Below are 101,282 nucleotides of genomic sequence, written 5' to 3' on the forward strand. Positions count from 1 at the left end.
TAAATGAAAACTATCAAGAATAATTCCGACCCCTACATCCCTTTTTCCTTTAGGAGTTCCTTTCTCTGGCCTATTTTCTAACATGACCTCTTTTCTCAAAGAGAAATTGGGACCTCTAGGCACCTTAGCATAGTACTAAAAGCAAGGGCAAAGCAGAGAGCTCCCTACAGTATCATTATGGAAGTGTTAGCACGTCCAGTGAATAAAATTATTTAGCATGACATCCATCCTCTTTTGGCAATAAAGAAGCAGCCACAGAAGTGAGATAAGCCACAACCAGCACCTCGGCCTGTCCATCTTGATGCATGAGCTGTTTGGCTCCAAGTGCATCATGCTCAGATCATGCACCGATTCTTTCTTAGCACAAGACATTTGTAGGAACATCTTAACAGAAAAGTGGTGCCAAAATGTAGCAAGAGCAGAAAGGGATAAATTTTTTTATTGTTTATTCACTTGCATTAAAATCCCTCCTCAAAAAGCATCTTCTATTGCAGGAAGTTTCAACAGTTATCCATTATATACCAGATCTTATCCTCACACAACGTTAAGGACAGCCCAGTGTAACACTGGTCTCCATTATCCACTGTACTGCAGACTGCATTTGGCTTGAGCTGTGAGAGGCAAATCAGATTTGATTCAAGTCACAAACCCCATAAGTTTCTATGGGATTCATGCCTGTTTTTAAAGGGCTGAATTTCATCCTCTGTCCAACTCACGTCTTACAGTGAAATCAGCTGGAATATCATCTAGGTTCCAGGGGAAGAACACTGTATCCCATGCAGAACTTCACTCACCAGAAACTTCACCTCTTATCAAACACGAACAGGAAGACAAAGGAAGTAGTAATCCCTCCAATTTTCCATTAAGCCTGCTCTTTATGAAGACAAAGTAGATAGAACACGAGACCAAGGCATTTGTAACCTGTGCAATGAAAGCAAGCATATAGCACTAACTCTTGACAGGAGCGGGCTCTGTGCTGAGTTATCTGTCACCTGGCTCTCTACCAGTTCACAAATACGTTACATTCTGCCCACAAAGTCTGTTTGGCAGCACTAACAAACACATGCCACTATGACAGCAAGAGCCCCACAAGGCCATGCCTACTTCTAGCAATTGTTTCTTTTTCTACACGGCTTTTATTTCTGAAGTCACTGCATTGGAGAAAAATTGGTGGTATAATGATGCCTTTCTTAAACTTCATTCATCTGGAAGAATCCCAACAATCTAACTTCAGCTTTATTTTCTTCCCCCTTGATAATGCAACAAGTATAGATGGTCTTTTCAAGTTGGCATCAGGACTTGCTGGTGTCCCTCCAGTTCTTTCACCTCTATTCATCTGACGAGTCTCTGCCCTCAAAGCTTCCAGTGTGAATCCCTTCTGGCTCTAGTCTCTTACCTTAAAGCAACACTAAACCTGCTCCCTTTTCTCTGTGTGCAGGTAGCTCTTCATTTAGGTAGTTCCAGCACCCACAGAGCTCCCCCTCCACACTCACATACCCTTGTCTGACTTCAGGCATCACCAGATCCTTCAGCTGTGGCTTAGCCCTCAACACATTCTTCTTCCCTGTATCTCCTTCTGCCAGCATGCCCTGGAAAGCTGTCACCTGTCTGCTTTCCTATTATTCTTTCTTCTCCTTGCAAGAATGTTTATTTCTTTCCATTATTAGTTTTTACAAAACAGAGTTGCACATGGTTTGCCAGTCCCAGCTTAAATTCATTACCATAAGATAGGACAGGCACCTTGACCTTCCTATATGTCTTTCTCCTCCCTTTCTTTTCCCACTCCACCTTTTTGTTTGATTTACAAAAATCTCTTTAACCTCACTCTGTTCTTCAGTAGTTTTAATCTGCTTCAATCTGGTACAATTCCCTGTAATTTTCATCACTCTCCATTTTCCTTATGTGCTTTTGCATAGCTTAGCATTCTCCCATCTAAATGTATCCATTCAAACCAGCTACAAAAATAAGAACACAGGGGTTTCATGAAGAGATGGTCCTTACACTGTCCCTACACTGTCCAATATGTGGCAAAGTGAATTCAGCCAGTTTCAGGGGACAAGTTGCGCTTGAAGTAGTTCCTTCAAGAACCTTTTCTTTGATATTGCTTGGTACAGTTTAAGGCAAATGGAGAAAAACCAGGTCCATCATCTTTCATCTCGCCTCTGCCTGCAGAGATCACTGTAGTGCCCAAGAGATCTCACTGTCATACACTTTGTAAGGTTGGGGTTTTTTCCCTTATTCCTTTTACCTTTCCTCACATAACCTTGAATAGTTCATCAGAATACAAAAAAGCATTTTTTCATATTTTATTTTAACTTCCATTTAATCAAGTATACTTTATCTCAGAACTTCAGTGTTTTAACCTTTTTATCTGCTTCTGCTCCCTGTGTTGCCTCCATTTTCCTCATATCTTCCCAATAGTCTGACACTGTGAACTTTACAAGAGTATTTGCATGAAGGCTGAGCACAGCAGTGCTTTCCTCTGTCCCTGTTTTTGAGGTATCAACAACTGTGTTATTGGATTAGTTTCACCAGTCAGGACAGTTTATCTTGTATTATCACATTTAAAGCAGAAAATGAACTCCTGCTAGTATCTGGAACAGACAACAAGTCTACAGGGCTAGAGCAGCTATAAACATCGTAGGTGTTGCTAAGGAAACTTCCCAGTCTGACCATGCACAAGACACTCCCAACACCAGAGACGTTCACTGCTGGGACTGAAGCCCCTTCACACCAGCAGCTCCAGTGGTCCCCACTTGACTCTCCACACACCCCACTCACAGTCAGACCAGTTTCCTTACCAGTTCACCCCGTGTTTCCCATGGCAGAGTTTCAAATATCTCATTCCATAAAGCAATTTATTCATGGTGCAGTAACACAGTTCGAGCTGCTGCCTCCAAGGAGGGACCCCAACAAAGGAACCCCTGGGCTTTTATACCCTCACAGTCCAAGTGCAGGAAAGTCTCACTTTTCCTCCTGTGTCCTCCACTCCTGCTGTGTCTCCCAGTATCCATTTACCTGGAAAGGGGTTGGCAGTTCACAGCCTTTTGTCTCTCTGGGCTCCCACCCAGAGTTCAATCTGCATCTCGCACCACAGCTTGCAAACTGAGCTACCCGCACAAGATGCAGCTGTCAACAGACCCACGCTATTTTTAAAAGTATGTAGCTAATGAATTTTATATTTCCCCTCACAAAAGCCATAAAAAGGTCCAGATCATTCAGGATAAAGCCAACAAGGTGCACTGAGGCTTTGTATTATGCTTGCCATCACTTCAGAATCACTTGTTTAGCTTCCAGGTTTAACAAGCTTTGGTTGCAGGATGGTTTATGAAATGAAGTATTACTGCCTCTGGAGAGAAGTGTCCTGCACAGATGAGGCTGACTATGTACTTCCCAAGCACCATTTTATTTTAACCATATCTGTACTTTCAATTAGTGATTCAGCTGATGCCAAGGTTGATGATAGGCTGCTTTAATTGGTCATTAAAAGACAGTATTATTTACTGCCTTGTTTCTTGGATTCAGCATTTCTACACATGGGGATAAAACTAATGGGCTAGAATAAAAAATGTATACAGCAGGTAATTAAAATTACATTATTTAATAGGGGAACATACATGCACACAGTGTAAGTGCTGTCATATACTTAGAAGTAGAGGTTATGGAAGTATACATTTTAATTTGTATTATAATGCAATTTAGCTGTTACTTCAAACAGATGGGTGAGCTGTGCAACATTTTTAAACTGATTTAATTACTTGTAAAAGTATTGGCTTGTGTTAATTGGTGCAGTAAATTACACAATGGTTCACAGATTCCTTTAAAAAGGACTTTGAACATGTATCTATAGGAAAACAAACTGAGCCCTGCGAGTAAGTATTTGACAAAATAGTTATTGGCGGCTTGTTTTATATAAGTAAATATACATAAACAAGATCAAAAAAGCCCACCATTCACCCAAGACAAATGTGCCTAATGACAGATATTGCTGTATAATTGTATCTCAGAGACAGGTGAATATTGCAGACAATATATCCAGCCATATGCTGCAATATATCCAGCATATACTTGCCCCCAAAAAACCCACTTGTTATGTGTGGAATTGAGGTAACCAGTGTGGGATGATTACTGTTGTCCTTGTTTAGGGCAAAGTCACTTATTAAAACAAGGTAAGTGGAAGAAGGTCCACAGGAACATGCAATAGCCTATGAAATGTCTAGACCTCTATTCAATTTAAGGTTTAAGCTCCAGATGTTGCTTATCGTCTTGAACTCCGGGAATGTCCTAAATCCACAAGTGGTGGATATTTTAAGTCAACGAGTAGAAAAATGGCTAATCTAGTAATTACTACAGAAGAGTACACTCGTATTAGATAGCCAAACAAAATATGTAGGGCAAGAATGGTTATTGAGCTCCATAATAGCAATATTAGACAAGCTTTCTAGCATAACAAAGCAAAAACCTTGCGGGATCCTGGGTCACAGTTAAGCACAAAGCTTGCACTGGGGAAGAGCACATTTCACCTTGGAGAAAAAAAATCATGGTGCCCCAAAATGTTACATTTTAGGTTTTCTAGGATCTAAGGAGAATAATCAGAGTGAACCCTCAGCAGACAAAGTTACCTCTTTGGGAACAAATCATCTATTTCCTGGACATTCAAAATTAAATGCTTTAAAATTTTTTTTCTTGGTTTTGAAATTGCTGTGCTGGAAATGTAATTGAAAACAAGCTTGCACTTTTATCTTCTGCTAAGTCCAAGAGCAATATCACTTCAAAGGAGTGTGTTACATTTCATTTGAATGCTGGGACAAATGCAGCAGTAAGTAAACTGAAATCATAAGAACTGTCCAGGTTAATACTATCACCTGACCGTGTTTTCCCTTTCCAGCTCTGATCATCAATCATTTCATTCTCTTCTTTCTATGCCCTTCATTTCAATAGCACCTAACACTATTATTGTTTTATGCATCACAATTTCTGTAAAGCTGCATTTTGTTTAAATAATAAAAAACCCCAAGCTTAATGTAATGTAATATAATACAAACATTTTAAATTAAAAAAAGAAAAAATGCATCTGGAAAATTGTATCTGCATGCACACGCTTGCTCTCAACATGGACATGAAATACAGAAACAAAATGAGAAACATTTTGTTGTTCCTTAACATGTACTGTGACGATGGGTGACAGCTCACGAGGAGAGATTAGAGAAAACAGCACTGCCTTTTCCCAGGTTTTACTTTTACTAATCATGCTATTGTTTGAGAGCAAGAAAACCTGATCTAATCAAAGACTGAATGTTGGATTAGAAGACCTTTAAAGACCCCTTACAATCCAAACTATTCTATGATTCTATGTCCTTGCTCATTGCAGGGGGGTTGGACTAGATGACCATTTAAAGGTCCCTTCCAACTCAAACCATTCTACAAAAGGAAGTGAAAACATCATCACTGGCCACAGGTGAAGAAACTCTGGGCAGGAGAAGGAACAAAGGAGCCTTACATACAAGACACAACAAACTTGGAAGCTACAGAAATTTTAGTGGAAGTGATAAACTACAGATGACAAAATACTTATTTCTCTGAAGCCTATATCAGATAACAAAGCTTTGGAAAAAGAAACATGTCGTGGAATTTCATGTCCCCCACTGCCTCTGATCCACATGTTTATTCTCAGTTAGCTGTAATGCCACATTTAGAGTTTGCTGTAAAGACACTTATTTGCTTCAAGCAATAATTCACAATGGGTGAGGCAACATCATCTATGGGATTTGCAGCTGCCTAGAACACATCAGACAACTGGCAACAGATTTATCTTAACAGTTCATAAAGTGCACGTTTTTGAAACTGCACTTCTAATTGTATCAGGACCCACACATGATGAAAAGCAGCATTTTCAAGAGTAGTAATGTGCACTCTGTCCTCTTGCTACAACTCATTCTAACATGCTTTCCAACAAATTCGGTTCTAACAGTGCATTTAAGCCAAAAGTACATGTTCATTGTATCAAATTTAAATTACAGCATAGACGTATTTTAACAATAAACCATGAGATATTTTCAACAGATGTCACCAATAGGCAAAATTACTAAAACTTACCTAATTTTCTTTTTCCTGGAAAAACTTTTTCCATGCTAATTTGAAAGAATATCCAAAATAGAAAGAAGCTGCTAATATAAATGCAAATGAAATACACCAATAACTTAGCTTCACCTGCCTAATTGTTACAAAATATTATGGAATAATTTTTTCTGTGCATTGCCTTAGCAGCAATTAGCATAAATAAATACATAAGAAGGTGTACTTGATAAGTGGTAGCCCCGTGGATACCTGCCACATGCAACAAAACAGGCCTTTTGCAATTATTAACCAGTCACAATTTATCTGAGGCTAAAGAACACATTTTGCCTCTAATGAATTTGAGAACATATTATTTGCATGTTCCAGTATGTCAGAGTATAACCCTCACTAAACCAAAATGGTACCAAATCTTTTCAGGATGCCAATTTCACAGCAAGTAAAACCATAACACTGAAAACGTACCCTAAACTGGAAAATAAATCTATTTACTCTCCTGGACTGAAACAGAATGTTTAATTCACTTTGTTGTAATTTTTTGCATCCAACAGCTGTCTTCAGTTTAAATTTGATTTGTCACAAGGTCACTGGAGTACTCTCCCGATTGGTATTTTTAGGCCTTTTAGGTTTATACTAGGAGAGGAATATTAAATTTACTTCAGTACAGTTATTTTTAGCATAAACATTTATGTTGCCTAAAACAATTTATAGGGCATATGCAAATGTAATAGCCCTAGTCATCTTTGGATTTAAATATATATAGCTTAACTTTAAGACTTTATCTGCAATTATTGTATCAAAAACTAAAAACTTTGGCTATGAAAAAGCTTGAGTATGCTGACAATAGAATACAAAGATGATAAAAAAGGGGGAAAGTAACACTCATTCACCTAAACAGAGCGCTGCTTTGATTTCCACAGACTAATCCACACTACACTACCTTCAAATAGCACAGACCTCAAAGATTCAAACCTTTCTTGGCCTTATAAATTCACACACATAAATACATACACAAAAATCCATGAACACAAAGCAGTTTTAAATGAGTAATTTATATAACACTAAACTGTAGCTCAGTAGCTCTCCACCAAGACTCTAGATTTATCTTTTCAAAAATTCTTCTGGTGAAAAAGAAGAAAAAAAAGAAAATATCAAGCAACACATAAATGCAGGACTTTCCTCACCCTTTCCATCTTCTGTGAAGCATCATGCTTATGGTTGACTTGGCAGTGCCCCATCTGACAGCCAGATTTACAAGGTTAGCATTGAACCTAATCAGAAACAATCAGAAAACTCTTTCTCTCTGGTGTCATTTTCTGCTTGGATAGCTCTGCTATGCTATTATAAATAGGAAAAGCTTGCAGCACAAGCAGGGTGGAAGACTTCAGGGAGATTTTAGTAATCACCTTCCATTCAAATCACACCTACTCTTTAATCATGATTGGATCCTTTTCCATTTTATAGCCCCAGGAGTAAACTGAGGAGCTCATAATCAACACAGATTGGGAGTGAAATTTTAGTCCCGCTGAAGCTATTGTGAAGTATTATTAAGTCATGGGGCAGCGATTTCAGTAATGGTCCTTCCCTCTGGATTCTCTGTTCTAATTTAAGGTGGATTTCTCCACCCTCTTCCTAGTTTTCATAATATAGAGTGAATGCTCCAGTGAAGTTAAAGTTTGTTTTAATCAGAAGTGCTCTAACAAGGAGGGGGAAAAAAAACAAAAAGAGAGAAAAAAAGGTCCTGAATTCAATAGGATTCTCAGTTGGTTCTATGAGATGCTGGGAATAGTTCCAGGTTTAACAACCTCAATCAGATATCTATTGCACTTTTCCTCAATGTAAAGACTTAACGTCACAAAAACCTTTCTACAGAGCTGAAAAAAATGGTTAGGCATTTTTAATTTCTCAAATTGCACATCTTGCACTATCATAAAGCTGCAGCTTTCAGCTTATGCTAAAAAAAGTCTGCAACTGACACAACCTAGAAAACCATAAAATATAGCTCTTGGTGTAAGTACAAAGTCCTGCAAAAAAAGACATAGCAAGTTTACCTTTAAGAAGGTACTTTTTATATCATAATGGAGCACTGCTCACCTCTTGCCTGGGCATGTTCAGGGCCAAAGGCCCCAGCCCGGTGCTCACTGCGAGGGTGATGAGCAGCCTCAGCGAGGTGGGATGTGCTGCTGCACCATTGCACAGGAGCCTCCTCCCACCAGGCAGCCTAGGAACAGAGTGGTGGGCAGCAGGAAGCAGGACTGATTAAAACACAAGCAAGCTTGGGAGAAGAGGAAGGATTGACATCCACACCTCCCTTGATCTGGACAAGGTCGTGTTTGCTGACCATTTGATTTTATACTTTGTTCTTTAATATAGTATTTAGTTCTTTCTGGGTCAATAATAGAGCATTGGCACAATGCAGGGCATTGGCAAAAGATATTATTTTGCCAGAAGGAAACAAGCAAGCTTTTAGCAAACTTACAGGTTAAGGTAACAGCCTTCAAAAACCTTCCTTGCCCTTTACATTACAAATTATTTACATTTTTTTGGTGGGTTCCCCCACCCCCCCCCCAATACCAGAATGTTTCCTAAAACCAATTCCAAGCTTTCAAAAACAGAGATGCGGGCAGAAATGCAGGCCTCTCCCTTAAAGAGGCAGTTTAGCACTACACACTGCATCTTCCAGAACAGAGAAATTTTACTACTGGGAGATAAAATCTTTTTGCCTATTTATTTACTTAGTTTTATATGACATGAGTAGCACAGAGTCCACCTACTCAAAATCACTGGACCCTCACTGCTTCTTCTGCTTCATTTTTTAGAATGCCTGTTGATGGCAGCTACACACACTGCTTTTCATGTGAAGGGACAGTTGCATTACCAAATAACCTTAAATTCCTTTACATTTTGAGATGTTATACCTCAACTCTCCTCAAAGGAAAGAAAGCTAGATCGATGGGGTCTGCTGAAGCAGAGAAAACATGACAAAACTAGAAAAGCCTCTTGCTCAAAGTAAATCTAAAGAACCCAGTACTCCTATGCAAGAGCAGTATCTTTTGTTAATGAATCTGAATTTTTATGTGGATGAAAAAAAAATATGTAACCATTTGGGTTTTTTCCATAAGAATAAATAAATAAAAAAGCTCTATATTTGAAAGATATCTGGTTTTCACTAATTCTTAAAACATGTACCTATGGGAAAAAATAAGAAAAGAAAGGCATGTATTTCCCATCTATTCCAATTCTACTTCTTATGGCTGTTCGTCTACATAAATGCATCCAATTGCATAAGTGATCTTCTACACTCTACTGAGACAATAAACAAGCATAGCTTTTCAAGTTCACATTTGAAAATTAGATGGCAAAATATTAATGTCCCAAGAAGAACAAGATTGCCTCCCTATTGGTTTATGCAGTGAAAATTACATTTCTCCTTACTACACACTCTTCCAAATCCCTGTATTTGCTCATTGATCCACTATTTTCCATATTCTGAACGTTATTAGCAGTAGACAACTTCACAACTCCTGAGTTTGATTCAACATCTCAGATAACAACAACTATGCAAGCAGCTTGATGAGCATCAATCTAACAATCATAAAGCAGCTATAAAAACACATTTTTATGTGCACTGCAATGTTACTCTTAGTCATTGAGGCGAAATAAAAACCTAAAATGTCACAATACTCAACTAATATGTCTAGATGTTTCATCAGCTGGACGTCTGTATAATAAAACTTTGTTGGAGTTTTCATCGTTTGAGTAAATCTAGCTGCTCATTAGCAGAGCTCATGGACAGGAAACTTGAAGATATGGGCTCCTGCTACTTTTCCATCTTATTTTAAAGTAATTAGTATTCTTTGTGTGTGCACATGCATGAGTACATTGCAAGAGGGTGGAAAGGCTGCCCACTTGATGCAGTGAAAAAAACCAGCAATTGACTGAATAAAGTTATATCACAATTGATTCAGAGGAAAAATAGACCAACTGCTATTCATTATCAACAAGGTCTTTTTTTTTTTTGCAGTTTTGATAAAATATGGGGGATGAGGGGGGAGCAGGCGGCAACATCCTCTGCTCCTGCTAAACAGAAATCAGCATTTTCAATGCACTCAATTAGCAGTGTTTTAGGTGTGTGTCACATTCCTCATCACAGCTAATTGATTTCAGGCGCAGGCCAATCTCACCATCCAACATCATTATGCAGAGGTAGGTGATGAAAAGGAAAACAAATCTCTGATTGAAGAAAAGCATGAGAGAAAGGTACACCATTGACAAGCTGCACACAGCATTTCCTTCTCAGAGAAATAACAGTGTTTTAAAACATTCTGAACAGATATCCCACAACCAAATTTTATCAGACCATTCTGGAAGCCCCAAAATTGGAGATGTGAAATTGGACCAAGCTGGGTGAAGAGATACACATCTCTATCTCAGGGGAGAACACGGAGAGAAAAAAATTAAATTATGTTTCCTGACTTATTTCCCTTTTCCCCCTTCCACTTCCATGCACAAAGCAGAAATATGCTCTGGGGCAGGGAAGTTGATAGAGGAAATTGTGATGGTACATAAGATAATATTCTAGAAAGCAAGAATACTTATCCCAACTAGCTAGCTGAATTTCAGTTTGAATGCAAAACTGTATTGTTGGTGCGAATATCTGAGGTCAGCACTCGTCAGAAGAAAGAGAGATGTGCTCTTGTTCTCTTGGCATGAAAAGCATATGTTGCCAGCATGGGAGGCAGCTTTTCTGACCTAAAGCCCACACTGGAGTCCCAGGAGATAAAATGCTGGAAATGTCCCTCCTCTCCCACTCCTTTACACTCCAGGCCTAGTTTTGTAGTGATCTAAATTCTACATTTATATTCATCCTTTCTAACACTTTAAAATAATAAATACAGAACTGTGTTTCATCAATTGACTTTCATCTCAGCCCACAGAGCTACTTTCAGCAAAGTGAAGCAGAGCCCACTGGCATGGCTGGCTCCATGGACACTGACATTAATCAGCCCACAGAGCCTGCAAGTGCCCAGCTGCAAGCACTGGCATATAATCACCAGAGATGATTATATTTTTAGCAGCATCTAATTAAGTCCTATTTTCTTGGCCTTAGAGACAACTAGATGGTAGCTCACTTGTTACAGCTTCACCTCATTAATTAGAGACCTCTTCCTTCAAACACAGACAGGTGCTGCAGCCGGCAACACCTTTCTAACAGAAGCATCACAACTGCTTTGGGATGAGTCATGACATACACATGAGAACTTTACCCACCTCCTAAATGCTTTTCATGTAAACATGAACAAATGAATAGCTACTGATTTTCTCTTTTCACTTATTATTTAACAAAAGATGCAAATACAGCATTCAGGAAGCAAATTCCTATTACATTTGATATTTATTTCATTGCTTGCACAGCTTTCTAGTGCAATGTACCATATATTTTCACCTTTTTTTTCCACCTGTATGTACCGAGAGAATAAACTACTTATAAACTAATTTTAATGGACACTAAGGCTTTAACTACCTTTTCTTTCTTTCTACTTTTTCAAAAACTAATTCTGCTCACTTTGTATTTATTCACAATATCTTGGCAGCAACAAAAAAAATATTAAGAAACCAACACAGATGAGATAAATAACACTGCTGCACGAATTTGCTGTCTCACTGAATCCAGGAAGCCCAGTGAAGCATCACCATGTTTCTATATCAGACCACAAGTGAGCAACAACTGTTACCACTTTATCTTGGCACAATACTGCTGATTGCCACAATTAAAGCATTACATTCTTTATTTAGATACCTCCTGCAGCCCTAACCACCACAGCAGATGAGCACTTTTGACAGTTGCTATTCATACCCCAACACCTCTTCCCCAGCCTCTGGGGAAGAGTATAGTGAGTGGAACATGATTTTCATCAAAATATATATTCCCACTTCTTTTTTTTGATCTGTGGAAACAACAAGCTTCCCTGAACATTTTATTTTTTTTTTCCTCTGGAAAACAAATGTAACCAGCTAACTACTTTGCAGATGGATTAATCAATAGAGGTGCAATGTTTAGAGAAGTCTACACTAACATATGTAACAAAAATAAACCAATTGCAATGCTCAGCATTTAACTCCTCCCGGTTCTGCTCAGCAACCACCCCGTCGCAGTGTTGCAGGTTATCAACTGTGTCACTGATAGACGCACGTTTAAGGTACCTTTTCAGTTTGCTCCATACTCCAACACAAAGGTGAGCCATCACCAGCCCGGACACGATGCGTTCCCACCCAGCACAGCCGAGCTCCCCGGGGGCAGCACCGTCCCCGCACTGTCACAGGCAGCTGGGGCCGGTCCCCTGCCCACCACACCCGCAAAGACACCCTGGGGCCAAGGCTGGCCACAGTGCCCACGTCACAGGGGAAAGGCTCACTTACCGCTGTTGTTCGGCTGCTCCAGGGCTGACAAAACCCCAAAAGCCCTGGGCTGGAGTTCACCCACCAAGGGCTCTGAGGGCACCAATCACCCCCAGGGGCCTCATCAGCCCAAACACGCCTCAGCTGGGACCACCTGCCCTACCCCGGGCCGTCCCTGTCTCTTCTCACACCAACCAGCACCCCACAGGCACACAGGGCCAGAAACACAAATTATTTCTTTAAGTACAAACACCTTGGGAGTTAAGTACAAACACCTTGGGAGTCTTAAAAATGGCTTCTGCAAAGCAGTGGAGAGCAGGTAGCAATTCCTTCTCTCCTCCTTCTCAGGTGCTGCTTGTAAACAAAGTAAGGGCAGCAGCCATTTGTAACACGGCCCTGCAGCACCTCTGTGCCACTGAGATGCACACAGAACATGGAAATTCGAAACACAAATCAGTTTGCGCAATACACCTTTATTTTTACTTTATTTTTTGAACCTTTGCAGTCATCTTGGAGTAATCATCATGTAAACAGTAGGATGGGATGGGATTACATTGAGTCGTATGCAAATGGTTCTAGAACACCTCAACGATTATAACAAGGCATTATAAATAACTTTTCTTAATAATATATATTTGCCATTTTCAGTACATTACAGAGCTGCCGCTTATCTAGGATTAGCTAGGAAGTAGTTTAAATTGTAACCTCTGAGAAACATGTCTCCAAATTTGGAATTCCTTCTAAGGTTCACTAGCTCCATAACATCTATGTCACAGGTTAAGCAGAAGACTACTTGGGTCGTGTTTTCTTTGTAACAGAGTTTTACTTGATCATTGCACAAAGCCCTATTATTTTCACTCCACCTTGGTATTCTACAGAACTTGAAATAAAGCTTCAGTTCCATTCTTCAAGTTTTTATCACCTGTATGAAACCGGTTTCTGTCATTAAGGGTAAGTCAGGTCAGAGATGGACACAGTACGCATTCTACCTTAACAACAACAGTTCAAAATAGCTCTAGCTCATAGACTCCCCAATAAAGCATAGTCAAAATACTCTAACATCTTTGCTACTGTATATCCCCTCCTTGCTCAGATAACTATATATATATTTATATATGTTGTACCATATGTACGGTACTTAGAAAATGGAGATTATTTATATAAGCAGCCTCAGGCACATTCTTAAAACATTAATATCTGCAAGGCACCTCCCACTCCCTTGACAATCAGTTTGTGGACTGGTTTTTTGACACACAACCAACAAAAGTTTGCTAATGCCGAATCAATTAATTTCAAAAAACCCCTAGAAGTTACCAAATACTTCAAAGACATACCTGAAACTTTTTTAAATAGTGGGAGATTAACTGCAAATAGTACATAATCAAGTCAAATCATTTTCTTATTACTAGTGTTGTAATGCATAAATATATGAAAAATAAAATTCACAGTCATTTTTAAAACTAGAATTCAAGTTTGGCTAATAATTCTAAACTTTCATATGTATGTTAATTTCTAAATAGAACAGAACAGAGGCAGTATTATCAACCACAAGTACAGGTAGAATAGTATCACTCAAAGTTTATGAAAGAAGTAAGCTTGATAGAAAATTCCTTTTGTAACCAATAAATATAACCACCTGAGTGTACTTCCACAAGCTTGTCACCTAGGGGGAATCCAAATCAACTGCTAAGAGACATTTAGGAGCATTTTGAATGTTAACAGCAGCAGTGTAGCTGTGGGCTTTGCTTGTTCTGACTTTGTGAATTGCTAGATAATGAAGCAGAACTCAGTGTGTGGTGCATTAATTTTCCTTTGCATCTAAGCTGGCCTCTTCGCAATCTCAAAATTCGGCTTGGGGTCAAGGGACAGACATCAGCTGACGCTTAACTGAGCAAAACCAATCAGTTTCACTTCATCGGGAATCTCAGTGCCATCACAGCCAGAGGCCTGCAAGTACAAACAGAAATGTTTAGTATATCACACTACAACAGAGGATCTGACAGCCAGGATATAAATTTTCCCCATATAGCCTACTCAGCAAACAGCTTGGTTGAATAAAAGTTTTCAGACTGCTTGATGTAGCCTCTGTCAACACCAGCCAATTGCATCCTTAATTTTAGCAAACCATTGTAATCAATATTAAAGATTATGGAAAAAAAATACTGGAAAATGAACTCTGAAATACCCAAGTTCTTTACATTAAAGTTTCCCAACTGGAGCCAAATTTTTCATGTGAGTATGCTATTTTTACTCATGAACAGCAATTAATACACATGTATAGAATCCACTTTTTACCACTGTGCTATACACAGCAAATGTCTCATGAGTCCAGCCAGCAAGTCGGTTTGGAATACCAACCAACTAAATTTTCAAACAAGAAACTGAAGCAGTCTACGAAGAGTAAATACTAATATTTGCAAAAGGACAGCTCCCTTCTAGCAGTACAGTCTAGTACTTGAAACTGTATAGTTGAGATTCCTCAGAAAAGCCTGTCACAAACTGGCTTTACAAACTGGCACAAGTGATCAGTTCTTTTTTCACATATAATGGTAAGGATATAAACCCACCTTGCTCAGGACTGAACTGTTACTTTAGGTCTGCTTTAAAAAAAAATATGCTGGAGGCAAAATATTTTTATATTTTCATTTTTAAATACAAAATTTTTTTCTGTAGGACAGAAGTAACTACATTTTAAATAAAGTTTTTCATGCATTTTTATCTGTGTGGTAGATAAAACAATAATACAATTGGATTAAAAGTGTGTAGTTCTAAGTTAGCTATGACAGATGCCTTCAGATTCTTTTGCATATCCCGAAAAATCCTCAACAGAACAATTGATTCACCCTATAAAAACTCTCTTGATCCTTTCATGCACGAGTAGCAGTTGAACCCTTTAATAGATGTGGTTCGTGCTCATGCAGTATATGGTAAAGAGCTCTCAGACTGTGCATACAAGGTGCGCCAAGTGACACAATCCACTCAATTTTCATGACCAAACTTAAACTGTGTTGCCACTTGTGGAAGCATTACATCAGGCTACTCTTTAAAATTTACTTTGAGCAGACACAGAGAACAGAAGTTCTCTCTTCAGATAGTATTTCACAGCTGTTATTTCACTGAAGCAGCAAGTTAAAGATCTGAGATCATCACCATTGGTTAGTATTAAGATATTTGAATGGTTCTTGAATTGGGAATTTACTAAATAAATGCAGATTTGCACTTGAAATGCTAAAAAGAGCTAACACTACTACATCATTCTACACTCTAGCTAGCTGTCAATCTTCTCAAAGCCATGTAAGTAACATATCTAGATGCATATAGATTTTTAAATGCCTTCCTTGTCAATGAATACCATTTTATATCTATTTAATGCACCTGGAATTTATCAGCTTAGATTTTGTGCTTAGTGTAAGTACAACTACTATACACAAACTGCAACATGAAAGTATTCAGTAGTGACTGAATGCACTCCTTCATTAGTATTTTTTCCCACCCTTTTTCAGAAAAAAAAATCCTTATATGAAATGCAAATTATGCTGTGCAATAATTCTGTGTTTCCTTGAGTGTTGCCACGATTACATGTGTATTAAAGCAGCCTCCTTCCCAAAGCGTGGACAGGTGGATCCTGCAGGGAAGCCTTAATTCTGTGTTAGCCAAGACAACTAAGGGAGATTTAATACTATATATACCTTCTGCAGAATAATGTCATTTTAAGATCAAAAATATGCTGTTTCAAAAATACGCAAGAGGGAGAATCCAACCCCTGCCATTGAGGCACCTCACTTTAAAAATTTTCTTTACCATTTTGGTAATAATTAAAGACAAAAGTAGTTAAGACATAAATTGTTTCTTTTTTTCCCCCAAAAGATGAAATGCTTGCCATTTGAATAGAAATACTCTATACCAGCAAAATATCAGCAAAAGCAATCTGTAAGCAATGAGATACTAATGAGATTCTTTGTCCACAAATAGAAGTAACTAATCCTAGACTAAGGAGTACTTTTCAGCTGAATTCTCTGAATGAATATAGGATTACCTACATTTAGACCTTGAATCCCCATTAAATATTTACCAACAAAATTATTTTAATCAAGTTGTATACAAATGCTCTCAAATTCAGTGAGATCTTGCTAAGAGGTAGCAAAGACCCAGGAGGGCATACAAAGATATGACACAGTTCTCCTAGGCCACAATTAATTTAGCAACTTCACTACGCAATACAGAAACAGGTAGAAATGGAACATACATTAAAGTAATCCAATAATAATAATAAATTAGTATATTTCTCGTGGTTATGTTCTTTTCCCGTGAAGTAGGGACCTAATGCAGGAAACCTAGAGCAAAAGTATCAGGAAGAAACTTAGGTAAAAAAATAACCTCAGGAGTTGTTATCTAGCCAATGCAACTTACCTTCAGAAGGGACAGAGACATTGAGTTTGCATTGTCTATTAATTCTGATTAAGGTAAGGATAAGGATGATAGCAGCATTCACATACCATGTGACATTGACTGCACCCCAGGAATAAATCCAACTGAAACGCAGAAATACCCGAACCTAAATTTTCAAGAGGATTTGTTTTCAGCATATATAACCTGAATACTATGGGATATTACGTTTTGGAATTTCTCATTTCTATTTTAAGTGTGTGAAAAAGAAACTCAGACTTCTGTAGAGCCTCAGGAGTATCTATCTATCTAAGTGCTCTTACTGAGAAGCCATTGATTACACAATAAAGCCAATTCAGATGTTTAGGCAGCAAGAGCACAGATCAGCTGCAAAAAGGGAAGCATCAGCCGTTACACTGTATTTATAGCAAAGGGCACAGAAACAAAATAATGTGAGTTACATGTCTTTATTCCCCCACCCAATCCCTTCTCACAAGAAACATGTCAGTTCTGGAGATTTTACTGGACTGTAGAAGAGTCCAAATGAGTCAGCTAAAACTATTCGACTTTGTATTTCAGGAATGACACTGGAACAACAATCCTGAATTAATACATTATCATCAGCTAGGTCTAAAAATGACTCTCTACAACCCATCTAAAGTAGCTGCTTTTATAAACAAAGCTTATCTAACAGATATTCATTCTAGTTTTTCATATGTGATGAGTCACTCTCAGCAAAAGGTGCTGAAAGGTAATTGGTAAGAGCTTGGTATTTCCACAGCCAATAATTCAATAATTTCAAGTATATAAATTTTTCAACTTAATTTTAGCAAGAAATAAAAACAGAGCACATCAATTCTGACTTAAGTTTTTGCAATGTAAATTTATTAATATTAAATTAGATCTATCATGATACCATCAAAATCAACCAAAGTTAGGACCCATGGTCCAGGGCACAAAATGCAGCACAGAAGAGAGCCCCAGACCCAAACCCAGTATCTGATGATGTACATACAGAAGATAGAAAGCAAAGGAGAAAAAGTAATGAAATACACTGGGAGCAAGATAAACTTGCAGGTGTGGATGGTCAACTGAAAGAAGGTTGAGAAGAACAACTAAGGAGAAGCAAGTGAAGAGGGTGACCTGCATGCAAGAAAAATGGTGGCAGGTGTTAGAAAAAATGGGGTTGGAACAAAATGTCCATTAGCAGAGGACATTTCAGTTGGGGCAGAGCTAAGTGAGTGGGGCTGAAGGAGTGTTAACCTAGGAACTACAGTTTTCTCTGCTTTACTTGTTTCTGAAATTCTTCTCATAGGTTTTCTTCCTGCAGTTTCTCACCTAAACCTCAGACTTCCTCAGAACTCACGTGACTGAACCTCCTTCCCCATGCACAGTTATGGAGCCCTCCTGTCAAAACAGGGTTTAAGCTTTTTCACTCATACATGGCAATTTCAGTCATCTGTCAACACATTTATTCAACAAAATAGCTGTAAATAAGATAATATTCACACAAAGTTGATTCTGTGATAATTAGTTTGTTTCTTCCCTTCATGCTGTTACTTACCAACTTAAAAGTCAATGTTTTCAAGGCCTTTGGATCATCTACTATTTTCTGTAAGTTAGCAGCAACTGTAAAATAAAGTATGGAAAAAAAATGATTTATAGAAAATTGCATTCAATGTGCCATCAAGCCTCATATCGAATCTTCCACTTAATTCTACACGCATACATGTCTGTACTGTAGCAAATGTGGATAGAGCCTCCCAAATCTTCGTTCGCGAAGCCTAGCCATGACATGTCTGTAAATTACTACTTCAATCATTTAATCACTCTCTAGCTGTTGTTTCAAAGTCAGAGGGCAGTTGGGCCGCCTTAAATTCTACCTCCTTTCTTTTCAATCACTTTGACACTTCGTGCCTATGAGAAGTGATTCAAGGAAAAAATCTGCCTGCAAACCAAATGACAGAAAAAAAAACTACTTATTTTCAGTGTAGTCTATTCCATAAACAATTAACAATCACACAAATGCAAGTGCAAGGAAAATGAGAGAATCACACAGTGAAGGTTAAGTTGATGGCTGGCATGATTTGTATCATGTTTCTGCTACAGCCAGGACCACCATCAGCACAAGTTTCTATCTGAAGGCTGTGCTCATATGCATGTGGTTCTGTCCCATTTTGGGCTGACATGAGCACCCACACAGACTCTTGGTGGTGTGTTACAGCTCACTAGCAAAAAAAACTAAAAAGAGTTAAAATACAAGAGTGATACAAAACTACTCCCTTAGCAAACACGATCAAGATTTGTGAAGTAACAGCAATAGACAGTTTACTTAGATGAACAGAGCCCAAGTGTCCAAAAAAGGAAGCTCTATGCTGTAACAGAAGTAGCAGGAAGGAAATAATACACTCTATGAAAACAGCGGAGGAGGTTGGAAAATAATAAACTCTTTTTTTATCAAAACATCTAAGTTACATTTTTAATTGGTATTTTTTAACAATATTGCTACCATTTACCTTGACCAAAAAAAAAAATTGGCTGTTTTCAGCTTTGTATGTTTACTAAATTTGCTCCCCAGCTCTGCGCATTATATAGATCCCGAACTCAGACTGAATCATTAAGTGCCTTTGTTCAAGACTGACTTATGAGCAGAAGATGCCATCAACAGGACATGAACATGAGATAAAGACTTCACACCTGGTAGAGCTGTTTTAACAAGATTATAAAGAGGAAATAAACAGGTGTTAAGTAGCAGCCATTTCTCAGTACACAGAATAGCTAAGTACCATAAAGCAGAGAAGCAAGAAACTAGATGCTGTCCATAAATAACCCTTTCCACATACTTCATGTGGTGGAAGATACACAGTAAACATTTGCATGTTCAATATCCTACTGCTATAAACTCAGGTTCCTACCTGATAGAGGAACCATCTTCTAACATTGTGATGGCAGCATTTTCACTCCTACCATGCCTGATCATACACGATTCACTGTGTAATAACAGAAACTGGCCTCACAGGGGAAGTACAGCATTTAGCAAGAGAATTTAGAGAAGCAAACAATTAGGCCAATCTAACACTGTTAAATGTAAATCCATTTTTGGGGGTCTCATTTTCTTTATACAGTTAAAATGGCGCTAAGGACTGTTTATACACCTGTCATAAATTTAACCAGAGACGAAAGTGTGTTTGAAATGAAAAACAAGATTTAAAAGCAAGCATAAGGTATATCTTGTAGAGAGCATTTTTTAAAAAGAAAAAAAAATTACCCTTCACAGTTAAATGAACTCAGCTACAGGCACTACAATAGAAAGTATTTCCATTTTTTAAGCTTCATAGAGACCTTTCCTGAATCTTCATTCGTGAAGCCCAGCCATGATTATTCATAATATTCTTTATTCTTGCCATTACAAACAGTTTTAATTTTAATCACACAATTCACTTCTACAATCTGTAAGTCAATTTTAGTGCAGCACTTCCTACCTGATAAAACACATGCAAATATAGAAAATGCCTTTCATTACAATTAATACGTAGAACCCCATATGCAGACAAAAAGGAACATTCAGCCTCACAGCTCCTGAAGCCAGGATAGAATAGCTTCAATTTTTTATGTCTTAAAAATCTATAAAATAGGATCATGCACTCAAAAGCAGCTCTGGCTTATCCAAGTTCTGTAAAACATGAGATGTTACAAAACCAGATGGGAGCTGGGTCCTAAATCCAAAGATTTCTAACTTCACCTAAATAAAATGTAACAAAAATCTGAGCTTCAAGTACACGTGTGTCTTCAGGAGGGGCAGCCTTTCATTTCATGTCATACAGTTGCAAGTCAGCACGCTGGACTATTTCCTCAGAGTGCAGAAATTTCCAGCTGCCCTTAGACAGTTACTGGTAAAGTTGTTATTTACTGCACTTGCAAACAGCATCCCGTGACAACCAGGTGTTTAATGAACTATCATACAGTGGAAAGCAGCACCAAGGACTTCACAAGTAGTATCAAAGTCTTAAAAAACCCTAACCCTTCCTGCTGATTTTTTACCAGGGAAGAGATTAAAAAAATCCAAATAAAAATAGAAAAATATAAACCTGCAATATATGTAAATAGAAGTCATATTTTTAGATGGTTATCATTCTTCAAAAAAACTGCTTTTCTGAGAACAGTGCTTAGTAAAAGGCTGAAGGGAATAATTTCATTTATTCCCTTTATTTACTTTTAATATGAACACAAGTCAAAAACTTTTACATATGAAATATGCTTTATTTTTGCTTTTCTGACGGACCATAACTAGAGTGGAACATGTGTAATCAAACAGAAGATTAGGAGGATTTAAGCGAGTAATGCCAGATGTTTTCAGGCTATGACTGAAAATACAAAAGCAGACCTATAAAGAGTCCATAACAGAATACAAGTTTACATTAAAAATAGTCACACCTGCAGTTTCCTACAGAGAGAACTCTTAAATTTTAATCATACATATTCAGCATTTTCAAGTAAAACTAGGATTTCACCTGTGACTTTGGTACTGTGTTTTACATTTTCTGGTCTTTACGGAATGGCAATAGAAATAATTTTGCCAAAATATTGTCATTAATCACAGTCAGTCAAAGCCCGTGAATGTGAATCCCCCCAAAAGCCTACTCTTTCTGCAATGTCTGAAAGCACACGTAATTATCATCCATTAAGAGTCAAATATTTGCACATAATTACCTAGAAAAACGGTACTGTCCTGTTGGTATCTTTTTCATTTTTCTAACTCCTTGCTTTTGTTTTGCTGGGTCTTGTCCTTATTTAGACCACAAGGGCAACAATCAGAGGCAACTGTCTGAATTGGGATACCTGACTCTATATTTTAGCAAACTATTTAAAATATGGTTCATTTTCTTTAGGGATGAAACAATCATGACTTTTCTCACCTTAGTGCAAGCCAAAGGTTCTCAGTAAGGACTCAGCAGGACCTCAGTAAGTACAAAGCATTGGATGTGTCTCTCTGCACCTAAAACATTGAAGATCTGGGCTCAGCTAAGAAAAAGAGCACTAACCCATGAACTGAGGTGTCCATGGCATCTCTAGTTTAGTTAATTTCCTTTGGAAATAGAGCCTGGAGCACTGTCAGGAGAAGCCACCCAAGCAGGTGAAAGTCCTTCCCAAACACCAGCCTGCAGTCCCTTCCAATTATTTTTCCAGAAGGTTTGGGAATCCCACCTTAACTACATTAAAGACATGCTCAAAACTCTAAATACAACAACATACTCTACATTTAAATACTCATCCTACTTTAAATGCAATTAAATTGAGCTATCATTTGCATTAAATATAACTGGCTTACCACTCCTATGAATATACTTCTAAAAATTCAGGACTGTTACTAAACACACAGTTTGGACCACTAAGTATGCAAAGTACCCTGAAAGACACTAAAAAATTCATGACAGGCATACCCTCACAACTAAACAATGCTCTCACAAGCAGTTTCTGCTACTGTTCAGCACTATTCAGAATTACTGGTCACATCAGGCAAGTAAGAAAAACAATTATTTTTAAGTGGAACTGCTATTAGGTTTTACTGATGAAAATCTCCCCCAGCTCCTTTCATCAAGGAAAATGATTCACTAGGTTGAGACTCACTAACCCTCTTTGTACAGTTTGCGTACAAAGTTCTAATTTGGCTTAAATACAACAAATGAGACTAAAGTTTCTAAATGCAGAGGAACCCAATCCATCTGTAAACACTAGAGAGGAATATAACCATTCTATTTTCACCACATCTCCCTGCCCTGCACTCCCAACAATTCTTGTATTGCAAGTTGGTGAAGAAAGTCAATTCAATACCGTACTGCTCTCCTAAAGTGAAAAGGAGTTTCACATTAGGACTTTCTTGAGAGCCATAAATTATTCTCTCCACTGATACTTAAATTATTTGGAAAAGTGGAGAGCATTGTAAAATACATGTCTCTGAGCCTACTTTATACCTTATCTCTAAGTTAAGTATACTGCAGTTTCTATTGACAAAGCCATTTTTCTTTGAAGTACTCTGAAGTCATGCCTTGGATGTTGTACTTGAGAAATTCATAGATTTGTCTGCCTGCAAGCAGCACTAATTGATAATTAAAATCCTGTTGGGAATTCACTATTTTACAAGACCTGAATATACTACACTAAACTGTATTTTGCAGAGTCTTTTCTCAATATGTTATGGCCATGCTCCTATAAAAGTCAGAGGAAGAAACATGAACAAGAGAACTACAGGAAAAAATTAAGTGGTGATGGAAAAATCTTTGCCAGCTGTAACCTCAAGTAAATAGAGTATACTTCATGCTTTGGAGCAAAAGCTCTCTTCAAACATTAGCAGCAGTTACCACAAGAGGTTTTTTGTTGTTTACAACAATAAATGAGGTGCTGTTCTGGTTTCTTCAGAAGGTTTCTGAAGGACATCTAATCAACTTATATACCACAAGGCTCTTCTGCAGGTTTTGCTCAGTGACAAATGGTTGTGCCATTCTAACAAAATAAATATCTGCACTTGCAGAAGGTGCAACAGGCTAAAAGGTCAAACCCAGCACATAAATATACACTAGGGGCTGCTAATTGCAGATGTAATAAACAAAAAGCCCCACCTAACTAGAGTCTCTAATATATATACAATACAAACCACTCTGCTATATGACAATTTTGCTCAACCACATAAGTTATATTTTTTAAACAAGTGATCAGTATAAGTTGAGGTAACAGAACAAAAAACGCCACCTTCAAGATCACAAATAAATATAAGAGAATAACTATACTTCAGGCAGTCTCAAATATCTGTTTTGCTCCTGTAATGTGACAGAGCTCTCTCCAGTTACTTAAAAATTCATAACACGGCATGAAACCTAACCCTAATGGCTTCTGAAGAGGGAAAACTTCTGGAAAAGTTAAAATTAATGAGAGAGTAAATAAAGCTATATGAAGTACAGTTAAACTATTTCCAGTACAATGCCCAAACAGCCAACTGAGCCGGAGCCATCTGGCATAAACAGACACAAGCACGATCTAAAGCTTGAGATGATATTTCTGGGGTGCTCTCAAAAGAATAATGATTCATCTGCTTTTCTATTTTGCAAAGAATGAATGGGCAACCTCTGAAAGTATGCTTAGGTTCAACAGTTTGCAAAGCTATTGCATATTGTAATCCTGAAATTCAGATATGAAGAAAGGAAAACATTATTCAGGCAGAAAATTACTGTCACCAAAAAAAGAGAAAAATTGTAAGCTCTGAGACAATGAAAAATATTTTGAATAAGTTAAAAGAAAAGTATAGTCCAAAACTCAGTCTATAAAAAATAGCCATGTTCAGCTGCTCCCTACTTCATCAGCGGAATGGCTGTTAGAGAAACCAGGCTCAAAGCTCCACAGATTTATTGGTTTCCCTGTTGATTGTTTCAAACATTACCTCTTCCTCAACTGTAGGCAGTTATTTTACCATTTTCATCTGAAACACCGAGCTCACCATAATTATCTGCCCTGGGAGTCTGCTGGTTTGAGGATTAATGCTGTGTTCTCCTGTATGGGTCTTAGGAAGCAGGATGCCTGAGTGGCAGGGAATACTTTTCAGTGGAATTATCTCTCCTGAAAATTCAGCCACTGTTAGGTTTTTCCTCCAAAGGGCTGAATTTATTATGCACACTCTTGAGGTAGTTTCACATATTGCAAGAGGTTCATTGCAATCTACACGTTCATTTATATTTCATACTACACACTGGTTTTTGTGCATTTGCAAGTTCAGAACAAAATCAAAACTAAGTTTTAAAACATAGCTAGCATGGGGTTATATATACTATAGTATACTATGCAAAAAATCAAACCCATCAGCCTTTAGAGCACTTGGTACCAATTCCTCCAAGATCTCTGTCTGTCTTATTACCATCTAATAGCTCACAAATTATCTGCCTGAAACATTAAGGGCTTTTCAAAGAGAGATCAAAAACGTCATTTAAGTGTAGTGTGATTTGACTAGTTCACCCATTCAGGATGCTAGTCATAAAATCCCTTTTGTTTATGTTCCTTGAGAACAGTAGCAAGGGAAATATTAAGGCACTTGGAAATCTGTGGCAGCTAAGTAACAAGTGTTTATTGACAGACAACTGCAAGGACCTAGACATGAGTCTTATAAGAAAGAAATAAAAGAAAATAGAAAGATCAACAGCAAGCCTGGCTTCTCTTCTGAGGAAGATACTGGACAAGATAAGGCAGAAACATTAAAAACACTTAGAAATGTATTATTTATGAAGAGGCTGTCATTAGGAATTTAGCAAAGGCTCACAAATTTGTCTAAATTCTCCAAGTACATTGCTGAATCAGTAGATATAGATAAAAGACAGTGGAAAATATCTCCATTTCAACATTTGATACTATAATAATATCCAACAGCTTGATTTGCAGCCTTACAATCAGAAAACACAGCTTAAAGAGGGCAGCTACAGGACAACAGAAGGCCAAAGCAGTTGTATTTTGAAAGGAACAGAAAGAAAGACTGAAAATGGTCTCCTAGAGCATCCTAGTGAATTGATGTAGTGAATTGACTACAATTTCACAGTGCAGTTTCCACAGCTTAAAACAATTATTAAAACCACTAGTACCCTGTAGTTCATAGGAGTTCTGAGCCCCAGTAGCGTGAACACGGTAAACCCAGCAATGTGTGCAGTTCCATGCCTGTGTAAAATACAGGGCATGAGGAAGAACAGTACCAAGTAAAACCATCCTCATCTCCCAAAGGATGGCCCAACATACCGCAATAGTAATGGAAAGTGGCAAACAATGCTTCAAATTATGCACAGAATACTCGTAGGTGCATGCTGTGCTATCCCTAAAGAGTACCAAAATCTATGCTGATTTCCCTTGGTTATTAATTCATTGTTCTATACAGACAACCAAGGTTTAGCCTAGTTCATGTCTTTTTAGACATCAAGGACACTAACTAGCTTTTTGGTATCAGGCTATCTTTTTCCAAAAGGAAAAAACAAAAACAAACAAACAAACAAACAAAAACAAAAACAAACAAAAAACCAAACCAAAACAAAAAAAACACCAAAAACAAAACCAACCAACCAACCAAAAAACCCCAGGAGGGGTGGTTGGGACCAAAGCTTTAATAACTAACCAGTTCCACTAGGTTACTCAAAGGCATGGAAGAGACATCAGGGTCATATATTCCTGATTGACATCTACTGACCGTAGATAATTACCATAAATAATTACCCTTGCTCAAATTGAAAAAAAAAAATACTACGAGTTTATGGAATAATAATAGACCTCAAATGTCTTCACATTAAGATTCTTTAACATGGGGTATTAGTAACCCATGATAAAATAATACGCAAGATTTAACTTTTCTTTAGCTAGCTGATGGGAAAATTCCCACCCAACAGAAGCAGTATATTTTTACTAAACAGGAACACTGTATCAAAAAAGAAAGTGAAATAAGTTAGTGCTAGAAATCTATCTATTTCAATTCCAATAACACATTATTAAACTACTAAATTCTCAATTACTTAGTATGGATATCTGATCCCAAGGTAGTGTTTTACATTCTACAGTCATCGAGGAAAAAAAAGGAAAAAGACTGAAATTGTGGTAACTGGTTTTACTGATTAATTAAAATATTAATATAACTGGCAAATTATACCTTTTCCCAGAAATTTATAAAAAAATAGGTGGTTGGTATTTCAAATTGAGTTTTTCCCCCAGAAGGTGAGAAGAACACTTAGGCAAACCACTGCATGTTTAAAACAAGGTTTATAAACAATGTTTATAAAAAGGTAAGTGGAATATATTTGGATACCTAAATGCTTAGCTATTTCAGACCTTGATTCTAATGGGGAAGACTATCCAGGAAGATGTGGGATGAGTATATACAGATTTCATAATTTCCCCTTCATTTTGATGATCCTGAGCATTCTGAACCTCAGTCTAGTCTCAAATGAACATTTAAAATAAAATTTAGACCTGCTGCCAATCACTGCTAGTAGGGATATTTAATGAGCCTGAGATATTACAGTGAATTGTGCTCATAAATTCTCTATACAAAAGAATGAGTCAGAGTACAAGGTTGAAAAAAATCATTTGCCTGTGACTGAATGTAGAAAGCAAGTGCTGGCTTTCAGACACAGGTTTTAACAACAGTTTGATAGTCGTCAAGATGCTGAAGACAGCTCTAACAAATATCTCCATCACACTGGACTAGATTTGAAATACAGGTCTGTGCAGAAATAAGGCTGGTCACATTCTGCTATGCGTATTATTACTTGGTAGTCTTTTCTCCCCATCAGATCTTCACAAGTCCTCCTGTCCCAAATTCAGCGATGAATTATAGATATTGTTCTGACAAAACTATTAAGAAGATGAAATAGCAGCCAGGCTACTTCAATACCTTTTATCTGAAACTTGAAACAAGGAAAAATATATTTGGAAAAGCCTCCCCGATGTGCTGAAGTTAGGTTCTGAAATAGAATATCTCTAATTTGTAGAATCTCAATAAATCCTTATTTTGACATACTAACCACTGGCAGAGAAGTGAATGCCAAGGAAATAAATAACAGCAACTAAATTACTATTAAAAATAGGAACATTCCTTACATTGCTGCTTTTGCAATTTCTGATTCAAATTTACAGTTGTGGGATTTTTTCCATCGTAACCAGAAAGGAAAGTCCTCAAAACTATGATTCAGATCCACGAGGGCAGAGAACACACTCTAGGCCCAAGAGTTTATCACTTCTCTATCAGGCAAAACTCAAACTAATCCCACTAGTAACCACAGAGATTTATTCCTCATTTACATAATTAAGTAGGAACTGGTGGACTGCATGCTGAAAAAAGGAGCTTTGTTTGAAGGCAATTGCCAATTCTACTTTTTTCTTTTTTTTTTCTTTAAAGTAACTCAAAATTATTATTTACTTTATCATGGCTATAAGACAAGTACATGCACTATGATACATATACGCATGCATGAAGAATAATTTGCACACTTGGAGAATTTCTTATATCATGTATTTATAGTTCTGCCACAACCACAGCAGCGGTGATTATTCACCTAACACAGTTTTTTTTTCCACCTTGTACCTCTAAGTTTCCACCACACCAAAAATTCTGCAGGGTGGGGACTTTTGTGAAACCTGCTAGTTTCACACAATACACTTTCTCAATTGCACCTTTTTCATACAACAGATATAGCTAAAATAACTTAGGTGCAATTGATGCAAAACTTCATTACCTGCGGATGTCCCTCAAGCCTCCGGAACTCCTGGCAGTCTAGTCATTATGAGTCACCATTCAGTGCATTAGCTCTAAATGAGCCAGATGTGTTGAAATATTTAAGTCCTTAGTTAAACCCTGAGGAGTTAGAGATACTCTTCCACCTGTAATACATTTGCGTATCTTGCTGGAAATACTGAGTTAAGTGCACTTGTTGAAGGCACAAAACTTTCTACAAAATGCCTTAGAATACAGTGCTCTTTGAGCACATAAATAAATGCAGTATATTTGGTACTCATGCAGCTCTATCCCATTTTCTGATTACAGTGAGTTGGAATTAGTTGAACAAAAGCCATCACTTTATTCAGTTTCAAAGACGATTAATCTAACAAGACAAAATAAAACCAGGAATAAGCAAAGGCAGAGCAAAACCAAGGAAAGCAAAAGGATATTTACCGTGTAATACTGTGGCTTCTCTAGGAACTGGATTATCAGTGTCACTATAAACTAAGATGTTGTTAAGAACAACGTACTAATAAACTGGACTTCTTGCTTTATCATGGTTCCATTTTAGTATGAAAGTACCTTCAGCAGATGTGATGCTGTAAGAGAGCTGTTTCAATTTCAAATGCTTTAATGCTGTGATTAATTGGGAACTATATATCACTGTTACATTACGGAGTTGAAAAACACTCTTCATACCACTTAGGAGTTTGGTTAAGGATCTCTTAACCAACTGATATGAACTTCTTTGACTGCAACACAAAAATTGACTTGCCTCTATTCTTCCAATTATTACTCTCACATTTAGCATATACTAGCCCCCCTCTGATATTGGCAACTGTACATCTACCAGTCTTGAGCAACTAGAAGAAAGGAAAGAGGTGCAGGGAAATAAGCACTTCCAAATTAATCATCTCTGCAACGCACTGAATTTCAAGTAAAAAAAAAACAAACTTAAAAAATTACTGAAGCACAGAACAGAAAAAGAGAGAACTATCTTTCTTCTCAGCAGCCAGAAAACATTTCCGATTACCTTTTTGTTTACCACAGAAAAAATATCTCTAAGTGCAATTTCCATAGGTCCTGAACTCTGTCCTGCTTCTATTTCTATGAACCCAAACAGATTGCTTACTAATTTCAGAGCTGCCAAAGCACACTTTGCAAAATCCTACTGAAAAACATCTTATTTTTAAACCAAAAAATGAAGTTATCACAAAAATGATCAATCATTAAACTGTAAATAATCCTTCAGGAGAACTATATTATATCATCCCTCTCAAACCACTGAAGAGTTCTGACTTCCAAAAGCAATCCTTGGACTGGTATCAAAATTGTCTTTTTGACTGAACTATGCATACATAAAAGCAAAATTAGGACAAAAAAGGATTTTGTGAAAACCAAGCATCAGAGAAAACATTTTTTCACATCCATTTAACATAAACTTGTCACAAGAGCGTAATAGCAAAACAAAAATGTAATTTACCTATAACTACATCATGGCCATCAACCAGGCCTGCAGAGAACAGCTCCTGGGAAACGCCATCTGCTGTGTCTGTGCAAAAGGTGAAATGAATAGGTATGAGAGCCACAAAAACAACAAAAAGTATCAGTCATCCAATGCAATTTAACAAAAATATATTCTAGTTCCAAAACACCCATGGAGGCAGGCTTGAATTCAAAATTATCTTTAATTAGGAGGAAAAAAGATAATTATCTTATCAGCCTCTGCACAGCAAATTGCATGAGCTGATGATTTGATTCATTGCAAACTCCCTACAGACCTCCCCTGGCCACTAGCATTTTTCCTTTATTATCTAACTACATACTCTACACATTTTACAAGTTCAGTATCTTCACAACCAAGAAAATAAACAATGCTTTAGAGTGGTTTTCATTGTTTTCTTCATCCCCTCCACTGTTCTGCATATCTAGACAGAGATATGCTGAGTAGCCTTTCTTGTTTGTTACCAGTGAGGCACAGTTGAACAGTTATTATTTTGAGCTTTAGGTTTAAAATAGCTTTTAAGTATTATGACTCAGGACATTCAAAGCTTTGGATGATTTTCTATTAAATCCTGTACCTGAGTGGGTTAATTCCTAAGCCCCTGTCACTAGTACTTGTTCCTGGATAAAGACTTTAGGAAGCTTAAAGGGAAGGAGGCAGAAACAGTAGGAACAAGCTAAATTCCAGCTAAATCTCAACTGTAATGTGTCCCCAACACCAAACATCTGTATGGAGCCCATGCTTTGAGGCAGTTACACGTAGTTGCATCATTTCCTCAAGAAACACACACAGGTGAAAATCAACATAGCTGAGCTAGCTGCAGTTTCTGGAGATGAGAACCACAGCAACCTTCTGGCTGCCTCAGTGACTGACTAGGAACAGTCCTGGTATACCCTCTTACTGTTCAACCAAGTAAGAATTCTCAAACGGCTTATGTAACTGCTTCCCAAGTAATTCTTTTCACAAACCAAGACACTCTCTGCCCAATTAAGTAACTGGTCTCTTTCGTTATTACTCGTTGCCAAAAATCAATGAGAAAGGCAGGTAGAGAACACAGAATATATCCATGCACAGAACTACTGCACATGATAGATACTGGGATTTACCAGAAAAGAGACCTCTTCCAATCTGGATTCATTTTTAGGTGAAAACTCTTTGAAGGCTATTCTAAATACAGTGAATACTTCTGAGGAATATGAAACGTGTTCATAGTTCAAAGGGTTGTAATTTAACAAGGATGATACCTTCTTACTCAACATATTAGCCTACTATGCATTTTATCCTAGTAATACTTGGTTTTCTTCAAACAAAGGTAACTGTAGAAGTTCTTAAAACTCTTAGAACTAGAAAGCCTAAACAGTTCTACAAGCGCACAGCAGAATTTAAAGTTTCAATATCAGAATTTCTTTCTGGTGATAATAACAAAGCTAGAGATACAGCTGAACTTTCTGTTGAAGACAGCATCTGAAAAATGCTGTGAACTTTATACTCATTAAAAGACTTTCTTTTATTACAAAAGGGAAGGAAACTTAAACATTACCACCATCACCACATACGCTTTTATGGCTACTATATTCCATTTCCTATGATGTCTTCCAAGTGTGAAAATGGAAATTCAAAAGCTGTAAATATTGCTATGTGCAATCTTATATACCACATAGATCATTTCAATAAGACATGAAATTGGTAAAAGGATACTGCAAATCAAGCCTTCTAATATATATATTATGCAACCTTGCCAGTAGAATTTAGATACATCTGCAATTCTTACTCAAGTGAGGTTCCATATAAAGCTCTGCACAGTAGGAAACATTCCAGAGAAGCAGTCTGTATTAACCACAAGCAGCAATCAATTTCCAAAATACCTTTTTAAGCAGTAAGAGAATAATTCAATTGCAGGAGCCTTACCTCTGCCTGGAGTAAACTCAAACCGTATGTCATTAAGTTCTTTCCTGGAGTTCCTGAAAAACAGTCAGTTATTACATTAAAATGTAATGAAGAACAGAACTATCCAGCTCCTATACCCAAAGAATACCTCTGGTATTGACAACCATGCTTTTGTAGTGTGTATTTCCTTGAAAACACTGCTCTCCCAAAGCACGCAGACTGGAGAGACTCCATTGTATTTTTATGGCGGTATTTTGGGAAAAGTAATAAAAAAATATACTTAAGCTGAAAATTCCTTTGGCAGTTTAAAGGATAAAACAAAGTCCTCTGATTAATATTTTCCTTTTCATCCTCAAAAGACACTCTGCCATATTGACTCTAATAGCTCAATATAGTCCGAGTCATATGTACCTTTTCCTGTAAGAACAACAGAATGTTAAGTCACTTGGACTTAACATTCCCAACCTTAGATCATATGTATACTAAGACTTTAATTTAAGAGACAAAGTATCCAGCAAATGTTAAATGCTGAAAAGTGGTCTTGATGCAGAGTGTTTATAAAACTATTTTAAAATGAGTAAATTCTTTCACTGACCACCACTGCCTCAACAGTGAGGTTCTACCTACACATAAAACAAGCAGCACAGTGTTAAAGCCAATGGTTTTCTGCTTTCCTGTTTGCCACTAAGAGTGTTTTAACCAGTTCAGTGTGTGAAACAGTCTGAAGCTACTTATTATCAATGTTAAAGAATTCCTTTACAGCCTCATACCCTGTCCCAAATCTCCATTCCTTGCATGTTTCCAGCTTCAGTCTTAGTTAATAATTTCTACCATCAACAAAACATTAGCCTCTTTGCAAAACAGACGTCCATCTAATTTTCGGAAATGGCAAGCCAACTGAGCATAGGGATGAACTTAATTGCTGTAGCACACTCTTTTTCCAATGAATAGCTCAATCCACTTGAAAAGCTAATAGCAACAGGATGTGTTTTGAGGTTCATTATTCTTGTCCTCAGCAAGGAATCTGTATGCAACCTCATATTTCAGCATACCAGGCCATGAAGTCTTGCTGTGGGAAAACTAAATCCAATAGGCAGGCATATTCAGCTGTGACTTAACAGCTATTATCGCTTGCTAAATAATTCTAATACTACAGAGTCAAAGCCAGCAACACAGAGAAACACAAACCCCAGAATGATTGGCAGTACAGGCAACAGCAAGATAGCAAACTCTGAAAAATAAGTATGCCACATGCAGTGCCTAAAATGAAAAGTACTCATTTACCAAATCTACTGAATGCTTCAAAGCTGAAGGAGTTTCATGTTCCCTAAATAAAGAACTACAGGAATTAAGGATCACTAACAGAAAGCTGCAGATAATGTAGCTAGCTAGGTACAGATTTACAAGGCTCATTTACTTCTTTTGTAGAAGTATTCCATTATATGGAATATTGTACTATTTTTATTCAACAGAGAACTAGTACGAATCTCAGCTTTCCCCCCTCTCTCTCTCCTAGAAAAACCTGGGTGGCTTTCTGTTAAAAAAAAAAAAAAATTAGAAAAAAAAAAATCAACATATGACCCATCTCCAAGTTCCCTTTTGACAATCAACATCCCTTTGCTGACACTTATTATACCTAATAAGCCTGTTAAAGCTGCTGCTTTCCAATAAAAGGGAAATTGCACAGAAATTTAGCATTATTCTTAAACAAGATATGTTTTGACTGAATGTGTGATGTAACTCAAATACTCATTTCCTGCACACACTTTAGAAGAAACAAATCAAACATATAAAAACTTTCTCTCGCACCTTTGCAGAAGTAAACCAGAGGTAGAACTAAATGATCTTTAAGGTCCTTTCCAACCCAAACCATTATATGATTCTATGACCTAGAAACAATACATTAAGTGCTCAGATTGGATCTTTCCACAGACCTCCCGTAAGTAGAACATCTACCATATAAAAAGGCACTAAGAAATTATGACCTTTTATGAAAATTACCACTTTTTAACAGACTGATACAGCTCTGTGAAAGACCAGCTGCTCCTGTCACAGACTCTTTCCTTAAGCAGGATCCACATGGGGTCTATTCTACTTTGTCTCCAAATGGCAGAATATCCCAAAGAGAAATTTAACTTGTCAAGTCAGTTTATTTAAGTGAAGATGGAAATTCAAGGAAGGTTGATATGTATTCAGCAATCCAACTTTGCTATTGGGAACTATTATACTCTGAAGTATTTTGAACTCTACGACACTGCTGCTTTCTCTTTAATGGTATACTACTGTTCAGGAAAGCAAAACAAAGGAAGTTTGGCAAGATTAATTTGCTAGAAGCCTGTAAGTGCTTTTGGTTATTGTTCCATTACCTTCCAGACATTTATTGATTTCCATAAATTATGTATTCCATTATATAATCCACCAAATAGAAGATGCACTTGAGTTCTCCGCTAAAAGCTGCTCATGCTCTTCTCCAGCCTTCAGACACTCTTCTGGTTCTAGTTAATGTCACTGTAACTGCAAATGAGTTTGCTAGTTCCCTTGGTGAAAACTGTTTGGATTTGTTGATTTATTTGTAGGCAGAGTTTCCAAGCAGTGTTTCATTTGTTCCTTTTTTTACTTACATCCATTACACTCTTATCATGCAGCAGCACACACAGGCTTTATTTCTGCTAAATAGAAATAGGATTTGAAGAAAGGCACTTACTATCTTTGTGATTAATAATTTTATCTTCTTCATCATTTCTTAATGGCTCCTAGTTTCTCAAATGCATTTGTGAAAAATTTATTTCTATTTTAAACTGCCAACTCAGACCTTTTTGCCATCTCTTATAATACCTCTTATTTGCTTCTAGCTCTCTGCCATTACAGACTAATATACTTTGATTATCATGGATAAAACTAGTCCATCTCTTTTTTAAAGTAGTAAATTTTAGGTACTTATGTGCATTTTAGTACACTGCAAGTTGCTTTTCACTATGGACTCACCTCCAACGGAAAGAATTCAACATGCTTTGAATAAGGGTGACACCAAAGCATGCCATGCTAAGACATTTTGTCAGGCATCTTTCTGGCAAAGTAATTTCAGAATTTAAAACTGTACACTTTATGAAAGCATGTTCTGCATGTTACTTTGTTTCCATCAGGACCACTTGATGTGCACACTAAGATTGCCAAATCTGATTTTCTAGGGAATAATGCTTCCTTAAAGAACTAGAAAAAACACATAGGCCAACTTCATCACTTAGCCCCCCATATACAAACAAGATACTCTGTTTTGAAGGAAATTATTTGCCAAACAATGCTAATATTTACCAAAATCAGGATTAGAGACTAAACAAATTATGCAGTTGTTCAGATTGACACGGTTCTACTGAAAAAATCCTAAAACACAAAAGATTTCAGGCATTCACATTTAATGACAAATCCTTCCAAATAATTACCCAATGATAGCATAATTCCTGCTATAGTCAATTAGTTATGTTCCACATGATTGACAAAAGATCTACGTTGTTGAATTAAAATAGAAATCATGTTTGTGTAATGATGCAACTGTAAATTAGAGACATTAAATGTCATTATTTCTTTTGTCTTTAAATGCAGAATGTCTATCATTTAACAGCAATTCAAGAAAACGAGATTCTTGGAATGAAACTTTGGGTCTAAACCATGCTGGCATACCTTGATTATGTATCAAGCAGCAGATTTTCATTCTTCTTTACTACTTTTTTTTTTCCTACGAATTTATCCACCACTTCTTATGAAGAGTTATCTGAAACATCAGCTTCTATTTCACACAAGCTTCAGCACCTTCCATAAAACTCTTAGAAAGAGTCTGTATTCCTGGATGAGATGCATCCTACCATAGCTAAGTAACTATATATTCTTCCTTCCCAAAATAAGAAAAAAATTCCCAGACAAGGTAAGCCAAATGAAGGGTGTTTGCATGTGTGTAAGAACACCCGGTTTTTGTCTCTGCATTGCTTGCCTAATTTTCAGGCTTCATGTACTCTATCATCATGTGTGTTTTACAAAGACTGAAATACGGAGTCAGTGTCCTCCAAGAATGCAGGTACTGACAGAATGGTAATCAACAAAGCTGACTTATGAGTGGAAGAGACAACAGCAGAATGGAGAATACATATTCTTTTCTATAACCAGAAATAAGTTTGTCTTCAACTAAAACTGTAGAAACTTTATTATGAATAGCAACATAACACACAGTGCCCCATGGCACCCTTCATCAATCAGCCTCTCCCTTTCTCATACTCCCAACAAGCCCTATTCCCACCAGGACAGAATTTCCCCCACCATCAGGGACCAAAGACACTGGCCAAGTTTAAGTCAGTGTGCTTTAGCAAAAAACGCACACTGAAAAAACCCAAAATAATCACACTTATCGCACTTGTACAAAATTTCATTCTCACAGATGCTCCTTCCATCCATAATTTTAATGGCATTGAAACTACCACAAAAGCAAACTAAGTTCGAATGGAAAAACAGGACAGTATAGCCTAAGAAGCAAGGGCAAGCAGTCTGGCATTTGCACTACCTCACTGCAGTTGCTGCTGTAATTAAAATCACAGAAGAATTTAAATGACTTACTCATTTAGACTGCAGAGAAAGCAAAAGTTCACATCAAAATGAAGTGGACTAATCAGAGTGATAGGTGTGTTGTACATCCTAGAGCTGTACTCATGCAAGTTTTATTCTACATCTCTGGGGCAAGATCATTGTGCATATGACACAAGAAATATAACTGAGGAAAAAAACTACAGAAGACTAGGGTTTGCAGGTTTTTTTAAAGGAAATGTACTTATATTTTTTTTTCTTGCTGGAGGGACAAACAGTATTTGACCACACCAAATGTCACTCAAATTCAAAAGGTCATCATTCTATCAATAACTTGTCACCTATTTTTCACTTTCACATGCTTACGGCATAAAATCCAAGATAAACATGGTTCCTTTTGTAATCTTGTTTTTATAGTGCTAGTTTATTTCACGGGTGCTGTATTTTTCAGTCAAGGCCCTGTATTTTTTATTAACAGCAGAATTTACCTTCTGAGTAGCCACAGATTAAGTGATGCTGTACCCCATTTTAAATATTAAATACCTGTTCTGAAGGTATGTAGTACCTGTTTCTTATCTCAGTTTTGATTAATTAAAACTTTGTTTCAACTGTATTTACAGAACACAGTTAATACATACAAAACAGTGAAATACAAACTGGCACTGTACTTTCAATATTGCAAAGAGGATGCGGGAGTAAAATCTTTGAAAGTGGATGTATACATTGGTCCCAAAGTCGAGGTTTGGCCTGGCATCTCAGTTTTCTGTACCTTTACTTTCCTTGCCCTGGAATATTCTTACGCTTCAGCCATGGTAATTTAACCATTCACCTAGGGCAGAGCAAGTAAGAACCCTCTCTTACCACAAGAAAAATCACAGCTCACTTCTTCTCTGCCCTCACCCCCCTTTTCTTCTTGATATCTGAAGTCATGGTACCATGCACAGAGATGAACCAAAGCAGTATAAGAAGAGGAAGTCTGTTTTTTAAAGTAATTTTGTGAATCAGAACTTTAAAGCTCCTGTGGGATCATATAAACGCCATGAGAACAGAGCATTTACTGTAAAGAAGCATTAGGTTCCTGAGGATTCACCACATTTATGTAAATCCCTTTCTTTCATGCTCAGTTGTCATTTGCTAATCAATAATCAGGCTCCTCATTACATATTACCATACTATCAAGAGCAGATTATGTCTGTCCAGTACTATGGAGATCGTTCTCCTCAACTTATTTTTAATGACTTCAGGTCAATTCCAGATTAAATGAAAAGGCATCGTTGTTAACTTTTGGTAAGAGCAAAATAGACGTTTGAAGTCTGATTGTTTCCAGATTGCCACCAAGAAGAATGGGACTAAAATCTCTCTGTATTAATAAAATGTAGTTCCAAAATACACAATTATAAGTCCATTAAAACCCTACCATTTACTTCAGTGGTTCTGAAAAATCTCCATAGGTTTACAATTTATCCCTCCCTCTGTATTCATTAGTGGAAGAAGGAAATATGTTTAGCATATGATGTTTCAAGATCAAGTTATAGGACTCAACACTTAAATATAGAAAACTGCTCCTACGATTTAATCATCACATGTTCTTGAGTAAAGAGCAGATCCCTGAAATGATGCAACACTTAATAATCAGTACACACCAAGAGATAGCAACAACACTAAAGGCAAAGCACAGCTAAATGACGCTTTCAGGACTGAAAAACAGCCAATGTCACAATGAAACACTGCAAGTTGGCTGCTAAGCTGCTGGAATGAGACAGAAGTTACCTGTTAAAAGATTTACTGTCTGTATGCCACTTACCATACAGACAAGGCAAGTGTAGTTACAAAAAGCAGCCACTAAGTGAATTGTTATGGTCACAATCAGATCAGCTAAGAACACTGCCCAAGGCTCCAGGGTAGCTGACAGCTCCTCCCTCAGGAAAGGACTTTACAACTATTCTATCCATAGCTAACAGGTCCCGGTTGCCTAAGACTCAAAAGAAACCAGAGTGCTTTCAGTCTAGTAAAAACCAGATGGGATGTGATAGTAAAACTAAGAAAACACACAAGTTGTGTGATAGAAGAAACTCAAGAAAACTAGCTGATACATGCAAGTGCCACCAGGCAATTCTGGAAAATCATGTTTAACATTTTAGAAGTGATATATGAACATGAAGTCGTTTCTCTCCATCCCCTGGCTTACAGCCCCAAGTCTACATATCGTGACACAGAAGTGTTAGAACTAGAGACATTTTAGATATATCTAAATATAAATATGCTTCTTCTCTCTTTCTGCAGATGCTGATGCCAGAAGCTAAATCAGGAGAACATTAAAAGCCCTTCAATTTTTTTCTCCTTTTTACGTTCGTTCTCAGCTAAATCAAAGAGCAAACTGAAACAAACAGTATTTTTTTCCTCAGTTATCAGTGACTCCTTTCACTGCACAGGCAGCAAAAAGCAGTATTCACTTGCATAATCTTTTTTGAAGCTCAGATTTTCCACCTTCTTTCATATATCAGCAGGTGGAAAGAACTTAGTCAAAGAGCTATCAGGTTTTTTTGCTGCAGAGATGGCATTATTGATCATAAGTGTTTTTCCCCTGATATTATTCCTGAAGTAGCACAAAAGTTTTTTTAAGAGCAGAGGTAAGATTTAACTTTTGAAAAACATCAATTTTTAACAAGTACTTGAAATACAATGAAGGACAGTACACAGTTATACTGAGAATTTATTAATGTGGTAAAATCTCAATGCTTGGTTGAAACTAGATGTGATCTAAATCAGACCTGTTCCTGGAAAGAACAGAAGCTAAGTACCAGTAACACCAGTAACGTTAAACAATCACCCTGAAGTGAGAGCATTTCAATAACAGAGAGGACAACATGCACATAATTTGATCACTTCGTTATATATTACAGTGCACTGTGGTTTTAGTCACCTTTCTGAATTTGCTTATAATTTAACAACTATATCTCTGAAAGATCTGTATTTCTTGATACCAAATATTACCGATTGGTGCACATCTTAAGGAAGTCAAACCTCTGTTACCTGCGTGACTGAAATGATGGACCTTCTGCCTGACTGATAAGAAATACCAGAGCAACACACAGACTAAGCACGTGAAGGCTGACTTTGTTTGCTTCTGCAGGCCCGGTGCACGAGAAAAGAGATTATAACCTGTTATTCCAGTGACAAATTCAAGTACAGCATTCAAAAATAGCCAGACTGCTTGAAGCAAAATTTCAGTTCTTTAAATCAAAGTGTGAAAGGCTGACCATTGCCAAGAGGCCAAGGGTACTTCAGAATAGTGCTCTAGAAAAGTGATTTCATTTATGAAATCAAGACAAAAGATCTGTAACAAGTTCTACAGGTATATATATTTTTTAACAGAATACTGTAAGCCCCCAGTGCATAAAAAAGGTTTTGAGGGGAAGGTACAGAGAAACCTTTGGCTTTATCCAAATCAACGGAAGTTTTAAACATATTGAATCAAAAACTCCCTGGATACATGCATCCTATCAATGCCACTGGCTTGGAGCTTTACACTCCTGGATTACCTATTGGTATATTACTGTTAAAACCAAAGGAGACTTGTAGATAAACAAAAAAGACATCTGAGCCACCATAAAAATTATGACTATCTGCATATCACCCACCTAAAATTCACGGATCCTGACTTGCTTATCAAAAAGAGTGGGAAGCATAGAAAAAAGTCTAAGCTTTGTTTTAAAATTTTCAAAGGTTTCACCTGGTTTTCCTGCCATAGGCCAAACTTTCTCTTTACAGTAAATCAGCTTCACCAGCAAAGTCTGCGCCTATGTTGAAGTTCTTGTCCCTCCTGTGTCCCAGTGCACCTCCTGCGGCCATTCACTGGCCTCATTAAAGCAGCAATGACAAGTGCTTTATGGACAAAACATGATCAATAAAATGAGTTCAGTCAAAATTTTGCCTTCCCCTCAAAAATATCAGAAGTCACAAACCAACCAACCAAAACCTGACTGCTTTACAGTGACCCAATACAGTCCCAGGAACATCCCTACCAGTGGAAAGGCAGAGAACCACAACACTAAGCGGGAACAAACAGACAAAATTATTTCAAATGGTTTCAACCCTGCCCAGTGTATTACATTGCCACATTCACAGGTAGCTCCAGAGCAGATAGATGAAGATGCAACAGTGTGGTCTGTCAATGAAAAAGCAATGCTTTTAAAAGTATTAGAAAAATATCCACTTAGAATTAAATTTTGAATTATCAAAATGCAAACACTATTACAGTTGACCAGTAACATACATGCCACTAATAATACAAATAAAATTACTTTTGATACTGAGATCAAGTCAAGATTTAAATTATTTCCTTTAACATAAAGAAGGTTGGGGGTTGAAGGTTGAGGTTTCCTTGTTAGTTTTTGTTCCCCCTGATTTTTTTCTTTTGTAATTAGTACAATAAAAAGAATGGAACAAAAAAGCTTTAGTGATTTTAAAATTTCAGTATCAGCAACATTCCCAAATGCAATTGCCTGCATAATTTACAACCACAGCTGTGCAGGTTAAAAGCCTAATTCCTTTCCATCTAAATATTTAGACATGCAAATCTTCTTGATAACCCAAATTTAATAAGCAGAAAAAATATATTGATTCTTTGGTGGAATAATTATAATTTTTACATATAAAATTTATTTTTATAAACAATATATCATTTCTTAGTTAAATAAGTGATGGTATAACAATTGCATACAGGATTATTTAGGTCATAATTAAACTAAATTTTTCAATTTTAATTTATTTTCAATAAACATACAGCAAGGCATAAAAACATACTTAAGTAGTGAATAAGAAATGCATAATTTATCATTTTTAAAGAGCAAACTTTGAAGGAAATAAGAGGTGCAAACAGAAAGCAGGATTAGAATCAATAGTTTAATCAAGCGTTCCTGCTTACTGATTTCAGTCATGATTTAATCATGATTAAACAGGTTATTTAAATGAAGTCTCCATGCTGTGAAAATAAAATTCAGTTCAGTAACCACATGCCCACACCTCCCTGATTCACAGGACAAAGAGAGGTGATGGTAAAATAAAACACAGGACAGTGCTCAATACCATAATCAATGGTGCATTTATTTCAAGAATACTACAAATGGTTTTGCTTAAGATGTTTGTTACTGGATCAATTCCCAGACTATAGACAAGTTCTGTTACTTTCCAGTTGTAAATCTACCACACAGCTGGGAGTTTGTTTGTGGATTTTGTCATTAAATACACTTGAGAACAGAAGCCACTCTAATAGCAAAACATTGAGAAATACTTGTCCTTGGTGAAGGACACACATCAGCCTCCCTTCTTACAAAAAAAAATGAAATGACAGAAGTTTTTTTTAAGATATCAAAATGAAACTAGAAGGAGAAAAGAAAAAAGAAAAAAAAAGAAAATAATAAGAATTGAGAACGCTGGCTTATGGTACACTAACAAAATTATCGAACTCATTCTGCCTCTAGCCAGAACATGTTTTGAGGTTTGCTTGTTTATAGCTTTTGGGTATTTGCTCCTACAAATCTAAGCCTCAAACTCAAATATTAACAACACAGGAGTAGCTCTACTACGTACCTCCAGCTAAGCACATTTTCCCTGTAACTTTACATATAACTAATTTTGTAAGAAAGAGATAAAAAAACTAGGCCTACATAAAAGCAGGAAGATTAGCACTTGAGTTTCTGCTCAGACTTATGAGTGATACATCATCATCTACGTTCTGGCACGGAGAGGAAATCACATTTGACTGAAGTCCAGTCCTAACAACTCTAACAGTCCTAACTGTTGTAGTGCAACCCAGGCAACTGCCTGCTTCTAGCTACACTTTGGACTTGTATATGCCTGTCCAGATCCCCAGAAGATACATTTCCACAGAGCTGTTCAAATAACACATAGGTTCCAGTTATACTAAAGTTCTTGTATGAAATACACACACGAACACTTACATGTAAAATAACACAGAGTGACATTACAGACAAGCCTGCCTCAGCATTTTCCCTACATACTATTTAAAATAAGATATGCAATAACAGAAATATTCATTTGCCAGTAAAACATTTCCATTTGCCCCTTTTGTTCTTCCATAGGCTTAATCATCTAGTGTGCAGGAACTGTATTAAATTAGGTCCTGGGACACTGCAAATTACTGTCAGTAAATTATTTTCCTGTCATATGAGCTAATTTAACCATCTTAGATTGCTGCAGATAATTTGCAATTCTTAACTATTAAGCATTAACAAGTCTCCTAATTTAACATGAAATATCTCTGTAATTAATCCAAGTAGTCAAATCCTCCGACAGTGACCTTCCTAAATCTGTAAATGTAACAGCTTGGTGGTCAGACTGGAAATTTCAAATCAAGGGTGATAATTCCTCCCCACTCCCTTTCCCTGGTGGTATGAACCTGTTGTAGGACAGGCAATTGCCTTCACAGGCAATTGCCTTCAGCCTCTCTTTGTGGAGCCTTACTGGACAAATGGGGATTACAGATTTCATTCCTCCCTACTCTAAAATACACCTTCCTCTGTGTGAGGCTGAGGATACAGAAGCATCAGCATTTTAATGTAATGATCACTCAGTCTGGGTCATAGTTACACGCTGTGGCAACTAAGAACCTGTATTTTCAGTTCACTGCAAAATTCAAGCACAACCTCTTAATTACTCTTGAGCTTTAAAACACTAATGGACTGTATTTAGCATTTAATACTAGAGCCTTTCAAAAGCTTTGCATGGAATTACCTAAAAGAGACTGCTGCTAATTTCACTTCTGGGGCAACATACTCTAAGGCACAACAGGGTAAAAGATAGAAAACAAACTGGAAATGGTCATCTCCAACTGAACAAGCAACTCTGACAGGAGAGAATATTTTGACAAGTTAGTCCTTCTGAGAAAATTATGAAAACAGAAAGGTAATAAATACAATTTAAGGACAGAAAAATCAGATGGTCTGTGTGGTTTCCAACTTGAGTATGAGCATTAAATGCCACCACTTGTATAAGGAACGCCATGAGTTCTGCTTCTGATCCACAACAAGGCATTTGCACTAAACAGAGGCTGGTGTTAATTTAGCACTCCCTACTCAATTACTGAATGAGTCCAACCCCGCTCCATTTGGGAAAAAAATAACAGAACCTGACCATCCAGGTAAAGAATTGCTGAAATGCATTCATTCTTCTGCCAGAATTCCTCCTTTGTGAAAGTAATTTTTAATATTTATGGATACTGTTAACCTTTTTTGGAACATACTGCTAGAAAAGAATTCAAACTGTCATCTAAATTTTGATGGGTTTTGTCACAGGGTAGCCTCATTGTAGAAAAAGAAAAAAGAACAAAGCAGAGGAGCACTTTCTTCCTGCCCATCAGGCCCTGCCCAGGCCCCTCTCACTCCTGTTTAAGGTTGCCCATCTCCCTAGCTTTTGCCCTGTCCAAATCCCCAGGAACTACTCTTTAAACCTTATGGTCCACACTCCGGAGCCTCGTATTAAATAGTTTCTGCCCATAAGGTTCTAAATGTTTGCATCAACTTCCACAATAAACTGTGCAACCAAGGCAGTTCCCTAGAGCTTACATGGGACAGAAGTTTGCACTGCAGATCATTCTTCCCTCAAAAGCAGGACAGTTAAATTAACAAAACTCACTCAGCAAAATTATGCATCAGATTTTCGTTTTTTCCAAGACACCATTAACAGTGTTACCAGAGTGCATCTGCTTTTCAAGACTAATTTTTTTTTCCATTTAAAGGAATCTTTCTGGTTCCTAAAACTGAAATTCTTCATTTTTCCCCTCTCTACCAACAACCACCTAGACCTTCATAATTATAACACATTAACCTAGTTACTACAGACTTGCTTTTAGGGAGGGCAGGGGGAGGGAATTTTTTCTACCCAGATTAAGAGGATCTTTAAGAAGAACAAAAATTCATTGTGCAAATTAAAGCTCAGAAACTCAAGTCTCTTGGGATCAGTCTTCCTTCACTTCTGGCTTAAGAGCTGCAGCAAACTGAAAGCATAATCCCTGACATTTCACTATACTTGCAGGACTAAAATGCTTGCCCTCTGAAGATGCCAACACCACAAGTAACTGGGCTAATCACTCCACAGGTTTCATCATAATTTATAAGTACCCAAAGCACCTCACTGGCACATCCACGTAGCAGTGCAAATTGATCTGTTTGTAAATGGTTTCATCTACCGGCCAGCAGAGATGAAAAAGAATATTGATAGCATAACTGGGCAGTTATGTAAATTGGACAACTAAAATGATTCCAAATAATCTCTAAGTCTTTCCTATCCCCACAATAAAATTTATTAATCCTCCCTTTCGTAAACAACCTTTTGCAGCCATGCAATTTTTTGCAGCTGTCACTAGAAAAGCAGTAAAAGAAAAGAGAAGAAAACAGATTTTGGAAGTTGGCACTCATTCTGCGTAGTTGGTTTTCCTCTGACTACTGACAGCTGAAACCAGGACATTAACAATTTTTCATGTTACTGTTTTAAAGCTATTTGTTGTGCGTATTTGTTTCCAATACATTGGTTGTAATTTTCTAATTATTTCTGACTTATCTCTTTATTAGCATAAACTAACCTGCAACATTTAACTTTTCCCAATAGCAATAATTAAGACTTTACAACCTCTCATGAATATCCTGTCAACACAAACCATAGGTAAGCAAGTTTTAGAGTGGCAGTAAGTTTTTTATCTATGTTAGCCATTTAAGGAAAATGGCTGTAAATACATAAGTTATCAAAGTTTCTTTTGAAAAAATAGTTTTATACAAGACCTAGACTGCACAATTAAGCAATTCAAATCTTAGTTATAAACTGATTATAATTAAAGGTAAGCTGACTCATTTTAACTAAGTATAAATTTAAGTCAGACCACATATTTGTATCCATTTTCTAAAATATCTGTCACTTCTCCACAATGGTTGATCAAACGTGCCAGTGAAAAATGTTTTGAGTAGGCAACTTGTAATATAGCTGTGGTTTGTTTCTGTCAGAGGCTGGCTGCTGAAGTGTGAAAGAAACTCATTAAAAATCTCTCACTGTGATCCTTCATTGCAAGGAAAAAAAAGAAAGAAAATACTTAATGAAGGGTACACTTAGCCTGAAGTCACATTCATATTCTGCTTTTTGTTTCACACTATTTCGGTAAGTAATTAAAAGACAGCAATTACTCACAGAAACACTATTCATGGCGGTCATACTGAGAGATATAAAGTACTGATTTTATGTTGATATTATGAAAGTAATGAGGGAGATCAAGACAATACAGCTAAATAAATAGAAGAATCTCTTACCTTAATCTTAAGACAAGATTCACCGCACATGGAACTTCACTATATTCGTCACTAACAACAGGCTGAGACTATCAGAGAAAAAAGCAAAGTTTTATAAAGGATGCCAAATGAAAAGAAAAAAAGAAAAAAAATCACGAAAAACTTTCCATGCTAACAGTTTGAAGTTAGCACAGAATTATTTAACACATTCTCTAACTCTCAGAAACCTTTTGAACACTTTCAGTACACAGTCTAAAATATAGCTGATACCACTAAAACCGCCAAATTTCAATTACAGAGATACAAATGATAATGCATTAAAGCACTGAGTGTAGGAGCTTTTAATCCACCTTGCATCAAAGCTCAAATAACCTATTAAATAATATGCACACAGTGAGAATATCAAACAGCTACTCACATTATTTTTGTGTAACAGTTTTGGTTGTTACAGAAGTCTTCCATCTACCCATATGCAAAGAACTAGTACCATATCAAAGCAGGCATCACAGCTCAAAGATGTCTTTCACAAAGAAAAATCAGGAATATGGATATCTTTCACACTCTCACTCCTCCCTCACACTGTAATATCCTTCCCAGCTCTCAACTAACACTGACGTGAAGTCTCAGGCAAAACTGTATCCTACATACAGGGTATTTCAGGGTCCTCATACCCACCTTGGCATATTGTCACCACTCACAGAAGCTTGTTCAAAAGTTACAGTCAAGTTCTCCCAAAATAAAAGACCTGCATCACAAATCTCTTTTGATAGTTTTTGCAACAGTCTTTCATATCAAAGCTACTTATAAAAACATTACACAGGACCTATTTTCTATTATCTGTGTATTTTCAACAAACATTAATGCATATTTGGAAAATTATTTATCACTTTCACAAAATAAGAGCAATTTTTTTTCTGCTTCCATTAAATTCCTTCCATTCATATAAACTACTACTATTACTTCTGCATCTTCAACAGACATGTTATTTCAATGTATAGGAATGTGCATCCCAAAGACCCAACAGACACACACGAAGAGTGGCGAGCTGCACTAGTCTTAGTTCCAAGTCATCTTCTGGAGCATTGAGGAAAACAAAAATCAACAGAAGACTTCAAGCGGAGGCTTTTGTCTCCTTCATAAACTAAGCAACTATTTTATTATGAGCTACCTGTATAAACTGAATCACAAACTGTAGAACTCTTAATAACTAAGACACAGAAAGACTGTGTGGAGTAGAAGTCCTTTTTTTTTCTACTCAGCTTTATCTCAGCTGCTGAAGCACTGTGTAAACCGGGTCTGCAATGAAGACACTGGAGTCATCACAGGAGCTAACAGGACCAAATCTGGCAGGAAGTTGTTAGTCTTTTAGAAGATTTCTATGACACCAATGAAAACCAGATAATCCAAAACTGCAGGTGAAGTGGCAAGGGTCACCCACCTAAGAAATAGACATTTTTGAAAGAGATTTTTTTTCTCTAAGATATAATCCTATTAAGCAATTATTTATAAGAGAAATGCTTCCCACACTCTCAGCACAGGGCCATGAAATTCAACATGATATTTTGTTCCTCTGAATTAACCTAAATATGCTTCAGTACTGAACTATTTTACTGTGTATGGAATGAAACATTTTAATTATAAGCTACATGTTGTGATACAAATCGTAAGAACAAAAAATTATTTGGAGATCCTCTGTCTACTCCTGAACACAGTCATCATTACTCTGACAAAGACAGCAATCAGTGTGATCCAGTTATGAAGATTCCCTAAAAACAGCCAAATTACCTATTTTCATGAATTCTTCTGGGCACAAACATAACATGACTTTTAAATTCCTATCCATCTTATCCACTGTGTGCTCAACTTCATTGTTACAGGCACAATTGCATACAGCTCTATCCTCACAAATATCCTCCTTGCTATACAAGGCTGCAGAAAAACACTCCAACCTCAATTCACATTTTTAACAGCAGAAACAAAAAAGAAATCACTCAAACACCTGGAAGAAAAGAAAAATTGATAAAGACATTTTTACCTCTGTGTTCTCCTCCTCTTTCAGTCTTCGTGACTGGAAAACAAATGCAATGAGATATGAGCTATGCAGCTTTATGCAATAAAGATCCAGAAATACTAACAATTAACATAAAGACAGAATATATTGCACAGTATAAATGTCTTGGCAGAAACAGAAGGTACCTTTTCCTGAGAAACAGCAGCTTTGCCTTCCTCGCTCTTCTCATCCATTTCATCATCACTCCATTCCCAGTCTCCATCTTCTGTTTTATGGAGGTGACCACTGGAACCCGGCACTCGCCTGACCTACCAAAATATTGTTGACCATTACATAGACATTATTAGTCTTTATCAGTGTTCTGGTTAATCAGCAATTCTTTGCTATTTTTATTTTATGAGCTTTCAGTAATTTGCTGCAGGAGTCACTAACATATTCTAATAATATTTGACCTCAGGGGTCATCCTTAAGCCAGAGGGAATAGCTAAACCGTGCAAAATTCATATAGGGAAACAGGGCTTGGAGATATTTTACAACCACTTAGGAACAAGCTCAATTAGATGACAACTGCTTTACTGCTTGAAACGAAAGGAAGCTATTCAAGAAAGCGAAGTTAACACAGACAAGGTTGTTCTTGGGACACAAGAACTTTGATTGCCCTGCTTAAAAGCTTTAAAATGTGTAAAGGCATTAAGAATACTTCAAACGTGAAGTTATCCTTATTAAAAAAAAAAAAAAGCAGCAGCTGTATACAGACTAAGAAGATAGGCAGGCATGCATCACACCAAACTAGCTGGGCAAACTCCTGTAGATCAAAAAGTCTAATGAAGGATAATAGGAGTATCCAGCTGCTAAATCTGAAAATCAAATGCTCTTCTGGTGGTATCTTGCTCTTTTTCAGAGCCAGACAACATGCTTGTTTTCCCCCAGATAATGTTTAGACTACAACAATTCATCCATCAATTCTTCCCACACCTATGCATTTTGAGACCCATGATGCTGGAAGCACAGCACAATAAGCAGCAGCCCCGCTGGTGTTTAGATTAGAATCTGTTTCTCTAATTATTTCACACCACTGAACCAATATACAGTTTCCACTGTACAACTTCAAATGCTTGTACAGGTAAGCTCCCCAGTGCTATAAATTTGTAAAGGTTAAAGTATATCCTTTTCATTACAAAAAAGTTATTCCAGAAAACGGCCTGTACATTGGTAAGAGAACAAAAGGAACAAAGCATTAAATGTTCACATCACACAAAAGAAAGAGCTAACTTGGTAGAAAAGTAATTTCAGACCAAAATCTACTGTTGGAGAAGATATCAATAAAAATAACTTCAATAAACCCAAACCAATTAACAAACAAAAAACCCCACACACCAGATGAACAGGGCAACTCTAAATCCCACCCACCAAAGGTTAGCCCAAATCAGCCTGACAGAGAGACACCTCCAGCAGCAGAATGCAGAAGCTGCCCACATTTCCCAAGGCTTGGCGAAAAGAAGGTTGCAGCGTAAGGAAGCAAAACATAAATTGTTGTCTACTAGGCACTGACGTGCTCGCTATATGTAGATGTTAGAGACTGGGGAAAGAAGAATCTATTATTCATCACTGATTCTTTAGCTGCTGCAATCTCTTCACAAGTTTATTTTTGTAGAGTGACAAGGGAATGAACATTTTCTGAACATTAAGATCTTTCTACTTCATTATTCACAACTGCTCAAAACAGCAAAGAACTGGGCCCACTTAGAGATTCAGTATTTTATTTCAGCGTCTAAATTTAATAAATAAAAAGGATACACTGTGGGATACCAACGTATACACACATTACTACATTTCATACATGGTACAGCACACAGTCTAGACCACATTACAAATTCATTCTTTCATTAAGAGTAATATTATGTATCTATTGTATTTTTCTTCTTTCTAGAATAAAATGACTAAACTAGTAATCTTTTTTACACACTATCTGAATTATTTAAGGTATCCCTACCAAAGTCTCTAGCAATTGAATATTTGCAATGGAGTCCTGGATAGATTTAAAACAGCATTTTTAAATTCTCTTCCACAGAAAGAGTGTGGTAACCTGAAGGTATGGTAAATGAGATGCACTTGTGTAAGCAAAACTGATGGCACTAATGAGCACTAATATTCACTGTCATGGAAGGTGCCTTGCCACCCTCCATATACAGGTAACTTAGAGTCCAAATTTAATTTGTTCCTGAATTCCTGGAAAGTAGCAAATGTGTAGACTCCACCCATTTAAAATATATCTGCAAAAGTCTTTGTGAAACCTTGACACTTCTTCCTATTAATTTCTAACTAGAGAACAGCCAATGCTGTTCTCCATTTTTTGCATCTGTATATCTACAGAAGGCAATCCATCTTTCTTTTTTTTTTTTTTAACATACATATCTTTCTGGAAATACTGCAGCTTAGCTTCTTCCGGAGATAAAACTGTTTTGTCTTCTAGCCAAAGAGCATCAGTGGTACATCTGTTAGTAGAGCAGTAAGGATACACCCAATTCCATATGCCCCAGAGAGCAAGAATGATAAAGTGGTTATTTAAACACCTCATTGTTTTCATTTTCTGCAGTCTGTCCTCATAAACGCCTAAATCTGGCTTTCAGACATAGAGAAAGACAGACCAGTCAGCTGACACTGTATACCTTCACCTTCCCCTAAGACTAGCTCTTATAGGAGGCAGGACTCCCACTGTTATACAGAAGTTCTTATAGAAAAAAATATACTCTTTAAAGTGTGAATATTACTTGGTAATTGGTAAGATGAAGGTTTTTGCATAGCCAGTGTTCCTCTCCTTTTTTTCTTTTTTAAATCAAAAGTTCCAAGAGCTTCACTTCTCATGCAACTTCATGAGAAGTATTTATAAAATTAGTTACCACGTCAGTTATTTTATAAAAAGAACAAAGATGAGAAATAGGACATTACTGAACACAGTTTTGGTTTTAGCATTACACTTTGCCCTGTGTATTTTTCTCTCAAAAAAATCCTTGATCAGTTCCTTCCATACACAGCTTATGCCTATAGAGTAATCAGATTTTATAATTTTTACCTTTGGCCATCTTGCAAACCTTTCCTAAGGTACAAAAGCAAATTTTAATCCTCATCCCTATGAAATTATTTTATTCTAATGCGACAAAGAAAATCAGCATATCATTGTGTTTATCCAATCATGGTACCAGCCTTTCGCTTAAAACAGTTACAAATTTAATCACAGCTTAGCACCTGAGGTACATGCATGGAGAAGTCACTTTCTACAATATATTAATGCAAAAGAACATTGGTCTTTTTGTATAAGAACACCTACACTGTAATCTTATTTTTGAAAAAAAAAAAAAGAAAAAGAAATAACCTTAGGTCCAAGACAGAGCATGAATTCCCACATGTACACATGATCCTTTGTTCAAGAGTTGAGGTATTACCTCAAGAGAGGGCTAATCTCCATTCAAGCCAGTCTCACAGGTCCCATGAAAATCCTAATCCTTTCAGTGCTGACTATTCTTAAATTCCTCTGAGTTCATTATAATGTGAAGTCTTATTTTTATTCGGATGAAAGCCACAAAAATTCTGCAAACCTGAATGTGTTTTATGCAATTTGAAACCTTGTTTTTTCCCCACCATGACTTATGCAGACTACTGCATTAATGGGATGTACCACTACCTTTCTAAAGTAACACTCTGGTATTTCTGCTTTGTAGAATTCAAAAGATGTTAAAATATCTCAGTAACTTGGTGTTAGTGTCCCCTCCTCTTAAGCCACTCTGTATACCGCAAATATCACGGGGAAAAACCATTCTCCTTAGTCTTTCTTTTTCTGCACTTGGAAAAAAGTTAGGCAGAAGTTGCAATGTTTCATACTCATATGCAGGAACTATTGGAATACTCACTACTGGAATAAATTACACTGGCAACTTAAAGTCAAGAAATGTAAGATCATTACATTTTCCTTCATGATAGAATACCGAATAAAGGAAACTGATAATTCTACATTGAACAGGGCTCCTTTAGGTCTCTCTATGGGTTCTTGCAGAGCACCCTTTTTAAGGGATAACACAACAGAAGTCAACAAATACAGGAATCTGTTAAGGAAAAAAAAAAGAGAGCATTTGCTTTAAATATTTATGATACTGGTTTGTTTTTACAGCCAAACAGTATCATGCTTACATGATGAGAAGCGTGACACCCAAGGGCATGGCCATCAATCGTCTGCCATGAAATCTTACCTACACTCTCAGTTTAGATATGGAACACAGTGGAGCTATCAGTGAGAGTAAAAAAAGGCATTATTAGCTGAAGAGAGAGGGGAGAAGAGAGCGCATTCCTACATCTCTAGAGGAAATGATGAAAAATGGGTATAGCACACAGTGTACCAACTCCCCATCCACTCTGGGGGATTCCTTGTCCAAAGCCCTCCTCCTATCACTCTTCACTGATTTTTCTGCTGCTGGGATAATGCTGCTTAGAGACAGCAAAACCTAGCAGCTCAAACTAGAGATGCTATTTTGATACCATCTTGTTTACAAGTGTAGGTAATTCCCTGCACTCCTAATTCTGCTTTCCAAAACTGTAAAGTTTTACATAGTACTGCAACATACTTATTATCTCTGTTTTCAGCTGGAGTCCAAAATTTGAATCTGATTTTGCTTTGAGAAACTGCAGTGTTTTGCTGAAACTCCAGTAACATAGCAAATGTGTAAGTTTAGTAATTCAGTATGATTTCTGTTTTTCAGATGTTATTTCTCCTTTTATAAGTTCTGCTACATAAACTTCATTACTGAATGTTATTAACTGCAAATGATTCTTTCATTCACATTTTAACAACAGTCCTTTCAGTCACGATGTGTACCTGTGCTGAGGAGGATTTTTTCAATTAACTGTGCAGAGGAGATGCACTGTTCCTCAAAAGCAACACTTCACCTCAACAACAAGGAATCCCAAATGGGCCATCAGGAATGACAAGCAGAGAGAGGCTCTCTTCTATCCTCTTTCTTTTCCCTGCCTGCCCCCTTTCATTCTCCCAATCAAACTAAGGTGCCAAGGCCAAGAAGGTACCTGCAAGAATCAAAGGAAGCAAATCAAAGATACAGCAAATTGGCAAAGTAACTTAGTACTCTGAAAGGTGACAAAGAAAGATAAAGATCCACTACTGAAAGACTTTCCGTTGGAGGGATCACTAGATCCACCTTTATAATCAGCATTATCTGGTTCCACCATCCTTTTCTATCATCCAAGCCGTTTACTTTCTTAAAATAACCAGAGGTGAAAAGAAAGAAGACAAATATAGCCTCATTTACAGCTTTCCTTATTCAGTAGTAGAATGGTAAAGCATGGTGCTAATAATGCCAAGGTGGGTTTCACTATCAGCAATAGAGATATATTTAAAAATATTCAGGAAAATAGTCTATTACTGTAGAATTCAAAGAAGAATTTACTACGACTTTCGCTTACTTTCAAACTCAGAGGCTTTTAAGTACCATTTCAAGGTGAAATTCTGATTTCTACCCTTTTCTATTTTCTCCAGCATTTCCATTTGCTTATGCACATAAGAGAAATTATTGTAATATACATTCTGTATTCCTCACAGATTTTAAAGAGACCTAACCTTATTCAAGACATTTTATAAAATATTAGGGTGATTAAAATGCAAATTTGAGTGTAGTTCTCCAAAAAGTTATAAATCGACATGAAAATAATGAACACAGATCTGCAATTTTTATAAAATCCAATTTTATAAAACCCCACTGTTTCTATTTTAGTCAGATACTAAAATGAAGCACGCATTCAAGCATGCATTCAATCAGGCTACAGCATTTAAAATCCCAGACTTGGAGGTGCTCCTAATTGAGTGATGCTCTCCCAGACTGACTCCACACACAGCTCAGGCAGGACCGAATCCCCAGATGCATGGACACACAGCACACTGGACGCAGCTGCCCTCTGCTGCTGGTAAATCCCACACAGCTTGGCTGGGATCCACACATCTCTCTCATTCCCCTTTCTCTTCATATACTGTATGTCTTTCCCTTCACCTGCAGATGCACCGTTTGAATAATCTTCTCATGAACCTGCTTTTCACTGCTAAACAGAAATGAACTATTACTATTCCAGCCCACTTTTCTACTCTGCTTGGCTTATCTACTTGTTCTGATTAAAACCTTGAAGTTTTCGGCTCCAGCCATAATTTTAACTTCTTGAGTCAAGAGAACTTCTCAGCTAAATTAAGTCCCCTATAATACCACCATCTCAAGGATGGTAGCACCATCTCAAGGATGTCCTGCTTCATCTATACTTCCCTTGCAGCTCCCCCAAGGAACTTCCAAGACTATCACTGGTATCAATGTAACCTTGGCAATATTAGCACCATGCTTTAACCAACTAAATTAATCTCAGGGATAGTCCATGAACCCACCAATACAGAAGAGAGCTGCTTTTTAATGACCAAGATGAATCGCGTATGAGCTTTTAAACTCTGCCATAACAAGTAGCACAAGTTATTTTAGATATGCATATGGCCATTTGAAGTACAAAGGCACTCAACTAAGCCATGGTTTGTTTTAAAGCTTGCCTGTTCTGTACCAATTAGGTCCATTTGAGAGGGCACAATAATCCAACCTCACAAACTCCATACAGATGAAAGAAAAGATGGACAAACCCATATATTGTACGAAGTTCTTTGCATCTAATGGCACAACTGCATTCAGGCAAAAATGCTGAGCAATCTTCTTCCTTTATCTGAAGTGTTAAAATAAAGCTGATGCAACTTCACATATCTGCCCCTTAAAACACTTTCCACTTCTACTAACCACTACAGATGGCACTGCTTTCTGATTATGTGAATTTTTGTCAAGTTTACATTTTATGGAAAAAGTGATTTCATTAAATTTCCCTTCCAACAACTTCTTGAAAAATAAAAAACCTGACATGGTTCCGAATGCCAATTTCTCCTTTATTTTTTCTAGTAATATCCAACAATACAAACACGGTTGCAGTAATTTTTTTATTTGTAGCAGTGTTCTGGATAAACTGAATAACTAATCCTCTGTGATGGAGAGGCCTCCCTTACACAAAGCCTTGCCAAATACATAGTTATAGTTCAGCTACTGCTTTCCAGAAAAAGTGTTCCAGTATAGTACATATCCCTTCACTTGATACATCAACATTAATGAAATAAGTATTTCTTAAAGTGTAAAGAAAAATTAATACATATTTTTAGTAACAAGCTGAGCTCAAGCTCATGTTGCTCTCTGCTTTTCAAGACAGCTGGAGTCCAGCTGTACTAACATATAACATCGGTGTGGTGCATCTATCAGATTAAGTCCACTACTGAAACAAGGAAGTGCTGCACATGTATGGCTTGCTGAGGTGCAATCATGCTGTTAGAGCTGTCAAAAAAATCCAGGATATAATGATATTTTGCTCATTAAATGCAGGGGATCGATGATTTCTTATATAAGGAAACATGGCCATTTCCTTAAAATAGCTGTACTGAGGAGCTAGAATTTCAACCCATCAGTAAGGACATTTTTAGTGAAGTATAATAAAACCTGATATCACTCATACTAATCATCTCTTCATGCTGTCACAGGTTTTTCCCAGTAACTTACAACTCCCAGCTCTAAAAAACCTTCTGTTAAGAGCACAATGCAGTACCACCTTTCCAAAAATAGAATTCAAACCTAATTATTAGTTAGATTTTTATTTTTTTTACTAGCAGCACTTCAGACAGCAATAAAATGAAATGCAGACACATTTAATGTATTTTTCCCTGTTCACTTTGTGGAAGTGGCAGTCATGCAGGAGATTTTCAAAATTAAAAAAAACAGGATTATAAAACCATAAAATTGACCCAGGGCCTTTGGGCATACAAAGTACTTACAGTTATAATTAATTTTTTAGTGTGACAAGGTTTGAAAACTGACTGTGGAACTCTAAAAGCTGTTTCAAATTTGCTCTATTCCAATATAGCAATTCTAATCACAAATGAAACAATTTAGCGTTCGGTTCAAAATTAAAACTACTTCAGCACAGGTTAATAAATAGTTGATCCAAAATCTGGGTGAGCTGTTTTATCCCAGGGGTGGACACAGTCCTACTCCAAGCAGGACAGGGCAGGCTGGTTTACCACCACACCACCTAACCATGCAGAGGCTGCAAGGGGGTTTCACGGCTCCCACATTTATATCGATGACAAAAATGTGGCTTCAGACCATGTCCTCGCTTACCAAATTGCACTGAGCTCAGACCATTCACCATTACCTTTTCTCCAGTTCTTTGGGACACCAGCAATTCTCTCACAGGTGAGCAGTCCCATTAATGAAACCTAGAACTGCCAGCAAAACATCATGTATCAGGAAGGACACTGAGGTCCTGGGGCAGGTCCAGAGGAGAGCAACGACGCTGGGGAAGGGACTCAAGCACAAGTCTTATGAGGAGAGGCTGAGGGAGCTGGGGCTGTTCAGCCTGGAGAAGAGGAGGCTCAGGGGAGACCTCATCACTCTCTACAACTCCCTTAAATGAGGTTGTAGCCAGGTGGGCATCGGTCTCTTTTCCCAGGCAGCTATCAGCAAGACAAGAGGGCATGGTCTTCAGCTGTGCCAGGGGAGGTTTAGGTTAGATATTAGGAAGAAATTCTTTACAGAAAGGGTGGTCAGACATTGGAATGGGCTGCTCAGGGAAGTGGTGGATTCTCCATCCCTAGAGGTTTTTAAGAAGAAACTGGATGTGGCACTCAGTGCCATGGTCTAGCAACCGCAGCGGTAGTGGATCAAGGGTTGGACTTGATGATCTTGGAGGTCCCTTCCAACCCAGCTGATTCTATGATTCTGTGATTCTATGATTTTGACCAGTGGTGTAACACTCATTCCTGTGGATCAGTACCACTGTATATCTAAGCAGGTTCTGCACAGGAAGAGGCAAGCTATGTTTCTCCTAAGTAACTGAATTCCAGAAGTGGTTCAGTGTTATCCTTAGTTACTAGGCTAAGGCAGGGAAGAAGGGTATCATTTAAAAATAAGAAGAATTAAGAGCAAATAAAGAAACACTGGAACAGGGGGTACATGTGCACAAAGATGCAGCATACAACTCTAATATTAAACAGTATTTTAAACACACAATGTAGATGTTGCTTAACAAATTAGGATCAAAATATAAAGCAGGACACATCCTTACAGCATCAAATATTTTTCTCACATATACAAGACCTGTGTACCTGGTTTCAGGATTTCACAAACAGACCTGAACTCATATTCAGTAAAAACCAGCTGCCAAATATAAGCTGTAAAGGCAGAAGCAAAACATGTGAATAATATGTCAAGAGAAAAGAATTTAAAGTTAAAACTAAACTGAGGCTGGGCAACAAGGCAAAGCAATTAGAGATGTGGTAAATGGAAGAAAAATTAAATTACTGCAGGGTAGATCTGACATCTGTACTAGCAGTGGTGCTACAGATCATTAGTCAAAGGCATTTTACACCAAGTGCTACAGAAGATAATTTAAGCAGTGATGACACTAGCTCCTTCCTCTCTATTGCCCCAGTGACATTAGTTTTTGAATTACAGGGGTTATTTCTTCCAAGAGCGACCTCTTAGACATTTTACTTGTTAATGTTTGAGCAACCGAACTCTACTTACACAAGTTTTTTAAAAAAAAACCCAATACCATTTTATTATTAGAGTACATTTATATTTTATGGTGTCTTAAAACCGCAGCTACATTCAAAATTCTAACAAGTTAATTAAATTTTAAATCCCAAATGAATTTTAATATTGTGTCCTTTTAAAATATACATAATTTAGCATTTTCCCTAGCTAAAATCCAATTTTTTTTCTAGTTATGATGTAATTAAATACCTATTAATTTGTCTCTATCACTGTACAGCTTTGATTTCTTAAGATTGACACATCTTTCAAATTAAAAAGAATTGTCAAAAAAGTCATTGAGAAAATTATTTCTGGTGGTGTATGGGAGGCTATCCTGCATTCATTTTGCAATTCCAAATGCTAAGCTGCCTAAAGAAATAAGTATACGTGCATGTACGCATGAGTTAACGTGCAGTCTCTAAAGCTGAGCTGAGGATAGAGCTGGGAGACGAATCTCACAAGGCACACGCTCTACGAGAAACCCAGCTGGTACTAGCACATGTCTGAATCACTCCTGTATGGCCCGAGACATAAAATGAAAACCAAACAACTATGATTTTTCCCAGTTAGATCATTTTTTATGTGGGCATTGCTGCCACCAAACGGCCAAACCGCTGAACTACCCTTCCCCTGCCCCGCGCAGGTGCGAACCTGCTCAGCCCACCACCCCTGCCACAAGCCCTCTCAGGAACGCTTTCCACTCCAACCTCTCAAAGCCCCACCGTGGCCAACAATTTCCCAAAATAACTTCCATCTAAAAGAAGATTAGAAAGAACTCATAGAATTCAAATCTTGCTGACTGCCTCTTCCAAGTATGAGCCACCAGCTGTCAGAACATTTCAGTGTTGTAGAATTACACCAAAGCGGTAATTCTCAAAGACAACAGAGTATCTCCTAAATGCCAGTCCAGGTAGCTGAAGTCTAACTGATGTGCCAACAAAGCCTGAAACAGTTCCTTTTCTGAAATGCCCTCCTCAAAACATCCTCCCAGAAAGCCTGCTTTTAGAAAGCCAGACTTGGCACACTACCCTGTCTCTGAGCAGGTTCCTCATACTGAAGAGACATGTGAGTTCAGTCACAACAGAAAGGGAAAAGGGAGTGCCATAATTTCTCACACACAAGGAGGATTCTACATTCATTCCTATTTCTCAGTTCTTATGAACAGTAGTTTGCTTCACACTTAAAGGTTTTTAAATACTTACCTATCAAGAATTATTATTTTTTGTGTTCTGCTGCACATGACTTGGTAAGCTTATTTATATAAGTGCCAAAGGCACCACAGAAATACCATCATATGCTGTGGGTTTAACTCCACCACCCTGGAATAAGGCTCCACTGGTCTGAGTAACTCAGAAGCACTCTTGCAGAGCTTGGACCTGACTTATGTACATTTGAGAATAACAACTGAAATAATCAAAAGAACCAGGCAGTCCTCAATAAATACCATTTATAGTGTCTTCACCTTTTCTCTAAGTACCCGTGAAGACAAGAATTCTGCAGTTTATGAACCTTTATGCTTACAGATCACCTTTTTTTCTGCAACTACTTCACCTGTAGCTTTCCAAAAGTGCTAAAAAATCATATTATGTAAGAAAAACATCATGTATCATTTTGACAAGGCCAGAAAGGAAGTCAAAATGCCTCAGGGCTTCCAAGAAAAGGCAAGGTTGTAGAAAACAGTCATTCAACAGTCACCATATTTGAAGGACTGCATTAAATGAATGGCTCAGTCAGTCAACTAAAAAGGTAAGGCAATTAAAGAGTCTCTGCTTTCTCTTCCACACCGATCAAGAAAAAGATGTGAATATACTCACCTTTTTTGCTCTTTGTGCTATATTAGGTGTTCTAGTGAGAAGCTTTTCAATCAGGTATTCTCTATTCTGCAAAACCAACATTTGTTAAGTTAAAAATCAATATGAGGAAAGCAGAAATTTCACATAGATTTTAAGGCAGAGCAAAATTTACTCGTAGGGTTAAACGTTTTACCTTGGCTTTCTGGAAAAATTTGCATTTTAAAAGTTCTGCTGCTGTGGGCCTGAAAGATCAATAATAAATTAGAACAGAAAACAAAGACCCCTCTCAGTGAATACAGTACAAGACGTTAGTTAAATGGTACGTCTCTAATACTTTTGAATTAGTACTGTATGAATGGGGAATGAATGATAATAGCTACTGAATTAATTCACACAAACTCACTTACCACACATGAAAAAAATTAAGCCTCTCTACGGTAAAAATACCAAAAAAAAAGAGAAAAAAAAATCAGTCTCTCAAGCTGCCAATTTCCCCCCCTTTTTTGTTCAACACAAGTGCAAGTGCATTTTACCTTTAAAAGAAACAAAAAACAAAACACACAAAAAAAGTCAGGTATTGTTTTCTTCCCCGAGTGACTCTACAAATGCAACTAAAACTTTGCTCCACAGCAATAAAAGCATAATTACATTTTCCAAAAAGTGGCATCAATACCTGCTACTGCCATTCTTTAACTTGACTGATTTCAGCAGGTATTCAAAAGAAACTATACTGACACAATTAACATGATGCATAAACCAAAGAGAGTCATCAGGAGCATCTTCCAGTCAAATGGACAAATACAAATCAAAGCAACAGTCGTAATGTCAAAACTGAGACATTTCATTTTTACTTGCAGTTCTGTTCAAGTTTGGTTCTTCTCATCATCATTAAGTTTATATTTTTGACACTTTCAACAGATAATCACAATCTCAGAGCTACCAAAGTAATTCCAACAGCAGATTTTGTCTCCCCTAGCTTCAGGGATCAAAAAAGCTACTTATCTAGCCAAAGCCAGACTCGAGTACTGAAGCAGACTCTGGAGAGAAAACAAAGCATCTCCTGGGATGAAATGAAATCCTCCATGTTCTTTTCATCCTTTCATGAGAAGCCCATACAACCATCCAAGAGTTAATTTTGACAGAGCTAAATTTAGGGAAGTCACAATCTTCAAGATTCATCACTTCCAAGTGAACAGTAGTAACATCTGCTCCCATTTTCCATTTAATTCAAGCAAGAGATGGAATATCGCACAAACTAGTTAAGATAGCGGAAAGCTTCAATTTGGAAAATTCCAGTCCCAAAACCAAAAAAAACTAAAATCTGAACTAGTCTATTGCTTTGAGGACATATCTGAAAAATAAGTTACAAAAAAAGGAGTAGTAAATAATCTGTATGTACATATCAATTCACTCCTGCTAGAAATAATGAATCAACCCTTGACATTAACAAAAAGCATTCAATTTAGACACAGACAATAGGTTTCATAGAGTATGGAGGGTTTTTTCTTCTCCAAAACACCAAACTCTACAGTAAAGGAGTTCTCGTTAATGGTCCTGTGGAGACCACCAGACTTGGCAGTAATTCACATATATATCTTGGATGAGCAAAAAAGGAAGGGAAACAATTAAAAAGAAAAATCAGCTTCTGTGTCAAAGTTTTAAAGTTCTTTCTCCAATTACAGTGAGCCAGTACCATCACATCTCATAAGAGGGCTAAGCACAGTTAAAAGCTAGATTTTAGTAAAGTTTCATCCAAACTACTGTTCTCCATTCCTCTACCATTAATTATGCCAGACACTTCTGAACCAGTCTGGACATGCTTTCTGGCCCTGTTTTTCCACCCAGCCTGCGGCAGTGAATTGCAGCTGAGGACTGTGAGCAGCATCCTTGGCACTGGGGAGAGAGAGAAACACCCACACACAGATCCCCAAAAGAAAAACACCACAGTCTGAGACAACAACAGTGCAACACCAGTCCTAGAATTTGCCATAAAGAGCAAGAACTTCTCTCACAACTGACATGGTTGTTGGAGATATCTCCATGCAAAATTAGATCCTGGCTCGTGAGAAACTTAAAAAATTAGAGATGACCCCCAGTATAAGAATACTCACTCTATAGCAGTATAGAGTAACTGGCACACAGTTCTGAGCATCTATCTGCTGGTCTTATTGTTAATTCAAGGCAATCCTGAGTATGAAGATATTGCATGTGTTTTCATAAATTAGCATAATTACCTTAAACACTAGTGTTTCAACACTAATGTCATAGCTACAGGGCAGGTACCTCAGCATTATGTACTCAAGGAGACAAGGAAAACCCATTTTATTTATTTCTCATGATTTCATACCCATTTAATCTTGCCCTAAAAATTGCTGAACAATGGAAGCTAAAAGAAGCTTGATTACCCAGAGCACATTTCATGCTTATCTGTAAGCAGCCAAACTCTAGCACTAAGCTTAAAACATCAGGACTTGCTACTAACATCAACAAGTGTAAGGGGTTTGGGAATCTGAAAACAGTACACAAATGATCCTTGAGTGAAATAAAAAATGTCAAGTATTTCAAGAATAAAGATTTTTTTCCTAATTATACTTTTTCTCTAGTATGCCTGCTGTCACCTTTTTGACTCGATGCCCTACAACAACATCCTGGACTTAGATTAGCACAACATCAGTGAAGAGAAGTACACATCATAAGAGACACACACACAATCCGGATTGCTCTCTCAGAACAATCTTTCTCCAAAAATACTAGCTCTGAAACTCTACAAAACAGTGATATATTAAATGCCTTAAGAAATAACGTTAATTAGAATGGGCTTCCTACAAGTCTTCAGCAAAAGAAGCCTACAAAAATGGTCTGCATAAAAATGAATAAAGGATGGATAAATTAATCATTCAGGGACCTCAGCAATGGCTTTGGAATAGATGTTTAATACTTTCATCATCTTGGCTGTCTCATCCACAAAACACAGCAAGAACAAAGAACAAATTGCAAAGATGCTATGACGTGCAATTGCCCACACACACATGAAGAAAACTCAACAAGCTTGGAGCCACTAACTTCACAGTAAAAAATAAATATATCTTAAAAAGTAATTTTCTCTGGAAAATAAGGCAACACTAAGTTTATGTCACAAAATGAGAAAAATCAACATAGAATTATTTATAATTTCTTTTTGAGGCCAAGAGACTGATATGTTTGGTTACCTACAGTTCTGTTGATCAATCTGAACAGTCTTGTTAGACTGTATCAAGATTTATATCTTGTCTCAGACGAGAAATTAAGATGTAGAGCAAGGACTTGCATTTGATCAGAGTTTAATTCAATAGTATGTTTACCTATAAATACATCAGGTTAACAACCTAGAAGAAGAAAACGTAAGGGATCGTTAGGAGGCAATTTCTTCTCCCCAGATGAAGATGACTGAAGGCTGCTATTTACAAAATTCAAATCATACACTTAAAAAATTATGTCACTGTAACTTAAAGTAGACTATATATTTAAAAAAAAATTCTTCTGTACATGGCAATAGTCACCTACCTTTTGGAAGGATCTTTTTGAAGGCATAATGAGATTAGTTTTCTAAAAGATTTGCCATACTTCTTCGTCATCTCCTTGTCCTCTACACCTGTCTCTAAAGTGGGAGGGTCATTTTGAAGCGTCAGCATTAACACCTAAAATAAATCCAAAAAAGAGGTGTTGTAAGCAAAACCAATTCCAAACATAGAAATTGCAAGAAAATAAATACTCCACAGAGTACATCTATTTATATATCTTGAGTTGCTATTGAAAATGAAGTAGTACTAGCTATCTAGCAGCATTAGTAATACAGCCAACAGCATTAAGTAATACAAAGTGATTGTTACTTTCATAGGAGGGTACTTGTGATAAGGTGCTGCTCCAGTTGCCAACTCAATGGCTGTTATCCCAAAACTCCACATATCGGCCTTGAAGTCGTAACCTCGCACCTGAAACAGAATCAGAAAGGAAAACCAAGGTGATAATGTCTCAAGTTCCAAAAATAAAACACTGAAAATGTTTTCAATTTTTTGTTTAACATTAGAAATACCTGCTCCATTACTTCAGGGGCCATCCAACAGGGAGTACCAACAAATGTTTTCCTTACTTTATTACGAGTAACATCACCTCCAGTTGCTAAAAATGCACTAACACCAAAATCTGGGAAGGAGGAAAAAAAGTCAAAATCTGTTAAACTACCAATAACAAAGCAAAAGTTTTACATTTTAGAAATTAAGTCAGTTCATAACAGTATACTTATAGAAACTCTCCACTGTAGAGCTGACCTTTGTTCCACGACACACTGTTGATGAAATGCTATGGAATAGAAGATATAGTTTTATTTGGGAGATCTGCATTACAACACCCTCAAGTTCAAGCTCCTAGTATGTGTCTTCCTGAATAAGGTTACAAAGGATTCCAGAACATCTGTCACTTAGGGTTTTCAAATATGCACTTTGAGCCAAAGTTTGCATCTGCTGTTGTTCAAAGACAAGAAGCTACTTCTGACAGCTACTAAATTTGAATGTGATTTGAACAAGTGGGAATTTTATATGCAATTTAAATATTTCTGGAGATTTGACAAACCAAAGTTCAACAGTAAAGTCATCAATAATATATATTTAACAGTAGACTAGGACACGAATAGCTTTTTCCAAATGCCAAAAAAAAGGCTCAGTGTTTTGTTAACTGTTTACTATGCCAGTGACAGCAGAATGGGAGGGACTGGGCTATAAGCGGAAGAAGAAGCATGTTACCAATGTATGGAGAAATACTGTCAATTTTCAATGGAGCTATATGAAGAATATTTTCAACTGTACTACTTCCAATCCAGTTATACTGAAATACAGTAGTTTACTGTAGACTTACTTCAATTTTTAATTTTCCTATTGCTTTCTTATTGTTACCTGATTTTGAGGTTGAAAAAAAACCCCAGTAACTACAGAAAATGTAGTTTTGTTATTATTTTACACTGGCATATTAAAACCCTCAAAATATATGTTTACATGGTGCTTTGAAAGCATCATTTATACAAAAAATACAACTTCTGTCTACAGCCATTTTTATTACCAAGGACTGCTAAACAAACAGCTTTCAACACTCGGTCACCAGCTATAAACTGTGAAAGGCCTGGCAGTATGCTGAGAGAGTGGGCAGGTATCACCACCTCCTCACTCTGCTTTCCAGATAATCTCATATTAACTTGAGAGATGGGACACGAGCCTTTCTCGGTACTGAAGCTTTTATGAGACCAAATCATTTGATTCTTACAGACTACCACTCAAGAAGCACATCAACACACTCAGGGGATATTTAAGATGCTAAACTGTATTCAACTGAGACCACTGCCAGACAAATGGCAGATATGCCAAAAGTAATTCTCAGTGGGATATATCTCATGCATCTCAGTGACTAGTTAACTTATAGCCAAGGTCCTTATGAAGGGCAGTACATACAGATTTTTGGATCCTCAAGAACTATTATAATTATTTGCAGAAATAAATGAAATTAATAGAAATATGACTTGTTACCATTTTCAAGCTGTTTAGGGCATACGGGCAAATCAAAAGGAAACAAAAAAGGACATTAAAAAGTTTCCTTATACATTTGATAGGACACAGAGAAACACTGAATAATTTCTGAATCACATATCATTAACCAAGAATCCTGAAATCCGTAACTGGGTAACTTGTGGCTACAGCACTCCAAAAGAGACAGTTAAAAGCCAACAGAAAAACTTGTATCTATTGCCCTTGATCCAGCTGCAATTACCTTTTTCTTTTATTTATCCATTACGCTACAACCGCCATTACCTGCTATTTGTACAGAGCCATCCTCACCCAGAAGAATGTTGCCAGCCTTCAAATCTCTAGAATGTACAAACAGAGGTTAGCATGAAAGTACATATGTGCACGTTTATGTAAACAAATAAATACTGCATACTGAATAGTTTTACAAGATACCACTTTCAAATTTAAAACGCAGAAAAAAGAAACTGAAGTATAAAATGTAACTGAACAACAATAGAACACAGCGCAGAACTCAAACTCTCACAAATTCTCATCTATAGAAAGACCTGGATTCAGCTTTGGCATAAAATGAACAAATTCAGGGATAGATTTTAAGAAGATAAATATTTAGGTCCAAAGTCTACTTTACCACCTTTGATAAATATATTCTCACCAACTGAGAGCTTTCAGAGCTCTCCATTCTTAATCCATGCATTCCATTCTTAATGCATCACTACTGAAAGGTAACATAATCTGTTTCCCTATATATATAAACAAGAATGTATTGAAACAACAAAACAAAATCTCTGAATAATTTTGGAAACATCTCCAACTAGCAAATTCCACCTGACACAGTATTCACTGAATTATACCACAGCTTTCACCTACAATGTACATCAGAAAAAGAAGGACACTGTATTATCTTTAACAGGACTTCTGCGGTATGGCACAGTTTACAGATGATTTTATAAAAATGGAGAAATGCCACATGTAACAAAGAGATATCTCTCTTTTTATATTTTTTAATGTACTTTAGGAAGAGATGAGGGGAATTCCCAAGTCTGACCTCAAAGAGTCCTGTTATCCTTAAAGCTCATGAATGTGCATTTCACAACAATATCAGCTTAACAGAAGACTATGAATTAAGGTTTGAGGCAGATCTTCGGCATTCCAGACCAGAAGTCAAGATAATTGTTCTTTATTTCTCCATTTATCTCAATTTTCCCTCTGCAAAAGGAGGATATAGCTCTTGATTTACATCAGAAGCAGTTCACTTATAAGAGGAGACATAAGAAGTACACAAAGAACAATTACTGTGCTACATCTGCACTACCTCCATTCTCAGAGTCCTGTTTGCAGTGAATCTGGTTTTTGTGTAATTATAATAGGTTAATGCTTGAAAGAGAGAATCCAGTGCAGGTACCTTCCTTAAAAGACAAATTCACTACAGTAAAATTAATTAGCAAGGTCAGAGTACAGCACTTTCAACAACCAAACAGTGAGAGCAACCTCTGGGTTCTTTCAGCAGACACGTATAGACCACCCCAGGGGATCTGCACAATTCACATGGTGCAAGGCATGTAAAGGGAATATAAAGAAGAGAGCAATCACTAGATGCATTCACACTAAGATGTAGTTTCATAGTACCACACTCAGCTTCACATGTGGTCATAAAAAAAGATCAGTAGAGTTGTAATAGATATTTACTGATTACCAGGAAAAAAATAATTTCACATTTGTACAGGAGTGCCTAAGCACCCAAGATTACAGGTTTTACTGTGCAACACAATAACTAAGTCACAAAACATATCACATAAACTAGAATCAGATTAGATATTGGAGCACCAACAGGCACGGGAGTACAGACCCCAGCTCTGGCATTCTTATCGCAGCACAGGCCTATCCCAACTAGAAGAGAGACACACAGCATAAAGACCAGGCAAGTACTTATGAGTGACAAACTGCAATCAAGATTGCAGCATCTGCTCCAGCATTATCATCTGATATTTACTTATCGCATTTAGAGTATGTGACAGAGGCAACACAGTTTGCTTAGCCAGGCCACTGCAGCTGACAAGTGGCAACAAACTACACAGTCAATGTGGAAAATGCTTTTCACTATGTATATGCTCCTACCTGTGTATTTGTCCATTCCTGTGTAAATAGTCTAGGCCCTCCAAAACTTCTTTAAGAATTGTTGCTATTATGGGTTCTTCAAGCACACCACTTTTGTGCTCTCCTCTGTTGACAATATACTTTATTATATCAAGCATTGAACCTGTATTGCAGAACCAGGAAGGAAAAAAAGCAAATACAAAGCATTATCATATCAAATTCTTAAGAAAGTTGTATTTCTTCAGTCTTTCTATGTTACCACAATTTAAATCTTTGAATGTACGTATAAATACTTCATGTAACTAGCTGTTAGAATAAAGCACACTGCTAACTTGTTCAAATGAGACAGAGAGCACTGCTTTTTGTCAAAAATACTTAATGATCTATTAGAAAAATACACTAACATCTTGCTAAGTGACCACTTATTTAAAATTCAGGAGTACTCCACATTTAAACAGACACATACTGCAACGGTTTATTATCCACCTTAGATTATGGTTCTTGTGTTCAAAATGTAGACACACAGCTGCAAGACTGGAAGAAGATATTCTCTGCAAACACATGATGACAACATTCCCAGTGATACAGTCTGACATTGAACTTCAGTTATTATAAATTTCAAGGCATTTAATAGAAACATTTTGGTTTTAACCAAGCATTATTCAACAGCTCATACTAAATTCCTGTCATGAATCACTGGTTTATCTCATGTTCTATGCATGCTTTTGATTGAACTGACCAATTCAATCAATGTGACATAACAAGGGTTATGAGCATTTCCCATCCTTGTTTTCTAGCATCATGGTGCAGTAGTCTGCTCCATCAAGACTAATCTGGAAGGACATCATGTAACAACCAGGACCATCACATCTTAATTTGGAGTCTCTCTTTTCTAAGCTAGAAGCACATTCATCCTCTTTCTCCTCTCCCAGAATCAAATAAGTATTTTATCCCATTAACCATCATGATAAAAAACTGCAGTAAGTGTTTTGTTAGTTTAAGCAAGAAGAAGGATGCAACATGTGTAATAGTTGTCCTAGGATGAATTTTCCTTGAATAAGGAATGAGTAACACTCTTTATGAATTCAGAAACATACGCATTTTTACAAAAATAGAGTGGATTCTAGAGAAACTCAAAAAAAGGTCACGCTTACAGAACTGACTTAATTCTCACCAGTTTTCCCTACACAGCCTTAATAGAGATTTTTGATATGTTGATTCAGAACAAAAATTAAATTCTGCTGATGTAACTACTGTATCTCAGTAATTCTTAGCCTGTACTATAAATACACATACACAAACATTTTCAGCTTGCACATTCATGCTATAACACGCCTACATCTCAAGGTTCATCCTATATAGTATCTACCCCCTCTCATTACTTTGTTTAGGTGAATTAACTCAAAGAAGGTACATTAGGAAAAAAATCATACTATTTCCTTCCAGCTGAACAAGTAAAATCAGTAACTTACCCCCACTCAACAGCTTCATAACCAGCCAAAGTTCATCCTTCACCACAAAAGATGTGTAATAGGTCACCACATTGGGGTGATTGCATTGACTCATTGCTTGAATTTCTTTCTGTAAGAAATAAAAAGCCCAACATAACAGAGCCAGCTATCAGTTTTGATTGCACAGAGAGACAGTTTAATTTCCAAAGTGAAATACTATAACAGAACTAAAGTATATACAGAATATGCATCACGACATTAAAACATTTCAATTTACCTATAGATCTGCATGCAAGAAAAAAAACATTATTGCTTTGGCCAGGAGATACAGGCACAGCTACATCACTTTTCTTCTGAGAACAGCAAAGAAATTACTTTAAAGTTCCAAATTCACAGTAAGCAATGAAGAATAAGTAGTCTCCAAGAGCTGAAGGTGTGGGTACAGGCTGGACAACAAAATGCAGGGCAAGATCAAAATCTACTGCCTTTCCTGTTCAAAAGGGATACGAAGAGTAGAATGGGAGCAGGTGGTAAAGGAGAAAGGAAGCTGTCAGACAAAGGACACAGCACCAGTGGCTCAGCTACTGTGAGATGGACAGGTGGACAGCAGAGCCACGCAATCAAACAGAAATGGAGAAAAAGCAATGTTACAGACCAAAAGTCAGAGGAAACAACCGACTAGAGGAGCCTACAGTTACCGACAGATGCACAATGTGGCACTACCAAGTAACACCATCTATGACATGCCACAGCTGTACACATTAAGAATGACAGCCTTGTATCTGTTAATTCAAGTAGAGTCCTTTTTCTATTCACACTTTCACATATTTGTTCTGTACCACCTTTTTGGCAGCTCTCATTGTTCTGCCAATCCTTTACATAGGAACATGTACTGGAGAGTTTGGCCTCACACCAACTTAAGCTCCCACAACCTTACTTCTCCCACTCCACCTTTGGCCACACAGCTCTGATTCATCCCTGGTGCTACAGAACATGGTCCTGGAGATGAGCCTGTCAGGGAGCCAATCCAGCTCAAAAACAAACTCTTCCACCTCTCCTTCCTCCATGAAAAGCAACTGCTTTGAGGTGGACCTGTGTTACACTTTGACTCACCAGCACTTGTGCAAGGCAGGCACTGTGCAGGTCCCACTTAGGTTGATTAAAGCTGCCACAAATGCCATTTTCAACTTCCAACTTCAATTCAGCAAATGTTTGAAAGAGGTTTTTTGTTATTTGCAATGCACCTGAAATCACAGCTGCTTTCTAATAAAAAGTTAATTATATGTATTAAAGACTGTGATTTAATCTCATTATGCTTGCTGGTGACTATTAAAGTCAGGCTGTAGTTTGAGACACATTTCAGCTTGTCCTGTTGTCCAAAGCCCTCCTCCTTAGGCAACTTCTGAGTCCTGGACCACAGAAGAAAGAATGCTTGGATAATGAGTCAATGAGACGAATAACAAGAGTAATTTGCAAGACAGCTCCCCTCATTCCCCTGGAAGGTAGTAGGTGGAAAACAGAAGACAGACATGTGGGGCACATTTCCGTCTTAAACACACATCAAATCACTGCCTCAGGTTCTTAATTCAGCTACCCATTCCATGAACTGTAACTCTCCTACTCCTGATTACTATTTCATTTCTTACACTGTTTTATTATTTTCCTATGCTGGTAATACAACAATAGTTCAAAAAGTCCACCTGCCACTACTGAGCAAAAATGCACCTTATCTATTTTTTTCTCACATATTAATAATGCAGAAATGTAACTAATTGACTGAGATAAGCTTCACTATTTTAACTGAAAAGTGCTTTGAATATTTTATCTACCTGCATCAACTTGTGGGCAAAAACTGAGCTACCACAGTAGCCATGGCCAAAGGCACCTTGTGTCTCAGCTTTGGTGACTTTTTTCAAAGACTCCTTGCAAAACAAAAATAAACAAACAGAAAACATTCCATGAGAGATAAGGGGTGAAATTTTAGTCAGGAGAGAATTAATTTCAGACCTGCAGTACTAGAAAGCCCCTATCACACACAGAATGGTAAGCTTTCATAAACTTCAGTTATTTGCTTGAGGCCCTTGATATGCACAGATAAGAGAGAAAAGTATTCACTTAAAATATGCTGCCAGGGAAACAACTTGCAACAGAACATCCAGGAAAACAATCCGGAACCTCCTTCACATTCACGTCACCTTAAACATTCAACGGCACCAAATCCGTAACAGTCTCTCCCTCATCCCTCTGCTTCTCCCTGCCTTGCACTAGCACGAGCGTTTGTGCTCTGCACCAGGCAATATGCCCAGGTTAAAAGCTAACCTATTTTGGCCAGGTTATTCCTGATCCAGTTTCACTGAGCAGCTGCACAAAAATGTCTGTCGGCCTCAGGGCAGGTGGGTGACACAGTTAATAAGCAACTGCAGGACAGCTCCTTTCAGTGCTCGGCTGCAGTGCCCATGGGCCGGTCCCGCTCCCAGTGACTGGGCAGGTGCCAGCGCTCCGCAGGTGCTTCCCCAGGGGCTCCTCCACCAGCACCCAGGCATGGCCCCTAACAGGCCAGGGGCTCCTCCAAAGAGGCTGCCTCCAAGGGCTATCCAGAACAGAAACACCAACAGCCTAGAAACACTGCTCAATCAAACAACCATTCTGCAGAATACTGTTTGTCTTGTAGTTTTGAGTTTTTGATTGTTTTAAAAAAAAAAATGGAGGCAAGAGGATGGGGAAGATACCCAGTCAGGACAGTACTAAGGACAGGAACCTTTTCCTTGGCTCATGGGGTTAAGTTACACTTAGCTTACAATAGTGAGAACACAGGATATTGCAGGAAACAGAGTATCAAATTTCAGGAGTTTGGCAGTTTGTGTAACCTTAGTATTATTTAAACTCCCTCTCACACTGCCTTTCTATTTTAATTGACACTGGCCCAACTCCTAAGTCTGCTTACGTGGGCACCAGGGTTGCTGCATTTCCACTTCTCTGAAGGCCACGCCGCTGAGAATTCCTGAAGGGTGCCCATGCACACCATCCGCAAGCACTCAGCACCAGCATTTTACAAAACAGCGTGTTCAGAGTGCAGACAGTTTTAGAACATCCCTGTGCCAATAAAAACTGTTTCATCAGGAAAATAAGTGATCAAAAACTGATTAGACTCAAAATTTTTAGACTCAAAATCTGCCAAAAACGCAACAACATTCTAAATACTATCAACTGAAATAAAAATATTAGTACAGTTGTAACAAGAGTTTTGAAGGTCAATGATGCCCCTTTCCAGAAAAACGTATCTATTTTTTAAATATAATTTTTTTATTTTTTAAATCTCTCTATTAGAACTGAGTCAGAGCAAGTATACTGACCCTCACAGAGAAAAGCTAATTATGTATGTGTATGCATGCACATGTGTGTACGCACTTTTTAAACTCTGCTAACCAGGAACTGGGAAAAACAGAATTTATGTTCAGATCAAAACAGATCAACAAATAAAAGAAATAAAAAACCTGAGCACAGAAAAGCAGAAATTGACTTATGTTAAAAAATAAAAAAGATGGTATGGACAATTGTCTTTGTACCAAAAGAAAGCAATATGGGACCAAAAATTCTAGACCTACTGCCTCATTTGACAGACAGTGGAGACACGTCAACAGTAAAGACACTCAAGCACTTGGTTAGGTAACTTTGAACAAGCTGGTAACTAACTGCAGTTAGACCACATGAATCTCTCTTGCAGATTTTTGGCAGTTTTGTCTGATTTTATTTGTTGTAACTTTTTAATTCTTAATTCCCATTATTAGTTCAAATTCTAACTAAAAAGATCCAATTTAAATCACTTTATGTTACAATTATTAGTATTTATCTTTTTATAGAAATGTTCTTTGTGGACTGTAGATGTTAATACATCATGCACAGCGTCTCACCTTGGGCTGTTCTCTTTTTAAACACAGTTCAGAATTTATCTTTTGAGTTTTTAGTTGACAGAATTCTCACTACCCCAGAAGCAACTTCCACTACTACAATCCTCTTAAAAAACACAACAATGTCGCATACAAGCTGTCACATAAACTGAAGGTGAATGCCATCAATCACCAGAGGAAGAGCATTTTGGGTCCTCCACTGTAAAAAAGCCATTTTATCTGAAGAAACTGGATGGACCATACCCTCTGTATCAAATTCAAGATATCTTTTGCACTGGCAATTCCCTGCTGAGGAGATCATTTCCTTCAGAGGCAGGAATTTCTGCATTAGAAAAAGCCCACAGTCTCTAGGCAGTAGTATAACCTGTGGAACAGAAGAGAGTGTTCTCACTTTTAGAATGGTTTTGTGTCCTTAAAATCTTGTTATGCTGCCTATATATAAATATGCATTAGTCTTATAAGTACCTAACTAGGAGCATTAGAAAGCAATAGGTTTTGGATTTTAACAGTTCGTTGTGACTTTGTCTGGATTGCCATAACCAGTGCAGAGGAAAAACTCTTGCAGTTCCTTTACAAAGGGCCTCTTACAGGTCCTTTTCTTCTCTGATCAGTGGCCCAAACAAACAGCATTCCTCAAACAGCTTCTTATGGCCTATCGGATAAATGTGTGCTAATATGTAGATGAAAATGTAGCCACTCCTCCTTATCTCCTTAAAAGTTATCATCACAAAATAATCCAACATGTTTTGGTGGTTTAGACATTTTAAAGAGACCTACTAAATTTTACCTTCATTTTTTTAATCAGTGTTTAACAGAAGGAAAATGTATCTTTCCTCAGTATTAAGAAAAGACAGACAACCAGACAGTAATCTCTTAAAAACTGAGTCTCTAGAAAACAAGGGGTTAGGGTCTTCCCACAGTTATCCCAAGCTGGGATTCAAGTTTACAGACCTTGTTTTTGTGACACTAGAAAATACACATTAGTAAATTATATTTTTAGGGAAGGGTAAAAAGTCTTCCAGATTATTTTCAAATCCTTCCTTTACATCCTGCATAAAATTCTACCCTCACTCTTGGACCAAGGAAAAACCAAAACCAAAACAGAAGGTAAGTCTCCGTGTAATATATTGCTGCCCGATTTACTTACAAGTAATTCATCCATACTGGTTTGGCATTTTTCTAAGTTGATCCTCTTTATTGCTACACGTTCTTGCCTGGGTTTGCACAGCGCTGCCTGGACAACTGCTGTAGCACCGCTACCTGAAAAAGAGCACAGAAGGAACATAGTCTTAATACAACAGGAGTCTAAAGCAGTGACCAACATAGAAACATCAACCGACAAAGAACTTCAAATCTGCTGTTTATCCTTTTGCAGTGCTTTCCCCACATGCATACCTTTCCACCAGGCAAGACACTTTTCTTCTCAGATGGAGAAGAAAAACCTCAAAGCTTCTGTTCCATACTCCACAAAAAATTCTGAAGTCAACAACTTAAATGATGTGTTCATTTTTCAAGACACAACCACCACCTCAACGCATTTCATAGTTTGGGAACCACTACACTTTTGTCTTTAGACACAGCTGTTCTAAGAACATGACCTGCACAGGCGATACAATTTAAAAGCCTTACACACTGGGGTGGGGAGTGTGCTTTATCAAATGTTATTTCTATGTGTTCTTTCAAGTCAGTCCCTGTTTAACCAGGTTTTTTTCCCGCTATGCAATGAACAGAAAAATATCAGAAAAATTGTATATGCCAAATCTTCCACAGTTCCACCAGTGTTCCTGCTCATTCATCGTGATTAGAGTAACATCCTACGAAAAGCATGCTGATTCTCACAAAGAGCATGGGAAGCACAAGTATCACATCACCAGTGAGAAGATGAAGGTTACTGAATGGCCCATCAGAGAAAGTCAGTCACACTTACTTGGCATGCAAATCACATACGGCCACACAACTATGCTGATAACAAAGCCTGGGGGAATTGAACAAATCTGGGAGAAAGGAATAGAATAATTTTCTTTAGTGTGCTTTATTTGTGAATAACAAAAGTAAAAGGTCTCGTTGCTTCTTTTATTAAGCACCCACCAGCGTTGCCCCAGTCAGTATTGCCTAACTAAAGTAATGAAATTATTGCAAGTAATACTGAGGAAGAGTTTTGCTCGCATTGCACATCTTGCTGCCCCATCAAATACAGCAGCTTCCTCACAGTAATTGCATCATGCTCATCCATGCAGAAATCTAAAATACTCCAACAAGTAGCTTCTACCTGCTATTGTAAATATTTTATTATAAATTATGGATTTCTGGTAAGTCATTTGAGAAACGTGTTATATTGGCCTGCTTATACACTACGTTCTATTTATTCGGCAAGTCCTAGATGAATACAAACTGTGAACAAAAAGCCTTTTGTTGTCAAGCTCTACAAACGTGGATTCAGTTACCAGCCGACTTAAGAACAATTGAGAGCTTTTCCCTCTGCACATCTGAAAACAGCACCAACAACACCTCATGACTGAAAGTTATTGTCCATGTTTTAATTGCTATTTGCTTAGCTATTTTCATGTATTGTTGGTTCACATGATGTTTTCACTCAAATCACAAAGCTTTTTAACTGTTTATGAATTTCATGACAAAATTCTGAGCTCATCTTCAAAAAAAAAAAGTTTCAACAGGACTAACTAGTCATGTTTTTGCAGGATGTGGTCACAGACAAATATTGACATGTCCTGTTCTGTCTGCTTATAGAACAAAGCCTTTAAAAATTCCAATAGTGTAAGTAACAAAAGAATTAAGAGATTTTAAAAATTAAATAAGGTGCCCCAAGGAAGGAACCACCAAGTCAGCACAATTCAGCTTGGGTAACACTCATCAACATCACTTTAATGAATTCCTCAGTAGACATTGTTACTTTGATTACACAACTATAGGTTGAAGCAGGGTAAAGAAACCAAATTTTTAGCTATTACATATACAGGAACAAAGACTGAGATTTTCCTTATGCATCTTTTTCATCTATGCCAGAAGTTTTGTCTAAATGCAGGAAACATCCAAGATCATTTTCAAAATAGATTTATAAGGCCACATAAAAGACAAACAGAAAAAGCACACTCAAAAATTATTCACCCAATGCCAGGATGAAATCTTGACTGCTTCCTCAAGTTAAATGACAGTAAGTAACACTTCAAAACATTTTGGAAAAATTAAGTTACAAAAATAGTACATTTTTCCATGTTTTCTCCTCAGACAGAGATGACTTGCAATGGGATGTTCTTCACCTCATGAATGTGATGAACTGGCAAAGCAAAAAACTTTCTAGATTTAGAATAAGGCCAATATACCTGGTTTCTTCTTTCTCCTGCTTTCTGAATACTCTACACAATACAGCATTTTGACAGTAAAGACGATTTGTCTGGTTTGCATTCTCAGTGGGACTTACATACATAAAAAACTCACTCGAAAATGCAGTTTGAAGTACTGAAGTAGGAGCCAGGCACTAAGTAGCAGTATGCCTCCTTCCTCTTAAAAGATGTTCTCCTCTCCTCTGCCTTACAAGGTGAACAACCAGGGATAGAGATAAGGAAAACGTGCAGCTTCCACATCTGGTCAGAAGACTCCTTTTGTGCCAATAAAGAGATGTCTACCAAACAAGTAGAAGGGTGAAGTGTTCCACAGTAGCAATTAGAAACCAGACTACCCACATAAGCATTTCAGTTGAGAGCTAACAGACTACAGAAGTCATACATTATCATACAGTGAAACTGAATTGTCACAGACAACTATTTAGCATAACAAATTAGGATCACAGAAAATGATTGCATAGAATAGATTACAGTCAACCGTTCCTTGTCAGAAGGTAGGACTTCAGTATGTTGAGCCTCAGAAGTCTCCCAAAACCCTCACAGCAGAGAATACTAACTACGCCACAACCAAAGCACACAGGTTCTAACATTCAGTCTCCCTTTAGGAAACTGGTATGAAACTATATATATATGTATAAAGAAAGCTCAGGCTGGATAAACCAAGAAGCCTTTGCATCCAGTTGTCTCCTGGAGGAGAACAAAACAAAAGGATTACCAGTGGTCAGACTCAAGCAGGTTTGTACGAACAACAGGTTTTTTCCACTACTGGAAAAGTCATTCTGCTACAGACAAGTTCTCTTTGCCAGTTTCAAAAGTTAGCAGGGAAATAATGCAATTCCAGTCCACATCAAGATGCCTGCTACTCCTGTTACACAACAGACAACTGGTCAGAGCATTTCATCTCGTCCTCATGTATTTGCTGTCATCCTTCCCTCTAGTGCAAGCATGCCCTTACAGACAACCTGCCCCTTCATGCACTCCTTACCATCCTGCCCTCAATGCAACAGAGTATTAGAATTGCTATAACTATTTGGATTCACACAACAGAAACCTTAAAAAGACCTTCCGCATATGGCCACACTTCTCTTCTGAAAGGATATAACCAAAAAGCAGTTTTCTGCATTCCACTTAGCACATACTTCACATAAAACTCATAAAAACTCCACAAATTATCTGAAAAAGTTCCTACAGGTTGTTCTAAATCTGACATAATGAAATTTTTTCTCTTTTTTTTTTTTTTAACGCAAATTTAACCCTTGCAGAACTTGTTTCCAGCTGGCAAAGAGAGGATATTTGAACAACTGTGATCAACAACTGACATTAACATTTTAGTTTTAACTACTCTCCACTAGTCAAGCCTCAAAAAGATAGACAGTGAGGTGAGAAGGCTGGACCATATCACTTGCATATTGCACATGCACACATCCCTCATATAAGGATGTGACACTTCATTTATTCCATTATTTATAAATGTCTGACACTTTCCACTCATTATGGCACTAACATTTCTTTTCAATTTTCTTCTTCTCCTTAAAAACAAAAGTCAGTAAGCTCATCAGACCATAATGATTTATCAAGGCTTTTTTTTTTTTTTTAGTAGCTCGGTGTTAGTCTCTGCAGTATTCCAGCACAAATGTCTTTTAAAAATTTCTGCATTCCAGGTTCCTACCCAAACAGACCTTCCCCAACATCACAGTGGTTCTAATTTCTGAAGAGGAGGATGAAATTTGTTGATAACAGTAAGTGTTCTTGTTGCCTAGGTATCTGAAGGGTTAGACAGCAGTAGCAACTGGAGAATACTAAACACCTTATGTCAGAATCTACAAAGTTTTACACACCAACCTATACCATTTGCATTTTCATACACATCTTCTGCTCCCCCAACATACAGAAACCTCCTATTAAATGTAGCTGATTAGTGGACACAAATTTTGTCATCCTCAAATTCAAGACTAAATTGTAGCTATCCGTAAAAAGCCAGTACTAAACAGAATCAAATCTATGAAAATGGATGAAGCAGCCACGAAAGTATTTCCATTTAATCTCTCAAGACAGCCCATTTCTAAAGAAGAGTCCCCTAGATCATTGTTAAATGTAACTCACACACAGTTGTAACTGCAGGATTCCCTGTGTGTAGAACAGAATGTATTTGTGCACACAAACTGTGAGTGCACAAACCTAGGTTAGGTTTCCACTCATGAAAACGTGTGGAGGTTTTTTTATGTAACATACAAAGCTTCTGTGCTTATACACAAGCTTGGACAGCTATGTCATATATACTGTATATTGCATGCAATATTGTGTAGCATATTTCCAGCATAAATGTGTTATGAATTGATCAACACTTCAAAATATTCCAGAGCAGCACTGGGCCAAACTAGTCACTTCAATTTTGAAAGAATAAATTCTGTTGCTGGTAAAGTAATACTTTCAGTTAAGAAACAGAGAACAAAGAACCTTTAATTTCTTTTGGTTTCTAGCTTTTACTCCACAACACTCTAGATGACTTTCAATATTACTCACTTTCTTTCATATTACTTCCACTGATTAAAAATTAGTTATAAATCAGCTGATTAAAGCTCATTTACACCACATACTAAACTCTAAATCTTTCTAAAACTTAACTTCTTCACAGAAAATGAGTCATGATTTCCCTTCGCATTGTCATGACATAAATACTTGTGTTCTTAAGAACCCCATAAAAATTATGTAAATACAATTTACTAACAATTTCTGCCCACGTTGTGTTCTTAATTCATGCTGGGATTAAATCTCTCCCCTTATAACTCACCTGGATACTATTTTGCTCATCCTAGCCACTAGGCTTATGACATAATTCACTTAAAATACAGTAAGTGTTCTATGAAATTTATGCCCACACACAGAATTGGTACTTCTGCATTTTCAACATTCAAAAAGTAATCGCTTTTGATTCTTCATTGAGCTATACAAAATGAATTTGCTTTGCAGTTGGACATTTAAAAACATCATTATGGCTACAGAATCACTGGGTTACTCAACTGTTGTATTTACTTTTTTCTGGGAGAGTAGCTTACACAGAGTCTCAGGTCTAGCTTATCCCATACTACTCCTTAAAAGCATGTTGTATAAACAATCCAGAAAAATCTCTCCAAATACACTAAAGGTCTGAAAATATTTCTGTGATGCCAATGAGGTCTTAGAGAAATAGTCTCAATGTCCACATCAAAATGATTATGTGTTATAGAAAATCTCCAAGAAAATATCTCTGCAAGCATTAAGCCAACCTGTACTAAGGCTAAGATACAGCAAGCTTCAGCACTGACCAGACGACATATTCTCCACACAGGAAGAAAAAAGGTAGGGGGATTCACAATCAGCAATAAACCTTTACATACACGAAAAACAGGAACAGGAGGGAATGATCTCACTTTCTGAACTATTCTCTTTATTTCCTCACCAAAATAGTACAAGGACTGGTTATAACAGATGTTTTGCATAGACAAATTATAGAAAATATTTTGAGGTTTGCTATGCAGTACTATGTTACCGCCCCCTGTCAAATCTGCAGAACAGAATAAAATTCTCCTGCCAAAAGCACAGGAGAATGCAAATCTACTTTCTTGAGCACAGAGGGTTCTAGCATCAAAGTAAAGCAAATAACTATCGATCACGAATTATTCAGGAAATAAGATAAAATGAAGCTGTACAAAAAAAGTGGAGAACCTAGACCAATGATCTGGAAAATGTAAGTCTTACTTCCCTCCATTGGTGAGCCCAGACACACTATATTGCAGGAACTCTTCTGAAATGTCTATCTTATCTGACAAATAATTAGTTATCACCACCAGTCATCATTAAAAGGATTTTAAAAGTGTTCTACTCTGACTGACAAAGGTATTTAAGAAATCTGTGGCTAGAAAGTGAAACCAGATATATTTAGAACTGACATAGGTTTATTTAACAGTGACTGTGTTCAGCTTTGAAATGAAATATCAGCCTAAGTGATGGCTTTTTGCTTTCAGACACTTTCTTGTTAAAGAGACTTCTGCCTAGAGCCATACATATCTCAGCACTCGTCAGCTTGATACAAGGCCATCACTAAGATCAGACTGAAAAGTCCAAGGATAACCATTAACTATGTTTGGGGCATTCAAATAAACCTAGCAATAAGCACACAGTGAGAATGGGAGGATAAAAAAATAGAGACTATGCCCACTATCTCCTTCCACTTCAGAACTCTCCCCTCCCTCTGTGCTCTGCAGAGCTCTTCCAACAGAGACTGACAAGTGCTGACATTAAATCCCAGTCTGAGATTATTTTTTTCCTTTGTCATAGAGGCTTTATGTACTCTATTAATACAAGTAAAATCATCAAAAATAAAGTCACTGTGGTTGTTAAGTGTATGGGAGAAACAATAAATTAGAGGTGGATCATGATGCTTTCCGTTGAAGTTCAGTAGAAGCAAAGCCTCACTGCTGGAGAATTACATCCTGCTACCCCATAGTCACATCACATACAGCACTGTCTTGCCTTTGACTCTACAGCAGTAAGACATATAGTATCCCAGCTTCCTTATGAGTTTTTCTATCCACTGTACTGTATTTAGTGCAGAACATGGTTTTATCCCCCTGTGCTATCACCATTAGTGTTTAAAACGACACCACCACAGGAGACACACTTAGCCCCACGTTTCAACGCTGGAAAAGTTTTATCCCTATCACCCAGAAAAATAAGATACATCACATAACAAAAACACATTCCTGCTGTTTTTTTAAGAAAGTACCTACGAAGGAATTCAAGTACTTTGGGTAAGATAATGTGCTATCAAAGTTGAGGATCAACTTTTAGAAGTGCATCAGAAACAGACAGCAACCACAACACCTCTCCTTTTGCCTGTCTTTGAGTATGAATCTGCACACACTCCAATCACATCTTCATACTTTACACTGAAAGAAAGATGTAGACAAGTCGCAAAAGCAAGTGAAGTGATTGATGCCAAAAATCCAGGCAGTTTAATGCTCATCTGCGTGTGTCGTCACAAAAATTAACTTTTAACTGAGTACTTCATGATCTTGAGTGTTCTTACATGCTGGTCACGGAGCTCACAGGGAGCCTGGTACATTCCCAGATCTGAGAGCATCTTCCCATTCATAAGCATTCTACACCACAGAAATGTCAGCACCACAGCTAGTAAGGAAAACCTAAAGCAAAGCAGTCCACTTTCAACAGGTGTTATCTTCTCCCTGACTTGTCCTTTAAAATAGATGAGTCATCTAAATAAAGTTGAAAGGGAACTACAGCAACTCAGATTAGACTGTCTAGGCAAGCTCCCTATTATAAACCCTACCCAAGACTAAATTCCTTTTGCTCTGCTCCACATTTCAAATATCTTTATAAGAACTGTTATTTGTAAGTGAAAAATGTTCATATACAGAATCCACAATTGCCACTATTTCAGAATTTGGAGTTATTAGAACTGGAATTTGCTTTGTGGAAATGTCAGGATAAGACTGGTGTGACCAGCAGCCCCTGCTCCTGATCCCTTGTAATGTGGTTAACATAACTAACACGACTTTATAAGGCAAGCAGCTATTTTCTGTGACTGAACAGGTCCCATAGTCATTCCTTTTTCCTTACTCTCAGGCCCTGAAGGTCCTGTGAACCAAGCAGACAAACCAGATTTCTTCTTCCTCTCCCTACCAGCCTCAAGATTCCTGAGCATCAGGGCAATTTACAAGTCCTGAGTAGGGACAGCGAGACCCATGACCCCTGGTGGCCAGATATGCTTCCATCATCATCTGCTTCCTCTGAGGACTGACTCTTACACATGTATGATCCTCAAGTCTATATTATGATTGTTGTATTCATGCAGCAAACAATGTACTGAATTTTGACCCTATCTGCAGAGAGTCCAGGTGACTAGAAATAGTAAGTTAAGTTGTATTAAAAATTCTGTATTATTTAGTCGATGAGAAGTCATGTTAGGGTCTAGGCAATTAGAAATCTTAAGTTATCACATTATAAATTCTGTATTATGCTACTTATAAATTGTACTAAACTGATTCTGATTGTAGAAACTCTGTGCCATTCTAATCATATGTCTGTGCTATAGTATTCATACTATCTTGTTAAGAAAATAAAGCTTCAATTATAACTATATTTTAGTGCCCTCATCATTCTGCCAAGGATCCCTAAAAGAACCTGTCTGTCACCTTAATGGTAAGCTTGATTAGCAGATACTTGGGAGCAAAGAGATGTTATTCTCTGGTGCATAATTAATTTCTCATGCACCGCAAAATTATTCTGCTTACATATGCTGAAAAAAAAGGGTATGGGGGGAACAACCAAACCACAGACACAACTTACTAAATACAGTTGAATCTAAGGCAAACAAGTAATTTAGCTAAAAACATTCAGTTCTGACCCCAAAACATGTTGAACCTCTCATAAAACATGCTACTTAAAACATACAATATGGACATCAAATGTGAAATGCAAACAAAGTACCTCCGTTCCAGTTTGCAGAACTCACACTTTCCTCACAAGTCCCATGGCTTTCAGGTCTGCTTGAAGTGTCTTATAGCCACTTTATATACCTTGTCCACTTATACTCGCTTCACTATCATGTTTCCGAAGTTGTGATTACGACGTAATATCAAGCACAGCATTTTAAGAGCTTAATGAACTAAAGAGCATGAAACTGAACTGAGCACTGAAAAGTCAAGTTCTAAACCTGGAATGATTTCTCCTCTCAAGTACGATACTTCCATATCAGCTGCCATTATTAAGACAAAAAAAGTGAAACAAGGCGTTATGTGTAAGGGCAAAATAAACTACACTTGGTTTCTATATGAATTCCGCTACAATTTACTTATGGACTAGAAAACACGTGTGCCAATAAACAACGAGTAACATTACATATAACAGTCCATAACTTAAACAGATTTAAAGGAATACTTTTCTTTAGGGCTAATGAAAAATAACTAGCTAAATAAATAAATCCATTTGAGCCCAGCACCTAGGGGGAAAAACAGGAAGATTACTGTGTTAGTTTGTCATTAGGTTAGATTATCTAAAAGAATGTGCTGGTAGGAATGTGGATCATCTTTAAAGGTTTTCTGAAAGGATTCTTGAAAAGACCAAAACAAAGAGCTGAGCCACAAGTAATAATGTCACATATAGAAAAGGTATTATTATCTGTTAAACTAGCTCAAAAGACAGAGGAGGGGGAGAATAGCTCTGAGGCACACGAGGCCATCTCCAGTTAACATTAGTTTTGTAATCAGATATGCTCTAGCTTCCTTCAAAATGAAAAAGAATCCAAATTCACTCACACCGCAAATTTGTTAGGTAAAAAGAAACACAGAAAGTAGCAGGCAAAGCCCTTGCAGCAGGCTCTTTCACCCACACTGCCACTTGCTCTCGCAGCGCAGTCGGCAGCACAGCCGCGCCACACAGCCGGCACAGCGCGGGCAGGGGGCAGCTCCCAGCGTACACATCACGTTGGGGCTGTCCTGTGACAGGGAGAAATGTGGATGTACTGCACTCCACGTTAATGAATCCAACAAATTCATATTCATTCTGCACTTTCAAAACAAAAGATGTGGAAAAAAAGTAAAGGATACTACTTGGTTTAAGAATTTATGGATTTTATATGCCATGTTATTATGCATTCATCCTCACACGAAGAGAAACATGGATTCTGATTGTTTCATTCCCCCTATTGTTTCATCATCAATACAGAAATCATTATTCAATACTTATACAAATCTTAACATCTGGAAGGCAAAACTCACAGTGAAAATGTCTCTGCATAACAACACAAGAACTTGATATCTGGTATTCACTGTGGGGCCAAAAGTTACCTTACTAGGGTATCATCCAAACTCCATGGAATTCCTCGTTATACAAACAGGATAAACTGAAGATTTGCTTTGCTATGCTGAACCAGACTTCCTGCCTAGAAAAAAAGCTGTTAAGAGAGAATTACTGTTCATTTCTGAAGTAGCACTATAAACAAATGCTGGTGTTGATTTAGTTGGCATATTTTATTGTTTGTCGTTTAGTTTGAAAGTAAACACTTGGAACAATTCTAGTACCACGAACGCAGTATTTTCCAAGTCTTCCGGATGTCACCACATAGTGCATCATTCTCTTCTGAGAATGAAGAATGGCAATCTACCAAAACAAAGGCATTATTGCTACTGGACTGTCATAGAGATCTCTAATTAATACTGCAGTGTTGAGCTACAAATCATCTTCAGCTAGTTCACCCCAACAGAATGTGCCTGCTAGAATTTAAGTTCACTGCAGCCACACACTACAAGTAAAAAAAATACCTATTTCTCATACTGCTTCATATGAAGCGATGGAAGAGTTGGAGCAATTTAAATACTATCATATCATTAAATTTTCACTAGGTGATTCTAATCTAATTCTAATGAAGTTCCTATTATTAGCCTGAAGTGGCTCAGAGTCTGGAAGCACAAGACACTAACAGGAATAAATTATAAGTTTAAATTCAGTCCCTGTAATAATATGTCTTCAAAGTAGAGAAGTGAGAAGAAAAAAAAGCAACTTTATAATTGAATGGCCATGCTTCTGAATCTGAGTATGTTGCTTCTCAGAAGTCTAAAACAACAACTCAAGTTTATGATCTTGTTCATATTACTCCTACAAGACAGAAACCACAATCACACAAATCATACAAAACCAAACAAACATACAATATTTTTCTGGTCTGTTAAATTAACTATTTTTATACCACTACCCTGAAGCAGGTATACTTGGCACATAGACATTCAACATGGATCTTGACTTTCAAGACCTTTAAGTACACAATTCTTCTGAAAGCATGACTAGAAACACAAAAAAGCTTCAAATTTTCAGTCTGCTGCTAGTTCTAATTTCTCTGAGTGCACGAGCATAGCTCAACTTAAAAGTTTTGTAACATAACCATTACATCAGCCTTATAGGACATTCTCAAGTTTCATCTATATTTAACTTACAATCACAATACCTCAGAGGCATTTAGACATCCACAGGAATAATTAGGCTAATAAAATTATTCAGAAATTGTTATTTGTAAAGGCAAAGGATTAATGGAGACAGCTAATTTATCATACTGGAGTTTCACAAAGCTGTTGACTAAAGCCACATACCTAGTCAAATATTAGGTATTTGACAAAGGACTGAAAATATTAACTCCACCAACGCCACAAACTTATCACTTCAGCTAACAAATGGAGAATACTGTTCAAACTTTTCACTGAGCTTCTCTCACAAGGAAGCTGCAGGACTGTCACAAAGAGCAGCCCTGGAAAAACGTGGCAACAAACCTGGGAATTGTTCTGAGGGACTTCTAAAACTCACTGCCTTCATCAGAATTTTCAGCATCTCACCACTGCCATGTAAATTTTCTACAGAACAGTCACCCAGTCAACTGAAGCCTGCCTAAAACCCAGGAAGCATGCACACTTTTCCACACTTCCTTCTTTACTGCCGTTCCCCAACTATCTTGAAAGGTAACCAACTCTCAAAGTAACTCTGACTTGACAGCAGTTTCAGGAAAAATTAGGTTCCTCCCCCACTGTTGGGTACCACGATTGTTTCTCCCTGTATACTCTCATTGTTTTTTCTCATTAATACATTTTCTGCTTCAGGGCAGGGTTGTTTTTTTTCCCCATCTTTTCAGTCTAGTGCTCCTAGTCTCCTAGGCACATGTTAAATACCACAGCATGGTCTCCAGCCAGAAGCACTGTGCAGGAGGAAGCAGGTGGCCAACAGGGCTGCATAGCCACCACACAACCCTAGGGTCAGCAAGGGAGGCCAGCAGCCAAACCCCATCAAAGGCGGCAAGAAACAAACATTCAGCATGCACTGCTTGTTTCACTTACAGAGTTGATCCTACAACCACAGTGAATTTAGAACCGTGTTCTAGATCCTGTTCTAGAGACTGATAGATATATATGTATAGACTTTTTTTCTTCCTAGAAGAAAAAAATAAAAGTTTTAGAAAAAATTCTTGACAACGTCATAGCATACCAGCAATGCCTCACTATGCCACTGCTGGATGATAACGTTCTTTCACCCACAAGCTTCAACCATGCAACCCTTATGCACACCCAAAGACACTCAAACTTAGCGAGAAACAGTGAAATTTAGTAGAGCCATCAGGATTTCATCCTACTAGCAAGGCTGTGCTGCAAAAGGCAGAAAAAAGTAAAAATCCACTCACTCAGTACAGTTCATTCTCTATTTACACAGGGTAAACAGTATCAACACCTGTTAAGTATGATTCCTCATGGGGGACGGGAGAAACTCACTTTTAATTTTGGGCACCAGAAAATTTCCTAGCGACATTTATTTTCCAAGTTCTGCAAGCAGATTGCTCCTGTGAAGCCTCTGCTCAGCAGTATCGCAGTGACTTCAGCAAACCCAAGAAGCTAACAAGAGTAACCAACTTAATGTTTAAAGCCCATTCTTTAAAAACCAAGAACTGCTATTATTATGGGAAGAAAAAACAGCTTTTATCAACTGCTGCCTTACAGTTCTGAATTATTTTGGAGGGGGAGAAGGGGGAAGAGAGAGAGGACCAAAGGGGGCACATAGAAATGAAATATGACCTAGACAAGCAGCCTCTATATAAGCCACCCACATCTCCTTTGCATGGAGAGCTCACTGTTTTTTACTCTCAAGACAATCAGAACAGATGTGGTTTTGTTTCCAGTCAACAAAGAGAAGCTCCATTTGACAAACAGATTCTGGAAAAAAACAACTGGTCTTGGACCTAAGAGAAAGTGGTTATTTGCTGAAAGAAAAAAAAGTAAATCAGTTCTAAAGTTGTTTCAGAGCAAGCTACGACCCAACCTAAAATAGCTCTCCCAGGTCTGAACTTTGCCCCTGCTATTGAAAGACAACCCTGGTTACAAGAAGTGGTTCCACTTTGAAGATGCAAAGCCTTGCTGTTGTAACACTTAGCAAGAGTCAAAATTATGCAATCCCTTCAAATTCCCACATGCTCACCAGCAGAACTACTCCTCTTCTAGCACTCAAGCAACTCTTGTTGAGCCAAGACTTTCCCGGTCCTAGAGGTACTGGACCTTATCTGTAGGAAGAACTTGGATGGAGAGGAAGGAGAAAGCATGGGGACTGGAGGGAAGTACACAGATCCCAAGAGCAGGAAAGCATATTTTCTATACATTATCATTACATAGCACCAGTCAACTGTCTGATGTGTTGATACATGTTCCTTTACCCTTCCAGTTACAGTAACTTTAAAACAAGCTTTATATGGTGGTTACTTGCAATCAAGAGAAACCCAAAGAACGTTTTGCTGCCTTTTTTTCTCTATTTTCATGTACTATAATTAATCTTTCTGACAAGTCTGAAATCCAATTGCGTGAGTTAATTTTTTTTTTAAAGTCACTAAACTATGTAACAAAGTTTGATTATTGAATCACTTAAAGTCTAACTTCTTTGAAGCACTGAAAACGACAGCCTTGTCTCCAAGACATGTATTTCTAATGCAGAAAGTTGATTTCCATTTAAAAAAAAAAAGCCAAGATGGGGGTTCCTTCCCCAACACTATTACTATCGTGTGGAGACAAGGCAAATAATTAACTACAAGCTCTGCACAGCCTCATTAGCAGCACAGCACCGTGAGTTTTCTACAAGGTATTTTTAAATTGCACCATGACCACCTTTACCCTGGCAACTGAATTAAATGCCACTCCTTATTAGGATACTATACGGGGATCTAATATTTCCAGAGTTTAAACAAATGGTTATTAGCAAACAGAAAATCTTGACCAATTATTCCCCAAAATGTAAAATTTCATTTACAAAATTAAACCCTTCCTGTCAAGCTACAGTTGTATTAAGTTACGATTAATGTTATGAAGGCTGTATTTAATACGTGCATATACGATATGCTTGGGCTGCTATAGCAACTTTTAAGACTTATTGGTAAGGAATAGAATTTGCTTTGGAGCAGAATTAAGGCATATACACACTTCTTTTTACAAAAAATTTTAGTAAAAGACCTTAAGTAGCATTAAGTCTTACTTATCAAATTATGCAGCTTCTCATGCAAGAATTCCAGAGGTTTGGCAAGAGCAACTATCAGGTTTTACCATAGCTTTAGTTGCTCCAGTGTGGTATTTCACTAAGCACAGTTTGATTTAATTTACAGCATATACATAAAAACTACTGAAAGAAAGCTCTTCTATTGTTAAAAAAAAAATAAATCTGATTAAGCACAGGGATAAGAAATTTTGGAAAGTGAATGAGACACAAGCATCTGATTAACAGAACACCACAGACCTGTAACGTGACCTCTAACTATAGAGAGGCTTTTCAAAACAGCATACAGCATTACAAACATGAACATAGGTTCCTGAGAATCATAACCAGAGACCTCTCTACAGAGTCAACGATCTCTGATTACAAAAAATATAGGAGAGTCTATTCTCCATCAGACAAAGAGCCATTAGCAATGTATGCAGCAGGGGAGAAAGAAAAAGTAAATAACATACCATAGAAAGACCAACAAAGACCCCAGAGCCATTAACTGAGAGTGGTTCACAGGCTGCTTACAGTAAGAACCATAAAATCGGCAGAACAGTCTCAAATGGTAACTTGTTCTACTCAAAATCCCAACACATTTGACTTAGCAACACTGTGCCTTATGAGGCAACAAACCACAAGATATTTTTGAGCTCAAAGTTGGAAAGGCAAAACTAGACAAATGCACAAGTTCAACTAGGGTAACATTTTTAATGAGTTGCAGTCAATAGAGAAAATCCATCTCGTAAAAGTAACCCTTTATTTTCGATCTAATTCTGGTTGTTTCCTAGCCAAATTAATTTTCCAAGTTAGTTGCAGTATAAGAGAGAAAAATACAATTTTATAATGAAAACTAGCACCCAACCTAATCACAGGATAACCCACTGCTTTTCCATAATAGAATCGACCTTCCACAACTATCAATGCAAGATGACAAACATTAAATTACATCCAGCAGAGGAGCATCAAGTCCGAAGTCATTTTCCAAACACAAGTGAAAGCCGCTTGATCATATCAGTTTAAGAAAACCTTTTAAAACCAAAACAGAAATTAATAAAAAACCCACCCAAAATAAAACAAAAATCCCAACCAAGATTTAATGCTGCTTTGTCTCATCCAGGTGATGTAAGGCTCATTACAATGTGAAAAATACAGACAATTTTAATACTATTCAATTTCTTATGTTAATTATGATTTAAATGTTTGTTTTGTGAAGATTTATATTGCTTCTGTGGAAAAAAACTCTCATATGTACACGACATAAATCCAGAGAAATCTATTTCAGTTATTTTATTCTGAATATTTGGTTATAAACCCAAACTGCATAAGAACACCTCTCAAAGTATTGCTTTTATTAGCTGCTTTTTTTTAATCCAAGTTATATTCATCTTAAAAAAAAAAAAATTCCACTGTGCATTTTAACTTAATGCATTAAAATCTTAGAAAGAGATCTCCCAGGTCCTCACTAAATTAAATCTGGCTCTACCTTAATAGCAATTACAGTTCTTATCTCTGTAACTACTGCCGGAAGGTTGGTTGGATTCTCCTGTCCTAACAGTTAGGAATCCCCTTCTAACTTCCAAATGCGTCTGTTTACGGACAGCCTGTATCAATCTCAATTAATGTGAAAATTTCCTCTTACCTTTCCACTCTATATATTTACAGATAGCAATCAGAATGCTTTTTTCCTGCTCCAGAAAAGATTAGTATATAGGCATTAATAGGAAGAGCCTCTTCCTTGCATCAGACCTATCAATCACGCAGTCATGCAGCAAGTCAAACAGGGAATCTGATCCAACAGAAAACTGACCCAGCAGAAGAACTAGTTCGCTGTCAGATCAATGAGATTCTTTCAGCAGCTGCCCGTTAGAGCAGAATAAATGTATCATGAAACTGCACACCAAGAGTTTACAGAGAACTAGTTAGCCACCTCGAAAATAAAGCAAATAACATCTCATAAGAAGCCCTCCTTAAAGCTAGCATTTTCTCTTCAACAGGCCCTTGAATATCCCAGCCATCATGAAGGATACAACAGACAAAAAAGCTTTATCATTGGAAATCCGTATCACGTGGCCTTGGTTTTCAAAATAGCATGTGGCTAGACATGGATGAGCAATAAGAAAAGTTCACATTCTCACAGAGAAAAAGAACAGAACTTCTCTGACCTGCTAAATCAAAGGGATGGATGCCCATATGACTAACAATTACTTTCATTTTATAATCCCCACCAAAACTTTTTAATGCCCCCTAAAAAAGGCCATTCTGCACCTGTGCTTAGTTACCAGAGAATCTAAAGCCTGTTCTGTTCGGAAGCTTTGTGACAAACCATCATGGTGTATCACCGTGCACACCTTTCCTCCTGCAAAGCCCACAAAGGCGCTTCAATATATTGTTATTTTTCTCATTTGACTGGCAAAGGGCTGTTGTAACTGAACTCCTCCCTGAAGGCACTACCCAGCTCCTCAGGGAGAGGTATGAGTGCTTTCCAGAGGTGACTGGCTCTGTTTCAGCAAGTGGTAACTATTCATGTTCACCATGCACTCAACCCTGGCACAGCCCATACAAAGAGCTACCGGTGGACGACGGTAAGACTATGTCATTCCCTCCTCCATCAGATATAAAAGAGATGCTTTAAGAGTCCCTCACCAGGTTCATTAAAACGAACAGCATTCTCCAATAGCTCTAAAATTATGTCTGCACTTGGTCAAATGCATAGCATTTATAGGGGTGTTGGTTTGGGGTTATTTGGAGAAAGTGGGGTGGGGCATGTTTGGTTGGTTTTTTACTATTTTTGATGGTATTAATTCTGAATGTAATCTCATAACAAGTCTCCTGTAAATTAAGAGAACAAATACAAGGTGTTAATGAAAAAAGACGTATTTGACTAAGCATAAAATTTTAAGTCAACTGGTACAAAATAAATCTCCATGAGTTTGAAATAAAGTCATGTAAGCAACCTAAACTTAGTGAAAGTTAAGGCAGGCAAGTTCATTGTGTCCAAGAATCTGATTCAATATACCCTGACTTCAATTTCCTCCCTAGGCAGTCAGTTAAAAAAATTATATCAACATTTAATAGCACCCTTAAGGTAACTAGCAATAAAGTTTATCTACAGATTTAGCATCCACCTGTTTAATGGGTGTATTCTTACATATAAACATTTAGAAATACATTTTACATATCAAAAGATACAAGCTTTTTAAGTGGAAAGAAGGAAAGGAGTTTCCAAAGGAAACTCTCACAGAGGCATTCTACAGGTATTGCAACAGAAAAACAACTACTATTTAAATAACTCATATGGCTCATGTTATACCCTAGACAAGGACTAATCCAATACCTTTGAGGTCTTTTTTACCTTAGAAGAGGGATTTACTCCTCAGCAAAGATACATCTTTATGCTAGTAGAACTGCTTCCACTTGGCTAACTGATCCATTCCCCAGAGTGAGAAAGACAAAGTCCAGTAAACCCATACCCCGGGGGGGCCTCCACAGGCAGCACCTGTTCAACACAGCACCAGACTGGTCCAAGTCAGGCACCTCCAGGGACCTGAACATCTGAACCTTCATCCCTCCTTAGTCCCTATTCACAGCCTAGGAAATGCAAACAGAACCACAAAAGCACCACCTGGGTCAACAGAAAGCCATCTCATTCTAAGGAAGAAGTACTTTCCTCAACTATTTTGTTTCTGCCAGTGGAAAATAAAATGCTTAATGACAAAGCTGAGCACACACAACTTCCAACCCAGATCAATAACATGTAGTTCTGTTTGTCATCACCCTGGTAAGAGTTAGCAATTGGTGTATAATACTGAAGATAATCAACAGCATCAGCAGGTAAGACTCCTGGACTTTTTTCACTTAAGTGGCCTCATTCCTAAGAAACAGCAGTCTTAGAGTTGGCCTTTGTCATCTGTAGTATTTGCTGGAAGTTTAAAATGTTGCATATAAATAAAACCAAGTTATCCCAAAGTAGTTCATTAGCAACAAGCAACATATAGGCCGAGAGATGAAAAACTTTCCATCACACATACTGTTAACGACAGTTACCCTTACACAAAGTAAAATTCAAAATAATCTAATCCAAATAAAGGGAATGGAGACTGAACACATCTGATCTGCGTTAGTTGGACACGTGAACGAAGCGCTGAAGCACACAACCAGAAAGTCCTCTTCCTATAGGTACATGGGAGGGGGGCAGCAGACAGGTTAAACCTCACACGGCAAACCGGGTCAGAAGCAGGTTGGCTGGGGTCAACGCGAAGTGTAATCCCCCCGCTGGCCTTACGTGCCATCGCCGGGGACGGGGCCGAGGGACACAAGGAGATGGGAGCGAGATTAAACAGTGAGGGAGAAGAGGATACATATATATGGATTAAGAGAAAGTCATCACGTGAGTAGCAGATCTATGGGTGAGATTTACCTCCCCCATGAAAGCATCGGAAAAATGCAGAGTAATCTAAGCGGATGCACGCACATGTGCGCATCCACGGCAAGCACACACGCAGGCACACAAAGCACAGAGAGCGCATCCGCGGAGTTGCCGGGGTCCCAGTGCGACCAGCAGGTCAGGGCTCTAGCGGCGGGTGCCGCTGCACCGCGGGGCAGCACCGGCACTACCACCGAGCCGCACCGGGCGGGGCGCGGCGCGTTCTAGAAGGAGCCGCCGCCCCCCGGGGCCGCCCGCCCGCTGCCGGGCGGATAAAGTTTGCAGCAGCAGCAGCCGGCGCCGCCGCTGCAGTGCCGGGCGCGTCCACCGCAGTGAGCGAGCCCAGCCTGCGGGAGAGCGAGCGCCGGTAGGCCCGGGGCCGGCCGGCCGCCACGGCATCCCTGCCTGCCTTCCCCGCCTCCGCCCCGCCGCGCCCCCGCTCCACTGACCGATCACCTCCTGCAGCTCGTAGGCGTCCCTGCAGATGGGCCAGCCGGCGGCCGGGGCGGCGGGAGCGGCCGCCGGCTGGGGCTGCTGGACGTGGACCGGCGACTCGCCCTGCTCCGCCATGATGCTGCCGGAGCGCCCAGGCACCCGGCGACCTTCTCCAAACTTCCCCTCCAGCAACACCTTTCGGCCGCGCTCTGCCTGCCGCCCGCCCTGCCCGCGCAGCCGGCCGCCCGCCCGGCGGAGGGAGGAGGCAGGGCACCGAGGGGGAGGAGGCAGAGGCGGGCGCCGCCGCCGGCCCCGGCCGCTCGCCCCGCGCCGCTGCGGGGAGACGGAGCCCCAGCCCGGTGCCTGGGCCCGGCGGTGCCGGTGCGGTGCCGGCAGGGCGCGGCCCTGCCCCCGGACGCGCCTCGCCCGCGGCAGAAGCGGAGCCGCTCCGGCAGAGGCGCCCCCCCAGGAGCGGCCACGGGCCCCCCGGGATCGCCGCCTTCCCCCCGCGCCTCCTTACCTGTCCGCCTGCTGGCGGCATCCCTGCCCATCGTCCTTCCCCGCTCATCCCGCGGCTCCCTGGGATGCTCTCCGCGGCTGGAAGCACTGTGAAGTCCTGTGTAGGGCTGCGGGCTGAGCGTGTGCAGGCCACGGCCCTGCCGGCGGACTGCGGGATCCGCCAGGACCGAGCGCGGGGCCGGGAAGCTCTGCAGGGAAGCCTCGTCCCGTGGCGGGGATGCTGCACCTGTTAGGCCGGTAACAGAAGCACACAGACTTCTCTGGAGCACAGCTCACAAGTGTCACTGCCGAGAGCGCTGCTGTCGCAAGATGACTTGTATTTAAAATTTGGGGACGTAAAGAAAGTGGTTAAATCACCGTATGACATGAGTGTCCCTTTCATGAGAGAGTAGCAGAACTGCACCATGTCATCTCAGTGCAGACACTGCCTCAGCTCATGCCACCGAGGACTGAGTACTTTTGAGAATGCTCCTCTTGGCTAACCAGAAACAAGTTATATAAATAAATAAGAATCATAATTAAACTTCTCTAATGCTTCCCATTATACAAGGTCAGGTTAAAAAAGCCTCTGTGTTAGATGAAACTCTGCTGTTAATACATTTTTTTTTCTATCCTTTTAGTTGTGTCAAGTGTTTGTGATATCAGCAGGATTTTACTTACTATGAAGTAACAGAAAATAGCTAGTAGTCTACAGTCTCACTCCTACTCTGAATGCTTTGTATTTTAAGATCTATGGAGATCTGGAAGAAATAGTGGTAGTAAAAGATTTCCATATATTTCACAATCTCACTTCCCACTACAGCATGAATTTAAGGTAGTTGGAACTAATACAGCATGTGAAGAGGAAAGCTTTCGAAGTCAGAACTGAGATTAAAAGAACTGAACCTCTTAAATTGTGAGGTAGTATGATGTAATGTGATTTAAATTCACACTAAGATACATGTAACAACACCTGTTGGATACTTTATTCAGTCCTAGTTCAGTTCGGGATAATCCTCTTCTACTAACTAAATTTTTTTAATGTGGCTTATTCAGCAAAGACTTTCAGTTAATTGAAGGTTATTCAAAAAAAGCAAGTTATTTTTCTTTTGTTGTGTTGCTGAGAAAGCTGAAGGAAGAAGTCATCCCAGCCACTTCTTAATGTTTCATCAGAAGGTGTATCGACAACTTGCAAATATGGAATCATCTGTGCACTGCACCGTTTTCTCACAAGCAACAAAGGCTTCTAGTAGTAGAAAAAAAAACCCACACATTTTTGTGCTAAACCAATGATTCCTCTCAATCTCATTTTTAAAAGCTAGGTGATTGAAATATTTTCCTATACTCAAATTAGAAATTATTTGCCACAAAACTAAAGGTCAGCAAGACTTGAAAGAGGAAATATTAAATTGTCATTCAGTATTTAGTTTAATGCCAAGACCTTTCTGCCAGCAATAGCATGGGGGGGGGAGGTAAGTTAGAGAGCAACAGCACAGGCCAAATCAATCAGCACAGAAAATGGGTTACTCACTATTGATGGAACACAGCCAATTTCTCCATCTGTACTCAGTTGTTGAGAATGGTGGCAGGGAGGGTAGGAGGTGGTTAGTTCCTGAGCCATGAATTTCTGTGATGCTGCTGCCATATGACTATTTAAACTTCTGGTTAACATCTGATACCATTAGAGTTATTTTTGTCCCTATTATTGTCCCAGTTTGTCGAAGTAAGCACTACAGCTTTGGGAATTTCTAGGTGCACCTGCACTCTGCAATTTGTCGAAATGAGCAGTTTTGACAGAAGAACCTTCCAGGATGGCAATTTTATAAACAGATAGGCCCGCGGGAAGTGTTCCGTGCATGCCGGGTACCACGCAGGAGAGGTCCGAGCGCCCCAGCGCCGGTGCGGGCCCCGAGCGGGGCCGGTGCGTGGGGCCGCCCGCCCCCTGCTGCAGGCGGCGGGGAAGGACCCGCAGCGCCGCACTCGGCCGCGCCCGCTACGCGCTGCTCCCGCAAGGCTTTCCGGACACCGGGAAAAATAGCAACCCGCCGATTTTGGAGATCCCAGAGGAATGGATAGAAATCACGTAAAAATCACTGTTCTTCGAATTGATGACAGCTCAGAATGGTCCCCTCTGAACGTGGTTTGGCATTTTTGAGCTTGAAGACATAGGACTCCATGAGATTGTCTGGGTCACTGAGTCCACTTTGGAATCAACCTTTTGGTGACTGAATAAAAGCTTTACATAGCCAGGCTACAATCAAAACTGGCAATATTTAAAATCATGTAGGCCACCATGGGAGAAGAGTTAAGCCATGCTCAGACCTTTCAAAAATTCCCAGCAGATGGGGAAAAAAAGTGTTTAGAGCAAAATAACTCAGACTCCGTTTTAGTTTTGGAGGACTTAGGCAAGAATAACATGATTTTATAAGCAATGGTACATACGCCAGTAGCATAGACAAGGGACAACCAAACTCCATTTTTTTCTGAATAGAAAGGCAGCAGATAAAACCTAAACAGCAGTATATCCTAGCGTAGACTAAATCAGAGAAAGAAGGAACTATTCTCTCTACCATCACTTCAACCTCAGAGAAATGAGTGAACTAAAACCATGCTCTCCCCCCAAAAATAGTCTAAGATTTCATTTATGACCATCACATACTGTAGCACAGCTCTCTCCGATTATGTAGGTAAGATCCAAAAGCCTCTAATTTGGTAGCAGCGAGGGACAGCTGTCTTTAAACAACATCATGAGATATGAAGGCTGACACAACAGCAGCTGGTGCTGATGGGAGCAGGCTAAATGCTTTCAACCTCCCTTTCTCCTCTGGTGAAAGCATAGTTAAATAGGTAACATGCCCATTATTGTCACTAGGATGCTTGCTTTCGCCAAAGCTTGCAGTTTAGGTTAGTTTCTGCTCACAAAGAATACATGAGTATCTTCTTGGCAATTCACATTACAAAAAGCATCTTACTTGATAGAGAATCACAGAAATGTTAGGGTTGGAAGGTACCTCTGAAGATCATTCAGTCCAATCCCACACCTGCCAAGGCAGGACCACCTAGAGCAGATGACACAGGAACACGTCCAGGTGAATTTTGAATATCTCCAGAGAAGGAGACTCACAACCTCCCCCTGCAGCCTGTTCCAGTGCTCTGCCACCCTCAATGTAAAGTTCTTCCTCCTGGTGAGATGGAAACAATGGAGCATTTACACTGGAAAACCTTGTGAAGCATTTTTCAGTTAACTTGCTCTTGTTACCAAACCAGCCAAAACTTTAAAATCACCAGCTAAAAATCTCTTGCTAATTCCAGCAGCATGAGCACCAGTGGCTCATTACCTAAATAATGATGGCACACCAATGATTATACATTTCAAACATTCAGAATTCAGAATTTTGCATACATTTAGAATATTTACATGCTAGCCATTCATGTGTTGGCAACAGTAGCCTTTTTACAACAAATGCCTCTTGGAACCTGCAGAAATCACTATTTCCAGTATGATTACTTGAATGAATTTAGGATATGGTCACCATGAAAATGACAATAAACTAAAGATTACTGTTGGTTTTGCACTCCAGTTCATTATCATTAAGATGATGTGGAGGTGTCTGGCTTACTGAGGCTTTTAGCAGGAATGAACTCTCTGTAGTTGTGAATGAATAAAACTCAAACATATAAAAGAGTTGATCTAGGAACTTCTACAGCTTTCATCACTGTAGGATATGAACACCTCATGCATATTAATAAATTAATCTTCTCATACAAAAAGACTAGGGAATATAATTATCTCGATTTCACAAGTGGAAACAGAGAAAGCTTAAGGGATTTGCTAAAGGTCATAAAAGAAGTGCGTAGCAAAACTGGGAGTGCAACACATATTTTCTTAGGATGGGATTTCACACAGCCTCACAGCAAGATCAGGAATCTAATGTGGTTGACAGCTGCTTAATTCCTGGTTGGGTTCATCTGAAAACACTGACTAGTCACTGGGCAGCCAAACAAGTGATAGACAGGCTAAACAAGGGAGACATGAGAAAACTGTGACCAATACTGGAGAATGGGATGTGCCACCGTTTAAACAGGAGCACAGTTAGATGTCATGGACATTTGTTAGATGGTCATGGAATGACACTAAGTCCAAAACAAATACCTTAATTATAAAAGGCTATTTATCATTTGAGTCAATGACCCTAGCCTTTGTTCATTTTCTTTTTATAGGATTAGGGAAGAAACAGTTCACAATTTATTGGAAAACTACAAAGTTCAATTCAGCAATGTTTAGAAAGTGCTTGAGTTCTTGGGATTAAAACACTTTTAAATGTTTTCCTTTTAGTTTGGGGGGTATAAATTGAAATAATTTTGTAATCTAAATGCCATAAGTGAGCTTGTATATGAAACCCAATCATTAAAAAAAATTGTGATTACATTTTGAATTTCCTTTTTCTTTTTCTGATGGAAAACCTAGGGTCTGATGGGCAGTGCTTCCTGGGAGACCAAAATGGCAGTTAAAACCAAAATAAACCTTGCTCATATTTTATGCTTTCTCTCCAACATTATGATTTATAAACAAGACATTAAACTGTCCAGTGCTGCTGGCTAAATTTCTCCTGAAGTAATTCAACAAGATTCTGAGTCCAACTTGAGCATTATAAAAAGCTCGGGCTCCTATCTCTCAGGGCAGCTTGCTCAGCTTTGACAGGACTGGCAGAGCTCCTCAGTCTAGGTCATCTGTGAGGAAGAAGACTGTTTAATGAAGACCTTCTGCTTGAGCAAGCCATGTCAGGAAGCACCAAGGACTGGGCTACCTGGAGGGCAGGTGAGATGGGAGCAACAAGTGCCAGTGAGGCAGCAGGGCCAGTGTCCACACCGAGCAGGGGGCATCCTGGCAGGACCCCAGACAGGCAGGGGGGCAGGCCCAGGGATGGCAGCCAGAGTTGGTGACAGTTCAGTGACTGTCAGGTGAGTCTAGGGACAGGGCAGGTCCAAGCTGCAGATAGGAAGCTCAGTCAGCAAGGCAAGGTCAGGATCCTCAAGGTGCAAGTCTGGGCACTACTACAGTGTAGCAGGCTTAGGCAGGGACCCTAAGCCTAGCTACAGCATTGCTCAGGTAAGAATCACAGGCAAGGGTCTGAGCTTGAAAACAGCAGAGGACCCAGACAAGGCTTCTCATAGCTCTTTCTTTCAACTTGGCTGTTTTCACAGCACCCTGATCCAAGGTTACAGAACAGCATCATGTCTGAGCTGGCCTTGAGTACTGACGGTAAAACTCCTAGGAGTAGGGAAAGAGGTTGCAAATCCAGTCAGTGCACTCAGAGCCCTGGCAACATGGGCTTAGCATCAAGAATTCTCGAGTGTTTCCCTTGTTAGGAGCGCTTGCCATACCCACCGTTAATTTCCAGTGTCACGTGACAGATCAAAAATACTGTCAGCACAGCTTCAGATTTTAATTCAGAAAACTGCCTAGTGCTCTAATTCCCTCTACTCTAATAAAGTGCTGAAGCATGGCATGAAACTACCTGTTTGGAAAGTTCAGAAACTGCCATCAAACTGCCATCCTTTCCTATTTATCAATTAAAGCCTGTAACACTTCCTGGCACTAAGACAAGCTATGGAATAATGTCTGAAACAAAATAAGTAGCCTCCACTCTAGGACAATAAAAATACCACTTAAGGCACTAAAAATAGAACTCAAATCTAAAGAAAAATCTCTCTTCCTCAGAACAGTGAAGTGCTTTAAAATTCCTAAGCACTCTAATTCCTATCTGTGTCTCCTAGAATGTTCACAGTATTTAAAAAAAAAAATCATTTGTTGACTCAAATATTTAGATATTAGTCTTCTTTAAAAGACTTTTAGCAATTGCTTTGAGTCTTGCACCATTTGCATAATTCGGGAAAGAAGGCTTTAAATGCAGCGATATAAACAACATTATTTTCTAATGTACCCCGTATTGTTTTTATTGTTTCTTTAAAAATCTAATTTATCCATGAATGACAGAAACCTAAACTAATCAACACTGTGTTTTTAATAGACAAGAAACAGAAATTAAGCAGTTTAGGCACAACTTATTTTTATTTTTACTGCCATATCATTAAAATAAACAAAACACCCATAGCAGACATCATTATTCATGGGTAATGTACCCACAAAAGCCCTAAATTTAGTATATACAACTAGGTGTAATATGACAAGAAAGAACTTCTAATTTTGTTTCAATCATTACAAATAGTAGAATTAACTGTGCACAAATGTTGGCTACCCTAGTTTAAGCAGGTTTTGCTGCTATAGCCAGCAATGCATCCTCTGCAAAACAGTAATCAAAATCTGAGCTCTGACTCAGTATTCTGAGTAAAACTGCACATACTAAACTAGTTACGGCAGCGGAAACCACACTTTGACTAGTTCTGTTTGCTATGCTTAGGTAAGGGTGCTTACTGAACTGATATAAAAGCCTAATTTTGCCAATATACAGAAAAACATACTTGAAAATGGTGCCAGTAAAATGCAAATTATCTCTGTTGGTAAACAAGTCCTAGTGTAGGCACAGCTTTGTTTTACCCATGGTTACCCCACCAACACAAGGCACAGTGCTGGTATGAAAGTACTCACTGGTATGGGTCATCCCACTTACCCAGGGCATCAGCTGGAGCAGTGTAGTTCTAGGATGTGATCTTTGAGTGGCACCAGAGAGAGCTGTATGGGAAGAGGATGCTACAAGCCAGGGCAGCAGGGTAGGGCCCAGGGTGAATACTGCTGGGTAACAACCAAAAGGCAAGAATAGTATTTGATGGGAAGAATGGCGTATCTGGAGGCTCTGGGACAACTGAATATTTAGATGATGATCTCCAGAGGTCCCTTCCAACCCTAACAATTTTGTTATTCTGTGATCCACCAGTACAAAACACAACAGGAAGATACTTAAACAGAACTTTCATCTGAATCTGCAGTGTTAGTGGGAAAAAAACCCCAATGCAACAAACAAAAAACTCTTGGAGTATCACCTCACTTTCTACAATAACTAAAAATTCTTTAATACATCATGCCTCAGGCACTGTTTACTTAGAATAAGTTTACTACTAATTTTATTACAAAGACTTGAGCAATGTGCTACACATATATTTGAAATGTATGTGTGTGATGTCTTTTAACCAAAGGAAAGTGAAACTATAAGAGAGTATGCAACCTGTCGAAGCCTTGTGCCTTTATGAACTTACTCTAGTTTCCTGCAGTTGACTGGATTGTGGCTGGAAGTGTGAACAAAAACTTCATTCCCCGTCTTTCAATAGTCCAAAATCTTGGTTAGCTTGATGACATGCTGAGACAACTGAAGTTATCCACTCTAGGAAGAAATCTGGGACTGAGAACCAGCACAGCCCTGAGGGAGGAAAGGTGGCAGAGCTCTAAATCCAGGAAGACCTGGAGGTGACTCTAACAACAGTAGCACAAACAAGGGCAATACCTAATATACAGAAAACAAAGAAATGCCATGAAAGGATTTGCTTCCATGCATGAAGAAAAGTAAAAGGCAGGCAGATAAATAGTAATTAGATTTAAAAAAAAAACAAAAAGCAAACAAACAAAAAAACCCCACCAAAACCCAGAAAACTGACTTGAACAAAATGTGGACTGTGATTGTCAAAATACATCTGAAGGGCAGACACTGCAAAGTTAAAGCTAACAGCACAGGTTGGATTGGAGGTGCCCAGCTCCACTTAGCAATTCTGGAGCAAGAAACCAGCTGTATGTCAACTTTAAAAAAAAAAAAAAAAAAACAGCAATGCTGATCTTTAGGATAAAAATTTATTTAAAATTATAGACTATGAGTGTATTTTAAAAGCAACCAAGATATGAGACAACACAACTTCCGTGGAGACAAAAGAGTATTTCCTGATAACAAAAAAAAATGAAATAAATAAAAAGACATGAGTAAAATCTTTCATAGACCTGTTTGTGTTGATGGTAGCAATATACAATTTAATACTCTCAATTTGCTGGAACAGATATGCTAAAGGAGTATCTCAGCTAAGCAGCTGATTGACAAAGTCAGACTTGTTTAGCTACATAAATTCTCTAAGTTGCAGTTTATGTGGCACAAGTTTGGGCAGATCACAGTAAAGTTGGTCATCTTTATCCCTTAGTTTAGTAGACTGTTGGAAGTCCTTTGAAAGTAGTGCCATCCATATGGAAAAGGATTGTAATGAAACAGTATCAGATTCAGTTTCATTGATGCCATATCCTGTTATTTAATAGTGCAAAGTATAATTTGACAGTTCTAACAGTGAATCATTGTTGGTGACCTGCAGACATTTTTGATAGAAAACTCCCAACTATAATACTTGTAATGGAAGAAGCTGGAGGCAGAAGAAAAGATGAGAACAGGTATCAGAGATGACAGATAAGGTCATCTCCAGCCAGAGACAGTCAAAGGAACATATGGCACCTTACCCAGCCCCCAGAAAGGTGTGAGACCAAACACACACGAAATGAGATGCAAGAATGATGGCTTGCTGCAGAACTGAGGCAAGACCACCAAATCTCCTGATATAAAACAAGCAGAACAAATTAATTTTCTATACCAGTAGTGGCAGCAATATTTCATCTGGGAATCACCATCATTTTTAAGTTGTAAGCCATCTAAGTTGATGCCATTTATTACTTGGAAATTTTAAAAATATCTATATATTTTTAAATGTTG

The 101,282-nt window shown here is 38.1% G+C and overlaps 1 protein-coding gene across 3 annotated transcripts; it reads right to left on the reverse strand.

Moving 5' to 3' along the window:
- Positions 1 to 12,927: 12,927 nt before the first annotated feature.
- Positions 12,928 to 92,878, reverse strand: STK39 (serine/threonine kinase 39). 3 transcript variants are annotated; one of them, XM_027733703.2, is made up of 17 exons: positions 92,609 to 92,878; positions 72,965 to 73,077; positions 67,931 to 68,039; positions 66,480 to 66,621; positions 64,647 to 64,702; positions 62,885 to 62,994; positions 62,682 to 62,783; positions 62,356 to 62,489; positions 59,006 to 59,054; positions 58,834 to 58,899; positions 47,546 to 47,668; positions 47,385 to 47,417; positions 45,371 to 45,438; positions 31,506 to 31,558; positions 29,577 to 29,645; positions 18,425 to 18,489; positions 12,928 to 14,421 (listed from the first exon to the last, which is right to left on the reverse strand). In XM_027733703.2, the coding sequence occupies exons 1-17, from the start codon at positions 92,637 to 92,639 to the stop codon at positions 14,347 to 14,349; spliced, it is 1,398 nt and encodes a 465-aa protein (XP_027589504.1). In that variant the 5' UTR covers positions 92,640 to 92,878; the 3' UTR covers positions 12,928 to 14,346. The 3 variants fall into 3 exon arrangements, with proteins under 3 accessions (XP_027589504.1, XP_039243895.1, XP_027589505.1); XM_039387961.1 differs by lacking the exon at positions 92,609 to 92,878 and adding an exon at positions 92,103 to 92,354; XM_027733704.2 differs by lacking the exons at positions 72,965 to 73,077; positions 92,609 to 92,878 and adding an exon at positions 72,061 to 72,162.
- Positions 92,879 to 101,282: the final 8,404 nt, after the last annotated feature.

Source organism: Pipra filicauda, unplaced genomic scaffold (assembly GCF_003945595.2).
Source record: "Pipra filicauda isolate LSUMZ 115617 unplaced genomic scaffold, ASM394559v2 scaffold5_size6683894_pilon, whole genome shotgun sequence".
NCBI classification, from domain to species: Eukaryota; Metazoa; Chordata; class Aves; order Passeriformes; family Pipridae; genus Pipra; species Pipra filicauda.

What these genes read in the sequence shown, in the direction of transcription:
- STK39 (XM_039387961.1), bottom strand. Translation starts at nt 92,223, where the DNA reads ATGGCGGAGCAGGGCGAGTCGCCGGTCCACGTCCAGCAGCCCCAGCCG. An exon ending in AATCTTGTCTTAAGATTAAG is followed by an intron (nt 31,559 to 45,370) that starts GTAAGAGATTCT and finishes ACTGTTTTTCAG; the next exon opens with GAACTCCAGGAAAGAACTTA. An exon ending in TGGCCATGATGTAGTTATAG is followed by an intron (nt 18,490 to 29,576) that starts GTAAATTACATT and finishes TTTATTTTACAG; the next exon opens with TTGCTGCTAACTTACAGAAA.